The following is a 144,179-nucleotide window of genomic DNA, read 5'->3' on the forward strand; positions in this document are numbered from 1 at the left end:
ACACTTACTATAAAAGTGGATTATGAAATCCAATACAATGTATTGCTTCAAATCAGCATCAACTGTGCCAGGTTCAGTACCGGTTTAAGCTCATTCTATAACCAAAACCTTCACTGTCAACTATATCTCCTTATACAAAATATCATCCATATATTCTCTCCATGCATATTACCTTAATACACAAAATGACCTATAAGATCTCATACATATATATGAGTCTTTTACAATATGCCATGTCAGCTTTACAAAAGATAATTACATTTAAATACAATAAACAAAAGTTTATTCCTTGTCGGTTGGGGTGCCGGTATGCATTGTTGCTGCTACCGGTGAAGTGTCTGCTAGTGTATGTAGATGTCTATGCCAGTGCTGGTAACTGCTGGTGGCTTTACCAGATGAGTGTCAAAAGGTTTCCAGATGGTTGCCATCAATGACAACACCACTACTCTCATAAGAGTGTAGAATGCCAACAACACATGAAAAGGAAGGAACTCTATTTTGCCTGTTATGTTTGTAAATGCTCAGTGATGGAAATTAAGCATTCCAAATCTAGTGACTAGGTTTAGTTTGCATTCATTTTGCATTTTGTGCATTTCGAGTGTTTTTTGCATGATAACAATGATCTCTTTATCTTCTGAATGAGAGTTTGAAGCATCATCATTTCTCAGCTAAGTGGTCTCTTTTTCACCATTTCTCTGATTGAGTACTTGTGTATTGAGATGTTAGCTGCATACATAAGCATCTTATATAGATCCATAAATTTCATTATACACGCTTATTTGCATTCATATTATTGCATAGAAAAATAAAAATTTGCATTACTAGTTACTCATTTTCATCATTTATTTGCATATGAAAACAAACAAAAAACAAACATCCATATTCATCTACATTACATACATCCATACTGAAAACAAATATGCATACATATAGAATAAATCATATAGAAAACATCTCATAATCAATCAACACAAGTACGATGAAATCAAATCAAGATCTTGTATATATCATAATAAATATCTCAGATTACAAATAAGTCTCAGGGTACAAATGATATCGACTGTCATCTACAATCTCCCATCAGAGTAATAATCGTATAGGCAACAAAAAAATGGGGTATATAACAAAATATAAGAGCTATAAAAAATCTAGCTCTCTACCTCTCCTTCATCATCAGGTGGTGGAGGAGGTGGAGCCCGTTGACTAGCATCCTACCTAGGTGCCTGAGATTCCTCAGATCAAGCCATATACCGAGAATATGGGACAACCTGCTACACTACAAGAACTGCTACATTATAAGCTGCGACATAATAAGCTTCTTGGCTCATCTAGTGCAAAACCTCCCACTGAAGAGCGTCTTTCTCTGCCTTGACCTCAGCCAGTTGTCGATCTCCTCCACCCTCTACTGTCCTAGCACCACTAACCCCCACACCAACAACCCCAAGGGATCCGCCGTCTCCTCTCTGCCTTTGTCTCTCCCCAGCTGGTACCCTGCTACTGCTCTCACTAGGATCACCACCTTCCCACCTAGGAGCCTTTGCTCTCCATCCCTATCCCTTTGCCTATACGCATGCCTCTACAGGGGCCTCATCCTCAACCTCCTCTATGAGAGGCACATGCTCAACTGGATCTATAAACCTAGGGAACAGATGTCGTTGGAACCAATCCCTGTATTGGGGCAATACCTCTGCGTCTACAATGTCATCCAGGTAGTCCCACCGAAGTCGCTATAACCCTGCCAGCTCCTGCATGCTCAATGCGTAGGACAACCTAGGAGCCAATTGTCATCTCTCCTTCTCCCCATAACGGGCGTAGGTGGTGAACTCCTGTGAAATTCCCTGAGGCCTGCCATACTACCTCATAACCCGAGATACAACAAATCACTCAATAACTATCACAGATCTGTCGACAAGAGGACGAGTCATGAACATGTCATGCTGCACAACTCTCCAGTCGTCCCACAGCTCAAGACCCTCTATATGGTCTCCATACACCAACGATCAATACTCTATCTTTCCCAGATGGGGCTGAGTAATGTATCCATAATATCTATAAACAATCGACTGGCGTGGATCTCTGGCATCATCCATAATAGGTCGGCAAACTGGGATATGCTCCCAGGTCCATATCTATAAAACCAAGACACCTATTACCATGTTCTTCCTTCCCTGTATACAATCTCATGCATCTCAAGATACATGTGGGCTAATAGACAAGATCCCCATCCTAATCTCTCAGGATGATCCAAAGGTCTCTCCAACATCTTGGCCCAACCACACATAAATCCTTGATGTCCCTTGTCTAGCATGATGAAACATCCAATGTATCCTGCCAATACACATGCCAGCGGAAATTTCTCACTGTACCTGGCCATCATCACATCCCATGTCATGGCCCACTCAAGAATGTCCTCATCATGAAATATACGTCTCAAGGCTAATATACCAGGATGCTAAGCAGAATCGTAATCAACCTTATCCCCAACAAATGGAATCCTCAATATCCTATAAACATCCTCTGGAGTGATGGTCATCTCCCCAACTGGTAGATGAAAGGTGTTATGCTCAGAATGAAATCTCTCAACTAGTGCGGTAAGCATCCCATGATTCACATGGATATTCGACATCTGTAAAAGGTGGATAAACCCGCACAAGTCAATATGTGCTCTATCAACATCGAATAACTCACGAACTAGCCTCATCGTCAGAGGATAGACACACCAAAAAAGGACATGTGGCAATCAAACCTGCAAAGAATCAAACAACAGAGAATCAGAAAGCCATTCAAATTACGCTACACAACAAATTAAACATCACGCAAAATCCAAATACATCAATTGCAAAATCAAATTTTCATGTTTGAACCCTTAAAAATGCTCACTGTTTTCCATATGACATTTCACAGTCTAAGTATAAACTCATATGAGTTAGGAATTCATACATCATGACAAAAGAATCCCATATGACAAAAGAAATACACTTGCACGATAAAATTGTCTATCAAGAAAACACTTGTACGATATGCGGGGAGGTCCCAGACGACAAAACTAATGGCCTAAAACGACAAAACAATACAAGACAGTTTGTCGTACGAGACAAAGTATCGTCTCGCATGACAAAATGACATTGATCGGTTTTTAACACCATGAAAAAGCAAAAAAATTCAACCAAAAATCAAAATTGATGAAATAAAAAGGCAAAAGATTAATCTCTTACCGCTGGCTTATAGTTCCGCGGTCGATTACGATGTCTCTGGTGCTCAAATCGATGCTCCTGGATTGGAATGACCATTTTTCTTCATAGAGGGCTTTTCAAATTTCAAACTTGGAGAGGTTAAAATGAATTGAAAATGACACTTGGACCCCTTATATAGCCAAAAACCTAATTTTTCAACTTGCTCCGATGGAGATGAAAATTGTACCCTTAACTAATTTGCCTGTCCTATTTCCATTTTTGGGATTAAAATTGAAATCCAAGATCATTCTTCTAGTCAATTTTGAACAACTGAGATCACTTAGCGCTTTCATCACATTCTCATTCTTTTCTTCAATTTGCCCTCAATTTCACATCAATCATTGCTAAATCTTCAAATGATTCCTCTGACTCAATGTTTGTTCTCAAGTAATTATCATCGCCAACAATTGCCTAACATCATGTACCCTCGCTTTCTTTCAATTTTGCTCCCGAGGGGGCATACTCATGACCTCATGACCTCACATCTTCAATGTTGAGAAAATTTTCAAATCTTCATCAAAAGTCAAGCAAAAATCTTTTTCAACTACAAAAAATCAAACAAATCCTTATCGCTAAGGGCATCTCAGCTTCATCGCTTCATATCAAGTTGAGATCTCTCGATCATCTAAATCAAGTTAATCGCTAGGAGCATATCAATTTCATTGCTTCAATTCAAGCTGATATTGCCTTCATCTGAATCCGTCTCTTAACGTTAATCAGTTTCATCTCTTTTCATCAAGCTGATTATTCGTTAAAACTCAATCAAAAGTTTAAAGAGTGTCTTTGATCACACGCTCAATCTAAGAAGGTGTTCAGTTTCATTGTATCAAATCAGCTAGACAGTTTATCTTCGCTCATTGTATCTTGATCCATCAAGTTCAAGATTGATTTTATCTTCACTCATTGTGTCTAGTTCAATCAAGTTCTAGATCAGTAAGATCCGCTTCTTGATCAATCAAGTTCAAGTTCGGCATCTTTGCTCTTCATCGGTCCTAGTTTAATCAAGTTCGGGATCGGTATCGCTTTGATCAACTTTGTTCAGTTTCATCGCTTCAAAATAAGCTAAACGCCTCGCTCTCATCTGGTTCATGATCAATCAAGTTTAGAACTAGTATCTCTTAGACATCAACTATTCTTTGAACCAATGTGCTACTCACACATTAATTCAAAGAGGGGCAAACATAATATCCTAAAAATGGTCATCTAAACCATGGGCTCCTAATCTCAACAACATCACCAAGGTCCTAACCAAAGGCAATTAAATCAACTTTGAGAACACAAATAATTAATTCTTCAATCATTAAATATAACATGGCAAGTGAATTATTCTATATTAATTAAATATTTATTTAATTAATTAAATCATTCCAAGAAAATCATTTTGATCAATTATCCTATTTAATTTATTAAATATCCTAGCATATTTAATTAATTAATAAATTTTCCATTTAATCATAAAAAGGAATTAATTTATTACAAAAGAGGAATCAATATGCAAAGCAAGAGTTAAATTGGAAATAAAATAAAACAATTGAATTGAAAGAGAAATCAAACTTGAGATATTAATTCTTCTTCTAAATTGAGAACTTGAAATCAGAAAAGCAATTAAATGAATTATTAATCATTCTCTAAAATTGGAACTCAAAGCTTTTGAGAAAAGAAGTTTAGTTGCATTGAAAAGACTTTTTTCTTGAATAAATCAAAGAAATATGCATGGAATTACCTATTTTTATCTCAAGTGCATGGAATTAATTGAATTTTATCTCCAATGCAAACTTGACCTTATAATCTGAATGCATTTCAATCAAACTATAATTGGAATCTATCTCAAGGTTAACTAAATCTAATTTTTCAATTATTTTAATTATCCTAAATTGTGTTTTTTCTTGAATAATCTCAACCGCTCATTGCTAATTGATCTTGATCGCTAGTCTCTCTTGTGATTCTCTATAAATTTAGCCTTCATCTCTCATTCAAAACACCCTGGAGATTTATTATTATTATAAATTTTTTTCTTTAGTGTCATTGAAGATATTGTGCTTGCTTTTTTGAGATTATTGCATCTTAGTTTAGCTTTTTGCATATTTAGTTCAATTATAATTGCTTGAATTCATATAGCTTACTATTCATCCATCTAGCATAATCTTGCATCCATTTAGCTTAATATCATGCTCATATAGATTAAATTCGTTGTCTTGGTATAGTCTAGTCACTGGTATTGCTTATACAAATCTAAGAGCAAGTCTATACTCACATATTTTAGAAGGCAATTGGTCAATTTGTTATGGTTTTATTATTCATGCTTATATATGTCTAGCCATACATGTAATGACTTAATTGAAGTGTCGTGTCTTATAGCTTGCAGATACTTATTCTACTTTTCACACACACACCCATGTAAATAGCTATCCCCCCCAAAAGAAGAATCCCCCATAAAAGTGTTGGAAATATGAGTTATGTTGTCATTTTTCCAAACTTGGTGGTCCAGATGGAGTCTGGATGGGATATGATCTTGTACTATTGCAGGTTTCTCTGTTAGTGTTGATGTTGAGTTTCTATTGAATTTGTGTTTGTGAAGTAACTTTGGAATGTTATAGTTATGATAAGTTCAATATATAGGAAATGCTACTTAATATCTTAGTGGTATAATGCTTTACATTCCTCTGGATGGTGAATATTATGTTTTATGCTTTTGGATATTTTGTATATACATTATGTGGATGTTACATCATCTAGTTTTTCTGGTTTGTAGATTGTAGAAGTTTGTTGTTGCTATTTTCTAATAGTAAGAGAATATACCAAACTAGTCCAGAAAATGCTTGGTGGCTTCCAAATATGTTGAATATTGTGTTGTAGTTTGGTGGATATATTTATTTGGTTCATGTATTATTTCAATTTAATTCTCTAGTTATGTTTCTTTTCTGCAAGTGAGTCATGTTGGTCCGGGCTTGATATATTCAATTGTGATATGTCTTTCAATGTGCCTGATTCAGTTATCTTGATTGGATCATACTTTTTAGTCTAGATGTGCATTGGAGGTTGAGTTAGAAAATTGTTATGGGTTTCATCATGGTGTGTGGAGATCCACGTTAGGTAATTTGCATTGGAAGATGCTTTGGTTGACTAGTTGGTAAGTTTTATTGCGTATCTACATGTTATGTTTGGTGGCAATTTTGGAGGATGTATTAGCATGTGTGGTTCATTGGATTCAACTTGAAAGTATGTCTTGTGATGGATTTGGGTCCCCTTTATCTTTTGGAGTGGACCGCCTTGGGTATTTTTGATTTGGGTGGCTAATTTTGTGTAATATTGTTTATTTAGATTGTGGCCGACCCTCAAATAGGTTTTTGATGATCTAACTTGTATTTAAGAAGTGTGGATGTATGAGTTGTGAGGGTGGTAGAGTGTGAATTGATGTGATGTGAATGTGAATGATGTGTAAGTATATTTAATATTGCGAGTGTGCGAAAGTCAGTTTGTGAAGATCTTTGAAGGTGATATATTCAGTGTGACAATATTCTAAGATAGTGGTGGATGTTAGATATGTTTGCCATGATATTGGTTGCTTGACACAAAGGTTCAGGGAAAATCTCATATAGTTCTTCTATTCTTTTTGTTGCTAAAAGACAATGGGTCTCTTCGCAACTCTTTGTATCTTGCCCTGAAGCAATGTGCCTCACTTGGGCAAGTCCATGTATCTTTCCCTTAGATAGTGCACCTCAGTCTTGCAAGGCCATCAAGTACATGACCCTCCTTGGTAGCGAGCCTAAAAAATTGTAATCAATTGTAATTATATTATGAGTATGATTCTCACCATATTTTTTCCCCATTGGGTTTTCCATGTAAATATAGTGCTCATGTGTTGATGGTTGATGCTATTTAGTATTGTTGTAGAATGGTTAAGTATTTCTTAATATCTATTAGATTTGTTTTGTAGTATTATAGATTGAATCACCCCACCCTCTTAGTCCTTCCATGAGATCAACAAAGAGGAATAGCCCTTGTAAATAGAGAGAAAAATGTCCCCCTAGAGTAGATAGAGAATGAGGGATTGAGAAGTCCCTCCAAAAGTAGACACTTGTTGCATCCCAAGAAAATCTCTCAAGTGAAAAAATTTTCTTTTGGTGAAGGGTTTGGTGAAGGTGTCTATTAATTTTTTGATGTATAGCAATACTTCAGATCAATGATGCCTCCTTGAATCAACTACTGAATGTAGTGCATATGTATCTCAATATGTTTCATACTTTGGTGATTAATTGGATTTCTTGAGATCTATATAGCACTTAGATTATAAAAAAATGTGTTAGTAGGCTTTCTAAGTAAAATACAAAACTCGGTGAGAATATTTTGAAGCCAAATAGCCTTAGTGTTGGCATTAACTGCCCCTTGATACTCAACCATTGTTGATGAAAGAGCGATTGCAAACTACTTTCTTGACCAACAAACTAGACTGGGATCAAGTGAGAAGAAATACCTTGAAGTAGACTTGCAATCCTAAGAATCACCTACCCAATCTAAATTTGTATATCCCACCACATCAATATACATGCCTATTGGATAGTGTACTCCATAATTGTGAGTACCTTAAATTTAGTGGAGAATCTTCTTAGCTACTTTCCAATGCAACTCATGTGGCTCCTACATGAATCAAGAGACCATGTTGACATCATATGAAATGTTGGGTTTCGCATGAGCTAAGTAGATTAGACTCCTAACAAGCTATCAATATAAAGTGTCATCAACCAAGGGTGAAGAGCACTTAGCCTCAAAATTCACCCTTGACAAAAAATAGAGTTGGGTAAAAGTACAAAATTGTGTCATGTTTTAGGCCAGCTTATCAACACAACTGGATTTAAGTATTTCTAACTAAAAGTTAGTTGCAGTCAAACATAAGGGTTATATAAATTCATTATAGCTAAGTTATATATGATCCACAACTTTTCAAATTCAAAGTGTCTACTAAATCTATATTTTATATCACTTCAGGTCCAATTACGAAAAAAATATTTTGTTTTGAAAAAATTGATGTTTCACCAACTCCTATTCTTATAAATAATATATATATTTTAAATATAAAAATACCCTTTTGTAGATTTATAAGTGAATTTTTAAAAATATATATAGTCCAATATTTTAATTATATTTTATATTTTTATTGAAAGTTGGTCATGAACACAAAAATATAAGGTTGATTATCTTGTCAAGGAAATATACTAAAATCTATTTAAATTTTTTGAAAAAATAATGATGTAGCAGAGAAAAGAATCTATGTCAAGATGATATTTTTTCAAAAAAATAATTAAGACAAAAGATGGTGCCAAATGAAAAAAGTTATATTCTAGTACACACAACTTTTCAAATTTATTTAAATATAGATATTAAAAAATAGTAAAAAATATATCCATGCACTAAAGTTCAAGTTATCAATACATAAAAAAAAATTGAAAAAAAAGAAGATAAAAATTTACTATATAAAGTGTGGGGTATCGTGTAACTTCAATTTCAACATTTTCTTAGTAGCTAACAATGCTTATTGTTGGGAAATAAACAATTTCAATACCAAAGATTGTGAAGATCAATCTATAGCCAATAAATTGATCAAATGATGAGATTCAAGGTTTGGATAGCAGCAATATAAAAATCTGAAACTCATATGCAAATCTGAAAATTAAGTTGCCTTAATTGTGGAAAACCCATGATTAGATCCTTCTTCTTTATCATGCCAAAAATTAGCCTATTAACCATGCCTAATAAACTTAACTTATGTGAACTTATAACAACAATAAATAATGATTAACTTTAACACAGGATAAAAATAATAAGGCATAAATTAGTGGCATAACATCCACACATAACACAAAATTTATGTTGAGAAATCCTTGAAAGAACAAAATCCACCAAGAAGAGAGGACAAGATTCTATTAACAACAATAAAAGTGCTTACAATACAATCAATTCCATTCCCCTCTTTGCCTCCACCATAGTAGCACCTATGTACATGTGAACAACCTCCTTATGTCTCACATCCATCCTCATTCCTGTAGAGAAAACTACATTAAAAAATTCCCCACTTTGTTACACCATACATAATACACCCAAAGGCTGAATTTATAGAATGACAAGAGCTCCAAAACCACCAATAAAGGTTCCTAAATAATAATATTCATTATTCACAACCACAACCCTTGGAATGCCTCCATGAAACATGAAAAAGACATCAATTTAGGTTCTAATACCTTCCCTCCAACATGGACACCTATACTTGTAAGAGAAACATTACATTAAATATAATAAATGTTTGAAAATCAAGAGACACATGTTGCCTCTGATGAATACTAAGAGGGGGGTGAATTAGTATACCAATTAATATTGAACTCAAACACTTAAACAGTCTAGCAGTAAACCGGTATAACAGTTTTACTAACAAACTGATTAAGACAAATGCAAACCAAACAACAAATAAGGCATTCACCCATAGAAGCACAATCACCATAACACAAGAGATTTTGATGTGGAAACCCAAATGGGAAAAAGCACGGTGAGATGAGACTCACAAGTAACTATATGCATAATAGTAACCAGACCGGTTAAGGTCAGACTGGTTAAGGTCATACAATGTTCTTCACCAGAACAGATCCTGTTAGGAATCTCAATCTCTGTTAGAAGATAAGTCCGATTAAAGACTACCTTGTGAGAGGATTTCAGATCCATAGTTGTAACCACCTTGCTAGAGGATTTACGAAGGCTTTGCCAGGCCTACTCGGTTAAGGGTTTTAGACTTGTCGAAGATGTGAGTAATCAACAAGTGAGTGATCTAAATACTAGCACAGTATGCTTGGTTAGATCCTTGATAGCTCATTGTTAATGCATTTCAACATTACTTCAGTCTTCAAAATCTCCACCTCAATGTTTCTTCACACATACCTAAACTTCTTCTGTGATCGCACATACAAAAACCTCATCAACCACCTAAAACCCTAACTTCTAAAACCCTATACATGATGTCCTTATAAAGGAATCTGATTTTATGTCGGTCCAATAGGATTACATTACAAGTTCCTAGGTTCAGTGCACTGGACACATTTGGTAACATGACACAGAACCACCGCCAAAGTGTCAGTGGATGATAACTCGTCACAAAAATAATACTGGTTGGTAACTCATCACAGAGTAATACCGATTCATACATTTACCTATTATTGGTTCACATATTTTACCAATTACCGGTTTGTCAAAATGAAGACTAGGAAAAAATGATAATAGCAGCTTTGTTCCTTCGTATCACTTTGGGATCCTCGAACCACTTGAGTCTTCATACTGCTTGAGATCGGTAAACACTTTCTGCCAAAACATCGATAGTCTAAAGACTATAATGCATAATACCAGTTTGAACAAATACCAGTTGAGCATAACTCATACATACAAAAAGTGATCTCAAAGAAAGTGTGTGTCCATCAATGACAATCACAACATCATCATAAAAAATGCCAACAACCTCTTCCATACTCCCACTTGGAGAATCCCACAAGTTGCTATTTTTTCACTTTCTTAAGTCATTAAATATCATATTGTAGACATACATAAGTGGGTAAAATAATACTAAATATTTGTGTCATAGGATTTAAAAGATAGATGGCACCTTAATCCTAATATTCTCCCACTTGACATAATACATTGTAAATACACCCATGGGAATAAGAAATAAGGGAAAACCATCCCTTATTCATCCATTTATGAAGTACTCACTAGTGAGGAGGGACCTCAAGGAGATCAGTCCAGACCAGTCAACAAGAGTAAACACAACATAAACATACAAATATGATGGAGGCAATGCAGAACATATAGTTTTATTATATGAATTTTGATTACATCTATCCAGTAACAACTGGGTTACAACATACCGACACACATTACTAGTAGAATAGGTCACAACCAGGACCTTGAATTGAAAGATCTATCTTCTAGGAACAATCTATCTATCTAACACTCTGATTGATTCTAATTGGTTCCATTTTAAAACATGATTACAAACATATCGATCCAAAGGATCCAGTCGGTCCAAAAGGGACCAAAACCCAAAGAACAAGACCTAACGTGCAAAATGAACAAGGTCAACCTCTACCAAGAGATTCCTCTAGAAAATCCAAAGGATGAAACATAGAAGGTTGGCCACATGCCAAGGAACATCGAAATCAATGCTCAAGGCTCTGCAAGCTTCAGAATGGGTTCCGGTAGATCACCAGAATAGGTCTCAGGCAACTGGTAACAAAGGAACAACCGGTAGTGATATCTTGTTGAAAAGTGATCCAAATGAGATATGGTCTAAAAGAAAGAAAGATGATCAAGTCTTCAAGTATAATTCAACTCCATAGGATCTGGTGAGCCAACATTGGGACACACAGAAATAAAACTGAAACTGCAAACAAAACAGAAAGGAAAATGTTTTTTGGTTGATGCAAGATTGTTGTGAACCAAGAATGCTCCTACATCAGACATCCAGGGTTAATGAAAAGTGAGCCTCTCACTTTTCTAGGATCATAGGGAAACCAAGGCAATCTACCTCTTCTTGAGAAATCCAAGATGAATCTTCAATTGGTCTACTCTTCCACTTCACAAGATATTCTTTGTACTAATTGTTTTGGGTACTACGCCCAATCCTACTATCCAAAATCTCTTCAATCTGATCCAGTTTCTTTCGGGGCAATTATTTCTCAAGGTCTGCAACACTGTCCTCACTGAATTCTGGTTAGTGGTACTCATGAAGATCTGCAATGTTGAATATAGGTGATATACTTAGATTATTCGGTAGCTCCACTTCATATGCATTTCTAGAACTGAACTTTCTCAAAATCTTACAGGGTCTAGACATTTTCATCTACAAGTTATTATAAGTTCCAACCGAGAATCTCCCTTTTCTCAAATATACCATCACTTCATCACCAACTTCAAATTCCTTATGTCTCCTCTTCTCATCTTCCTTCTCTTTATATTTGTTGTTCATGTCTTTCAAATGCTACTTAACCTGAATATGCAATGCTGCCATGTGATCTGCAAAATCTTCTGCTTCTGAACTCTTCCGGTCTTCACTGCTAATGTCTTTCAATTATGCTATTCCTCTAGGATGCACTCTGGTAACAATCTCAAAAGGTGTTTTTCTGGTACTTCTATTCACTGAATTATTGTAGGAAAACTCTGCTTGTGCAAGGATCAAATCCCAACTTACAGTTTTATTTCCCTCTAAACATCTCAACAAGTTTCCGAATCTTCGGTTAACAACTTTTGTCTATCCATCAGTTTGTGGATGAAAAGTAGAACTGAACTTCAAATATGTCTTCATCTTCTTCCAAAGTGTTCTCCAAAATTAGCCAAAAAACTTAGTGTCTTTGTCTGAAACCATGCTCTTAGGTAATCCATGCATTCTCACCACTTCCTTGAAAAATAGGTCTCCTATATGTAATGCATCTAACATTTCTTACAAGGTATGAAATGAGCCATCTTTGAAAATCTATCCAATACCACAAATATAGAATTATTCCCTCTCGGTGTCTTAGGAAATCCAGGTACAAAATCCATGCTTATATCCTCCCGAGGTCTTATTGGTACTATCAAAGGTTTATACAATCCCACATTCTAACTACTACTTTTTGCAACTTGACGAACTCTACAACTCTGCACATATCTCTTAACATCCTTATGAATCTGGGGCCAAATGTACTGCTCACTCACCAATGCAACTGTTTTGTCTATGAAAAAATATCCAACTAAACCTCTACTATGTTTCTCTTTTATTAGGTTCTCTCTCATGGAACTCTTTGGTATGCACAACTGAACTCCCCTGAATAACATCCCATCCTGAATGAAATAATCCAACCATTCACTCCTATCAACCATAACCGGTTCTCTATATGCTTTCCAAGGTCCTGCAAAATCTGGGTCTTCATCATATAAGGTCTTCAAATCTTCAAAACCTAATACTGTCACTCTCATTTCTGTCAGCAAATTCCTTCTCCTACTCAATGCATCAACAAATTTGTTAGATTTCCCACTTCTATGCTTCAACACAAATGTGTAACTCTGCAAGAATTCTACCCATCTCATATGTCTCTAATTGAACTTACTCTGTTTGTTCAAATACTGCAAAGCTTCATGATCTGTATACAACACAAACTCCTTAGCCAATAAGTGTTGGCATTATACACTTAGATGAGAATAGTTGATGTTGTCATTGATGGCAACCAACTAGTAATATGGTTCATAGGTTACACCAGTAACAAACATCATTTACCGACACCGACAGGCACAACAAAGATTATTCTCACCAGCATCCAATCTACACTGGTAGAAGATGTTATCGGCACTCTGAGCTAACATGGAAATTATATTGTTTTTTATTGTAATTATATTGTATAGCTGACATGATGTATTGTAAATACTCATATATGTATGAGATCTTATAGGTCATTTTGTAAGAAAGTAAGCGAAGTAAGTGAAATGTGTATAGGTAATGAATATAAGCGGTATATGAGAGCGAATATCTGTATATGCATTATGATGTAATTATTTTATGAGCGAATAAGAGCAGAGAAAAGCAAGGTTTATGGAAGAGGTATCTGACAGAGCTTAAACCGACACTGAATCCAACATTGTAGATGCTATTTTGAGTAGTACATTGTCATTAGATTTAATTATCCAATTTTGTAGTCAGCGTGACTCCATTTTTGTGATTGAGTAGTGAGCTCTAGGCTGTTTACCTTCCTGCATGTGTAGGCCCCTATTGTATAAGTAATATTTATTCATATTGGCCAGTGAGTAAATATTGTGGGTCACAAATCCCACCGAGGGTTTTCCCCTACTGGGTTTCCTCACCAAAAATATCTGTGTTATGGTATGCATTGATGGTTATACTGTTATTTCTCTTTATTGCATTATTACTTGTTTATAGGTATATTAATTTGGGTTATAAAGTTGCAAAAAAGTTTAAATATTTTGTTCACCGGTTAGACACTGATTCCCCCCCCCCCCCCCTCCTCTCAGTTTCTTTGGGACTATTCAAGTATCTAACAATTCGTATTAGAGCCTAGTCCTCTATTTGCAGAAGCCTAACTACTTGAGGAAGATTCTGAAACCGGTACCAATGGAAAGTTTGAAACAACAATTGGAAGGAGCTCTTGAAGATTTTGATGTAGAAAAATTAAAAAATATCAAACTGGAAGATGAACTCGGAACTTCTTGGGAATTCATCAAAGAACTTCAAGATAACCTTGGTATAGCAAAGAATAAGAGAAAAGAATTACATGTGCAATTGCAAAATCAAGATGATGAAGAAAAAGAAACTCTTAGAGATATTGTAGACAAATTGAGACAAGAGAACAGTAACATGAAGAATGAGATGCAAGATTCAACCATGAGACTATGCAAGGATATTGAAGATAGAAAGAGGAATGAAGAAGATTTGGCCAAAAGACTTAATGAAAGATCAGATGAATCTCAAAGGCTTAGTTACAAAAATGATATACTTAAAACTGATTTGATTCACATGCAACATGACAAAGAGGAACTTTTGAGACAAGTTAGCACTTTGGAAAGTGAGTTGATCACTGCAAATGAATAGAAAGACAAATTCAAGAAAAGTTTAGATAATCTTGATGATATGCTGAAAAGTCAGAAACCTGATGGAGAAACAATTGGACTTGGATTTGAACATGGAGAAATTTCTGGGACTAGAAACAATCATGATCACAGCAAACTGGTAAGGCAACCTAATGCTTATAAATTTAATGGAAAATGTTTTAATTGCAACAAATGTGGTCATAGAGAAAATTAGTGCAGATTTAGGAATAATCAAAATACAAACTTACCCACTGATTAATGTTCCAAATGCAATAAAAATGGTCATAACTCAGACAATTGCAGAATGAATGTGAAATGCTATGTTTGTGGTAGATTTGGACATTTATCTAATCAATGTAGAACTGAAACCGGTCAAGGTTATGGAAAGGCTATTCAAAGAAACAATGTAACTTGTTATGCATGTAACAAGATTGGGAATATTGCAAAATTTTGTAGAAGCAAGAATGTACAGGCGAAGAATAAAGGATCCAATAACAAAGGCAAAGAAAAGGTAACTGAAATCAACCAAGAATTTTCTAAACAATGGATTAGGAAGAGAGATTAGAGAATTAATGAATCTATCTCTACACCGGCAGAACAGGGTAATTCTGCACTGACAGGAGATTCTTCATCTACCTAAGGAATAATCCTTAGGGGTAAGGCAACAAATTGAAAATTATGCATTTACTCTTGATTGGTGGTAAGAAGTTATATTTCTTCTTTACCGATGGATATGTGGAGTTTTCACTTCACTGAGAAAACATTTATTGCGGTTGTAGGTCAATTTTTGGTTATAAAGGAACTATAACCTCTCATTTCAATTCACCAAGCATCCAAGCATTCAAAGAGAGCGAAATTGAGAAAAGGCATTCTAAAGGCGAAGCAACAAAGGTCTTTTCAGAGCATTCAAGGATTTCTCAGTTAAAAGGTATTTATCTTTCACAATGGCATCTTCATCTTCTATTCCCAAATTCATAGCAGACCCTACCATTGTGGAAAACATAAAATGACCTAGACCCATTTTCAAGATCATTCCTAAGATAGAAAAACTGGATGACTCTATTGGTGCATTTTCTAGAATCCCGAAGGGAGTCACGTTTGATGAATACCCTAGGGCATACATACATTGTTACATAGAAAGTTTAGGGTCTGAAGATTTGATGAACATGTATATGAATGTAATCACTGACAAGAATGGGGTGGTGAAACCAAAACATAAGGTAGTTGAAGATTTAGGTTTCAATGACATCCTCCATATGCTAGAATTCTCAGATGAAGTCATCTGCTATGTCCTTAGCAAGGTTCACGGTGAATTTATATGGTTGGACTCAATATTTAAGGTTACCAAGGAAGCTATTAGAGTTGTTACTAGTTTACCCTCAACCGGTTATAGACCTGACAAGAAGAAGAAAATCCCTAACAAAGAGGTTATGAGCTTAACCGGAGCTACATTTGAAAACTAGTCACTTAGGGTCAATGATATAAAGGATAAAAATGTTAAATTTGCTAGCATGGTCATTGACTATAAAGTTGGTCATACAAACAGGTTGAATTTTGTATCTAGTTCATGCATTCACAGTGCACATTAGATGATATTGAACAATGCAAAGATTGATATTTGTGAATGGTTAAAGGATGAATTGTTAGAGAATTCGCATAAGATGAAAGGTAATAAGAAAGGAACCTTCAAATTTGGAAGTTTGATAGTGTGTTTAACGCTTTAATTTTCAAAAGAGATCCCCGATATAGGTCATAAGGATTTTGCCTACGATATTTATGTTGGGAAATAGATAAAGGATACAATTACCGGTATGGGAGCTAACAGTGATGAGTTGGTGAAAGACTACTTCAAGAATTTCCAAACTAAAATGAAACAAAGGGAAAGGATTCCACAAAGCATCATAGATAAATATGACAAAAAAATATGCTTTGTAGTGAAGAGAGATGAAATCTGGATGGAAGCAGTTAGACCCAGAACTGTCTGGATTACTGAAATGGGACATGAGGTGGACTCTCACATCTTAGACTCATATGCTAAAATAATCCTAGATGCTCCACCAGAACCAACAAAGGAAATCTTTGGTAATGCTGAAACCATTGAAAGTGATGTAGCTATGATGAAGCAGAAGAAGAAAATATAAATTAATGAAAGATGCTTCTAAGATGGTAAAAGGTGTTACAGAAGGATTGACGAATCTTGGCAGTATTGCTACTAATATGACAGAAAGTCAATCAGAGCATAAATCGGTAGCTCACATTTCCCTTGTGGCTACTTCATCTGATTCTGATAGTGACAGGGCAACTAAATTCAAGAGAGTGGATAGGAAGAAAAGAAAACTCTCACCGACACCTACTCCATCTCCCAAGAAGTCAAGGACACAGAGAAAGAAACAACAGGTTATGAGAGAGCCCAGTGGTCTGAAGAAGAAAGTGACTCCAAAGAAGAAACAAGAACCGAAGGCACCAGATACTCTTACACCAGAAGAGTTGATAAATGAAATTACCCAAGAAGGTAACCTTAGTAATGTGAATAAACTTTATCATTCTTTTAAAGATTCATATAAGGATACTATAGAGGAAAGCATTATTATACATCTTGATATCTACAAGAAAGTTCTTATTGAAGTTGTAGATGATCTACCTATGCTTTATACTTGAGATTAGAGGATAAGAGAATGTCAGTAATGGAATTAGATAAGAAATTGAAAGCAGAGGCTCTACTTGCTATGCATCCTGTTAATTCCAAATAGGAAATTGATGACTTAATATCAGAAGAAAATAGAACAATTTTTGTGAGTGGTCACCAACAGGTTAGCCTTATGGTAGGCAGAGTGAAAGAAATAGCAGATGAAATGACAGATAAGTGGGATATATTTTTTGTGGAAAGAGAGAAGAAAGAAGAGAAGGATAGACAGAAAATAGACAAGTCATTTACCAAGGTATATCAGAAAGATAAGGGTAAAGGAAAAATTGGTAGTGTACCTAATATCACGGTCAAGGATAACCTTCCTCCACCGGCATAGGACACCCCACCAATAACTACAGAGGCACCGACACAAACTGATAGTCAACCGGAAGAGAAGGCAGAGGAAATGACATAAGATGACACTAATCCAATGTCTGAAATTCTTTTTACCATGAATGTGGACACACAAGATTTTAACATTGTCATCGATAAGGAAACTGCAGAGGTTAAGTTAGCTGAAGCTACAAATGTTGAGGTTTCTGAGTCACTGGTAAACACTGTCGACTCTCAAAATATTGAGATACCAACTGCAGTTAAGAAAATAGATACTATCCCTAATGCTACTTAGCTTAACATTGAGAAACCGGTAGAAGCACAAGCAGAAGTAGAAGCACAAACTAAAACTGGAAAAGGGACAAGAATAGAGTGTAGCTAACTGATAGTCAGCAAGGCAGAAAGTAAGGATGATGGTAAGGATGAAAACAAAGTTGAAAGATAGAGTGAGCTAAAGGAAGAAACATTGAATAAAGAAAAGGTCAATGATGGAAACAAGATAGCAGAAGTGGTTAAAGAATCAAGAGATGAGAAGAAACCAACTGCAGAACCTCACACTCTGCCTAGCACTTCCACTATGGATTAAAGACCTACTAATGCGACAGATGTAATTTTGGATTCCATAAAGAGGATCATAGATTGCAACGCCTTAGAATTTAAGGCCATTGATGATACTTTACCTATTTTGAAAAGGATTGCACCAGCATGTAAAGTTGATCATATTGATGGATCTTTAGGTAAATTGGACACATTGTCCAAATTCATTGCTTCAAATATTCTAACTATAAATAAAATTAATGAAGAGGCTGTTAAGGAAAGGGTGAATAAGGAGAAAGGTGAATTCTTTGATAAGGCTATTAAGGATTGTACTGAGCATATTGATTCTTGTAGACACCTAAAAATGGTCAACGCTTGCGGAGTCGTATTTTAACATTGGCGCATTGCCTCATTTTAGAGTTTTTGCGTCGCATTAACATTTCTCCTATGTTATGCACTTGGTCTTTATCATTTGTGAGCATCGAGTCTTTCTTCTACATTCTTCATTTGTCTCACTTTCAAATTTGGTCTTGTCGATAACAATCTTTAATCATGATTTTGGTCGATCTTGTCAATCTCTTATCAACTTGTCAATCTCGTCGTTTTACGATCAATTTGTCATCGATCCTTTTCCTCTTCAATCATGTCAATTTGGATCAATTTGTCATTGTTCCTCAGCGCATTTATCAATCAAATCATTTATCAATTCAAAATCATGATCGAATCAACATCAAATCAATTTTATATCAAGACCTAATTGTCATCCTTGTATTTCTAATTTATCTTCTAGGGTTTCATGATTTATTCATTTAACCTTGTTTGTCATTTTCTCTCCATTTTCCCCTCTAGGTTAAATAATTTATTTATTTATCCTAAGTCTTCTTGTCACAATTAAATATTTGTTTAATTGGCTAATTAATTCCTCCTATTTTTGTGAATTAATTAATGAATGAGAAATTATTAATTAATTTACCTAATTTTCATCAATTTCCTAATTTCCAAGTCATTATTTCCAACTTAATTTTCTAATTTCTCCTAAATTCCTAAATGTCTATTTCTATTTCAAATTCTTGTCATAAATCCTTGCATAGCAATTTGTCATAAATTGTCATAAATTGTCATAAGTCCTTGCATAGCAATTTGTCATACACTTGTCATTTTTGCTATTCTTGATTTGAATTTCTATTCGAATCACTTTCATGCTAATCTTGTCTTTTCTCCAATTTATCTATAAATTGGATGAATTTCTTCAACCCTGAGCCCCAAATAATCACTTTGTCGAATCAATCACACTTCGAGTATTCTTGAGCAATCATCTTGTCTACTTGCTTTCATATCATGATCATGCACTAGTAGGTGAGATCCACAAACAAAAGCTATTTGAAGAAGAAAGAAGGACAATGGAGCCACATGAAGGAGATATTCAGATCTGCATTTGGTTTGCTTAGTTTTTAATCTTGAATGTTTTGTTTTCATGTCTTTATTGAGTGTGTTTAGGATTGAGCATTGCATTTGAGCTTTCGTGATTGAGCTAGATTAGTATTTTGATTTGCTTGTGATGATTTCTGATTTCCTATCTACATTAATTGGTGAACCCATCATGAATACTAACCATCTAACCCCTTAACTGTGTTTTTGAGTGCTTTTGAGTTGATTTGCAGGTCAAAAACCCAAGAAACAGGGTAGTGCAGTGTTTTCTGGAAACTTCTGCGCCTGTGTCAAGCATTCTACGCCCGTGTCAGACATTCTGCGCCTGTGTCATGGACATTCTGTGCTTGTGTCAGACATTCTGTGCCTGTGTCAAACATTCTACGCCTGTGTAAAGTCCAGAAACAGAGGTAAAAGACAGTGTTTTTCACTTGCAAGTTGTTTTCTTTTGCATTCTGTTTCTGCTTTTTTGGTTTTGTTGGTACTAATTCTCTGTGCAGATCCTTGGCATACGCATGGTAAAGAAAAAAAATGAAACTACTAACATGTTTTTGTGCAGGTTCGATAGTCAAAGACTAAACATATCAAACTTCTGACTTGGGTTTTGCAGGTTGCCTTGGACTACAACTAAACTTTGTGTTTGCAATTAACGTTTAGGCACCTAGTATGATTTCTAAATAGGATGGAATGAATATATGTTTGCTTTGATTGTTGAGTTTGACATTGGAGTAGGAGAGTATGCTCTCATCCTTCTTAGGGTGATCAGAAATCCAGATCTTCAATACCATGCTCATGTTTTTGATTGTGTGTCACCTTTAGAGGGCCTGCCTTCCCGACCATTTGCTTTTGCAAGCAAGTGATAATCATGAGAAGAGAATGACCCAAAGTGAGTATGGCTAGAATACCTTGGCATTCTAACTCACTATAAAAAAATACCTGATGAGTGAAAGCTTTGAAGGAAGGGTTACGTGGGAATTGCAGTTACTTGGGAAGTGATGACCCTTGAACTCTTTCTCATATCAACATCTAAGTAGGACCTCACGGTCTAAATCATGCTTGCGTGACTACATTTGTTTGGTATCTTTATGGGCTTAATGTCTCAATCACGCTTGCGTGACATCAAGGAGTAACGCTTAACAGAAATCCTTACTAAACACCTTGTATTTAGAGGCCAAAAATCCTTCTAGTTTCTTGAGAAGGACAAGTTCGGATACTTGGAAGAGATACTAAGTTCACCATGGGGAGATTTCCATGGGGACTAATGCTTGGCTGCCCTGAGAAGTGAGTACCATGGAGGGGAGCCCGTGGGGTCAAGCATCTATGTATTCTCCTTGAATCTCATAACGAGTCTACCTCTCAAGTATCTAATGTCCTTTCCTACCATAAGAAATGTGTGAATGAGCATGATTATCTTGAGTCTAAGTTAAAATATCTTGTCTTCTTTGCTTGTCAAAAGTTGAGTTGTGTCTCATTTCAAAAACAAGGCAAATTGATTCAAAACAAGGTTAAACATAAGAACATTTCATTCAACAAAGTTCAAAACATCTTCAAACATGGTTGTCAAACATTTTTCAAAATCTTGTCTCAACATTCATGTCACTTAGATTTAGGTTCATCCTAGGTTGCATTTTGCAAAAAATCATTGTCAAGTACCAAGGTTAGGTTTCACCTAAGTCATACTCTTTTTCATATCAATAAGGGTCATCCATTTGCATGTGTCCTCTTGCATTAGAGTAATACCATTGTCATACATTCATATTTGCATACCCTAGGTCTCTTCATTAAGCTTAGGTCATTATCATATCATATTAGGGTCATTTGCATAGTAATTGTCCCTTAGCATATAGTGTCAAAACTAAGTTTTGTCATACTTGAGTAATCCAAATCTTTGATAAACACTAAGTCATTGTTGAGAAGTCTAGACCTTATCAAACTTTTGTCTTTTGTCATTATTGTCATTTGGTCAAACCTAGCTTAGTATCCAAGCATATAGGGGAGACTTTGTCATTTTGTCCTTTTGTCACTTGGTCCTTTTGTCCTTTGAGGTCTAGACATCATTTCAATTTCCTAAAGGGTCTCTTTCTTAGATTTGCATTCCAAAAAGTTTGTCAAAATCTTGAAAAACAACCAAAAACATAGGTTGCATTCTTGCCATAGATTGCATTCTCATTCATTTAGTTTGCATTTAGTTGCATATCATATATTGTCCTTGAAAATTTTCAAAAATATTGCATTTGCATAAGTGACATGCCTGTTGAAACAAGATCAAAATCTAAAAAGATGGGTGAACCAGCATATCAACCCATTGACAACATATCAAATTCGCAGTTTCAAACTAGTCAAACAGTGCAAATTGAAGGTTTATCAAACACATCATTACCACCATATGGAATGGTTCAACTTGGACCACCTCCATTATATGAACTAGTGTTTGTACCTATGAAACCAAGACATGGGAGTGTTCCACCAACTCCAAGAGGAAGTGCACCTTTCAATTGGAATCAACCAAACCTGCAACATGAAATTCAAACGTTACATGAGGAGCAGACCCTTTCACAAGGATTTGGTTCAGATCAAGGCATTCAACAAGAAATGAATCCAAATGTCCAACTAGATTCTTCATCCGATTCTGATGCTTCTGATGATGTTGATATGTTCCTTAAAGATCCTAAGATGATGAAAAAGATGGATGAATTCTTGAACAAGGTCTTTAAAATGTTCCCACAAAAATATCTTAACATGATGAGTAATGTGACCACCTCAAGTGAGCAAATCAATGTGCAAAAACAACAAAGTGGTGAGCTGTTAAGTTTCTCTCCGCATCCAAATGAAGGAAATATGCAACAAGAAACTCAACCTACCTTGATGAGTAAACGTGCTTCAAAAGCATTGACAGTGACTATTCCTCAAAAGTCACCATTTGAGACAATAAATAATCCATCATTGAACACAACACCTGTGCAACAAGATCAAATGAAGACCACGCAAATATTGACAACTATCCCTCAACAAGAAGTGGTTCCTTACATGCATAAAATTGGATCAACATCTAAGATGCAAGAAAGCTTCACGACTGGAATGCCTGATATCACCAATGTCCAAAACAATTCCACGATGCAACAAAGTTCTTATGTCCCGTTAAGCTCAATATATTTTCCAAACACTATTGCGATAGATCCTTCGATAATGGTGACACAAAGAACTACGGATAGTGATTTGCACCAACAACAATTGTTGCAACAATTGAGTAATACACAAAAGGTACAATCGAATGTGAAAACAAGCAATGTACAACAACAACAATATCGCATTCGACAACAAATTACAGCACCTTCGTCCCCATTACAAGTTAATGCAAACTTGCAACCATCACAATGGATTGGACAAACAACACAACAAGTTAATGCAAGTTCCATACCCCATCTTAAGGAGAAACAACAAAAACCACCTAAACAAAGTTTTTTGCAAATGATGGGATATACATCACGACAACAATTGGCACAAAGTCAACAAATTCTGATTCGTCAGCATCAACAACAACATGTGCCTCAATATGTGCCAAGGCAAACAAGCTATCATACTTCACAACCGCAATTGGTGTCTGTGCAATATCAACAACATACTCAATTGCAATATCAACCTAGGCTACAAGAAGCACAACAACAAGGTCGATATCAAGGCATGGCACAACCACAACAACAAGAGATGTACCAAGAACATTATATGACGGAGACACCAAAAACGGCCATTTCAGAGCATCAACAACCGATCGGAAATACGATGTATCGACAAAGAGTACCCACCGGGATTAATGATGGACCTCCAAAATCTTATACAATTGCGCAACAACTTGAGAAATTGCAACGACAAGTTGACACATTAGAAACTAAAGGAACAGAGAAGTTGTATACAGATCAGGATTTGTGTCCTAATCCATTTGATAAGAGCTTATACATGCCTCCATTCCCTAAACATTTTGAGGCACCTAATTTTGAGAAATATAAAGGGAATGACAATCCAAAAGATCACATTCGAGCATTTTTTGTGGCATGTACTGAAGTGAGTTATGAGGAGACATATTTAATGCGATTATTTGCACGAAGTCTCACGGGACAAGCCATGGATTGGTATTCGCATCTGCCAGGAAATATAAAGACTTGGTTTGAATTGGCTCAAAAGTTTATATCTCACTTTGCATTCAACATCGACAGTGACGTGACCATGTCAGATTTATGCAACACCAAGCAAAAGCAAGGTGAACCATTAGTGACTTTCTTGCAACGATGGCGAAGCTTGTATAGTCGTTCTTCCCTAGATATACCTAAAGAATAACAAGTGAATCTGTTTATCCAAAATTTGGTCCCAGAAATGATGTATGAATTGAAATTGAAAAGTCGCAGTACTATTGAGAAACTCATTAAGAAAGGGATGAACATTGAAACTGCTCTTGTAGCTAAAGGAATCATTAAGCTTAACAAAGACAGTGACAACACGAACAATTCAGGGGATAGAAATAGATTTTGGTATAAGAACAAGAATGTCACTAATGATGGAGTTGTTGATGCAAGAGCGGTGAATACAAATCAACCCCCATTCACGATCAAGAAATCGAGTGTTCCTAATATGTCAACTATGGAACAAAATCGAACACCATCGAGAAATGTTACTCAACAGCTGCAATACCAACAGCATCTTCAACAATATAATCAACAACAAGGCCAGCTCCAAAGCCAGCAGCGCAAACCTTTCCGATCAAGGGATGGGCCTCCTTGACAATTTACACCATTGGGAGAGCCTATTGAGTCGGTAATGAAGCAATTAATACAAGCAAAATTTATTAAGCTACTAGATATCAAGGCAGAACCAGTGGTAAAACCGCATTGGTGGAATGATAATGCATACTGTGAGTATCATCAGTCCAAAGGACATAAAACTGCGTCATGTTTTCAATTGAAACATATGATTCAAGATTTGTTAGAGCAAGGAGTAATTGAGGTAGATCCGCCCCATGCGACCTCTAACACTGATCATACTATTTTCAAAACTCCTTTGCTTGATCATGACAAGGGTAAAGCGTCTTCTTCAAACTCTACCCAAACAACAAATTATGCAAATACTGGTTATAACAATGTCATCAATTGTTTTCACGTGTCAAATGAGTATGTTTCCACCCTAAGAATAAAGGGACAAGATCCTTCTTGCGCAGTTACCACTCGTCGATCTAAAATAGTCCTGAAAGGAGCTCCTGCGGCTCCTTCCAAACCAACTCCTGCAAGTCAGTATAATCTCTTGGATCATCTAGGAAAGACACCTGCAAAAATATCAATCCTTGAGTTGTTGAAAATGTCCCCCATGCATCGTGCAGTCCTAGATAAAGCTTTAATTGAGTCCACTGTCCCGACAAATATTGATGTCGACCAGTTTCAAGCCCAGATTGGACATCTAGTTGTTTCCCAAAATGTCGCATTTTCTGATAATGATATCTCACCTGATAAGCTCCCTCATAATGATCCTTTACACCTTGAGGTCTTTGTCCATAATTGCAAAATCCGACGAGTCTTGATAGATGGCGGAGCGGGTCTTAATATTTGTACCTTGAGAGTGGTCATTGGCCTTGGTTATACAACAAATGACATTGATGCTTCCAAAAGAATAACAATCAAAGCATATGATGATGCTGAGCGCCCATCCAAAGGGATAATTGCATTGCCTATCAGAGTCGGTCTAGTGACAGAAAACACTTTCTTGTAGGTCTTGGACCTTGATCTCCCTTACAATATGATTCTTGGCCGTCCATGGATCCATGCAATGAAAGCAGTTCCATCCACCTATCATCAATGTTTAAAATATCCTTACAATGGAACTGAGATAACAATTCTAGGAGATCCTAATCCATTTCAATTTTGTGCTACTCTAAAGGATACCCCTCAGTAGCAAGTCCCAGTCAATAGAGAGGCCAAATCACATAGTTATGTGGATCCTAATGAATTGTTAGATGCTGTCAAAGGAAAATTGAAGATACAAGACCAAGGATGTGGAGAATATTCAATGGATCAAACATTCCTCATCGGGAATTTACCAATATCTCCAAAATCATATGGCAAATCACATTTATTGCAAAAGGAACTTAAGGTCGTTATTCAATATCAGCCTCCCACTACATTTCCAAGATGGGGTGAACTTGATAAAGAAACTTTAGATGATGATGTCATAGATTGGCTTTACAAAGATCCAACTGAGACCCCACCTGTCAAGTTGCCAATGGAACGGTATGACAAAGGATTCACTATGCTGCAAAAGAAAGGATATGACGGCTGCAGTGGCTTAGGCCTGAACAACAATGGAAGGATAGAACCTGTTATACCCAAGATGCGACCTCCAACTTTAGGGTTAGGTTTTGTACCATTTCTAATTGGATCCTCATCTACAAAAGTGCCCACGTGTAGAAAAGGGTGTGACTCTGATGATGAAATAACACCTGAGGATACCCGACCCGAAACTGATTCCAATGAATGGGAGTGGAGTTCTTTTTCTTCTAGCTCCTATGCCCTTGACAATATTTTCCTTGACCCTGATAATTTGCCTATGGAAGACAAACATGAAATAACTCTTCTTCCTAAAACATGTCCTAATGTTTGGATAGAGTCATTCTGAGATCCAAGCTCTGAATCAGATACAAGTAGTTCAGACAGTGATACCACAGATGTTTACATCTTTACCATATCAGCCCTCTCTCTCCTAAAAACCGATGATGACATGCCCCTTGTCTATCCCTAGCTTATCCAACATGACCAACAAGAACCACTCACATTGGACTATTTTCAAAATGATGAAGCAATTGCAGAATTCCTTGGACTATGGGAAGGCATACCACAAGGTGATCATAAGGCAGGATTTGCTATTGACCTAGATTCCATAGCATATTGTGGGGAGTCAACTCCATCTTCCAGTCATCAAAATGAAAAAAGAAAAGAAATAGTAAAAAATCAAAAGAATAGATCTTTGAGTGAAAACCGTAAGGCACTCTCTGATCATGCAAAAGTAAAAATAAAAGATGTACCTGCGGGTGAAAACCTCTCTGAGGCACCCAAAGGTGGAAGAGTGGACATACCCCTATCAAGTCAGGATAAATCAACATTGCTTGTGGAAATGACCAAAGAAATCAATTTGGGTACACCTGACAACCCTAAGGTCATTCATTTTGTTGCTTCTCTATCACAACAGGAAAAGATAGATTTTGTCAATTTCTTTCTTGAGAAGAAGATCAACTTTGCATGGTCCTATGCAGATATGCCTGGCCTCGATCCAGAATTAGTCCTTCATGATTTGCCATTAAAATCAGATGCCAAGCCTGTCAAACATAAACTTAGAAAGATGCATCCCCAGGTGGCTCTTTTGGTCAAGGTAGAATTGAAAAAATTACTGGATGTGGGCTTTATCAGACCCATCGATTATGCAGATTGGATTTCAAACTTAGTACCAGTTAGCAAGGTAACTGGGGGCATCAGAATCTGTACAGATTTTAGGGATCTCAATAAATCATGCCCTAAAGATGACTTTCCACTACCAAACATAGACATCATAGTGGACATGACTGCTGGATATGAGATGCTTTCATTGATGGATGGTTTCTCTGGCTATAACCAAATTCACATTGCTCCTGAAGATCAACATAAGACAACATTCACCTGTGCTTGGGGTACCTATTGCTGGAATGTGATGCCCTTTGGTCTTAAAAATGTAGGCGCAACATATCAAAGAGCAATGACGACAATTTTCCATGATTTCATGCATACTTTGATGGAGGACTATGTTGATGACTTATTATGCAAATCTGTCACAAGAGATAGTCATCTAGCCATCTTGGGCCCAATCTTTGACCGAATGGAGACATACAAGCTCAGACTCAATCCAAAGAAGTGTGTGTTTGGTGTCACAGCTGGCAAATTACTAGGGTACATTGTTTCTCACAGAGGCATTGAGGTTGACCCTGCCAAGGTTAAAGCAATAATGGATATGCCTCCACCTTCAAATCTCTAGCAATTAAAAAGTCTGCAAGGAAAGCTACAGTCAATCCGCCGCTTCATAGCTCAGTTGGCCGACAAATGTCATCCATTCCAGCATCTATTGCATAAAGGTGTCGCTTTTAAATGGACTGAGCAATGTCAATCAACCTTTCAAGCTCTAAAAGACTATTTGCTGTCGCCGCCTATCCTAATGCCTCCTATAGAAGGAAAGCCATTTTTATTGTATATTTCTGGAATTGAAACAACACTAGGAGTTCTCTTGGCCCAACAAGATGAGAATGGAAAAGAACGGGCTATTTATTATATCAGCCGGACACTAGTAGGCTATGAGTTGAATTATTCAACTATTGAAAGGGCATGCTTAGCAGTGGTATTTGCAACACAAAAGCTTCGACATTATATGTTAAATCACCAAACATTGTTGGTTGCAAAAATTGATCCCCTAAAATACTTGCTTAGCAGAGTAGCTTTGACAGGTCACCTAGAAAAGTGGGTTATGATTCTCAGTGAATTTGACATTGAGTATATGGAGCGAAAGGCGATAAAAGGACAAGTCATCGCAGATCAACTTGCAGAGGCTCCTATTTATGATGATCATCCCATGTTGACAGATTTTCCAGATGAATCAGTCTTTGCTCTTACATCTTTTAATGAATGGAAGTTATACTTTGATGGGTCCCATACCAAGTTCGGGTCTGGAGTAGGCATATTGTTTGTCACCCCTCAAGGTGATGCTATTCCCAAGTCCTACAGAATCACTTTCCATTGTACCAATAACATTGCAGAGTATGAAGCACTGGTCACAGGACTCCGAGTAGCGGTCCACTGGAATATCACACATTTGCAAGTCTATGGAGATTCTCAATTAGTCATCTGATAAGTGAATGATGACTATGAAACAAAAGATGAAAAGCTTATTCCTTATAAGCATATGGTAGACTTCTTCAAAACAAAATTCACGGCTATCCATTTCAATCAAGTTCCAAGAATGCAAAACAAGTCTGCAGATGCGATGGCTATGATTGCTTCCATGTTGAATATGCCCCACAATATGGACAAATGTGAATTTTTAGTTGAACAATTGCTGGTTCCTTCTTTTGACATTCCGATAGCAGATGTGATGTGCGTTCTTGTTGGTCCCAACTCCCCGTGGTACAATGATATATATCAATATTTGAAATCCCAAATCTTACCACCTAACCTTTCCGCTAACCAACACTGAGCCTTCATCTGATAGACGGCCAAATATGTCATCATTGCTGACACCCTTTACCGTCGTTCCTTTGACCATACCCTCCTCAGGTGTTTGGATTCTAACGAAGCACAAACAACTTTACACGAGGTTCACGATGGTATATGTGGGGGCCATTTCAATGGTCTGAGCTTAGCTAAAAAGTTGATTTGTGCTGGGTATTATTGGCCCACTCTGGAAAAAGATGTTCATGATTTTGTTAAGAAGTGCTACAAATGCCAGATTCATGGAAATTACATTCATGCACCAGCCCAAGAGCTTCATTCTGTCATATCTCCATGGCCCTTTTCTCAATGGGGATTGGATCTTATTGGCAAGATTCACCCAACATCTGCAAATGGACACAAGTTTATCATTACAGCCACAGAGTATTTTACAAAATGGATCGAGGCTATCCCCATGACCTATATCACTGGAGTGCAAATTTCAAAATTCCTATTGAATTATATCATATGCCGGTATGGGGTTCCTCTTTCCATAGTCATTGATAATGGTCACCCCTTCAAGAATAAAGATGTCAAGGAACTTTGTGAAAAGTTTCATATCCAACACCGTTTCTCCAGTCCATACTATCCATAGGGGAATGGTAAAGCCGAAGCATCAAATAAAACCATTATCAAGATCTTGAAAAAGGTTGTCAATGACGTTGGTCAAGATTGGCATGTTCAGTTGAATCTAGCACTATGGGCTTATTGTACTTCTATCCTCACACCTACTAGCGCAACACCTTATTCCTTGGTGTATGGTGCGGAAGCCATTTTACCCTTGGAAGTGGAGATTCCTTCCTTGCATGTTTCCTTGCAACATCTGATTGATGATGAGATGCATAGAGTCTCTTGGTTGCATCAGCTTGAGATGTTAGATGAGAAACGTCAGACAACCTTGACACATTTGCAAGCATATCAAAACCGTCTCCGTCGCTCTTATAATAAGAAGGTCAAAGGGTGACACTTCGAAGTGGGAGATCTGGTTTTAAAGGCAAACCCTAAGAATGCATAGTCTACTGACATCATCAAAGGTAAGTTTGAACCTAATTGGGTTGGGCCTTTCATAGTGACTGCAGCCTATGGCTCGGGGGCATATCAGCTTGCCACACCAGAAGGTGAACCTCTGTCTGATCCTGTAAATAGCATGCATCTTCGCAAGTACTGGACATAATTTTCTATCAGCACTTCTTCAAGTATGATCCTGAAATGCAAAAAAAATCAAAAAAATGCAAAAAAAATCAAAAAGCAAAAAATACAAAAAAATTGAAAAAGTGAAAAAGTGAAAAAAAAGAAAAAGGGAAAAAGAGCAAAAAAGTAAAGAAAAATGATTCACCCTCTAGTGAAAACCTGGCAAACAGGCACTTTGGGCAAGTACCATGGTGAAAACCTGGCAAACAGGCGTCATGTGTAACAAGATCATTGCTCTGTCATCTGTCATGACCTCTAGCTATGCTTTCTCTCGGTCGATTTATCATGTCTATCTTTGTCTTGACCCAATGTTCTATTCCAGGCCTGTGATTGGTCAACATCATTGTCTTGCATATTCTGTTTCTTATGCATACATTCCAGTCCGAGCTTCTATATATGTCTTTCCGATGTGTATTGGGTACGCTCCCTTTGTCATGATCAATCACTGGAGCTTCTGAATTGAAAAATTTCTTGAAATAATCCAAAAAAAAAAATTGAAAAATGTCCTGAAATAATCCAAAAAAAATTGAAAAATGTCTTGAAATAATTCAAAAAAAGTTGAAAAATGTCTTGAAATAATCCAAAAAAAATTGAAAAATGTCTTGAAATAATTCAAAAAAATTGAAAAATGTCCTAAAAAAATCTCTAAAAATCAAATAAAAAATTGTCCTGAAAAAAATCCCTAAACATCAAATAAAGTCTTGAAAAAACAAACAAAAAATTGTAAAATATGGAAAAGCAAAAACAAAAATAATAATAAATGATCCCTTTGTGCATAAGACAGATCACTGCGCATCCATCCCACGACAATTAATCAAAAATTGTGCTTTAAATGAAATCACGCTTAAACAGATGACCTTTTTCAATCAAAACCAGACATTCAAACTGATCGCACTTGTCATATCAATCAACCGCAAAAATCATTTGTCCTTGTCTCTACTATCATGGGTCTTATATAGGGTGTGGTATACTCGAAACCAGACTGTGTCCTGTCTTAGACGGGGTACCGCATGTCTTGAAACCAGACAACATGATCGTCTTATCAGCACTTTCAACTTTTGACAATGAAGATCAAGATGTTTGTTTGATTTATTGGAATTTGTGCATCTTATCTTTTTATTGATTTATCTTTGGCTTTGATCATGTTCCTATGTTGCTCAATGATGTCACTGAGTGATTTAGAGTGACTGGGATGGTTCATGGTCCTTCCTTTTTTTGTTGTGATTGTTGTTTGTCTGTGACATGTTTGTCTTTTGCAAAAAGGGTTGCATTTCAGCTCTGGCCTTCAATGCCATGATGCTACGCATCCATTTTGCTACATTAAAATAAGGTTCTCACCTACAAAGTGCATTACTGAAAGCAAGTTCTCTGTCTAACATTTCTTCTATCAGTTTGGATAGTCAATTCAGTCTAGTGCTCCGATCTCCAAAAAAAAACATAAGCTGCATCCTGCATTCATCGGTTAGTACATTTGCATTATATCAAACATCACATCAAGCATTTTATCCATTTCATATTATAAATGCATCAAAAACACATAAAAAATATATCCATACATGTTCCACAATAATACATCAACAATGCATACGTCATCCATACATGGAAAATAAACATCAGTCATAACACATTGCATCCCATCATATCGATGCATATCATATCATATGTCACAATAATATCGGAGTACAAAATTGGACTGTCTGTCCTAAGTATGGCCCGCAGGCTGACTACAAAATGCCAAACTACATAATGTCCACTATCCATCATAAGGAGCATGTGCCTCTATCACTGGGTGCTCCCTCTATTCTCCTCATCCCTACCATGTCTCAAGGATGATGTCCCTCCTATCCCAAGTCCTGCTAATGTATCTCTATCTGTGCTCCTAAGTCTATGTCGTAACATGAAGCAATCAGGTCGGTTCTCCCGCGTGATCAATGGATACTGTCAACTCTCCATCATAATTGGGGCACATTTTGTCAATTTTAGGGTTTGCTCCTACAGGCTGCATTTCCTTGTTTCATGTCCACATCAAGGTGTTTTTACTCTATTTTGACCTATCCTATTCTTATCTCCCTTTCCGGATCATTTGCATGCTGTTTTGACCAAAATTAGGGTTTACACTGCACAATTGCGCCTGTGTGATGAGTCCTGCAGTTGTGTCACATAACCTACACCTGTGTCCCCCTACACAAGCACAAAAGACCCTACACAAGCGCAGGATTCACCCTACACAAGCGCAGGAGTCCCTTTTTGCATCCCCTGTGGGCCCCGCAATGTCCCGCAAGCCAGTCAAATTCATCAAATTGAAAACATGGGTTTTTGAGATACATATCGCTGCTCCCGTGTCATCTGATCATTTGTATGTGCGTACATGTTCTCCGAGGTGATCTGCCCTTGGAATGTTCGCCATCTCTCTGCAAGTGTCCTTTTCTAGAGCAACAAATCCTCCTATTTGGCTAGTGCAAATGAGCAATTTTCACTCTCTTTGTCTCATTTATAGATCTTTGTCAGTGCATAGATGGACATGCACCCTCTCCATCTTATGCTAGTCGCAGTCTTTTGTACCTTCAATTGCTTGTCCTTCATGCATTCGGTCTCCGATTGTCAGTCTGTTTGCGCCTATCGTGTTCTATCATTCTTATCGATCAATTGGCCTCTTTTTTGGACATTTCCGGCCAATTCCTCGAGGGGGCATCCATATGTCATTGTCAATATCTGGGGCATTTTTATTATTGTTATTTGAAACAATGCTTAAAATCGCATTGTCTCAAAGAGGGGCAAAATGTAGACACCTAAAAATGGTCAACGCTTGCGGAGTCGTATTTTAACATTGGTGCATTGCCTCATTTTAGAGTTTTTGCGTCGTATTAACATTTCTCCTATGTTATGCACTTGGTCTTTATCATTTGCAAGCATCGAGTCTTTCTTTTGCATTCTTCATTTGTCTCGCTTTCGAATTTGGTCTTGTCGATAACAATCTTTAATCATGATTTTGGTCGATCTTGTCAATCTCTTATCAACTTGTCAATCTTGTCGTTTTACGATCGATTTGTCATCAATCCTTGTCCTCTTCAATCATGTCAATTTGGATCAATTTGTCATTGTTCCTTGATGCATTTATCAATCAAATCATTTATCAATTCAAAATCATGATCGAATCAACATCAAATCAATTTTATATCAAGACCTAATTGTTGTCCTTGTATTTCTAATTTATCTTCTAGGGTTTCATGATTTATTCATTTAACCTTGTTTGTCATTTTCTCTCCATTTTCCCCTCTAGGTTAAATAATTTATTTATTTATCCTAAGTATTCTTGTCACAATTAAATATTTGTTTAATTGGCTAATTAATTCCTCCTATTTTTGTGAATTAATTAATGAATGAGAAATTATTAATTAATTTACCTAATTTTCATCAATTTCCTAATTTCCAAGTCATTATTTCCAACTTAATTTTCTAATTTCTCCTAAATTCCTAAATGTCTATTTCTATTTCAAATTCTTGTCATAAATCCTTGCATAGCAATTTGTCATAAATTGTCATAAATTGTCATAAGTCCTTGCATAGCAATTTGTCATACACTTGTCATTTTTGCTATTCCTGATTTGAATTTCTATTCGAATCACTTTCATGCTAATCTTGTCTTTTCTCCAATTTATCTATAAATTGGATGAATTTCTTCAACCCTGAGCCCCAAATAATCACTTTGTCGAATCAATCACACTTCAAGTATTCTTGAGCAATCATCTTGTCTACTTGCTTTCATATCATGATCATGCACTAGTAGGTGAGATCCACAAACAAAAGCTATTTGAAGAAGAAAGAAGGACAATGGAGCCACATGAAGGAGACATTCAGATCTGCATTTGGTTTGCTTAGTTTTTAATCTTGAATGTTTTGTTTTCATGTCTTTATTGAGTGTGTTTAGGATTGATCATTGCATTTGAGCTTTTGTGATTGAGCTAGATTAGTATTTTGATTTGCTTGTGATGATTTCCGATTTTCTATCTACAATTCTTTATTACCAACACTTAATTCCACTATTTTGGAATATAAAGAATTGTATAAGGAACCATGCAAGCCTCACCACCTAACAGAGGATATTGATGAGGAGATAAAGAAAACACAAAAGGAGATTGATGATATAGCAGATAACATGATAGGTTCTTTGGAACTTACTTTAGTTTTGGATCAAGAAATGGCAGTTTTTGAAGAAAAGATTGAGAAATTAGAAAAGGAAAAAGCAAGGATAAGAATGAAGGTCTAGGAGCTGAAAAAACAAACTTGGTCCTAGATTGGACAACCTTCTAACATAGCGGATTGAGTTGTCTAAAGCAACAATTCAAGGAGAAAGATAACCAGAGCAACAGATGCATTATCTGACCGGTATGATCCAATAGACTGAAACCATTATTTATGACAACACTAAATTTATGTAGAGTCTTAATCTGATTTTGGCGGATATCTTTTAGATTGTACATAACCAGTTACAAGATTTAAGGTAGAATTTTGAACTTTTTGACTTCTTTTTGACATCCTTTGTAATTGATATCAAAGGGGGAGTAGTAGTGTGGAGAAAAATGTATAGAAGGGATCATTTGCTTAGGGGGAGCACTCTTATTTTTGGACTTCATGTTTTGGATATCAGTTTTTGGATTTTTCTCATGAGTGTTGCCATCAATGCCAAAGGGGGAGATTCTTTAGCATTATACAATTAGATGAGAATAGTTGATGTTGTCATTGATGTCAACCAACTAGTAATATGGTTCATAGGTTACACCACCAACAAACATCATTTACCGACACTGACAGACACAACAAAAATTATTCTCACCGGCATCCAATCTACACCGATAGAAGATCTTACCTGCACTCTGAGACAACATGAAAATTATATTATTTTGTATTGTAATTATATTGTATAGCTGGCATGATGTATTGTAAAGACTCATATATGTATGAGGTCTTATAGGTCATTTTGTAAGAAAGTAAGCGAAGTAAGTGAAATGTGTATAGGTAATGAATATAAGCAGTATATGAGAGTGAATATCTGTATATGCATTATGATGTAATTATTTTATGAGTGAATAAGAGCAAAGAAGAGAAAAGCAAGTTTTATGGCAGAGGTATTTGACAAAGCTTAAACCAGTACTGAATCCAGCATTGCAGATGCTATTTTGAGTAGTACATTGTCATTGGATTTAATCATCCAATTTTGTAGTCAGTGTGACTCCATTTTTGTGATTGACCAGTGAGCTCTAGGCTGTCGGCCTTCCTGCATGTGCAGGCCCATATTATATAGGTAATATTTATTCATATTGGCCAGTGAGTAAATATTGTGGGTCACAAATCCCACCGAGGTTTTTCCCCTATCGGGTTTCCTCGCCAAAAATATATGTGTTATGGTATGCATTGATGGTTATACTGTTATTTCTCTTTATTGCATTATTACTTGTTTATCGGTATATTGATTTGGGTTATAAAGTTGGAAACAATTTTAAATCTTTTGTTCACTGGTTAGACACTGATCCCCCCCCCTCTCAGTGTCTTTGGGACTGTTCAAGTATCTAACAACAAGTAGTGTTTCCATTTCTTCAAGGCTTGAACTATGGCATAAAATTCCTGATCATACACTGGATATCTCTTCCGAGCATCATTCAATTTCTCACTTAAATATGCTACTGCTCTCCCTTCTTGACTCAAAACTGCTTCTATTGTTGTTCCACTTGCATCACAATCCACTTGAAATACCTTATTAAAATATGATAAAGCTAACACAAGTTGCTCAGTCACTTTCTGCTTTAACAATTCAAAACTTTTGTTTGCTCCAGTGGTCCACTTGAATTCCTTCTGATCTCCTCTCATGGTCTCAGTCATAGGGTTACAAACTGAACTAAAATTAATGATAAACTTTTGGTAAAAACTAGCCAATCCATGAAATGGTCTTACCTCTCCATTTCTTTTTGGTGTAGGCCACTGAACAATGGATTTCACTTTCTCAAGGTCCATCTTCAAACCATCCTCAGATATCACATATTCCAAATAGACTAGCTCATCCTTCATGAAAATACACTTCTTGATATTGATCAGAAATTTTCTTCTCTCAACCTCTGTAAAACTTGTCTTAACTGCAACAAATGCTCCTCTTTTGTTCTACTAAAAATTATAATGTCATCCAAATACACAATAACAAACTTACCCAATAATTTCTTCAATACCTCATTCATCAGCCTCATGAAAGTGCTCGGTGCATTAGTCAATCAAAAAGGCATCACCAACCATTCATATAGTCCTTCATTTGTCTTAAAAATTGTCTTCCACTCATCACCTTCTCTGATCCTAATATGATGATATCCACTTTTCAAATCTATCTTTGTAAAGTATTTTTCTCAACTCAAACAGTCCATTATGTCATCTATCCTAGGCAAAGGAAACCGATATTTCACCATGATCTTGTTTATTGCTCTTAAATCAATACACATCCTCCATTCTCCATTCTTCTTAGGTGCTAATACTGCTAGTACTGCACAAGGGTCTAGACTCTCCCTGATCAAACACTTCTTCAACATCTCCTGCACTTGTCTATTCAATTCTTCATTCTCTATCGGTGTCAACTGGTGTGCAACTTTTTTAGGCAAACTAGCTTCGAGAACCAAGTCCATGCAATGACTAATAGTTCTAACAGGTGGAAATCCATCAGGTACATTATCTAAAATGATGTCCTCATATTCTATCATCAAATCTCTTATCTCTTTTGGGTGTTCTCCTTCCAGTTTTGGTCTCTCAGTCTTCTTAGGAATTAAGGCAAAACACACATTCTCATGTCTCAGTCCATCCATGAATTTCCTTCCATCTACTAAATAGATTCTCGTATTTGTATAGACTTCACCCTTCAAAGGTTCCTCCAAAGGTAACAAGGTTTGCTTCATCCCATTGGGCATAATAGTGTATGTATTCTTCCTCCCATCACGTATTTCCTGTCTATCAAACTGCCAAGGTCTTCCCAATAAAAGATGACAAATATCCATAGGCATAATATCACATAAAACTTCATCATGATAATTCCCAATTTTCAATTTTACCAAACATTGTTCACTTACTAACAATTTATGTTCATCTTGAATCCATTCTATCTAATAAGGCTTAGGGTGTTTCAACCTCTCCAATTTCAACTTATTCACCATCTCTTCTAAAACAAGATTATCTGAACTACCACTATCAATAACAACTTTACAAAACTTACCGGATACCTTAAATTTGGTCTTGAACAGATTCTTCCTCTGCAAGGGTTCTTAATCTCCTCTTGTATGACACAAATCTCTCCTCATCATCAAGAGTTCTCCACCTTCTAGTTTATTGTTAGATCTAGTGGGGTTTTCTTCCACCACTAATGCTCTTCTAGTAGCCCTCATCTTCTTACATTCAAATGCATGGTGTCCTTCTCCTCCACACTTAAAACAAGTTCCTCTAAATGTCCTCTTGTCTTGTCTTCCAAAGTTCTCATTCTAGTAACCATCTGGTTCTCTCCTCCGGTTGAAATTTCTATCATCCTTCCGGTATGAATTACCTTCTTTTCTCACTTCCTTGTCCTTGTTCTGATCTATACTAATTTCTCTTCCTTCGGTATATCCTCTTCCTCCTTGAAATCTTCCCCGGTAAACCTTCCACCTCTACCTCGCTGCCTCTTCTCATGTCTTTTGTTCAGTTTCTCTTCAGTCTTTAGTGCGTACTGGTAAGCCTCTTCAACACTCTCCAATTTGATCATATCGAGTTCATCTTGTATAGACATCTACAATCCATTCAAATATCTTGTAATTTGTTCAACTTCATCATCAACATGTCTAGATCTGATGTTCAATTTGTAAAATGCTTTGGTGTACTCCTTCACACTAGTTTCCTTCTGTCTCAGGTTCTACAATTTCTGAAACAAATCCACTTGATAATTCACTGGGACAAACTTTGATTTCAACTTAGCAATCATCTGATCCCATGTCTTAATCTTTTCTTTACCTCTTCTTTATCTATTGACTTGCAAATGCTCCCACCAAAGATATGCATGACCTTTCAATTGGGTACAAGCATATTTCACCTTCCTCTCTTTTGTAGTGTTTTCAAAATCAAAATACTTCTCCATCTCTGAGATCCAATCCATAAATTCATCTGAATCTAACTTCCCATCATATTCCGGTGGGGTAAAATGAGGTTTAGTGTTCACCCTACTTAAAACCCTTAAAAACCTTTCTTCATCTAGATCAACTGTCTATAGGTTTACTTGTTCTGCTGGGGCTTCTTCTCCTTCATCTTTGCTCACATATTCAATATGTCGGCCTCTTCTTTGGGCTGTCTCCATGACTTCTAACCAAGTTGCAATTCCTTGCAACATCTCCATCATAGCAGGGTCTACATTTCCACATGCTCCACCATTCCTAGTTCCTCTTCACGCCATTGATTCACACTAGTCCTCTACAATTGCAGGTTGGATCTGTAATCCGCCACCCTAGAAATTTTTTTTAGGACATGCAAACTTCGGATTGAAACTTCACTTTGATACCACTTGAAGCAGTCACCCATGAGGAGGGACCTCAAGGAGATTAGTCCAGACCAGTAAGCAAGAGTAAACACAACAAAAAAACACAAATATGATGGAGGCAATGCAGAACAGATAGTTTTATTGCATGAACTTTGATTACATCTAACCGGTAAGAACCAGGTTACAACATACCAACACACAGGCCTGGTAGAATAGGCCACAATCAGGACCTTGAATCAAAAGATCTATCTTCTATGAATAGTCTATCTATCTGATACTCTGATGGATTCTAATTGATTCCATTCGAAAGCATGACTACAAATATATATCGATCCAAAGGATCTAGTCAGCCCAAAAGGGACCAAAACCCGAAGAACAAGACCTAACATGTAAAATGAACAAGATCGGCCTCCGCTAAGAGATTCCTCTGAAAAATACAAAGGATGAAATGTAGAAGGTCGACCAGACACCAAGGAACATCGAAATCAATGCTCAAGACTCCGTAAGCTTTAGAATGGGTTCTGGTAGATCACTAGAATAGGTCTTGTTGGGACCTATAAATTTTGATGATTTGAGAGGCCCATTTCAAACAAGACATCTACATTCTCCTTGCCCGTGGTATGGCATGGCTATTAAAACCTTCAGGCAAATTCATTTGGTAAGTGTATCACCAAATCCTCTGCATGGCAGATGGAAAGTAAAAGAAACTTCAAAACAAATGCAATCGGCCTGTGTAAGGCAATTCTACTTGGGTGCCAAATTGGGTTTACAAAAGAAATAAGGTCACCAGGCATGAACATTTATCCCACATTGGTTGTGCGAAGGGAGTATTTTGTATTTAAATACAAAGCCGCACATTTCTTAAGTGTCAAAGCTTAAGGGATTTTGGCAAGAGGTGGCTCATGGCCCAGTGGACCCCCTGCGTGCGCACATCTCAAGTTGTCCAAATTTTGGGACATGTTGGCGAGAAGGGCTAAGGGCCGCACAAATCAAGAGATCCAACGATGGATTCGAGAAAGATCAATGGTGGAGTACAATTCTGGGACTATCAACGACTATCGCTGTATCGCAACATAAAGTGCCCGAAATGTTATTCCATCACGACTTGGTGACCAAGGCAGGTCCAAGTGGCAAGACAGGTGGATTTGCAAGCAGGCTGGAGGAGACGCGTGGAACAGATGGACAAAGAGGTAAAGGCTGAGCAAGTTGAGTAGATCTAATGACTGAGCGAAGAGATCTAACGGTGGTCACTACACCGCGATGGGAAATTGCTCGCTAGTTATCCACCATGACATAGTGACCAAAAGGTGGGTTTGGCCTAGGGTGACGTGGTGGTTAAGGTGGGGCCCAGTTGGATCCAAAGGTGAACCAGGATGACTAAGTGAAGCCAAAGCCCAAGGTGAGGTGGCGGACAAGTGGTGCCCAAGTGAGAATTTCAGGACTATCAATGACTGTCACTGTACCATGGTTGTGAGTGCTTGGAAGAATATTCCTCGCAACCCAACGACAAAGAGGAGCTTCATTCCGACGATGAGTCCAGGCCATGCTAAGGTGGCAGGATAGGGACCTCAGAGCCAATCCAGAGGTGACATGTGGTAGAGTGCAAAAAGAGGTTGCAGAGGCAAAAGTCAAAGTTAAATATATAGTTTTAGACTATAGTATAGAAGTGCCAAGATTTAAATGACTATTGTGCCTGATTGATCTATAAGAGAAATTAATGACTGACTTGTAGAGAGATTGATGGTTGAGGGGTTATTTTTTGCCCAAATATACAAGTGTTATATATCATTGGAAAGCTCTCGATCCTAGGAGTTTGTTTCTGAAGTTAGTTGTGGCACATGTCAAGTATCTCAAGAGTAGTTTCCTTGGGATTTCAGAGGGATTTGTCAGTTTGTTAGAGAAGATGTTTTGCAGGCCAAGTGTGTGAGCAATTGATTGCAGAAGGAGTAGGACTTGTAATTAATGGAATCTGAATTTTCCTCTCTTCCTTCTTATTCTGAGGTCCTCTCATTTTGTAGGGGTTCCAGATTTTTGTGAGCAAGGCTCCTTAATCTTGGTTTCCAATTCTGAGTTTTTCCAAGTTTGTAATATAATGTCTTTTTTCAAGTAATGGAGTATATCTTGTTGCTGTAGGTGTTTTTGTTGCAAGTTATTATGTATGTAAGTCATGCATTAATTCACACAGAATTGTCTCTAGATATATATTTCTTTGTTACAAATTAAATCCTCAAGGAGGTTGGAATTTTTCATCTCAAGGAGATTGTTGTGATTGTTTGTGGGTATTCTTCAAAGAAGAATTTAAATTCTGCAATCAATCATAAATAATGGAATATATTTTGAAGATCTTATGATTTTGTGAATGAGCTGAGTAATGCATTTATGTAGGAATATTTAATGATGAAGATGGATTTGTAGTAGACGTTTTTCGTTTGCAGTTTGATGTATGACTCGATGCCCTTGGATAAGGCACTGTTCTTGCAGATTCTGGGGATTCTCAGAGATTTTTAAAATTAAATATCCATTTACTTTTATGTTTGTAGTTTTAGTTTGTTCCACCTATCTCATGCTTCAACTTAGTTGAGATGTCAATGTAGATCTATCCCATCTGCAATAACCTCCTAGTTGTTTAAGCCTTATGAGATCTATCTGCTTTTATTGATGCTATCATATGTGTGTAATGGGTCTGAGTCAATGCATCAAAGGTACACCCACCTAGGTTTTGCAGATCTTGAAGAGTAGAAGGATTGAAATCCTTGTTATGTTGTCCAAGTCCTGAAGTTCTTCATTGTATGAAGTTGGCTATTTCATAGATAGATTGCAGGTGAACTTGGTTTGCTCATTTTTGAGAACAACAAAAATAATGACTCTGTTGGGGACTGAATGAACTGTTAAGAATCTCTAGTTAATAAAAAATTATTTAATATATAGTTGAGATTATCCCATCCGAGTCACCAAAAAAAATGGTGACTCTACTAGGGAACCCATGAGTCTAGCCAAAATTCATTTTGGGAAGAGTCTTAGAAGTTTACAAATCTGAAAGTTATTTTCAGATTTGAAAGTGTATACCCTGGAAGGTTTTGTTGTTGAGAAATTTAAAAAAAATATATATTATGTGACTCTTCTTGTGAGACCCATAAATCTGAAAGTGTTTCAGAGTGAAGATCAGTGGTTAAATTTTATTCCTCTTCAGGGAGGTGGCAACTCTGTAAGAACGAACCTGAGATTTGGAGGAGTTCTTCAAATTTTTAGTTAGAAGTGAAGTGAACAACAACAACAATTTTACTACAGGTATTCCTCAAAGTATTCATGAAATAATAATTTATTCCTTATAAGGTGAAACAATCACCATAGAAAGGAAAAGAAATATGCACTTCACATACTTCCTATTTTGAAAAGTTTCAGCAGAAATATTGTGAGAAGTATGTCAGGTTTTGAAGTTAATGACTGTATGTGTTTTGCAAAGTGTTTGTAAAATAGTAAGATGCATTGTCCAAGTAATGGTTCAGTAGATTTGTCAAATTTGATGGATCTAGATGTGGTTCCTAGATCTGAAAACACTTTGTCAAATCTGAAAGAAATTGATAGGGAGATTGAAATATATCTTCAATGAATCCAAGATAAGTTCATCTTGTTTTTAAGAAGGAAAGTAGGGAAGAGAAAGGAAGAATCATCATATGTTTTTTATGAAAGATTTATTGCTGCATTAAATGAGCTCCCAGTTGATGTTAGACCCCATGAGTCTATTTGGATTCAATTATTTTTAGAGCTTGACGAGCCTGACTCAGTAAATTGGTCTTCAACCTTGAGGGAAGAAAGTATTGCACACATTAAAGAGTGCATAGATGAGATTGAAATGAATAAATCTGAAAATACACATACAGTGATGGAGATGAATCCATGAGTGGAGATGTCTCATATGATGCTGAAGATGACTCTTGTTCTCAGCATGACAGTGCAGATGTGTATTCAGAGAAAGAAGAAAATTGTGAGAACATAAGTTATTGTTCAAATAATCATGAGCCTGCTGAGGTTTCAGATTTGAATAATGTAGATCATTTTGTTGTTAAGTTCAATCCACAAAGTGTTTGCAACCAGGGTTACGAAACCATGTTGCAACATATAGCAACACTTTATGATCAACATGATAAAGGTAATGATGCAGATGCAAGTTGTTGTAATGACAAAATAAATGTGCACAAAGACATGAGCACAAAAGATTTAATTCCTGCATCAAATTGGGACAATGTTTACAACATAGAGGGTAAATCCAAGGAAAATGAAAATGAAGGAGAAGGTTCACTAAGTAGTGAAAAAATCTCAGAACTTTTAGCTTTTGATCTTAAGAGGTATGCATCCATAAGTGTCCCCAATCTCTCATACCCAACCAGTATATGTTTTGATACTGATGATATTTTTGAGGGTGTGAGGTATGATACATATGATATTGATTCTTTCCCTACAGTTGACTTGAATAGTAGACAAGGTGAAAATGCATATAAGATTGATAGATGTAATGATGTGGATTCATATGCTGATATGAATTCAGAATTTAAATCTATGCTGATCTTGGTGTTAAAGAGAAAGACAAATCTGAAGTTATTTTCCTAGATTTGCAAGTGGTTAATGAACCATTACTTGATGATGTATTTCCATGTGTGTAAAGTGCTAATATAAATTGTGATCAACAAGATCAAATGCAGTCATTTTATGAGGAAATATTCCTCTCTAGTTTGCAAGACAATATTAAGGATGAGTTTTTTTCTTTTGTGCAAACTAGTGGTCAGCATGTGCCTGATGTTCCCAACTTTTAGAGTAAGTTGGATTACTTTTCTTTTCAGATAGGAAATAATTGTAAGCAATATGAAAGTTATGTGTCATTTGATGATCAACATTTAGAGGCGGGTTTTGTTTTTCAAAGATTGAATGATTACCAGTATGCTGACTATCTTTTATGTGATGAGCTGATGAGAAGTTGTAGCGTCTGTGATCAGGCAAATGTAAATGAAACTTCCATCTTACCCTTGTGATGCAGAGGGTCAGGGGTTTTAGGTGACTTCAAGAAAATATGTTTTCAAGTGCTTCACACTCCTTGCATTTGCCTAGTGTTTCCAAGGCACTTTAAGGCTTCAAAGGGGCAAATCAATACCCAACTCTCCACTATGACTCCTAGTGTCTTCAACCACGTATTCCAACCCAATTAAACAAGTTTCAATTAGTTTTAAGGTTTCAAGACTTCTCCATACTCTTAAACCCCACTATGCCTGCTACTAGCCCTAGAGCCCCAATTAGCCCACTTGAGGCTGAATTAATTCAGTTTCTCTAATTTTTCTTAAATAACTTCCAAAAAAAAATAGCTTTTTGGATACCCTTTTCAGCTTAATACAAAATATATCAAAATTAGGTATGGTTGTTTTGGACCATGCCTTTGCTGTCCTAAGAGTGAGACTATTTTTGATGCAAAAACCCACACTTTTACAAAGCAAGTATATAAAATACTTATCCCCTAACCTTTAAACTCTCAAAAGTAGTTTTTTATGACTCCAAACCAAGGAAAATCTAATTGTTTAGGTTCTATGATCTTGTTTAATGTGTAGACCCCAAAGCCCTCACCAATAGGCTCCCAAAACCAAGGGTTTCTTGATTAATCACTCTCCCAGCACTGATGCAACTTAATCAAGGTTCATACACCTTCTCCTAGACCATATTAGACATATCAAATCATTAAACTACCCCTTTTTTAAGGTAGATCTTCTACTGCTATAGGCTTGCTATGCTTCCTACTCACTTCTCCTTTATCCAACTCATGGTGATCACCTGTCAAACCACACTTCCTGCAAGTTATTTGGTTAGGATCATATTATACATGTTATATAGAGCCTCCTCTATGAGAAACAGGACCTTACATCCATAGAAGGGCTCCAAATTGCATTTTGGGCCTTCAATGCCAATGATACAACTCAGAAAATTTTAGGACAGTCAGCACAAATGACAAAATTTGAGAAAAACCTGCTACAAAATCATTCCAAATCACTTATTACAATGTTTAATGACTGCCCAAGGCTTATACCATGAAATATCAATCACTTTCAAGCAAAAAAACACAAGAAATTGCAAGAAAATGAAGGTTTTATTCACTTTTTCTGTTAAATCCGTACAACATCTGTACTGTAGCATCCAACCCCACCAAAATGGAGTTCCAAGGTTTTATAAGACCTTCCCCCAACTTCCCAAACCCAAATCAATCAGTTATTTGTCATTATAGACTTGTTTAGACTCTAAAATCCATTTTCCCACCTAAAAACAACTAACTGTTAGAATTCAAAAATTTGAATTTCTAACTTACAATTTATTGAATAATTTAAAGCCTAACCTATCAAACTTAATGTTTTATTACTCCTAGGATCCAAACAAACTTATCTAACCATCCAAATCCTATTTAGGCACTATTGGCCTCCCTTACATAATTTTGGTCCTAAAGCCCTTATTAAGACCTTCAAGACATTTAACTTTAAAATCATATTGATCATTACAAATTTCCATTATTGGCTTCAAAACACTCCAATTCACTTGTTTTGATTCATAACTCTTCATGGTCTTGATAGCTTGCTTGGGTGCACCTGCACCACCTTGATTCATGGAAATGAGAATTATGTGTTTGACAAAGGTAAGCATTGATTCCATTTTTGATGGCCCGGGGCCATATGTAAATAAAATTGTATCTTTGTATAGTTGCTTTGCTTCAGTTGTGTGGTTTTCAATAAAGTACCTTGCTGTTTGGGTAGAATAACGAACCCCTATTTTTGAGAAGAGGAGAAATGATTTGTTTTTGGGTGGTTTTCTCTACCAAAGATTTTGAATTCTTGTGTTGATCTTGCAATCAACCATCCCCAGTTAGAGCCACTACTGGGACCTATAAAATTTTGATGATTTGAGAGGCCCATTTCAAACAAGACATCTGCATTCTCCTTGTCTATGGTATGGAATGACTATTAAAACCTTTAGGCAAATTCATTTGGCAAGTGTATCACCAAATCCCCTGCGTGACAGATGGAAGGTAAAAGAAACTTAAAAAAAAATGGAATCGGCCTGTGTAAGGCATTTCTACTTGGGCACCAAATTGGGTTTACAAAAGAAACAAGGTCGCCAGACATGAACATTTATCCCACATTGGTTATGCGAAGGGAGTATTTTGTATTTAAATACAAAGCCATACACTTCTTAAGTGTCAAAGCATAAGGGCTTTTGGCAAGAGGTGGCTCATGGCCCAATAGACCCTGCGTGCGCGCATCTCAAAGTGTCCAAATTTTAGGACAGGCTGGCGAGAAGGGCTAAGGGTTGTGCAAATCAAGAGATCCAATGACAGATCTGAGAAAGATCAATGGTGGAGTACAATTCTAGGACTATTAGCGGTTGTCACTGTACTGCGACATAAAGTGCTTGAAATCTTATTCCATCGTGACTTGGCGACCAAGGCAGGTCCACGTGGAAGGTCTAGGTGGCATGTCCAGGTGGCAGGTCCAAGTGGCAAGATAGGTGGATCCGCAAGTGGGCCAGAGGAGACACATGGCACAAATGGATGAAGAGGTAAAGACCGAGCAAGTTGAGTAGATTTGATGACCGGGTGAAGAGATCTAATGGTGGTTGCTACACCACGATGGGAAATTGCTTGCCAGTTATCTACTGCGACATGGCGACCAAAAGGTGGGTCCGCCCTAGGGTGATGTGGCGGTTAAGGTGGGGCCCAGTTGGATCTAAAGGTGAACCAGGGCAACTAAGTGAAGCCAAAGCCCAAGGCGAGGTGGTGGTCAAGTGGCACCCAAGTGAGAATTATAGGACTATCAACGGCTATCACTGTACCATAGTTCTGAGTGCTCGAAAGAATATTCATCGTGATCCAGTGACAAAGAGGAGCTTCATTCCGATGGTGAGTCTAGGCCATGCTAAGGTGGTAGGATAGGGATCTCGAAGTCAATCCAGAGGTGACACATGGTAGAGTGCAGAAAGAGGCTGCAGAGGCAAAAGTCAAAGTTAAATATAAAGTTTCAGACTTTAGTACAAAAGTGCCAAGATTTAAATGACTGTTGTGCCTAACTGATCTGCAAGAGAAATTAATGACTAACCTTCAAAGAGATTGATGGTTGAGGGGTTATTTTTTGCCCAAATATACAAGTCTTATATATCGTTGGAAATCTCTTGATCCGATGAGTTTATTTCTACAGTCAATTGTGGCACACATCAAGTATCTCAAGAGTAGTTTCCTCAGGATTTCAGAGGGATTTCTCAGTTTGTCAGAGAAGATTTTCTGCAGTCCAAGGGTGTGAGCAGCCGATGGCAAAGGGAGTAGGACTTGTCATTAATTAAATTTGAATTCTCCTCTCTTCCTTCTTATTCTAAGGTCTTCTCATTTTGTAGGGGTTCCAGATTTTTGTGAGCAAGGCTCCTTAATATTGGTTTCCAATTCTGAGTTTTTCCAAGTTTGTAATATAATGTCTTTTTTCAAGTAATGGAGTATATCTTCTTGCTGTAGGTGTTTTTATTGTAGGTTCTTATGTATGTAAGGCATGCATAAATTCACACAAAATTGTCTCTAGATATATATTTCTTTGTTACAAATTAAATCCTCAACGAGGCTGGAATTTGTCATCTCAAGGAGATTGTTGTGATTGTTTGTGGGTATTCTTCAAGGAAGAATTTAAATTCTTTAATCAATCATAAATAATGGATAATATTTTCAAGATTTGATGATTTTGTGAATGAGTTGAGTAATGCATTTATGCAAGGAATTAATGCAGGAATATTTAATGATGAAGATAGATTTGCGGTAGAGGGTTTTCGTTTGCAGTTTGATGTATGACTCTATGCCCTTGGATAAGGCACTGTTCTTGCAGATTCTGGGGATTCTCAGAGATTTTTAAAATCAAATATCCATTTACTTTCATGTTTGTAGTTTTAGTTTGTTCCACCTATCTCATGCTTCAACTTAGTTGAGATGTCAATGTAGATCTAGCCCATCTGCGGTAACCTCCTAGTTGTTTAAGCCTTATGAGATCTATCTACTTTTATTGATGCTATCATATGTGTGTAATGGGCCTGAGTCAATGCATCAAAGGTACACCCACCTAGGTTTTGCAGAGACTGAAAAGTAGAAGGATTCAAATCCTTGTTATGTTGTCCAAGTCCCGAAGTTTTTCATTTTATGAAGTTGGCTATTTCATAGATAGATTGCAGGTGAACTTGGTTTGCTCATTTTTTAGAACAACAGGTCTTAGGCAACCAATAACAAAGGAACAACCGGTAATAATAAACTATCATGGAAACCGATAGCAATACCTTGTTGTAAAGTGATCCAAATTAGATGCGGTCTAAAAGAAAGAAAGATGATGAAGTCTTCAAGTAGAATCCAACTCCACATGATCTAGTGAGCCAAAAATGGGACACACAAAAAGAAAACTGAAACTACAAACAAAATAGAAAGGAAAATGTTTTTTGGTTGATGCAAGATTGTTGTGAGCCAAGGATGCTCCTGCATCAATATACCATCTAAATCTTCACCATGTTCTCATGCTCTGACAAGACACCTGCAAAAGCAACCATGGCAACCACCATCAAGCAACAAACTCCTCACATTCTCCAATATTCTACATATGGAATAAAAAATTAACATGCCAAGGTGAACTATGCCAACTATCACTGAAACTTGCATGAATATCCACATGATCATAAGAATTAGATTCAAATGATAACAAAGGCTCTGAGTAACTTTCTTACTCATAACATATAGAATAGCAATTGTAACAAATTGCAATTCATCTAAGTTAGTCATACCTTAAACCAAGGTAAAGCAACATAGATTGAACTTTATATTGTCAACATATCAACTCTAAACCTACAATCAAGTCTCTATATATCGAACTTCCTATAGATCAAAGAAACATACCAATGCATAGATGAACATAGACAAGACAAACTAAAAAATAATGTATCACCACTAAAATAATCTCATGGATATAGAGAGTCCACATTCAAGTCATCCCATTATAATCAATAGGTTGTACACACCTACAAATTGCATAACCCATAGATCCAAATCCAATGAAACATGCAAACTCATTATCACATCAGTAATCAACAAACCAAGATATCATAGAGGATAAAAAACACATATATCCAAAAACTCCTACTACATGAGTAATGTCAAATCTGAAAAAAGATAAAAGCATATGAAGTCTATCTATAGTAATTCACATAGAACGTGTGACTAGCTCCTCTATAATATAGTGTCAAGGATAAATACATGATTTGCAAATCCTACAACCAAAAAAAAGGGAAATAACTCTCCCACCATTAGTCTCCATAGCTCTCCCAAGTTCTTCAAACTCAACCATGTGTATACAAACATTTGGAAAGAAAAACTTGACCAAAGAGAGAACCTACAAAGAAAACAATATCCTTGTTCCACACTAACATGTACCAAGCTGTGTAATGTATGATCTCCTTCATCATTCCCATACTGAAAGGATATTGACATCTAACATTCAATCAAATTAAACATGCTAGTTAATGTATGTAAACCTCTCATACCAAAGGTAGATCAAACAATCCATCCATTCCCACCACAAAGGGAATTATGCCAAAATTTACAAACCATTTCTTATACCTCTCCAAAGAAGTCCTCAAAACTATTACCATAGCTTAAGACCAACAATAAGGATAACAAAAAAAATCCATACAACCATGCATCTTCTTCTTCAACAAGTCATCAGAACTTCTATATTCAAGAATTATTCACATGAGAAAATATGATGCAAAATAAAGAATGCATCTGATAACTAGGTCGGCAACATCTCTTAGATCATTCACCTGTTGAGTAGACCAATGATGGGAAACAATATTTCCATGTGCTCACAACACCAAGCAATAAAGATTATAATAAATGAAAATATTCTCTTCAGGTCTATAATGGATTCAGATCCATAAGTAGGTCTAGGTTCCTTGATATTTTTTGCTAAAATATTCATCAAAGAGTCACCATTTCAACACACAATCCAAAAAACATAAAATATCATAGCCTCACCCAAGTCTCTCTAGTCTCCATGAGAATAAACTAATCAATCCATGCTAATTTCAAAACTTGCAATCTCCTGCAAAATCATGAAGCTCCAAGAAAATGATTAACACTCAAAACCAAAGAGAAATAAAAACAACTCACCTAAGACTCAAGAGTCCTCCATGGCATCAAGATGTCATCATAACCATCCATCATCAAATGATGAATTTACATCACCATCAAATCTCCCACTGAACCATGTAACCAAGCTCTTTGGGCATAATGACAATCATATCTTAACTAATGATCCTCCATGTCCCCAACACAATCAAAGAAATAAACCAAGATCTTCTAAAAGGAAGAGTCAAACAATGATCTGCTAACCAAGAAGATACAACTACACATCCTTTGTCAATAGAACCAAATATGAAAAAATCTCACTGCAATCTAATGGTAGAATCCAGGAGCTCCACATGACACCAACACCCATTGCAAAAGATCATCCATCTTTTAATCAAAGATGGCCCATGGATAAAAAAACCAAAATATTGAAACAAAGAAGATAGAACACATTGTGTGACAGCATAAAGCTCACACTAAAAGTGATACCAAGTAATACATGATGAACAAAATCATTACCAAAACTCCATTGAAACTGAACAGAGTTTCTCATGCACCATAATCTACTACTAAGATTCAAATGATCGACTATATCAGGTACTCCAAATAATCATTTTATCACTACAATCAAAATACCAATGTAATAATAGTGACCAACAACAAGGGTCTACTAAACTTAATCCTCATTAGATGATCTACAAGATCAACACATATGAAACATATCAAAGAAGAAATACATAATCAGTGCTCCAATATCAAATAACTAAAAGATTCACCTCACATTAGTATCATGTATAACATAGATAATTGGGCATAATATGTAGATTTGCAAGAATCAAACACCAAAATCAATTTGCTAGACCTGATTTGCCAAACAAACCCACATAAGATCAATAACCATAGATCAATAAGAACCTTCCAAGAAATCATGCAAACCTATAACTGTCTCCATCCAAAATAACCTAAATCTAGTCATATCACAAATCTACATACCATATATTTTACTTAACATATAAAACCTACAAAACCATCTCTATAAATTTGAAATCCATTTAGACATCCAAACATTCACATTATACATGTCATCTAAACAGTGGAAAAACCACAAATCTACAAAACCCAATAGCTAAAAATAAGAGATCACTGCAACCCCATAAAGGAAAGGAAAGTTATCCAGGAGCTTAAACCATATGAAAGATATTAGCTCCACAACTCTCAAATTGGTTAGTGGAAATTAAGCATATGAGTAAATAAAAATTTATTCCAACACCCCATTTAGTGCAACTTAGGAATAAGATTATTATTCACTATGAGAAAGATGCAAGAAGGGTTCCAGCTAAAAAACCATTTTAGGTACCCATGTGCAATGCAAATGCAATGCAATGAATTCTCTCACAAATAGAGAAAAGGAGAAACCACATTAGAGAAACCTCCTCTCCAAAAGAGAGAAAATAAATAAGATGCATGGATGGATGGATGGAGGACTCAATCACAACCCCCAAGGACTACATACTGTAGACACCTAAAGTTAATTAAATTAATAATTAATTAATTTAACCTTTTTCATAATTAATTATGGTTTTTTTTAATCGATTATATTTAATTATATTAATATAAATTAAAGTAGTACATTTTCAAAAAGAAGCATCTCAGGGAAGAAAAACACCCAACAAACTTCCCACCAAACCACTACCCAAAAAATAGACTTGAAGATGTTGATATGTTGGCATAACTGATGGAGATGATGGTGTACCAACAAAGGGTTGTTGGTGATGATATATTGATGGACTGTTGGTGATGATATAATTATGATATGATGCTTGATGATCAGTTATTTGTGTTGTCATTGATGTCAACCATAATTGTTCATGTTTGTTTATGCTTGGTTTTCCATCTAAGTTTATTGGTTAAGTCTAACCGGTAATGGATTGAATTCAATTAAGTTGGAAAGAAAAACTACCTAGTGAAAGTGAACTGATAAGCATGAATAGTGAAGGAGATGGTTGCAGTAGAGATCTGTGTTGAGTCAGGTGTTTCGGTTTGGAATATGTGCTTATGACATAATAAGGAGTCTATGACTTGAACCACATCATGTTTGGAGAACTGGAAGTCATGTTTGTTATTGATTGTTGTATAATCAGCTAGGGTTTGAGAACCGGTATCAAGATATTTTGACCAGTGATTTTTTATGGTTTGGCAGTGATTATTTTCATGTTCATAAGTTGATGATGACGTGTTTGAATCTGTGTGAAGATATAATATTCTATTTTGGCACATACAAGGATTGAATTTGTTGGGAAGAAATGAAGTGCTTAGCAAAATGTGATAAGGGTTTGATAGCTTATCAGATCAATGTGCGGTGATGAGTTATGATCATTCAACGACTATAGTTGTCTTGTAATTTATTGTAATGATTTGATATGATCTATGATGTAGATTCATTGTAGGTTAGGGTTTTGCAACTGACCTAATTGTAAAGTCTATTTAGGTCAAGTTTTAGAAGGTTAAGTGTGTCGGTGATCAGAGAAGTGTGTGTGTGTGTGTGCCGAACTAGATTGAGATGTATGCATGAGAGAAGAAAATTGGAGTTGACAAGGATTTGTAATAGCAAGCTATGAAGTGTTGAGTCCAAACCATTTATCCATTGTTTCCTAATAGTTGCAGCAACATTAAAATCCCTTAACCGGGAAGGTCCTAACAAGCCTGATCTTGTAAATACCTTCACTAGGTGGCTCATTAATTTGGGTTTAAATCCTCCAGCGAGGTTACTCCTACTAGGGTAAAGCTCCTAAGAGAGCTCAGTTGTAAAATACCTTGACCGGGTGACTCCTAATAGGGTTTTCTCTTAACCAGGAATTGTTGTAAAGCTCCTGACCGGGCTAGGCTCCTAACAGGGCGCATTCTGAAAGAGTGCATATTTTGTGGGTACCAATTCCCACTGTGGTTTTTCCCATTTGGGTTTCCACGTGAAAAATCCTTGTGTTCAAGTTGTGGATGGATTATTAAGTTGTTCATTTGATGTCTTTACTATATTTTCTTAATGATGAACACTTAAGTTGCTACCAGTAATGTTTTGATAAATCTGTATTAAGTAATTCTTTGATCAGCTACCGGTACTGGTTATGAACTATTTTGTGAAGTATTATGCAGATTGGTGAAAAGTTTCAGTTTATCCTTATTACTGATTCACCCCCCCCCCTCTTAGTTTTAACCAAATCCTCACATTAACAATTGGCATCAGAGCATTAGGTCCTATTTGTGCAGAAGCTTAACTGCTTGAGGAAAAGATCCTAGAAAGATGATGAAGAAGGAGGGTCCCAAATTCACTTAAGGACAACTATCGGATATGGAGTGATAGAATGAAGATATATATCAGAGGTATGGGTGCTCAGTTTTGGAAGCATGTTATTGCTTAGTATGTACCTCCCACCGGTCCTCTGACTGTAGATCGATTGAAGGAGCAACAAGAAAACATTCAAGCACTAGAAGCCATAGTAAGTACACTGGCTAATACTAAATTATTGGCATTTGCATGAAGATTACATTAATGATATGTTATGTTGTCATTGATGTCAATTGAACCGGTAATGGTATTTATGATATTGCTGATATTGTTGTTGTTATTGATATTGGCTTGTAACCAGTATGAAGAGCTTTGTGGAAGATGTTGTAAATCGGTATGTTAAGTTTGTGAGTTGAACCAGTAAATTGGTGTATAAGGTTAAACCCTTTTCTATAGAATGTAACTAGTAAACCCTACCAGTTGTTTTCTGTTAAACCCTAACTGATCAAGTTTGTTGGTTTAAGATCTAATGATGAGCACTAATGATGGAGACACTTGTGATCATTGAATGAGGATTAGTGCAGATTGATTTGGTGCATTTGTTTGTTGTATAGAAAATGATCAAAGTGGATTGCATCTAACACATAGCATGTGATGAGTTACAAAGTCCGATGAAGTGATGATCATGGAGTGGTTGAAATTTTCTTGAAGAATATGAAGATATTGTTATGATTTCTAATGGTCAAGATTGAGATGACTTGTTTGTAATCTCTATGAGAGAATTAGGTTTTTGTTGTGTTACCGACCTAATTGATTTGTATTTAAGGTCGATGAAGTTGTTTGTAAGAATGTTGGCAAAGTGTTGGCTGAAAACCAGTTGAGTGTGTGGTTGCCTAACCAGAGAATGGATCTGTAGTTTGAGTGAAAGCAGATTGAAGCTTAAAAGGATCTGATCAAGCAAATGTACTGGTATTCAGAGAGATCAAGAAAACCTGTTATTTTATAACAATTACAATATAATTGAAGTCTCCTAACTGGGTAAGCTCTACTAAGCTTGGTTAATTCTTAAATCCTCTAACAAGGTGGTCCATTAGCTTGGATTCTCAAACCCTCTATCGAGGTTACTCCTAACAGGGTATTTTTCTTTTGCATCAAGGCATTTTGTAAATCCCTTAACCGGGTGATTCCTAACAGAATCAGTTCTTAACATGACTTATTGTAAAAGATTTAACAAGCTTGGCGCTAACAGGGCAAACTTCAGAAGGGTTGAGATAGCTATCCTTGTGAGTCTTATCTCATTGTGGTTTTTACCTATTTGGGTTTTCCACGTATAAACATTTGTGTCAAGTGGTAAATGTTTTTGTGGTTATGATCTTATTTGTTGATTTGATTGACTACTTAACTATTCTGATAAGGCATGATAACTGGAAGCATTGAGAGATTGAATATGTTGAGATATAATTAAGCATTTTGATGTTTACAAGATTGAAGTTGTTTATTGTTAAGTTGTTATAACAGTTAATAGGTTGATGTTGAGTATTCATCTTGATAAGTGAAAGTTTACTTTGTGAGTTTGATTTTGAGATTGGGAAGTTTGTATTAGTTTTTCAATATACTGATTCACCCCCCACCCTCTTAGTATTCTACCAGATACTTATTATTTCATCATACCATAAATTGGCATTAGAGCGTCTCAAGTTCTCTTTAACCCTAAAGCCTAACAGCTTGAGGAAAAGATCTTGTAGATCATGATGAAGAAAGAAGGTCTGAAGCTCAACAAAGATAACTATAGGATATGGAGTGACAAAATGAAGATTTACATTAAGAGTCTGGGAAGTCAGTATTGGGATCATGTAGAAGCTAAGTATACTGCACCTACTAGAACTTTGACTGATGATCAGAAGAAAGAACAACAAGAAAATCATCAAGCATTGAAGGCTATTATCAGTTCCCTGTCTAATGCTGAATATGTAGATGTTCATGGTCTTGAAAATACATACGAAGTATGGAAAAAAAATGAAGAGATTTATAGCATTGATGAACATGTTAAGATTGCTAAAGAGGAGAGCCTAAGAGGAAAGTTTGATGACATGAAAATGTCTGAAGGTGAGAATATCCAATAGTATGGTCAAAGGATAAAAGAGATCGTAGGTGAAATAAAGAGTGCAGGAGGGAAATTGGAAGATGCCACAGTGACCAGTAAGGTACTGAGAACCCTTCTATTGGTCTATGCTATCAGAGTTGCAGCTATTCAGGAGCTGAAATCCATTGACAAAACAAAGGTAACTCTTGACTCTATCATTGACAAACTTACTACTTTTGAATTAAATGGCTATGATGGTAGTGTACAAAAATCAGAATCTGCATTCAAAGCTTCTATCTCTAACCCATATGTGAGAAGAAGTAGAGATACTGACCATAGTTATGAATCTAGATCCAACTGAGATGGTGATGATGAAGAAAACTTAGTAGAACTTGAAGTATTTTTGGCAAAATGACTACCAAGAGGCACTGGGAAATATAGAGGTAAAATACCTTTAAAATGTTTTGCATGCAACAAGATTAGTCATATAGTAGCTAACTATCCTAATGGTGAAAATGAATACAAGAGAGACAAATTCAAGAAGTATAAGGGAAAAGGCAAGAGAGATTATCGTATTGCTATTGATTGTGGTATTACTGATGAATAATATGATGATGATGTTAGTGAAGATATTGTATTTGTAGCTATTAAGGAAGAGATATCAGATCAGAAGGCACTAGTGTCTAGGATGGATAACTCTGATGATTGGATCATTGATAGTGGTTGTTCACATCACATGACTGGTGATTGGAGAAAATTTCTTTCCTTGAAGGATTTTGATGGTGGTGTTGTCAGATTTGGCAATGACTCACCCTGTATGGTTAAAGGTAAGGGAGTTATTTCTCTTAATGGGAAGAGCAGTGCTGACGATGTCTATTGGGTTGAAGGCCTAAAGCATAATCTTCTGAGTGTGGCACAACTTAATGATAGAGGATACCCACTGGAGTTTAGAAATGGTATGTGCAAAATCTTTGACAACAAAGGTGAATTGATTGCAACCGGGAAATAGACCAAAGGTAATCTATTTCATCTTAATCCTAAAGTTAGCAACTATTTGATTGCAAAGATAGATGATAGATAGCTTTGGCATAGGAGATTTTGTCATATAAACTTTGAAAACATTGTTAAAGTAAGCAAGTCTAAGATAGTAAGAGGTCTACCTCAGCTAGACAAACCGATTAATGCTCTTTGCAAAGAATGTCAGTTAGGAAAGATGACTTCTTCAACTTTCAAGAGAAAGTCCTTCGTAGCAAAGCACTTGTTAGATTTGGTTCATACAGATCTATGTGGACCAATAAGAACAAGAAGCATTCAAGGTGATAGATATTTCATGATCTTCACTGATGATTGTTCAAGGATGATGTGGGTCACATTCTTGAAGTATAAGAATGAAGCTTTTGGTAAATTCAAGGCATTCAGGGCCTTAGCTAAGAAAGAGAGTGGCAAAAAGATAAAATGTTTGAGAAAAGATCAAGGTAGTAAATTTACTTCTGAGGAATTCACTAGGTATTGTGATGAACATGGTATCAAGCGGCAACTTTCTACACCAAGGACACCACAACATAATGGTATAGCAGAGAGGAACACTTGGTCAGTGGTTGAAGCTGCTAGGACAATGTTGATACAAGGAAATGTAGCAAAAATATTTTGGAAATAAGCTATAAGTACAACTGTCTACACAATGAACCGAGTTTTGATGAAAACAGATAAGGACAAGACCCCTTATGAATATTGGTATGGGAGATCACTTGATGTTAGTTATTTTAAAATATTTGGTAGCAAATGTTTTATTAAAAGAGGTGATTACATTAGCAAGTTTGAAGCTAAGAGTGATGAAGGCATATTTCTTGGCTATTCCACCAAGAGTAAGGCCTATAAATGCTTCAACAACCAGACACAAAGAATTGTTGAGAGTGCTGATGTTCATGTAGATGAATGTCTTGAAGTCTCAGAAGGAACCAACTCAGAGAAAAAGGATGAAGATCCTTGCATTTTGCTTTTGGAACCTAAAACTGTTAAATCAGAAACCAGTAAAGCAAATCCTGATGTACTTGTTCAACTGAAACAAATAAATCTAGAAGAAGATGATAATGAAGAAGATGAACCTGAAGAGAATGATCATGTTATTCCCAGGTATGTGAGACTGAACCAAAGTCCTGAGTAGATTATTGGGGATAAGGATGCTGGAGTACTAACTAGAAGGAAAATAAGAGATAACCCTTGTATGATCTCCACCATTGAACCTAGAAGTGCTAAGGAGGCATTTGGTGATGATCATTGGGTGAAAGCTATGGAGGAGGAATTGGGTCAAATTGAGAAGAACAACACTTGGACCCTAGTACCCCGACCAGTAAACAAGAATGTTATAGGTAGTAAATGGGTGTTTAGAAAAAGTTAAATGAAGATGGTGTTGTAGTTCGCAACAAGGCAAGATTAGTTTGCAAGGGTTATGATCAAGAAAATGGAGAAGATTATGGAGAAACTTTTGCACCAGTAGCAAGACTGGAAGGAGTAAGAACTTTACTTGCATTTGCATCCAATAAGAAGTTCAAGGTATACCAAATAGATGTTAAGTCTGCATTTTTGAATGGGATATTGGAAGAAGAGGTATACATAGAGTAGCTTGATGGCTATGCATTGAGAGATGAGAAAGACATGGTATGTAGACTAAATAAAGCTCTGTATAGATTGAATCAGGCACCCTGAGCATGGTATGAATGACTTCATACACATCTGATGAAGATAAGCTTTGCAAGAACCCGTGATGATAGTAATAGTTATCTCAAGTCTGAAGGAGATGAAATACTGGTCAGTGAAGTATTTGTTGATGATATTATTTTTGGAGGTAACGATGTCATGAGCAACAACTTTACAGATGAAATGAAGAATGAGTTTGCGATGTCTTTGTTGGGTGAATATTTTGTCACCAGCATACTAAGGACAAAATATATAATTCACACAATGCTATGCTGAGAAATTAATCTCTCCTCTCATCAATGGGAGGTTCCCTATGAAATTTCTCCTCTAATTAATAGGAAATTAAATTTTTGGGTTGGTGTTGGGCATATAAATCTTTTTTTAGAGTTTATGTATTCTCCCTTCACCTAGTTACAATTTCTCTACCTCTTTAGATACTTAAAGAAAAGAACTATTAATCTAACAAACTACATCAAGAGTTACTATTAAGAAGCAAAAAGTCTTCTTTAAGGTAACGCTAATTCACACTGATTGTTACAAATTAAAAAATTAGAAACTTAGCTTAAAGCTAAAAGTCTTCAAGTATAGATTTCTAATCGATTAAATTACAAATAACTACAGCAATACAAAGCTTACCACAAGTTACTCAATTTATCAACAGATTTCTCAAGTATGCTAAGAGCACAAAGTCTACTTGCAAGATTTGAGAGCTCTCTAACCAATTAGCAATATCTTAAAGATCAAGGAAGTAAAGATAATATATATTCAATGGACATAGGAACATTACATTATATAAATGATTTTCTTGATACAACACAAAGTTTGTGATCAATAAAATGGTTTTCTTTATTTGTTTGATTGAATTTTCACCACAAAAGCCTGAAGTCTTAATTGGGATAAAAATTCAACAGAGTTTTGCCAAGAATGAAAAAGATAAAATATTTACAAAAAAGGTCCTCCTTATATAGGAAAAGAAGTTGAGAAAAAGGTGGGCACAGTTGACTTATTAAACTACATAGTCCCATTTTACTACAACTACTACATAAAGAAAACGTGCAGCTGCACAAAAATTGACAGTATTTATGGGTGCAACCGCATGAAGAAAGGGTGCCAAAAGTGGGAACTTCATTCTTGATTCTCTTCTTCATTGGATTTCTAGAAATCTTTGAATTTAGCAAGGATGGCTTTCATCTCTTCTTCGTTCGGCATCAAGGTAGAATTTGTGATGATTTGGACGTAGGACATTGCATCTTGAATCTTCACCTATTTCTTTTTAACATCCTTTAGCATGGATGCGAGGACTTCAAAGCTGGCCTGAATTTCTAACAGTTTATCAAATGTATCAAGAGAGAAATCTTGTCCTGTGCACTGATCCATCAAAGAAAGGAATTCATGCGTGACAACTTTAGTAGTGATGAGATTTTGATCACCATCATATAAATAGCAAGTGAGATCACCAACTTTGGCAAAAATAAGATCAACCTCGTCATCACCTTCTTTCTTCTCCCGATCCAGCTCTACAATCATTAACTTCATCTTCTCTTGCTTATGAGATAATAAAGACAAGATCTGGATGTACTTCTCCCATGTGGGAATTACCTTATTCTCAACCAGGACATCTATCCTGAAGTCCTCCATTTTGCTCCACAAGGTAGTACTTTTCACAATTTCCTCAATCTCCTGTGATAAAGAGGTTTTGAGTCCTTGCATCTGACTCTGGATTACTTCATAATCAGACAATAGTTCTACTGTTGAGCTCAGAAGATGAGAGCCTTCTGACCTTAGCCATGAAATCCACTTATCCATCACTCAACCTTTAGCTCCCACCTATTCAATCTTCTTGAGAGATTCAGTATCTATTGAGGATCCTATTGGCTCAATCTCTTGAGAAGATTGTGTTACCTTTAGAATAACGTTGGTTAGTTGTTCACACTTCTGCTTCAAGATATTTTTCTCATCCCTCTCCTGATCCAATCTTCTCAACAAAGAATTAAGGGCTTCCTGAGAATCTAATTTCACACTCTCATGTGTTTCTACCCTAAGCTCTACAACCTGCATGGTATAATCTTCAGATCGTATGTTGCCTTTGTCCTTGTCTGGCGATTGCACCATAACTTCAACATATTTTCTCTTGGAAGCTAGGTCTACTACCACTCGAGATACCGCCTTTGGCTTTTTCATTCCCTTAGGCTTTCGAGGAACTAATAGTTCAAAGTCAAACTCATCTGGAGATATCACCTATTTTTTTCCTCTTAGGGGCCACTACTTCCATCCAAGGGGGTAGTTCTAGATTGGATGATGGAGTAGTAGCTCCTTGCTGATTTTGAGCTGAATCTTTGGGAGCAGGTTGAATTGAGCTTGGAGCAGTTGTGAGTGTTACTAATGGTGCTGATATTGAGGTATCTAGTGGAACATTTGATGCTACTACCTCTTTAGTTACCGATGGGAGAGTTGAGGGTGTCGTGAATGTAACTTCAACACTTACCAATGGAGGAATTGCTATGGTGGTGGTGGTAGTGATGGGCAAATCTATTGAAACCTATTCTGCAAGTGCATCTTCCAAGATTTCATTAAAATCCATCATTGTGGATTCAAAAGTAGATGAAGGGATATCATCTAAATTAGAGAAGTTGGTTATTTTGAAAAACTGACCAACGGTCTCTGATTGTGTCATGCCCATACTCAGATCTCCATCTTCTCAAAAATCCTCATCCTTTTGGTCAGAGTTAGAGTCAGATTCAATAGAGTGGACGATTACTTGTGAGGTAATCGGGGCATCAACTTCAGCTGGGTGTGATACTTCTTTTGCCTGTATTTCCTCTTGTTGAGGAATTTCACCTTCTTCAATCTCTTTTCCTTTTACAACTTCACTAGTAGGCGGTTGTTCTGGATCTTTCGCTACTGGTTCCTATGATGCAGATGATGATTAACCCTTCTTCAACCCTTTAACTGTAAATTTGATTTTGGGTCCTTTACCCTTTGATTGTACCAAAGGAGCTGAGGATAGTGCTTGTGAGTTTTCCCAGCTCTTTGTTCTTGTTTCAGCTGTAGCTGTCTTGCCCAATGGGCCATCACTGTTGTCGTCATCTCCTAAACTAGTGGGAATCTATTTCATCCTAAGATTATTTTTTAGTAACCAAACATTGGTGTTTGCTAAGATAGGAGAGATCCTCTGTGTAATAGATTTTCTTTCTTTCTTCGACTATTGCACAAGTGGAAGTGGGGAGTCAACAATCTTCTTCTCATAATAAATAGGGTCCACTATGTCATCTGTGTCTTCCATGGTCATTGGGATCTTAGCTAGATCAAAAATTTCAATTTGTTCCAGAGTAAGGTGGCTGAAATCCATCCTTCTTATATCCTCCTCCTTCTGACAATCTGCCCAAACATCCTCAAACCAATAAACATGAGTATAAGTCCTTTTGAGTTTGTTCTTTATACCACAAAAGTCAAAATTGGTTTGGGCCTAGAATCTTTTCATGGTATTCCACTACATTTCTTCCTCCATATTTTTGGCCTTGGGATTGATTAGCATTGAGTACGTGCCAATCGATTTTGGGAATTTTAGCCTAGTCTTATGTGCTTGTGATTGTTTCTCATGCACACTAATCAATTGTCTGCACAACTCCATAAGGATGATTTTGTCTGAAGGGAACCTTGTAAGAATGAAGGGTTCACCTAAGAAATATCCAGTTCGGATATAGGTGAATGTGGGAAACTGCAGAAATACACACCCAAAATGAGATACCCTACTATAAGCGGCCTCTGATATTCTCCCCTTCTGCAGGCCTTTGTCAAAAATGCACTTCCATATAGCGAAGAAGGCGTCATTGACTCTTCTAAAATGGTTACATTGATTCTTGATAGTAAGCTAATCATAATACTCCCAGATGGGCACCAATCTTCTGTCACCCTTCGTAGACAAGCCTAGATATTGCCTCATTGAAGCAGCTGCATAAACCAGGTATGAGGTCATGTAAAACTTCAGTGTCACCTTAACATCCTTCAATTGAGCACAAAGCACATCACTGATTTGCTCTCCCCAATCAATTCTTGTGGCTCCCTTTCTGATTATATTTATGTAATACGACATCCAGTTTTGAAAATAATGAGAGTCTTTTAACCCTCTCACTCTGGATAACATGGTGACCATGTCATTATATTCCTCATTAAAATCACTCCTGTGGAAGGACTTAGGCCATCATGAGGTGAGGGAACTTCTTGCAGTAGAGAGATAAACAATATTGATCACCTTTTTGCATTTATCCTCATGTTTCTCATAGTACTCTTGAGCACTCTCTTGAGAAATATCAACTACTTCTTCAATTGATCAACCTTTGAAGACATTATTGAAGAATACACTATCTAGGGTCATGATGACATTCTGATCTTCATCTTTTAATTGCCTTGTGCTTGGATCAAAATGATTAGCTACTACCAGTAAAAATTTAGGATCATGAGCTGCAACTAGGAAAGATGCATACTTATGCAGCTTAGATTTGATTAAGCTAGTTAGACAACCAGGAGCCTTTTGAACCCGGTCAACAAATTCTTGCATATCAACATGCCCAATTTTGGTGTCTCTGATCTCCTTAATATTTGAGTCTACTAAACTCTCTGGGTACAGATTCAAGTACCTGTCGTACTTGTATTTCATCTTTCTTGATGATGCTTTACTCGGAGAAGATTCCAACTGACCTAAGGAAGACTTAGGATTGTTGTGAGGGAGTTTTGACATTCATGATGACTACATTCAACATTGATGATTAGCCATTCATCATTATCAAAATCATTTTTTCTCAAACGGATAGAAAAACGAGACTCAAAACAGGCTTAGGAGTAAAACTGCCAAAAATAGCAGGTCGGGGAAAAAAGTCCGACCTGCTCTTTTGAAAACAAAAATCGCACATCAGACTTTAAAGTTTGAAATGCAATTAAAATAACTTGATCAGCACATCGGACTTTAAAGTCTGATGTGTGATTGTGAAATGGGCTATTAACACATCGGACTTTAAAGTCCGATGTGTCAATCTGGGGAAAAATAGTAACACATCGGACTTTAAAGTCCGATGTGTAAGGGAGAAAACTTAAAACAAGCACATCAGATTTTAAAGTCCAATGTGCAATCTAGGATAGATTAAAGGCACATCAGACTTTAAAGTCTGATGTGCTTACAAAGGGAAAAACACTTGGCTGACATGTCGGGTTTAAAAACTTGACATGTCAACCTATCCTTCTCTGCATATCGGATTTTAAAGTCCGATATACAAAGGTTAAGCTCCCACATATCAGACTTTAAAATCCGATATGCAGAGATTCTTTTCTTCAGCTGCACACCAGATTTTAAAGTCTGATATGTGGCTGGAATAGGGGGACTTCAGAGGAAAATGAAGGAAGGAGCAATCGGATTTTAAAATCTGAATGCTCTTCCGGCACACAAAGAAAAAACCAAAAGAAAATAAGACAAGATGAACCAAAAAACTAAAAAGCAAACAAAAACCCGAAAAGAAAACAAAGAACAAACCCTACCTCTTCCACAACAAATGATGTTGAAAAATCCGACAAGGAGAGATCTAATCCGAGTCGAGGTGAGAAAAATCCGAGTCACGGTGAGGAAAATGAAGGAGGGCGCGCGCAGGACAAACCAAAATGAAGACTAAAAACACGAAAATTAACTTAAAAAACATTTAAACAAACCCTAATTTATCAATTAATGTGGCATTAAATACAATTCACAGTTGCATTTCGGACTTTAAAGTCCGACATGCAGGCTAGGAACACTTGCATGTCGGACTTTAATGTCCGACATGCAACTTATGAACAAACCACCTATAGTTTGGACTTTAAAATCCGAACTGCAGGTAGGAAAACCTACAAATACACATTGGACTTTAAAGTTCGATGTGTATAAAGCAAAAAGAACCCTACAGTTCGGACTTTAAAGTGCGAGCTGTAGGTAAAACTACAAACTTAAAGGAACTAGGAAAACAATAAAAACAGAAAACAAGGAACAAAACGAACTAACCGACCAAGTTGATTAAGCTCTCTCGGAGACCATAAGGTATGATATGGACCAATTTCATAGGGTTGCCTCATGATTTTGGCCATGCTGAAATTAAGGACAATAGTCTTTAGTAGGGGAAATAATTTTTTTTATAGGCTTGCAGATACAACAAATGAAGAATGGTATTTTCGTTACTCAATCTAAGTATGTGAAATAGGTTTTGAAAACTTTTGGCATGAGTGACTGTAAACCAGTTGGAACACCAATGGTTACATGTTATAAGTTGTCCAAGGAGGATGCATCTAAGTTTATTGATGAAAAGGAATATAATTCAATGATTGGAAAATTACACTATGTTGTTCACAATATCGGATATTGCCCAGACGGTTGGTATAGTTGCAAGATTTCAGAAGAATCCAAAGGAAGCACACTTGATTGCAACCAAGAGAAATTTTAGATATCTGAAAGGTACAATTGACTATGGATTATGGTATCCATATGGAGGAAACTTTTATTTGAATTCATACACTAATGTTGATTGGGCAGGAAATATTGATGACCAAAAAAGTACTACCGGTGGAGCATTCTTTCTAGGAGGAAGGCTAGTTTCATGGAGTAGTAAGAAGCAGAGTTATAGTTCACAATCTACTACTGAAGCTGAGTATGTTGCAACTTACTTTACTTGCACACAAGCTATTTGGATGAGGCACATTTTGGAAGGTTTTAAGATGAAGATCTCAAAACCTATCAAGATTTTATGTGATAATACAAGTGCCATTAATATTTCTAAGAATCATGTTTTGTACGCTCACACCAAACACATTGAATTGAAGTATCACTTCTTGAGGGAAAAAGTTCAAAGTAAAGATGTTATCTTAGAGAATTTTTCTAACCATGAGAAACTTACAAATATCTTTACCAAACCTCTGCCTAAGACCAATTTTGAGTATCTTAGAAGTTAGTTGGGGGTTGTCACTCTTCATGAAGTTAGTTGATCATGATGCTAATTGCATTAGTCCTTGAATTACTTGTAGAATTTTACCTAGATTGATGAAGAAGTGGATGTATTCCATAGGGGGAGAAACAAGTTGCAGTATGTTGTTGATGCACAGTGAAAATTTGACATTACATGTTTTACTTTCAAATTGGCATTGATGTCAAAGGGGGAGAAGAATTATGTGATTGAGGAGAAGAATTATGTGACTGGCAAAGGGAAACTAGTGACAGGCCGATGAAAGACAGAGCATGGTGAATACTTGGTATTGTAAACTAGGATTCCTATTCACCAATCACAACAACAATCAAAGGTATTGATATTTGTATTTCCATCAATGCGAAAGGGGGAGATTGTTGGTATTTGCATGAAGATTGCATTAATGATATGTTATGTTGTCATTGATGTCAATTGAACTAGTAATGGTATTTATCATATTTATGATATTGTTGTTGTTATTGATATTGGCTTGTAACCAGTATGAAGAGCTTTGTGGAAGATGTTGTAAACCGGTATGTTAAGTTTGTGAGTTGAACCAGTAAACCGATGTATAAGGTTAAACCCTTTTCTATGCAATGTAACTGGTAAACCCTATTAGTTGTTTTCTATTAAACCCTAACCAATCAAGTTTGTTGGTTTAAGATCTAATGATGAGTGGTAATGATGGATACACGTGTGATCATTGAATGAGGATTAGTTCAAATTGATTAGGTACGTTTGTTTGTTGTCTGGGGAATGAGAAAAGTGGATTGCATCTAATGCATAGCGTGTTATGAGTTACAAAGTTTGATGAAGCGGTGATCATGGAGTGGTTGGAATTTTCTTGAAGAATGTGAAGAGATTGTTATGATTTCTAATGGTCAAGATTGAGCCAACTTATTTGTAATCTCTATGAAAGAATTAGGTTTTTGTTGTGTTACTCACCTAATTGATTTGTTTATAATGTCGATGAAGTTGTTTGTAAGAATGTTGGAAAAGTGTTGGATAAAAACTAGTTAAGTGTGTGGTTACCTAACCAAAGAATGGATCTGTAGTTTGAGTGAAAGCAGATTGAAGCTTAAAAGGATCTGATCAAGCAAATGTAGTACTATTCAGATAGATCAAGAAAACTTGTTGTTTTCTAACAATTACAACAAAAGTGAAATCCCCTAACTGGGTAAGCTCTAACAAGCTTGGTTACTTCTTAAATCCTTTAACAAGGTGGTCCATTAGCTTGGATTCTCAAACCCTCTATCGAGGTTACTCCTAACAGGGTATTTTTCTTTTTCATCAAGGCATTTTGTAAATCCCTTAACCAGGTGATTCCTAAGAGAATCAATTCTTAAAAAAGACTTATTGTAAAATCTTTAACATGCTTGGCTCCTAATAGAGAGAACTTCAGAAGAGTTCAGATAGCTACCCTTGTGAGTCTCATCTCACCATGGTTTTTACCTATTTGGGTTTTCCACGTATAAATATTTATGTCAAGTTGTGAATGTTTTTGTGGTTATGATCTTATTTTTTGATTTGATTGACTACTTAACTATTCTGATAAGGCATGATAACTGGAAGCATTGAGAGATTGAATATGTTGAGATATGATTAAGAATTTTGATGTTTACAAGGTTGAAGTTATTTACTATTAAGTTGTTATAATAGTTAACCGGTTGATATTAAGTATTGATCTTGATAAGTGAAAGTTTACTTTGTGAGTTTGATTTTGAGATTGGGAAGTTTGTATTAGTTTTTCAGTATACTGATTCACCCCCCCCCCCCCCCCTCTTAGTATTCTACCAAATACTTATTCTTTCATCATACCATCATAAATATATTGATGTCCATGGTTTATAGACTTCTTTTAAAGTTTGGGAGAAGTTAGAATTAATCTATGGTGGTGATAAGAATGTTCAAAAGGCTAAATATGAGAGTCTTAGAGGAAAGTTTGATGATATGAGAATGATGGAAGGTGAAAATATTACTTAGTATGGACAGAGGATTAAAGAGGTTGTCAGTGGAATCAAAAGTGTTGGTGGTACTATAGAAGAAGACACTGTTGTGAGTAAGATGCTTAGAACTCTATTGCATGCCTATGCCATCAGAGTGTCTACTATTAAAGAGTTGAGGTCAGTTACTAAGGAAAAGGTTACTATTGATTTTTTGATTGGTAAGCTCATTGCTTTTGAGTTAAATAGTTTTGATAATAGTGTACCTTAGACAAAGTCTTCTTTTAAAACATCTGTATCTAGTGTACCAGTGAGAAAAGGAAAAGATGTTTGTCAAAGTCATGAATGCAAGTCAAGTCATCTTGGCGGTAGTAAAGCTGATGTGGATGATGAAGGTAATTTGATATAATTTGAAGCTCTATTGGCTAAAAGAATTCCTAGAGGCACTGGTAAGTATAAAGGTAAGTCGCCTCTCAAATGTTCCTCTTGTAACAAGATAGGACATATTGCTACACACCGTCCTAATAATGATCAAAAGGAAAAGTTTAGAAAATACAAGGGAAAATTGCAGTTGATGAAGGTGCCATTGATGAGGAATCTGAGGATGAAGACAATGAGGAGATTGTTTTTGTTGTTGTTAAGGAAGATCTATCTGATAAGAAGGATTTAGTATCTCGCATTGACAACAGTGATGAATGGATTATTGATAGTGGTTGCTCACACCACATGACCAGTGATAAGAACAAGTTTATTTCTCTTAAAGAATTTGATGGCAGTGTAGTAAGATTTGGAAATAACTCACCTTGTATGGTTAAAGGTAAAGGTTCTATCTCTTTGAATTGTACAAGTAATTTTGATGATGTATTTTGGGTTGAAGGCTTAAAATATAACTTGTTGAGTGTTGGTCAGTTGAATGAAAAAGGTTATCATCTTGAGTTTAAGAGTGGAGTTTGCAAGATCTTAGGATGAAAAGGAGATCTGATTGCTACTGGTAAGAAAACTGAAGGTAACTTATTCCACTTGAATGCTAATGTGAACAATTGTTTGGTTTCTAAGGTTGAAGATAGTTGGTTATGACATAGAAGGTTTTGTCATGTGAACTTTGATAATGTGGTTAAGGTCATCAAATGTAGTATGGTGAGAGGTATGCCACAACTTGTTGAACTAGATAATGTGCTGTGTAAAGAATGTGAGTTGGGTAAGATGACTAAATCTTCTTTTAAGAGAAAATATTTTTCTTTTGAGCATATTCTAGATTTGGTGCACACTGACTTATGTGGTCCTATGAGGACTAGAAGTTTTTATGTTGACAAGTATTTTATGATATTTACAGATGATTTTTCTAGAATGATGTGGGTTACTTTTTTGAAGGAAAAGTCAGAAGCTTTTAGCAAGTTCAAGAAATTCAAGGCCTTAGTAAAAAAGGAAACCGGTAAGAATCTTAAGTGCCTAAGATCTGACCAGGGTGGAGAGTTTACATCAGGTGAGTTTGTGAGATATTGTGATGAAAATGGAATAAAGAGGCAGTTATTTGCTCCAAGGACACCACAACAAATTAGAATTGCAGAAGGAGAAACTGGACCATTGTTGAAGCAACAAGGACTATGCTGATACAAGGAGATGTACCTAAAATGTTTTGGAGAGAAGCAGTGAGTACTTCTGTTTACATATTGAACCAAGTACTGGTAAAAAAAGGTAATGACAAGAGACCCTATGAGTTATGGTATGGTATAACTCCTAGTTTTAGTTATTTCAAAAATTTTGGCAGTCGATGTTTTTATAAAAAGAGATGATTATACTGATAAATTTGATGCTAGGAGTGATGAAGGAACATTTCTTGGCTACTCCACTAAGAGAAAAGCTATCAACTGTTACAACAAAAGGAAAAAGAAGATTGTGGAGAGTGTGAATGTAAAAGTTGACGAGTATCCTAATGAAACTGATGATACCAACAAATTTGATCGAGCAAATGATGAACAAAAACTTGTGTTTATTGAACCAGAAGTGGAGAAAGATGTTGAGTAGAACAGTGTAGATGAAGATGCTCAACCGATAGATGAAGAAGATGAAGAACAAGAAGAGGTTATTGCACTGGAATAGGTAATACCTAGGTATGTAAGGTTAAATCATTCTGAAGACCAGATCATAGGTGACAAGAATGCTGGAGTGTAGACTAGAAGAAAAACTAGAGAAAGCTCTTGTTTGATTTCCACAGTTGAACCAAAGACAGTTAGAGAAGATCTTAAGGATGATGACTAGTTAAATGCAATGAATGAAGAACTTGATTAGATTGAGAAAAACAACACTTGATCACTTGTTCCTAGACCTGATGATAAAAATGTGATTGGTACAAAGTGGGTATTTAGAAACAAGCTGAACGAAAATGGAGTTGTTAGAAACAAGGCAAGACTAGTATGCACAAGAAGAAGGTGAAGATTATGGAGAGACATTTGCACTGGTTGCTAGGCTTGAAGGAGTTAGAATGCTACTTGCATTTGCAACATTTAAAGGCTTTAAAGTCTATCAAATGGATGTAAAGTCAACATTTCTAAATGGTATTATTCAAGAAGAGGTGTATATTGAACAATTAGATGGGTTTGCATTGTCAAAAGATAAGTATATGGTATGCAAACTACATAAGGCATTATATGGATTGAAGCAAGAACCAAGGGCATGGTTTGAAAGACTTCATACACATCTGATAAAGATAGGATTTTAGAGAACCAACAAAGAAAATAATATTTATTTGAATATTGAAGGAGACAAGATGTTGATTGCAGAAGTATTTGTTGATGACATTATAATTGGTAGAAATGATGATATGTGTATGACTTTTGCAGATGAGATGAAGAAATAATTTGAGATATCTCTAATAGGTGAGATTAAATTTTTCATTGGATTGCAGGTCCAATAGGTGAAAGGTGGTATTTTTATCTATTAGTCCAAGTATGTGAAGGAAGTGTTAAAGACCTTTGGAATGAAAGACTGGCTAGTTGGAACACCTATGGCTACCAGTTGCAGATTGTGAAAAGAGGATGATTCACCCTCTATGGATGAGAAGGAATACAGGTCCATGATTGGGAAATTGCATTATGTTGTTCATAGTAGACCGGATATTGCCTATGCAGTTGGTTTAGTAGCAAGATTTCAGAAGAGCCCTAAGGAGACACATATGACATCGGTGAAGAGGTTATTCAGATATCTTAGAGGGAGAATTGATTATGGATTATGGTATCCATACAGAGGTAGTTTTTCTTTGTAGGTATTCACTGATGCTGATTGGGCAGGGAATGTAGATGACCAGAAGAGAACAACCTATGGTACATTCTTTCTAGGTGGTAGACTGGTGGCTTGGATCAGTAAGAAACAAACTTGTATATCTCAGTCTACAGCTGAAGTAGAATATGTGGCTACATCCATGAATTGTACACAAGCTATATGGATGAGATATGCCTTGGAAGGTTTCAAGCAAGATATGGCAGAACCAATGATTATACATTATGATAACACTAGTGCTATAAACATATCCAGGAACTCGATACTGCATGCAAGGACTAAACATATTGAATTGAAGTATCACTTTATGAGAGAAAGAGTATAGGAAAAGAAAGTGATATTGGAGCATGTGTCAAGTAAAGAGTAGTTGGTAGATATATTCACTGAGCCATTGCCTAAGGCTACCTTTGAATATATCATAGGTATGTTAGGGGTTATACCCCTACCCAAGGTCAAATAAGAATATGTGGAAGCATCAATCTAATGGACTCATTGAATATATTTCACTGTGGATTGATTCGAAGTGGGCTACTCCTCAGAGGGAGAAACTAAGATGTGACATACAAAGATGATGGAAATGTAGTGGCAAAATTGAAGACAAAAGATGCCTTTGCACCTTTGGAATTGCTATCAAAGGGGGAGAAGAAATGTAACAGTCATGTGGAGAAAATATATGATAGGAGAAGAAGAGGAAAGAAGAAGAACTGATGACCAAACAGTGGTACATCAGATATAACACATTTCATGATGAGATTTTAGGTTGCAGTTTTTGGTGTTGCCATCTGTAGACACCCAAAATTGTCCAGTCTAATTAAATAATTATCTAAGCTTAATTCTTATATTAATTAAATAAATATTTATTTATTTAATTAATTCATTTATCCTCTTCTAGCCTTATTTCTCATTTAAATAAATACATTTATTTATTTAAATTATCCTTTTCCTAAATTAAATAAATATCTTATTTATTTAATTGATCCCACTTCTTCTATTAATTAAATAAATCTTTATTTATTTAATTAATTCATTAACCTTTTCTACCCATGACACATGTCATTCATCTCTTAATTCATACACTACCTACCCCTTTCATTATTTTATTATTTCTTTTACCTACCCTCTAATCATAGCCGACCTCCTTTTACACCTCTCAATCTTATCCCTCCATTTCATATAGTGTCTTCTATATAAGGAGATGCTTCCCTCATTATCAAACCCTAATCATCTTTTATGCACTTGACTACATTACGATCCTACTTGCAACCACATTATGTTCTTTGTTGAGCTCTTGTGCACATAAAATCTGAGAGCAAATATATCAAGCAAGATCAATGGAGATAGGAAGAATGGAGATCAAAACCCTATTGGACATGTGATGGTATAATCTTTGTGATTTCATTTGATTTGCATTGTCTTAGGTAATCTTCATATGCTATGGTGGATCTTTGTTGTTGTTAGGCTAGAGTTTTTGTGGTTGAATTCATTTAGCCTTTCAATGTTATTATTATTGTTGTATCCATTTTCACCATATACATTTTGGCACGCCCGATGGGACTCTTGTCCCTTTTGTATTTAACATCCTTGTTGCAGATTTTGTGTTTTGAAGTTGCAGATCTGACATTTTTGGTAGCATTTTGATATTTTCGCGTCTGTGCACTTTCGGATCGCGTTTCTGATTTTCTGGCGCATCTGTGACATTTGGAATCATGTCTGTGTTATTAGCAGTATTTTATTTTGCAGGTTCCGAAAAAGCACGTTTGTGTTATTGAGTCGCGTCTGAGGTGTTTTTAGCCGCGTCTGTGCACAGGAGTCGCATCTGCGTTTTTTAGTCGCGTCTGTGTCTCACAGAACCATGTCTGTGTCACTAAGTCGCGTCTGTGTCACTAAGTCGCGTCTGTGTTGAGGGTAATCGCGTTTGTGTTCACCAGTTTCAAATTTTGGGTTTATTGATTCAGTTTTGGATTTTGCATTTAGGGTTTTAGATCTAGTTTATTTTGAGCTAACATTTTTAGATCTAGCTAACGAGATTGGTGCAGCTTGTCTTGGAAGCAAAATCGTTTGGTTGAAGGCCCCTATTTTCACAAAGTCTTTTGGGTTTAAAATTTACCTAACTTGTGTGCTTGCAGGAAGGGGTGATTATTCCAAACAATCCAAACTACTAACAACTCTTTGTTGCAGGTCCTTGGCAAGGGTTTTTGATTTTTATTGTGTGCCTTGTTTTCATAGACTAGCAAACACTTCTGTAGCATAGAAGATTAGGAATCATCACAAGATAGGTAAATCAAATCAAAACATGATAACATAATCAAAAGAATACTCAATGCAAATGAACCTAATTCCAAAGCACATTCAATAGAGGTATGGAAACAAAGCATTCAAAAGTAAAATTATGCAAACCATATGCTTCTTCCATGCGGCTCCATTGTTGTTCTTTCCTCTTCAATAGTTTTGTGGATCTCACCTACAAGTGCTCACACAATTTGAAAGCAAAAAGGCTCAAGAGTACTAGAAACGAAGGTTCGGTAAAAATTCGAGATTCATGAAGGAATTGATTGAAGAAAACATCCAATTTATAGAGAAATTGGATAAATGAGCAAATTAGTATGAAAGAGATTTGAATAGAAATTCAAATCAATAATAGCATATCTATGACAAATTGCTATGCAAAGAGGCTTATGACAGATTTTATGACAAATTGCTATGACATTTTATGACAAATTCTATGACACATTTCTATGTCAAGAATTTTATGACAATTTTGGACAAATTCTATGACACATTTCTATGTCAAGACAAAACTCTATGACAAATTGCTATGTCAAGAGTATGACGCATGAAGCACACAAATAGGGAGAACTAGAGACAAGATAATTAGGTGGAATTTGAATTAGAAAATTAGAAAATAGGTGGAATTTAGGAATTAATGAAAATAGGAAATTAGAAATTAGTGAATTAATCAATAATTTTTCATTTATTAATTAATTCACTCACAAAGAGGAATAATTAGCCAATTAAATGAATATTTAATTGTAATGAGAAAACTTAGGATAAATAAACAATTTATTAATCCTAAAGGAAGAAATGACACACACAAGGTTAAATGATTAAATCACGAAACCCTAGAAGATGAATTAGGTCTTGAAAGATAATTGACTCGATTCGATTTGATTTTGGATTGATAAATGACCAATGCGACAAAATGATTTGATTGAGAAATGCGCCAATTGACGAGGAACAATGACAAATTGATCCAAATTGACATAATTGAGATAGACAATGATCGATATCAAAATGATCGATAGCGAAATGATCGCAAAATGACAAGATTGATAATGACCACGATCAATGACAAATTGATCGCAAGATGACAAGATCGAACATGACAACGATCGATGACAAATCGATCGTAAAATGACAAGATTGAAGGATTGATGATAAATCGACAAGATTGAAAAGAGGACAAAACCCTAATTAAGATTGACGATGTCCAAAATGATAAGATTGATGATAAAATTGATAAGATTGCTAGGAGGACAAAACCCTAATTAGGATTGACGATGTCCAAAATGATGACAAATGAATACGCACATTGATGCGACAGAGTAAAATCGATCAGAATCATGACTAGATAATGTTATCGACAAGACCAAATTCGAGGACGAGATGATTGAAGAATATAGAAGAATGACTCGATGTTCGCAAATGATAAAGACCAAGTGCGTGACATAGGAGAAATGTTAATGCAACGCAAAAACCTAAAATGAGGCAATGCGCAAATGTTAAAGTATGACCTTGCAAGCGTTGACCATTTTTGGGTGTCTACAACTTCAATTGGTGCACTAAAATTGAATCATTGTCTTTTGTGTTTTGAGCAATAGGCTCTTTTTGTTTAATCTTTAGAGGGCCTATCTTCCCGTGTGGTCATTAGGACTACTAGTGAGAAGAGAACAACCCAAGTGGTAGCGAGGAAAACCCACCTCTTCTGAACCACTATAAACAACTATATTCATGGTGAAAACTTTGGATAACATGTGCTGATTAGTTCATACCGACACTATGTCTCCCCATAAACCCGTTTGATCAAATTTATTTGATCAGTTGTAGGGTGTAACCCCTACCGGCTAGGAGCCTTCTGTATTTATAGAGCTGAAAGTGCCGCATGTATGGCCACATGAGCAGATGCCCTTACTAGCACCTTTTTGTTTTAGAAGCCCAAATCCTTCTAGTTGTTGGGGCAGGAGGTCGGACCTTTGGTAGCGGCCCACACACATACGGTTCTTAGTAGAGATACAAAGTTCACCACGGGGAGTTTTCATGGGGACTGATGCTTGGCTGACCTGAGAAGTGAGTGTTGAGGGTGGAGCCAGTGAGGTCAAGCATCTAAGTATCCGCTCTGAATAGCATAGCCTCGGGGGTAAAACCCCATGTGGGATCAACAACTATTGTCTTGGCCAGCCATAAGAATTGTGCTTGACTTATTTTAAACATTCAAAACATTCAAGACCAAACAACAAAACATTGTGTCTTTTGTGTCTTCAAGTGTATGCAAAACATTTTTTTTTTTTTACATCAAACAACACACTTTTCTTGGAGTCATTTTGAGTCTAGACACTTGCAAACATTGGGTCTTCATCAACACTGTGTCCTCTTGTCACATAAAATAGTCAAACAGTCAGATTTGGTCACAACAAAACAACTTCACAGATTGGAAAAAATTGCACAAATTTTGCAGAAACGCATCTGTGTCGACATAATAGCGTCTGTGTTGTATAACCGCATCTGTGAAGGATAGAAATGCATCTGTGTTCCCAGAATCAACATTACACTTTGCAAAAATCTCAGAGATGCGTCTGTTTTGAATAGAGCCACGTTTGTGTCGGGAAACCGCATCTGTGAAGTATATAGGCGCGTTTGTGTTCAAAATTGAAAAACTGTTATAGTCCAGCAAACAAACACAGTTAGTTTTAGAATTCTTGAGCTTCCTAGGTCATTTCTCTAGGGTTTCATTTAGCATTCAACCTATCTTTGGGTCTCACATAGTCCATCATTGCTTTACACCTTACATTACATTCACAATTGTCTAAACTTGAGTCAAAAGGTCACTTGCTTGTCCTCATCATACTTTGTCAACATACTACATACAACAACACTTTGCTAAGTGGCCCCTCATCAAGGTTTCTTACCTTTGGGTCTCATTTGGTCTTACTTAGAGTCAAGGTCAACTTACCTCATCAAGAGAAACTATCCTCTCTTTGGAAGTCACACCTACTCTACTACATACATACTTAGTCTTACACTTTGGACATTGCAAGTACACCTCAGATTCATTTACATTTCATCCAACCCTTGGTCTTCCATACTTTTTCCATTTTCATCTAGTCTCACACATCTTGGTCAATACCTAGTTCATGGTTGAAACTCGTTCCCAAAAATCTAGGAGAGAAACTAAAGAGGCTCAAGAGTCCACAAACATGAGTTCTTATGAGTATGACAATGATATCTTTTTCAATTCTGATCATACTACATTACCTGACATGGATGCCTATAGAAACATTCCAAATGTTGAGAACATGGACACTACAAACAACAATGATACACACAATGATGATATGGACAACTTTTCAGTACATTCAGCAGATGTGGAAGAATCCATTATGGATCCCCATTTCAATCGATTGGTTGAGGAAATAATGAGGAGGGATAGATAATACTTCTTACAAATGATGGCACAAAGTGGCGGCAAGATACCTCATGATTTTGACATGTCTCAAATAATGGAAAATCAACCTTTGCAACAAACTCACTCCAACATGGATCAAAGGAGACCTAATAGTGGAGGCAATAGAGGACCACATATGGTGCCTGAATCACCATCATCTTTGTTTCAAAAACCAGAGGTCCCACATACACATGGTTAAGTATATGATACTCACCTTCACAGACCATTATGGAAGTCTTATGCAGACAGATATGGCGTTCCTCAACATGAATCTATACCAAGTGGTCCATATACGCAACATCACTATAGACCTCCTCCATATGAACATGTGTATGATCAATATCATCCATATATGCAACATGCTCCTCCTCCAATTGGTGTCTCAAGCATGGGGTATGGTCCAAGAAGTTGATCTCCACCTAAGAGAAATTTGGAGCAACAAATCAAGGACTTACAGAAGAAAATGGAGGACATAAATACACCAAAGCCAACATACACAATGAGAGACATATGTCCCTATCCATTTGACAAAAGCATTCCAATGCCTCCTTTTCCTACACACTTTGTGACACCTAAATTTGATAAGTATAGAGGCAAAGGGGATCCTAAGGCACACATAAGACAGTTTTTCATAGCCTACATTGAGGTAGCAGCAGAAGAGAAATATTTGATGAGATTATTCCCACAAAGCCTAGGTGATCAAGCTATGGAATGGTTCTCCCAACTTCCACCTGGAATTAAGTCATGGGGTGACTTAGCAGAGGCATTTATTCAACATTTCTTCTACAACATAGAGACAGACATATCAGTCACTACTTTGTGCAACACCAAGCAAAAAGAGGGAGAGTCTTTTGCATCATTTTTACAAAGATGGAGAAATCTAGCCAGCAGATGCTCTTGTGAAATTCCACAAAAACAAATGGTAGAAATGTTCACACAAAATGTTAACAAAGACATTGGCTATGATCTAAGGAAAGCTTGTTTGTCCACCTTCAAGGACGTCATTGAAAAAGGCTTAGCGATAGAGAGGTCCTAATTGAACAAGGAGTCATTAAGATATTCAAGGAAAACAAAGATGACTTTAAGGGAAAAGACAAACTGAGATTTTGGAACAAAAACAAGAACATAGTCAATGATGGTGTTGTTGATGCCAACACAGTGCGACCCAAATTCATCTTTTCGGGATCAAGTTCTGCAAGCAATCAAGTGAATACCCAAACAACTTCCAGATCACGAAGGAAGTACACCCCATTGGGAGAACCACTTGAGTCAGTCTTCAAGAAGCTAGTGGCAAACAAGGTAATCACAGTTCCAGATTTTCCTCCATATGAACCAAAGGTTAAACCAAATTGGTGGAATGATAATGAGTATTGTGAATTTCATAAGAGCAAGGGTCATAAGATAGGAAATTGTCATCGAATGAAGAACATCATACAAGTTCTCATTGATAGGGGTGACATTGAAATTGAAGTGTTATCACTGATTAAAAATGGGCTTTTCTTTTCCCATGATTGGATATGGTTTGTTGATTTTTTGAATAGGATGCAGTTTCAAATGCTTTAGCTTTGTTTTAGACCTTAAGGGTTTAAGGGTTTTTGATTTTAGATCCTCTTGTGTTTGTCTTAAACCCTCTGGTTTCTAATCTTTCATTGCTCTATTCACTTAAGTAATGGGTCATGGGGTCATAGGAAGTGTCCCCCCTTGTTGTTTGCCTAGGCGGTTATCTTAATTAATCGAAAAATTTATGCATTATATGTTTTTCTCCTAAAGTTGTCGGGCCCAGTAACTAGTGCGCATCTCATGGATGGATCTACGGCTTTTGCTATTTCGCTAGGTGAAGTTGTGCATAGTTTAAAACCAGGGAAGTTGTGAAAATGACATGGCATGCCACATAGACGGTCCAGCTGGTTGTTGATAGCGAGTAAAATGGTGGCACGCGACACAAGTCACAACAGTCAGCGGGTCAGGATTAAAGGCTAAAAGGCGGGCCCTAGAGGTGAGTCAGGTCACAGTTAGGAGATGACCTGGTGGGTATAGTTGTCAATAACTTATTGGAGCCCTGTGGTTTTCTTTCGATGTATAAAAAAGTGACAAGTCAGCTTTGAAGGTGACTGGGCACCGGGTGTTCGCAGTGAGTCAGCGGGCCCCAGAGGTGAGTCAGGTTGCAGTTAGGAGATGACCTGGTAGGTACAGCTATCAATAACTTACTGGAGCCTCATGGTTTTCTCTCGGCAAATGAAAAAGTGACAAGTCAGCTCCGAAGGTGACTGGACGCTAGGTGTTCGCAGTGAGTCAGTGGGCCCACCCCTCCCGAAAACCTTTTCAGATGATTAAAAACTGATCAACTTAAGAGATGATCCGACGGCCCGTGTTATTTCACAAGGGTAAGATGCTCGTTCTTTATACCCCACGGAATAGCGAGAGTGAATGAGAGCCATCCACATGTCCGATGACACGTGGTCTAAAAAGAAAGTTGTGGGCCCACCAAGGTGGAACCGATGGTATAAAAGAAAGACATGCGGCCAATATCAAGTGGAATGCGAAGGAAAATTTCAAGGCCAATTGTTGGGCGCCATGTGGTATCATGTAGCCAATAGAAAAGCAGGACCTAGTGTAGAGCCAAAGTTGTTAGTTAATCTAACGCTCGATCAAGTTTCTTTTGATCGGACGGTCGGCGATATTTCGCAGGATCAAGCTGCCCGATAGTTATGCTTCACGAGGTTGCGAAAGAGCAAAATGAAACACTTGCAGGAACGTTGAGACCCGTTGGAGCGAAAAATACGAATTCTCTTATGAATTCAATTTTGAAGGGATGGCCAAAGCATGCAGAATCAATGTTGTAGTTAAGACCCTGAGTACAATATTTGATTTCCTATCAACCGGGTGAAGATATCTTTTAAAGAATTTTGCAGAAGAGCAGATGCAGAGTTATTTCCTTCAGGTATAGAGCAAGTCGGTTCAGTCGCAGAGCAAATTCCTTCAAGCAAAGAACAGGTTCTCTCATATTCTTGTGTAGTGTTTTAGATAAGATAATTGATTCGTCATAGAATTGTTTAAGAGTGGTATTCATTTCTTACGTTTTCAAAATGGCTCCTAAAAGAGAATTTTTTGGCAAAGTTAACTATTCAAAAAGGAGTGTCTGTGATGATTTTTTAGAACAGTTGACGTTGTCAACTAATCAGGCATTAAAGGCAAAAGAATTAGTGCCCAAGGCTCCTCGTTTAAAGATAGGAGAAGGACTATATGACAAGGGTAATTGGTTGAGAGACCCACAGGTTGGATTGTCTGGGTTGGGGTTGTTTAAAGTTGGATTCGGAATGAGAAATTATCCTGCCCCACAAAACAGTATCTGGGAATTAGATGTCAGGAAATTAGTAGTCCCAGGGGTATTTATGGACACAGATTTGCTGACCCAATTGCACTCAACTATGATCCAGTCATAAGAAGCATTCGAGATGTAAATGGGAAAACCCTTGTTGAGATTAATGTTGAAGAGTTCAAGACAGCTTTTGGGCTTAATGAGTTCACCAACTTTCTAGAACCTATAAATTTCACATCATTAGCCCAAATTTACGGTGCATAGAGGAGTCATCTCAGGAATGGGCCTCTCAAGGAGTTTTTTGTGAAAATAGGAGGGTTAACAGTTGTTGGACCCAACACACAAGAGCCCTTTTCATTAAGTATGTTCACCCTGAGGGCCAAAGGAATGTATTGGGCACTTTGCCAAGTTTTGGGAGAAGATGCTGAAGCAAATATGCCGAATCATTACTTGTTAATGATTGCTCAGATTTTGAATCCTTCTCTTGCAATTACATTTGATTATGCCTCTTTTATTGTTGATGCTATCCATGGAGGGTTAATAGGAATCAAGAATGGAAAGGTGGATAGGCCTTTCGGACGGTACTCGCTCCTGATGCATCTTTTTCTCTTCAAAGGTGGTGATTACTTTGCCACTGGACTAGACCTTGTTAAGGAGAAAGAAGGAGAAAAAATGCTGGTACAATTATGGAGTACTGTGTTGTCATGGGATAGAGAGGATGCCAGTTTTTTTAAGTTTGATAAATATTTTGCATCCAAGATAAGGACTCTCCTCTGCTCTGAGAACCCAAGAATCCCCAAAGTTCTTCTAGAATTCATAAGACCAAAAGAATTCGTAGAGAACATAAAAATTGTTCATAACTGGGGTGACATTTACTTGTATCCAGTCTCCACAGTTTTCAGAGTGTTTGGTTTTAGAGGCACCCCATTTTTGCTACCTTGCCAGGTCCCTCTCAAAGTGGGAATTGCAGAGATCCTTAGACAAATTGGTGGCCTGCAAGAGGTAGAGTTAACAGGTAGGGGTAAAGGGACTATTTTCCTTGCAGCTACCATAGCTCACCAATTTGTAATAACAAAAGGAGGCTGGAATTGCTTTGAGGATTTCCTCAAGCCTTATCATTTGTCCACTGCAGTATCCAAGTGTGCTGATCCGGAAGACTTCTTCAACGGTATGTTTGGAAAGAAGGTAGCATGCAGAGGTAGGCCTCATCAATTCCAGTTTCTTGAAGACCTCATCAGAAATGAGTTTGATCTAGATGAGTAGGAGCTGAGGAAAGAGGAGTGGGTGGCTTATAAGAAAGCCTTGGATTTTGTGCATCAGTTTGATGCCAGCTATGACCCATTGTCTAGCTTTTTCCCACTGGAGGAGAAAATAAAGTTTTTGATTGTTTGCTTTGAAGATGTGATGTAGACACTGAAGGAGAAGAGGGAAGTTGTAATCAAGAGCAACCCTGAGAAGGCAAGAATGATCTTAAGTAGGTCAGCTTCTAGCAAAGAAATCCCTCCTGGTGATTATACACTGCATAAGAAATCCAGTTATAGTGTGCTGATGCCTACAACAGGGGAGCTCTCTACCTCCAAAGGAAAGAGGAAGATACAAGATGTCATTGACATCCAAGAAAGCCCAAAGAAACAAAGGGTGGGGAAAGAAGTACAATCAGATACACCTTTGTATTCCCCATCCCAATCCCCTATCCATATAGGAAATGAGCAAGAAGCAGCTGAGGAACTCCTACAGTTAGGTAGTCCAAGGGAAATTGCCTACACTTATGATGAAGTGGAGGAAGGAATGCCAGAAGAATCCATTGCTACTGAAATGGATATCACTACTACTGAACTCAAAGGCCAGGAGTGGGATCCTGAGATAAAGTAGACAAGTAGTGCCTTTTTAGCTGATAACAATTTTGTCACATTAGAAGCATTTATGCAGTTTATATGGAAACAACACATAGATAAATATAATGCTAGATGTGAAAAGAGAAAAGCTGAGCAGCCCAATAAAGATCCAGCCCTGGTGGAAGAGGAAATAAAACAAGAGATGATGGAAGAATTCAAAACCATCACCCCTGAGCAGGGAAGAGATATGGTAGCATAAGCTAGAGTGCTTATCTTACTCGAATGGGATATAGAAGACGCCCTGGTACTAGATGCAGTGAGAAAAGAGACTAAACCCATGGAGGGGATTACTTTCAATAAGGACAATGCTGCACTTGTCATGTGGTCTCTCAAGAGAAATGAGAGTAAGAAAAGCAAAGACACCCTAGGGTCAAGTTACCTTGGTGGAATGATGGTGAAGAGAGTACAGAGTACAGGGGTAGTGGAGGCTGCTAGCACTGTGTTAGAGACTGCAAAATTTAGTGTTGTAGTAGAAGAGAAGGAAGCCAAAGAGAAAGAGGCCCTCCAAGTTAAGTTGGAAACAGTTTTGAAGGCCTATAACAATGCCAATGAGGAGGCAAGAGGTAAAGATAGCATCATTGCCAAGCTGCAGAGCCAGTTGACTGGACAATACCATCAAGGTGAGTCTTCAAAACTGATGATCTCCTCTTCTCCTACAAGACCTCCACCTACTAGCCCTATCATTGAGTTTTCACCATCTCCAGCACCCTCCAGCTCTCAAATGATTGAAATCACTCCCCAAGAATTAGAAAACTTGAAACAGGCTCAGACCTTATATAAAAAGAAGTATGAGGAGAGAGTAAGAGCTACAATTTCCAGTTTTGCAGATACAATAAATGCCTCATTGCTCTACAACAATTTAGGTAAAATTATGGATATATGGAATGAGCTTAGGAGAGACAAGGCCATTTTGACACCTATTTTTGACAAATGGAGGCCTAGGGAGCAAGATTTAGAGTTTATGTGTGTATCCTGTGATGAAGCAAGGGCCAATCCCATCATCAAATCCACTTCTGATGTCGCTAAAGTCTTAGTACAATTAGCAGCAGAAGTGGATAATGTTGATAGGAAGGTAAATTTGTGCAAAAAGGAGTACACTGATCAAGTTTTTGAGTTGCTTCCAGGAGTTTTTGCTAGCCCGGATCAATTAAAGGACAAACAAATGTGGCTTAAGGAGATAGAAGCTAAATTGTCAGCGAGAGTTAAAGGAATTATTGATCTAGATGATGCTTCTTTTTTCATTTTGACAATACAAGAGATAGAGAAAATTAAGTCACATTATGGTTTTCTTAATTCAGAAGTCAACAAAATGAGAAATTCTTGGAAAAGGTTGACTAAAACTAAAGATAAAGTGATTAATTTCTCATGGCCGATAGAAGAGGTGTATGGTGAGTGGAAAAATAAATATGCCACCCATGATCCGGAACAGTTGGAGAGCACCCCTGAAAAGGTAGAAGAGGTTGCAACTGATCAGCTTGTTGAAGAAACTACAGAGGCTGAAAAGAGCTTGTAACTGTTTTTGTGAAAAGCTTGTAACCTCTTTATTTTGAGAGAAATGATTGTAACAAACTCTCCTCAAGAAGTCTGAAGCTTTGTGCATCCATGTTGTTATAAATGGATACCAGGACTAGAGGAAGAGGGATCGCAAAAGAATTGTAAGAAAATGCTGCAAAAATTTATCTGAGCTTTTCCAAGTCTAATGGAGAATATTCAAAAACTTCTTGTAATATTTCTTGAAACTTAATATCAATATATAGACCATCATTTTTGAGTGAAGCTTTGTGTTGTCTTCAAGTGTGTTTACAATTTATTTACTATTTTCATTCTAAATAATCTAGGGTTGTTCTGTTTGAATGGAATTGCAAAGCAATTTTAGTAGAAGTGTTCGTTAGCTTTTCTCTTTAGGAGGGAAATTAAAGATGTGGGGATCACTCATACTAGTAAACTCTTTGGAAGAGACTTTGAATTTTGATGATCATAGCTTAGTTTGGAATTCTTGAATTCTTGTAGGTGTCAGGCATATACAAGGATTAATAGAAACCAAGCCAACGGGAAGCATAAAGATGTTTTGTTTGAGGAGTCTTATTTGAGTTTAGATGACTCTGTGACCTTGGATAAGGCACTGGTATTAATTGAAGTTGTTTATTGCATGTTTTGTTGATCAAAATGCTGAATTTAATTATAATTTCCATTCTTTGTTTTCAGTTGATTTCAAGGTGAATAGATCCACTGGTTTTCTGGACTGGTTTGCTGTGGGTTTATATTTGAAAGTGTGAATTCAATTCACAAAGGTATACCCACCTGGGCTTTGAGTAAGTCCGAAGTGTAGGAGGTTCAATCAAACCTTGTCATATGTTGTCTTGAGAATTTCCTTATCTTTAATGTCTCTTCTGCACTGAGTTCAACCATATTATTCTAAGGATGTTAAAGGGAATCAGATTTTGAAGACAACAAAAGTGGTGACTCTGCTGAGGAGAATTACAATAAAGATATAAAAATAGATGTGTGTTGAGGCTTGTAAAGAAAATTGTTGTGTGTTTGTGGATAAGACTGCTTGTTTTCATTATTCCCATAGTTTTGTGGGTGGCAACTCTGTTACTTTTGAACCAGTCCTTGTGAGATTCAAATTTTTCTAAAAGGAAGGCAAGCGAGATGCAAGGAACAAAAAACACAAGATCATTCATGAAGAAACATCCTCATGAAACTTTGCAAGAAGGTTTGCCAGAACAGTCACGGAGAGGCCAGAAGAGATCCATGTTGCATGAGCCATCAAATGCTGCTTGGGTGCAGAAAAACAATAATACTGGTAAGATGCCTGATCGACCTATTTATGCAATTTCTAATTCATCTTCCAGAGATTCAGAGCATGATATCTTAGGTTTCCATTCAGGATTGTTTGGAAATATTGATGATGCACCTATTTTAAATCAAGATCTATCTCATGTTAGTGTTTCTACAAAAGATAGAACCAGTTCAAATGCAATTAGGCACTCCGTTCCTAGGACAATTGATGGGAACATTAGTCTGATTGACATAGATCAAGTTAATGCATCAGACTCTGAAGAAAACTTCCCCGATGAGGATAAAGTGTCTCAAGAGATTGAAGATTTAAATAGAAGAGTCCATCATTTAATCTCCCTAAGGGACCAAAAGGAGGAAAATAAGGAGAAGGAAGTTAAAGACAAACTAATGGAAAGAGATAGGCTTCTTAGATAGATAGCTGATCTTGAAGTACTTGCTAAAGTGAAAGAAAAAAGTGATGAGGAAGGCCCTGTGATTAGAGAAATTTTAATCCCCAAAACTAAACAAGCTTGTAAGTCAGTAGCCCAGCCAACTAGGGAAGTATTTAATGACTCCCAGTTTCCTAAAGCCAATCTAGATAAAGGAAAACAGAAATGGGTAGATGATGGAATAGAATCTAAAATTGCAGAAGAGATCTCTCATAGGATTCTAGCACATGAGAGAGAGATGGAAAGGATGAGGAAGGAAAAGGAGGATCTCCAAATGGAACTGGAAAAGGCTGAGTTAGAAGCAGCAAATCAGGAAGGAAAAAGAAAGATTAATTACTTAAAGGCTCCCCCTATTACATTCCCATCAGAAGATCTTAGCAAGCCTAATCCCCAACATATTTCCTTTCCTCAGGTTAATACTCAACCTGCAGTACAAGCTAATATTGCCTCAGTAAGCCAAATACCTGTGAATAAATAGTACAGCCAAGCACCTCAATCTCCAATCCCAAAAGCTAAAATGACTATGGGAAATAATAGTGCTATTACACCTTTTCAAAGAAGACCAATCAATCTAGAACAATATAGACAATTGTTCTTTGATAGGATCCTGGGATATCCAAATCATGTTCCCACTGAGTTAAGAGACAGACTCCATAAATTTGCTGGGAACAATGCAATTAGTGCTGAGGAACATCTAAAATCTTTTGGTGATCTAATAAATGATTATGAGATAGTAGATGAAGATGTGGTTTGTCAAGTCTTGGATCTAGATCTCACTTATAACATGTTGCTAGGATGCCCTTGGATTCATGAAATGAGAGCAGTCCCATCCACATATCACCAATGCATTAAGTTTCCTCATAATGGAGTGGAAGTAACAGTTAACGACGATCCTAATCCATTCATATACTGCAATAACCTGAGATCAAAGACTGAGACCATCATTCCCAGTAATCATGGAGCTATTCCTTCCTTGGCATACATTGATCCTGAGTCATTAAAACCTTCGACATCAAAACAAGGTGAGCTTAAAGGCAAGTTTCAAGACAAGGGCATGGGGGAATACACTTTAAATCAGACCATGTACTTACGACAAGTCATGAGTTCTCCAAAAGAATATGGAAGACCACATCCTAACAAGCAAGTATCCATCATGATACTCAAATGGGACCCTACTACCTTTCAAAGATGGGGTGAACTGGAAGAGGAAGATCTATACAAAATGCTTTACAAAGACATTGAAGATGACACACAAGATCACATTAGTCTACCATGTGAGAAATATGGCAAAGGCTTCAAAATTCTACAAAAATTCGGGTATGATGGAAAAAGCCCTCTTGGGTTACGAAAGGAAGGCATCATTGAACCTTTACAACCTAAATTGACTTTCAAAAAGGAATGCTCAAAAGGACTTGGTTTCTTAACTTCCAAGGTCCACACTCAAAGGACAGAAGAAGCCTTACAAATCAAAGCTGCCAAAATTCAACAAGAGGATCGCTATTCCACAAATTCCAACGAATGGGAATGGGGTTCAGATAAGTCCTCCAGTGACTATGAGCTCACCGAGATATTCAGAGAGCCAGATGAACCAATAGAAGAAGAAGAATTTTATAATAAGTTCAGAGTTGGTCAAGAAACAACCCATGAGGATTCCACACAGTCCTTGTCTCAAGGTTCTAGGTTGAAATCCTATAGGATGAGAACACCTGTCCTAGAATGCGCTACTAGGGATGATAATTTGAATTTGTTCGCGATCGAGACTGATGAGGAGAGTGCCATTGATGACCTTGATAATTACCTTGACATACCCTAATATAACTGCATCTTTACTCTTAGCCCCACTAACTTCGAAGATGTTGAAGGCCTTCCCCTTGTTCACCACCAACTCATTGACTGGGATCATGAAGGACCTGCACATTTTGACACATTCCAAAATGATGAAGCTTTTATTGACTATCTTGGCATACGAGATGATCTTCCTCCTAGGGACCATAAAGCGGGATACACTATAGAACTCAATAGCGTGGCATATTTTGGTGAGGGTGTCGGACCTTCCAGTCGCAAAAATGTGAAAATAAGAACAAATCAAGGGTCTTATGGCAAAAACCACACTGTGGCACTGTCTGACCCCAAAAAAGTAAAAAGAAAGGACGTATCTAAGGGCAAAAACCTCTCTGAGGCACCCGAAGATAGAAGGCTCGACATTCTCCCAGCATCATATGAGGAAAAGTCATCCATGTTGGTAGAGGAGACTATCAAAACAAACATTGGTACAGAAGAGGTTGCACACAACATATTCTTGGCTCAATCGTTGACAGAGTCAGAAAGGTCAAAATTCATAAGTTTCTTCAAAGAATGACAAATCAACTTTGCTTGGTCATACGCTGATATGCCTGGATTAGATCTGGATTTGGTAATGCATCATTTGATAGTCAAACCGGGGGCAAAACCAGTGAAACAAAAATTAAGAAAAATGCATCCACAAGTGGCATTATTGGTCAAAGCAGAACTTGAGAAATTATTGGATGTCGGATTCATACGCCCAATTGATTATCCTGAATGGATCTGTAACTTGGTGCCTATTAGTAAACCAGATCGCAGCATTAGAATATGTACAAATTTTAGAGACATCAACAAAGCTTGTCCAAAGGATGACTTCCCATTACCAAATATTGACTTGATTGTTGATCTCACAGCAGGTCATGAAATGTTATCCTTAATGGATGGATTCTCTGGTTATAATCAAATAAGGATCGCGCCTGAGGATCAACACAAAACATCATTCACTTTCTCTTGGAGAACTTTCTACTGGAATGTCATGCCCTTCGGGCTAAAGAATGCAGGTGCTACATATCAAAGAGCCATGACTACTATCTTTCATGATCTCATGCACATAACCGTGGAAGATTATGTCAATGACCTCTTGGGCAAATCAATTGATAGAAATACACATTTGGACATACTTTCAGTCATCTTTGATCGGTTGGAAAAATACAAAGTAAGATTAAACCCCAAAAAATGTGTCTTTGGGGTAACCTCCGGGAAGCTCCTAGGATTCATTGTATCCAAAAGAGGAATTGAAGCTGATCCAGCAAAAGTCAAGGCCATCTTAGAGATGCAACCACCAAGAAATATCAGTCAACTTTGATCCTTACAAGGTAGACTCCAGTCCATCCGAAGATTCATAGCACAACTTGCAGATAAGTGTAATCCTTTTTAGCACCTGCTACATAAAAACATCAAATTCAAATGGGATGATAACTGTCAACAGGCTTTCTAGACGCTCAAAGATTATCTTCTAAATCTGCCAGTTCTGATGCCACCGGTTCTAGATCAACCTCTGTTACTATACATCTCAGCTACTTCAACAGCACTAGGGGCACTCTTAGCACAACAAATTGCTGAGGGCAAAGAAAAAGCAGTATACTATATCAGTCGCACATTGGTAGGATATGAGCTAAACTACACACCAATTGAGCGTGCATGTCTCGCTGTGGTCTTTGCTTCGCAGAAATTATGACATTACATGCTCACTCATAAGACTAAGTTAGTTGCAAGAATCGATCCATTAAAATACCTTCTCAATAAAGCAACACTTACTTGGTGACTGGCCAAATGGGTAATGATCCTGAGTGAATTCAACATCGAGTATATGGACAGAAAAGAAATAAAAGGACAAGCCATCATAGATCAATTAGCAGATGCTCCCATGATAGATGATGTTCCTCTAAGTTCAGAATTTCCAGATGAATCTATTTTGACAATGTCACATGCAAAGCCATGGCAACTGTACTTTGACGGCTCATACACATAGCATGGGGCAGGAGCTAGCATCCTCTTTATAACTCCTCAAGGGGATTCTATACCAAAATCATACCGCTTATCATTTCCTTGCACTAACAATATAGTGGAATATGAGGCATTAACAACAGGATTACAAATTGCAGTTCAATGGAAGATCCAGGAACTTCATGTTTTTTGGGACTCTCAACTTGTCATCTGTCAAGCAACTGATGATTACCAAAAAAAAGATGAAAAATTAATGCCTTATAAACAAATGGTGGATGACCTGAAACAATACTTCACAAAGATAGACTTTGAGCAGATACCAAGAGAGCAGAATCGCGCCGCAGATGCCATGGCTACAATTGCTTCACTGATTGATCTACCTCCAAACGAGACCCGCTATGAGTTCTTGGTGGATAACCTTTTGGTTCCTTCATATGAGATCATGCCTACTGAGATGATATGTGTTGTCGGTCCCAAGTCCCAGTTATATGGTTCCATTTTCACATACCTTCGTGACAATACTCTACCTCCTAATCTATAAAATAACCAACGTTGCACTTTCATTCGCCAATCCTCTTGATATGTCATTTTAGTTGATATCCTATACCGGCGAGGTCTAGATGGCACTCTTATTAGATGTTTAGAAAGCGATGAAGCTCAGATTGTGTTACGTGAAGTGCATGAAGGGATATGTGGTCCTACCTTGGCCAAGAAACTCATCAGGACTGGATATTACTAGCCCAATATGGAAAAAGACTCATATTAGTTTGTCAAGAAATGTAAGCAGTGTCAAATTCATGGAGACCTCATACATGCGCCAGCACACGAACTTCAACCAATTGCATCTCCTTGGCCCTTTTGTCAGTGGGGACTCGATCTCATAGGCAAGATTCACCCTCCTTCTTCCAATGGTCATAAATTCATTATCACTGCCATAGAGTATTTCACAAAATGGATTGAAGCCATGCCTCTCACACAAGTCACAGGAAAACAGATTGCTACATTCATCCTCAACTATATCATTTGCCGATATGGTATTCCTGTTTCCATTATCACTGATAATGGGCGTCCCTTCAAAAATCAGGATGTTCGTGAACTTTGTGACCGCTTCCATATTTCCCATCGTTTCTCCACACCATATTACCCCCAAGGTAATGTTCAAGCTGAGGCATCTAATAAAACAATCCTTAAAATCCTAAAGAAGATAGTCGATGATGTTGGCCGCAATTGGCATATCCAACTTAATCTTGCACTTTGGGCCTACCACACACCTACAGGAGCTACACCCTATTCACTTGTCTACGGCGCTGAAGCCATCTTGCCTATTGAGGTTGAACTACCCTCTTTACGGGTCTCTTTGCAAAACATCATCAGTGATGAAGACTATAGGGTTTCTCGCTTACAAGAACTGGAACTACTGGATGAACGAAGACAAACTACTTTTAATCATCTCAAGGCTTACCAACAACGAATGAGTCGTAGCTACAATCACAAAGTCAAGCCTCGCACATTTGAGGTAGGTGATTTGGTTCTCAGAGAAAACCCCAAAAATCAGCAAGACAGAGAGAAGAAGGGCAAGTTTGAACCAAATTGGCTTGGTCCTTACATCATTATAGCAGCATATGGATCTAGTGCATATCAGCTCTCAACTACAAAAGGTGAACCTTTGGAGGATCCTATCAACAACATGCACCTTCACAGGTTTTACACATAGCTCTTCAGAGTATCCTAATTCAAAAAATACAAAAAAATTCAAAAATTTCTTAAAAAAAAAAAAAATTCAAAAATTTCAAAAATACAAAAAAAATCATAAAAATAAAAAATCGTTACTTGGTGAAAATCTGGCAAACAGGTGCCTTGTGACACAAAAAAAATAAAAAAATAGAAAAAAGTAAAGAGAAATAATTTCGTCCAATGGTGAAAACCACTTCAGTGGTGCCTTGGGCAAGTACCATGGTGAAAACTGGGTTACCAGCGCCATGCGTAGAGACATTACTCCTCCCTCCTTCAGGATTCACTTTCATCCTTTCACTTTGCACACACTCACAACCTATTCGTTCATAATAAACTTACCCATTCCATCATGGCTTGTTATTGATCTACCTAAGATTGGTTAGCCATTCATAATAAACCTCCCTTTTCACTCCCTTTCCATCCATACTAAATCAGATCCTATCTGTGGCTAAGGAAAATCCTACGTCTAGTGATGGGTGTAGAACTGAGAACATCACATGTTTCGAGGAGTACAATTTCTTATAGCTTCCTTCAGTCTGCCCGCGCACAATCCGCAATAAAGCAACATTTGCATCACCAGATCAGCAATAAAGTTTCGTCTTCTCCGCAATAAAGTATCAGTTTCATAGATTCAGTCAGTTTCAGATGAGACATAGCAGCAACAATGGGCTTCAATAAAATCAAATCTATCGACAGACTCATACAACATTATGGTTCAGTGCTATCTATCCTTTATGTGAAAGTAAACATTGTGACCACAATCAAATAAGACTTATACAAGTGACAAGAGACACTAAATTTGAGGACTACAGTGGATGTTGGTGTCGAGTCTTGGTTTTCTTTTGATTTTATCTTTTGGTGACATGTCTTTTAGCTTTTCTAGGATGTCTCTGACTAGAGATTCTATCTCCAAGATGTCTTTGACTAGAAAGGCGAGGATGGGGTATCATCACCTATTTGTATTTGTTGTCTGTGGATTGTCTCTTAGTAATGCTATGACTTGTCCAAGGATATGAGGACACTGTGAGTCTAGTATGAACTGGGGCATTCCTTGTTTGTGACTATCTTATCTCCATGCAAAAAGGTACAATGACTTTCTGGGTCAAACATATGCCTCAATTGTCATAACCTACTTGCCATAATAAAGCTCAATGATGATAAAGCACAAGAAGCTCTTTCACTTTCATATCTTCTATCTTTCATCCCCCTTTCTTGATTGACTTCCATCATCCTTCTCGAGTCCGTGTAGCCTGCTATCACATGACTGAGTATAATGACACACCAAAAACATTTGCATTTCATGTAGTTTCACCTACATTATCACATGTTAGTATTTCATACATACATATTGATATCACAACTGCATCACATCCTGCACACAACACCTATGATTTCGTTTGATTTGCATTGTCTTAGGTAATCTTCATATGTTATGGTGGATCTTTGTTGTTGTTAGGCTAGGGTTTTTGTGGTTGAATTCATTTAGCCTTTCAATGTTATTATTATTGTTGTATCCATTTTCACCATATACACCATCAATGCCAAAGAGGGAGATTGTTGGTATGTTGGCATAACTGATGGAGATGGCGTACTGGTAAAGGATTGTTGTGATGATATATTGATGGACTATTGGTGATGATATAATTATGATATGATGCTTGATGATCAGCTATTTGTGTTGTCATTGATGTCAGCCATAATTGTCCATGTTTGTTTATGCTTGGTATATCATTTAAGTCTACTGGTTAAGTCTAATCGGTAATGGATTGAATTGAATTAAGTTGGAAAGCAAAACTGCCTAGTGACAGTGAACTAGTAAGCAGGAATTGTGAAGGAGTTGGTTGCAGTAAAGATCCATGTTGAGTCAGGTGTTGCAGTTTGGAATGTGTTCTTATGACATCATAAGGAGTCTATGAATTGAACTGCATCATGTTTGGAGAACCGAAAGTCATGTTTGTTATTGACTGTTGTATAGTTAGCTAGGGTTTGAGAATCGATATCAAGATCTTTTGACCGGTGATGTTTTATGGTTTGGCGATGATTCTTTTCATGTTCATAAGTTGATGATGATGTGTCAGAATCTGTGTGAAGAGATAAGATGCTATTTTGGCAGGTACAAGGATCAAATTTCTTGGGAAGCAATGAAGTGCTTAGCAAAATGTGATAAGGGTTTGATAGCTTATTAGATCGATGTGCGGTAATGAGTTATGATGATTCAATGACTGTAATTTTCTTGTAATTTGTTGTAATGATCTGATATGATCTATGATGTAGATTAATTTTAGGTTAGGGTTTTGTAACCACCTAATTGTAAAGTCTATTTAGGTCAAGTTTTAGAAGGTTACGTGTGTCGGTGATCAGAGAAGTGTGTGTGTGTACCGAACCAGATAAGAGAAGCAGATTGGAGCTGACAAGGATTTGTAATAGCAAGATATGAAGTGTTGAGTCCAGATCATTTATCTGTTGTTTCCTAACAGTTGCAGGAACACTAAAATCCCTTAACTAGGTAGGTCCTAACATGCCTGATCTTGTAAATGCCTTCACTAGGTGGCTCATTAATTTGGGTTTAAATTCTCCAGCGAGGTTACTCTTAACATGGTAAAGCTCCTAATAGAGCTCAGTTGTAAAATCCCTTGACCGAGTAACTCCTAACAGGGTATTCTCTTAACCGAGAATTATTGTAAATCTCCTAGCTGGGCTAGGCTCCTAACAGGGTGCATTCTGAAAGAGTGCATATTTTGTGGGTACCAATTCCCACTGTGGTTTTTCCCATTTGGGTTTCTGCATGAAAAATCCTTGTTTTCATGTTGTGGATGGATTGTTAAGTTGTTCATTTGATGTCTTTACTATATTTTCTTAATGATGAACACTTAAGTTGCTATCGGTAATGTTTTGATAAATCTACATTAAGTGATTGTTTGATCAGCTACCGATAGTGGTTATGAACTATTTTGTGAAGTATTGTGCATATTGGTGAAAAGTTTTAGTTTATCCTTATCACTTATTCACCTCCCCTCACAGTCTTAACCGGATCCTCACATTAACAATAGACCCACCCAAAATTCCAACTGTATCAACTGCTAATCATATAACCGATACATATACGGGATCAAAATCAATAGTTTAAGTCCAATGAGAAAAAAAATAAAAGCCTCAATTAAATAGAGGCAAGCAACTATAAACATTTTAACCAACACTACCCAAAAGAATTGCCTAAGGCACATTCACCTTCACCATCTTCGTAGTTAAGTGTCTGGTCCTCAGGTGTAGCCTTCTACCACTCGCTTCCACCAACCCTACTTCCTCACAAGCCTGCCTTATGATATCTTCCAGTTCCATTATCTGTGCATACATTTTCAGTTTCTCCCACCCTCTACTTGTTGTCTCTCTAAACTTGGCATTCATGGATTCCCGCCATCTGAGGAAAGGAATATGTTTGCCCCTTAGGTCTTGGTGGTGCTCTAGAATATCATCAGGGACATCAAATCCCTGACCCGAAACTGCCCACTCTAGAAATGACTCCAAATTATTCAAAAATTCAGGAGGCACAATTGCTTGCATTACCCTGCGAACTTCTGCACACGAAGAGTCTAATTCAAGCCCCCATGCCATAACAAGGGAACCAATATGTATGGCCAATTACCTCCATATCTTCCCCTAAAATCAACTGCACACTCTTTAGAGACAATGGCTCCTTCGAGTGGAACATTCTTTTTAATCATCTCTCCAAAATCGACCCCCAGAATGTCGTTAACAATTTGGTGGTTTTCAAGGTAAAGTTGGCCTCCATTGCACTTTCCAAACATGAAAAAAACCTTACTCTATCAGTAAACCACTTTCGTAGAACACAAAAAAATCCTACCAGATGCATTGAATAAACACATATTCCTATTACTTCTATTAATGGGTTCATCCCAGCCTCCACTGTCACTACAGAGAAATTTGACATTAATTGCCAAAATCAATCGAGCCAGCCTAATGTCTTAGGAAAAGAAGTAGACATCTTTCTCACACACTTCATCCTTGCTTATAAGTATGTGTTGATACATATCATTTAAGGCTGCCATTATATTATGGCATCATATTTTCCCCACCACCTCATCACACACTTGTCCAAAGCACATGCCACATTAGATATCATATCCACTATTGCATTTCCACCCCTTCTAATATGAGATATGCAAAAATCTTGGAAGTTATTTAATTTATAACAAATCAGTGCTATGAATTTATTTAAATTCCAATTTGGGGATACACCTTTCATAATTGCATCCACCACTACCTTGGAATCACCTTCCAAATGCACCTCCAGGACATTCATGATAGCAGCCAATTCGACTGCTAGTAAGGTGACCTGCACCTATGCTTCATTATTAGTCTTGTCATGTAGCCTCCACACTCCCTTGAAAATAATTGTCCCTTCCTCATCACGAACAACACATCCTGCCCTTGAGATGCTCGGATTACCTTTAGATGCCCCATAAAAATTTATTTTGATCCACCCCTGCTCTGGATTAGACCACACTTCCTCCTTTTGCCTATGCACCCCACATGAAGGATGAACCCTTGAGAACCCATGAACGGGTCTCATAATTAGTTATGTTAGTCCGCCATCTCAAAATTAATTAAATTATATTTAATTAATTTTTTCACCTTAACCTTATAATTAATTTATAAAAATTAAGTATATCCTATTCTTCTAAAAATTATTTCAATTCCCAACCATAGCAATATTTCCTCTAAGTCTTAATTAGCTAGTTAATTCCAATTAATTAACTGGTTAATTCCAATTAATTAATTGATTCCCTGATTCCTACAAATCACCCTCTTAATCCCCAATTAATCCTAACCGAATCATGATCAATATTTTATTCAATTTTCTATTCCTCCACTCATTCTCTCTCCTCATGTCCCATCCTCCTAACTTACCCACTTGCACTCTAATACCTCATTAACCCACCTAATCATCCCTTAATCATTTGCACATTACTAATCACCATGATTAGGGATGGATCAACACTTTTACACAAATGGCTTTCCCTTCTCATCCTCCAACCTTAAATGACACCCACTTTTGTCTATCCAAGGAATGTCAAATCCCTTGCATCTCCCCATGCCCTCTCTTCCCAAGGAATTTTTAATTCCTTTATCCTTTATTCTTCCCATTGTCCTCCTTTCTTAAGAATTTTTAATTCCTTTATCCTTTATCCTTTATTCTCCCCATTGTCCTCCTTTCTTAAGAATTTTTAACTTCTCTTGTCTTCTCCCAAGGAATTTTATATTCCTTTCCTCTCTTCCCAAGGTACTTAGAGAACTCTTCCCCATGTACTTGAGAAGTGTGGAGACAAGAAATGCCTTTATGGAGAATCTCTTGGGTCTCCCATTTGTCCTCTCAAATACTGTCCCACTCACTTTCAATCCTAGCTCTTCATCTCCTTTCAATCCCGACCGTGTATTTTGGGCCCCTCCAATCTATAAATTGGAGTCTCCTCCCTTCACAAATCATCCACTTCCATTTCATTCTTATTCTACCCTTTTGATTCTCATATCCACCATTTGAGTTTTCTTATGCTATCCATTTGAGTTCAAAATCTGTCCATCATACCATTTTAATGCCAAAATATTGTTCCAATCCAATCCCATCATCCAAAATCACTCTTGTTGTGTACTGGAGAGCAATTGACCTTTCCCCTAGTTTGTCCCCTCTTCATTTTGGCAAGCCCATTGGGATTGACGTCATTGAAATTTAACAAAAAATTAGTTTGTTGTGAGTTAACACACACAAGTTAGCAGAATGATGTCTATGACTGTGAAACAACATCTCCACCTCTAAAATGACATCTCTGACTGTAGAACGATGTCTTTGATGTAGCTATTTTACTATGTTTCCAGAATTTTTAGTTGACTAATTTTTTTGTAGGGCCCTAAAATGACATCTCCAACTGCAAAACAATGGCTCAGCCTCTTAATGGATGTCTCTCCATGAGATTTAGTGTCTCCACCTAAGATTTGACACCTTTGCCTAATGTTTCTTGATTTTTTTATGAAAAATTGTGAATCAACATCTCTGCCTCAAAATCAATGTCTGCATTTTGGCATTTGCACCTGTGAATTGTTGTCTGTGCTTGGTAAAAAATAGTTTTGGTATAATGGGCATAACGTTTCGCTCAGGTATCAAACTTTTAAAATTCAAAATTCATTGGAAAGAGGACTCAGAGCTCTAAAATAGGTCATCAGTAGATTCTCCATATATTTCTTCAAAAATTATGTGCATACATTTACAGTCAACTCTTTTTTTTGAACTTCAAATACACATAACTTGGTCATATGAAATCATTTTTCAATGAAGTTTATTTTGAAATTTATTAGAAAATCATAAGAAATCTATTTTTGTAGTTTGTTTTTTGCTTTATAGAGTTTGTTTGGTGTGTTTTCTTCATATTTATAAATTTTGGTTTAAAATTAACTCTCACATTTGGATTTGGCTCTAAAAATGAATAAGTGTCTTTTAATTCAAAACCCTTTACATATTCTCTCCTCTTGCATCCTAGTGGCGAACTTGAGTGGACCAAAAATAAGTGGTCTTGTTTTTTATTTTCTAGGGGGCCTTCTTGGGGATTTCATCACACCAAGGGACGACCTCAACTCTTGTGTTTTGATGAAGTATAAATAGCGAGGGGTGAATCTAAAGACACCCCTCGCTATTTATACTTGTCAAACTTGCCTAAGCCCCATAGAAATTTATACCTTTGGGAAGTGAAGGTGGAGATTGGGTTATCGTCTCCTCCTAGTTGTTTGGCATTGTTCTCTTTTATCTACTGATTTGGGCCTCATGTACCTTGCGTATATAGAGGACACCCTTTAGTTGAACTTGTGAAGCCTAGATAAAACTTTTTGGGCATCTTTTCTTTTGGTGCCTTATGCATACAAGGATTGATAATACCCCTTGAGTAGGCATGTTGGTGTGTCTTATGTCTTTGCATGTTTATATTACTTTCCCCACTTGAAACCAAAAGGGAACACATCATCCAATTTAAGCCATAAGATTTTGGATTTTGCATCATTTCATTGTGTGTTTTTCATATAATGAAAAATTCAAAAAAATCATAAAACTCAAAAGTCCAAAAAAAAAAAAAATTCAAAAAACTCTTAAAAATCAAAACATTTCAAAAGCCAAAAAAAATCTTGGTTGAAGTCTAGGTGCCCTTCAAATAAAGCTTTCCACATCATCTCTAAGTCAAATCTTTCATCTATCATACCTCTTATCATTATCACCCATCTTAATTCTCTCATGTCATAATCATCTTCCTCCTATCATAATCATCCCTAATCCATCTATAATCCATCTATTAAAAACCTAATCCTCATCAATTTTCTTAATCCAATCAAGTTCCTAATTCTTATCCTAATCATCGTCTTTTCATTATCACCCTTAATCCTAATCCTTAATTGTCATCACAATCTTAATCCAATCCCCTTGTCAACCTAATACCATTCTAACCAAATACTAATTCAATCCATCTACCCATTCATCCAAAATAAATCACCCATTAGCCATCTACATATCTCAATCAAGTTTCCAATCCCCATCCTCAATTTACCCTAATTTCAGCAATTCAATTGACAAAAGACATTGAATCATCAAAATCCCAATCCATTTAGAATTCTTAGTCCTAATGCTTGCTAGTTGATGACTATATCTATTGAATCAGAACTCTCTTTTGAATGTAATGATCCCCAAGTCATAAAATTAGTGGTTTTCATACATCTAATGGTGGAAACCCTAATTTTTCACCATTACATTTTGGTGAACTTGACTCCTTACACCTTTAATTATGATTTATGTTCTCAAGTCTGTGTGTTTATGCAATTTCATAAATTCAAATTTACATTTGCAAATTTAATTTCTAGTTGAACTTAAAAAATTTAGAGGTTAAATTCATAAAAAACCGCAATTTTTAATTCTAAAATTGAACTTGTGGATTGTTTAAATTAGATTAATTGCTTCAGATATGATTTAGAAACATTTTAAAATCCAAATTCAGGTTCATAGATCTCATCTTAATCAAGTTACATAAATTTAGAGGTTTAATTCATAAAAACCATAATTTATTTTGGTTAATTTGATTTGTGGGTTGCTTCATTTTCTTCACATCAATTTTCAGATCTGATTTTAAAACATTCATAATGGAATATAATAGATCTTATTTATTTGCCATTTTACATATCATTATCTTTCTTTTCACTTATATTTATCAAAATCATGTGCTGGATAATGACTTCTTTCATTTCACATTGCTTCTTTTCATCCATAGCACTTTGGGATATCATGTTTTTAGAGTTTCAAAATTCCTTCCTTTAAATCAATTTGATCTCAAAGATTTTTCATTTATAGGGCATGTTTTTTTATGATCATGTTTTAGGGAAAATGCATTTCATATGTAGATCACCTCAAAGCTTTTGTAGATCCTAATTCTAGAGATGCTAATGGAAAACATAATACTTGTACCTCTCCTAGGGTATCTAACATGAATGAATAAAGAGCTAATACTCCTATAATGATCTCTCTAGTGGAGAGAAAGTATTGAAGAGAAACATGGTACCATCTTCTTCTCATACACATATCCTATCTCAAGGGGGGAAAGATCAAAATATTGGTGTTTCTATCTCTCTAGATCTGCCTTATTCTCCTAGAGCCTATCTTAGTCATCAAAATATTTGTAGAGAAGATGATGTTATGCATTTTATTCATGATCTATCTCCTAACATAAAATTAAGAAAATATGAGGCCTTAAATGATAAGGATCTTCCTTCTCAATCTACCAAAGAGGATACACATGATGAAAGAAAAAAAATACTCCTCCACAAGATATTCCTTCTTCATCTACTAATACCTTTGTTTTGTCTAAACACACTTACACTAAATTTTTTAAGGAAATATATTATAATGATCCTCGTCCTTTTCAATTAAAATATTCTTATAGGGGTGGCTTTAACATAATACCAAAACAAGGTTTTAAAGGATGAGGACTTGGAAAATTTGAACAAGGAATTAGAGTCCCTATAAACCCTCCTACACAAACTAGCACAAATTTCCTAGGAGATGGTCACATCTCCTATGGATGACCTCCTTATGGTTCAAGACTTCAAAGATCATCTTGCAAGACAAAAATACATTCATTTAGCTAAAAGTGTTGCTTCTTCAAAACCTCCTTTTTGTTCATATCACAAAACTAATGATCACACTACCAATGATTGTCCTAATTTTTAGAATGGAGTGAAAGTACTTATTGATAGAGGCATAGTTAAAATTATAGATGAAAATCATTCTTCTTCTAGAAACCCTTGTCCTAAATTAGAAGAGACAAGGTCTAATTCTATTGATGATCATGAAAGGCTAGCAACTAGAATCTTTTGGAAACTAAAATATGATAAGAATGTTGTTTTTCCTTTTGTAAAATTTATCAAAAAGCATAAAGAAGGTGATGAGTATTAACTTTTTGATCGTATATATTGTCATTCTTTTGGAAAATATAAATAATTTAAGGAATTGTTTCAAGAACAATTCAATAAGGCTCAAGTAAATCTTTCTACTGATATTCTCTATTTCTTGGTGAGAAAGTAGTTCCTTAGCACTCTTCTCACCCTCCATGTTTCTCCTCACCCTATGACACAATTAGTTAACTTAAATTGGGGGCTCTTTTTCATAAGAGGAGATTCTTTTTCAGTTTCAAACATCTTGGGGCAGCAACATGGTCCATTCTTGCTTCTATACTACTTGGGGGAAAAGAACATTTTCCTTCTCTCTCTATCTAAAGTATCACTATTTCCTTTAGGGGTTTAATTTCGCACACTTTGATATCATTTCTTTCATGAAATGGTATGTCTCTTATGAATAATCCCTCCTTAGGGGAATCTATAATCTTTCCTTCTTTTTCTCTCTCTCTCCCTTTGAATAATACATCTTCTTTAGAGTTTCATTTTACATATATTAATATCTTTTATTGCATTGGATATTTATTCATGTGAGTACTGTGCATTTTCTTATGTTTAATATCTCCTTATAGGTTGTGTAATTATTCTCATTCTCCATACACCTGGAAGGAAATGATATCTTCCTTCTTCCTTCTAAGGATCTCCACCTTCCTTTGTTGGGTGGTGCTTGTTTATGATTTGATGCCATTCCTTGTGTGAAGTTATTATTTTATCAAGGATTCTCTCTTATGCAAGAGGTGTATGTCTTTGGCTACAACCTCTTCTTCACTTAGAAATTTATATCCTATTTTAAACTTACCCCTTCACATTAGCTCAAAAGTGTGTCATCCTTCATCAAGAGTCTCTTTCACCTAGCAATAGGGGGAAGGTATGCATTCTTGTTCTCCTTTTCTTATTTTGGTATAAGATGCTATGTTTGTTCAAGAAACTCCTCTTGGAGGTAGATGTCTTTTGAGAAAATATCTCTCCTCCTCCGAGGACCTCCTTTACACTTGTTGCAAGATATCTCTTATTCAACTATCTTATCCTTGCTTGAAGAGTTTTCTCTCTTTAGCTTGGATTTATGACATTGTTGCCTAAAGGATATCTCTTTGGTGTCAAAGGTAGACATCCTTGTTCTTAGCTTCCTCAAGACATCAACATAGGGCTATGTTGACATCTTAAGGGTGGGCCACCCATATTTCACTCTTTGTACTATATTGTACCATATTTTTTCTTGTCTTAAACGGGGTGTTCATTCTTGAAACTAGAGAAAACAAACTCTTAAACACGATGCTTCACACCCGAAACCAGACACAACATTTGATGTGTGTCTTAGAAGGGGGTATACATTCCCAAAACCATATAAAACAAACTCTTAAATGAGATGTCCTCAAAACTAGGCATGCATTTGTCTTAAACGGGGCTACACATTCTCGAAGCTAGAGAAAAAAAACTCTTAAATGAGATATTCCCAAAACTAAACGTTTTCCCCTTGGCATTTTCATTTTCATTATATGTCTTAAAAAGGTTGAAGCATGCTTGAAACAAAAGGAAAAAAACTCTTATATGGGGTACTATACACTTGAAACCAGACATCACTTGCACACACACTTGAGGATGAGTGGAATTAGCAAAACATGGATAGAATATTCCTACTCTCCTCCCTAATGTGGATCACCTAGAAAAACACATCTAGTGTGTATCTGTGCTCTCTCTTTCCTTCTTCTCATGAACTCATAGCTTTTCTATTGATGGTTCATGGATGACATTCATTATTTTCTCTCTTATGTGATCACTTGTGTTCTTGAGATGACATTTTTCAAAAATATTATTAGTGGTTGAGACATTTTGATATTGAGGTCTCTTCGACTAGTTGACTTGGGGTCTTGTTTTTGGTTTTTAGATTTTGTGTTTTGTTTCTTTTTCCTTTGTTTGTCTTTTTGTTGTTGTCTTGTTTTATGTGCTCTTGCATATGTTTAAGTGAGTTAAGATCCTAAGATTGAGGGCTTGGTCCCTTGAAATTAATGATGTCTTATACTCCTTGTGATTATGCTCCTCATTTCTCCTCTTATTTATATCTCTTTTGTCTACTTTATTGTGAGTATTTGCATAGGCTTATACTCCCGCTAAAGTGGGGGCTAAATGTAGCATCCTAAATTGTACTCTCTTACAATTTGGTACACATTTTAGCTCTCATCTTAGTGTTCATGTCCCTAAGCTGGACTCAAATCTAATTCTGCTCATACCATTCAAATCTAGCCTCATTTTCTCTTTGCACATCACATGGCCTCTTGGTTATAGCCCTTAAATGGGGTAGGACCAAGGCATGAAACCCTAGTCCTCAATGGGACTAGGGCATGGTGCTTTGGTCCTCTCAATTGGGACCTTAATTTAGCCCCCTTTAATGGTCACAATAAGCTAGCGGGAATGTGATCTCCATGTCATCTTATGTCAAAAAATTAAGATGTTTTTCAATGGGCAAGTATAAAATGAGGTCCATCCCTCTCATTTGATCATCTCAAGAGAATCATAAGGTGTCTAATCAATCTGTATTCAAGCATTGAGGCATTCATCATCAAGCATTTCTAGAGATCTTCAAGGCTGCATATTCTTCATTTATCCATTGTGGAGAAACAATATGTCATTCATATACAAGCATGTGTGTGTAATTGGGGTTTTTTCATGTTCATGCCATTTCATACAACATATGTGGCTATGTTCAAGAAGCAAAGCATCATTATTAGTCATTGTAGATTTGAGGTATATATTTCCATTATTTATTTTAGTATTTACAATATTTCATTCAAGGTTTATTCCTAGATCGGGGTTTGACTTAGGCAAGGCCCTATTCCCAAACTATTTCCCCTTTTGTCTATATGTAGGAAACAAGTACAAAGATACGATCTTGAAAATAAGAATTATTTATAGTGACAAATCAATCTCCCATTAGAGTGTGAAAATTTCAAAGGACCAGGGTGACTGATACCACAATCCTAACATTTTAGGAGCTCTTTTAGAGAGCAGGTTTGAATCTACTTACATTACTCAAATCTAGGTTTGTGGCTCAATCCCGCATCTATAGCTTACTGTTTTTTCATTTTCACCTCCATTTCAGCACATTTACACTAATTTCAACAATTCAATTTACAAAAAAGGTTGAATCATCAAAATCCCAATCCAATCAAAATTCTTAGTTGTAATCCTTGTTGGTTCGTGACTAGATCTATTGGATTGGAACCCTCTTTTGAATGTAATGGTCCCCAAGTCATAAACCAAGTCATAAAATTAGTGGTTTTCATATATCTAATGGTGGAAACCCTAATTTTTCACCATTACAAGTTTGAAAAAATTATTATGGAGGTTCAAGGATCTATGTCAAATACCATTCCTCAAACCATGCCTCCAACCCAACCAGCCTATCAATCATGCCCATGTAACTCTTGCATGCCTCAAAGATACCTAACTTCTATGTATTCATGTCTTCCACCCCAACCCACTTACCAAGTAAATCCCATAACCTCACATCCATCTACCATATCCCCATCCATGTCTTCATTCTAGCATGCCCGATGGGAAATCCCATAACCTCAACTCAACACATTATATCCAATCCCAATCCATATTCCATTCCTTATCCTTCCTCTACCTTTAAAAAGGGAAACCCATATTATTCCTCATCCATATTTCCCTCTTATTTTTCACCCACATGTTCATCCCTCTAACATGTATACCCGAATATTCTCCCCCATCCACATCCCAATCCCCCTCTTTTAACAATACCTCCATCACCTCCACTCACCATCCAAATCCCTTACACCATATTTCTCCAAGCATTAATCCTAATCCCCCACAACATAATCTAAATCTTCCATCTAATCCTAAACCTTCACATAATCCTATTCCTCTAGCATCCACATCATCCCCATGATCTAAGTCCTTTCTTCATAATTTTATCCAAGCAATCATATTAAAGGAGACTAAATCCCCACCTTCAAAAAAAGTTACCCAATCTCCCCAAGTAATATGTCAATCTTCATCTAGTCCCCATCAAGACACACCTCAATCCCCTACGTTTCATGATAAAACCATCCCTCCATCTATCTAAGTTAAAGATTCCATATCTTCCTCCATCACACCATTCCAACAACCCAAAAACATGTCAAGATATTTTTATAGAGCATGCCATCTTAGATTCCTTTCCACCTCAAGATCAAATCATATCTCCTTCTAATGATTCCACCCCATCTCAAAATCCAAGTCTACCCTCCACTCCATCCTATTATCCCAATCCTTCCCATGATCCCCTTACCCATCCTCATTCCCCTCATAATCCCATTCCATCTAAAATCCAAGTATCCCCTCCACCTCATTGCATGATCCCCTTCTGTCTCAAGATCCAATCATACCTTCCACTTCAAGACATGTTTCCATCCCAATTCAAGATCAAAGTGTCTTCTCATCTCCATGTCATGATCCCAATCCATCTCACGATTCTAACATTCCTCCTAATCCCACACATAATCCTAATCCTTCACATGATCCTAGTCCTCCACAAGATCCCATCACCCCTATGTAAGCTATCCATAAACCCCACACCTATCAACTTGGCTCTTCCACTTTCATCCACTCCGATTTCCTCCAAGAGCTTACAATCCCTTCCACATCCCATCACCCTAAAAATGGACTTGCATCTTGTTTCCAATATAATAAGTATCCTATTGGAAAAAGAATTTGTTAAAAAATGAATTACCAAGGAAAAGGGTTAAGCCTCCATGAGAGAGGCATATGGGAACCCGTTCAAGTCAAAGAAAATGAAAGTTCATATGGCCTTGGCTACAAAGCTCATGCTCAAGATGTTGGTATATCTTCTATTCCTCCTAAATACAAAATACCTTTGTTAAATCAAAATAAAACCATCCCCCATCTTCCCCATCCATTTTGGGCCCTTACATCCATAAGTCTATTCCTTCCTCGTCCACATCAATTTTTGATCTGTATGTTCCAAATCCAAGCTCTTCATCCTGTTGGTTCCCAAATCAATAGATTCCAAGTCCTAGAGGAAAAGCCACTAACTTGTCAATAGACTCAGAATAGGGTTTGTCCAATGAATGAGACTCATTCACAAGACTGAGATCTCCTGCACTTTTGGCTCTCTGAGACCAAGGCAGGTGAACCTATGTAATGTCTAAACAACTTTTAAGCTTCAAATACTCATGACATTACAAAATATAGTAGATCATCCCAATGTAAAGATACTAAGGAAGATGGATAAACTCCTAGTTTTGGCTATAACCTTAGTCTATAAGCATCTAAGTACTCATTGACGTTGGGTTTCTACACTACTCCTACTCCGAATGCATAAAATAAAAGAGATTTTCAGATAAAACTGATTCTGAAAACTGAAAAACAATAACCATGATCGGTGCTTTATTAGGGCAACTGAGTCAACTTTCAACAAAAAGACATCACAAACTAATAGTAACATATAACTTGTCATAACTAAGCACTAATGCATTACATTAACACCACCTATTGTAACTTTATTGCAGACATACTTGAAGATCCTTTATACACATATTATTTATCATCTTATCAAAGCATTTTAATCTCTTCCTTGAAGAGAAGAAGAAAATAGATGAACACCAAGCTTGTTGGGACAAAATAAAATGATCCTTGATCATATTTCATGAAATATTGTTGTTAAATGCTAGAGAAAACCACAAAAGGTATCCTTATACATTGCTTGCATCTAGTTACATACTATATAAGCATAAAACATCTATAAGCTGAAAGTAAATATCTGAGTGGCATTAAAACTTCTACACTATACATGGAAGCCTTGCTTCCAAAATGTTCAAAAACTACATTCAGAATACCATACTAATGAGAAGAAGAGAAAACTAAATACATTTAAGAAGAAAACCTAAAAGAAACCCTAAAAGAATATCCAAAGGATGACACATCTTATTCATTGATCTTTGAAACTTTAAAAATATGCTCTCTCTTTTCAAAATTTGCCTAAAACTGCACTTACTACTCCCTGCTGGAGACTTGTTGAAAATCTGAAAAATTGCCTTCTTAGGAACTTGTTAACTTACTTCTTTCCCATTGTCAAAAAATTTATATTTTCAACTCACTGTCGATTTTGTGCCAGGAACCCACACTTTCCCTCAGTCCCCAAAACTGAAAAAATACCACTTTGGATTGAAAAATAACTCACTTTTCCCATGTATCCTCTCATTGCTCAAAAATAGCAAAATCTCCTCTTGATGGAAAACATGCATTGTTTCTTTCATTTTCTGCATATTTTCCACCTTGATTGAAAATAGAAAAGTCCCCTCCTTGGTTGGAAAATACCATGACACATCACTTTATACACATTTTCCATTTCTTAAAAAATGTGAAAGAAATTTCTTTATTGATGCACTAACCCCCTTTTCATATATAAAATGTTAGATTTAATGAAACACCCCTATGTGCAAAGATTTAAAATCTATGTGAAAAATAATCACCTCCAGGTAAAAAGTCATCCCCCATTTGCTAATAATTTCCATGCATGCTGAAAATGCACATTTGGGTGAAAAACAACTTCCGCCTTACACATTGCTCTACCTCCCTTTACCATGTTGGTATTTTGGTATGGTTTTGTCATTGATGTCAACACCTACTAACACTTATCAACTCTGGCACTTTGAAGAATCAACAATGTTCACCGGCAAGCAAGTGACTTATGCACAGTCACCGGTATCTGGTACACTAGCAGGCTATAATGCTCACCAACACTTGGAATGATATGGAAAACACCTGGTTATGTCGAAGACATCATTTGGACACTTTTTCTTGGAGATTTGTTCATTGGCATATTCGTATTTGCATTTTTGTTGTTACCGGCAAATACATCCAGGTTATGCACCGACAGGCTTATCTACTCTAGATCAGCATGACATGCTTTGGAAATAATTTTGTTGTTATTGTAAATGCATTAAGTCGACATTTTGAATTGGATATTGCATCGACTATTGATTTACTTGTATTTGTTTTATTGAGCTGACCTACTAAGATTGGTCTTAGGTTATGGTATATATGTAAGATCGATATGCTATATGGATAAGGAATTGTTAGAAGGTATATGCGAGAATAAGAAGAGCTATACATGCAAACATCATTTGAAGGTGAAGCAAGGTATTTGTAAAGACAATAAGAACTACACTGGTATTGAATCCAACATAGAAAGATGTTATTTTGAGCAGTACATTCTTATTGGATTTAACCATCCAATTGTAGTTAGTGTGACTCCTATTTGTGTTTGAGCAATGAGCTCTAGGCACTTGGCCTTTCTGCATGTGCAGACCCCATTTGTATACACATACTATCTGCAGTAGTATCATCTGATTATGGGTAAGGTTTCCCACCGTGTTTTTCCCCCTTACAGGGTTCCCAAGTACAAATATTGGTGTTATGTGTTGTGGATGTTATTATCTTTCTGTTTCATGCATTAATCTTTACCGGTACTGTAATTAACTGATAAACTGTCTACTGACATAAAGTTTTGTTTACCGGTATTAAGCATTATGGTTGAATAAGTTGTTTTTGGTTTGAATTTATTTGACATCTGATTCACCCCCCCCTCTTAGTTGTCTCTGGGACCTAACAATTGGTATCGAAGCTGAGTCCTCTTTTTGCAGAAGTTTAACAGCTTGAGGAGATCCAATGTCTACTAACTATTTCAGGAAGGACAATCCTAAACTTGATGGAACCAACTATGGAATATGGAAGATCAGAATGGAGACACATCTAAATTACATTGGAAAGGACATCTGGGATGTTACAAAGAATGACTATACAACTCCTACAACTAGTCAGCCTAATCCACCAAACTTGGCTAAAGATGAGGAAAATGATTGGAAAGTAAGAGAAGCACTTTTGAGCGCATTAATAGATCAGAAAATCATGGGATTATCAGATAGTTCTACTGCTAAAGCTATTTGGGATCATTTAGAAACATTGAATGAAGGATATTCCACAATCACAATTGCAAAACTTGAAAGCTTCTGGGTCAGGTATGAAAATTTAAAAATGGAAGAAGATGAAAGGATTTCTGCTTTTATGGAAAGAGTAAACAAAATTGTTTTGGGTATTAAATATTGTGGAGGAACCTTAAGTGAAGATGAAATTGTTTCAAAAGTTTTAAGAGGATTGCCACCGACATATAAAATGAAAGTTACTGCTATAAATGAGTTGAGAACAATGCCTAATACATAAGTAACTAGGGATACATTGATTGGAAAACTTTCAGCTTTTGAAATTGAGGAATTTGGTCCTATTGCTACTATAAAGACAGATTTAGCTTTTAAGGCATCAACATCATCTGCACCATCATTTGACAAGTCTGATTGGAAAGCCTTTTATGCAAGAGAACTTGAGGAAAGCAGGAGAGAAAATGAAGAACTTGAAGAACTTGAAGCACTCTTTGCAAGGAAAATGCCTAAAGGTCCAGTTGGAAGTAAGTATGAAGGTAAAGCACCCTTTAAATGTTTTAACTATAATAAGATTAGTCATATGGCTTCTAGATGCCCTGATAGACATGCTAGACTAAGAGAAGAAGCTAGAATAACATACAAGCCTAACCCTGAATAGCAGAGATACAGATTTGAGAAGAATAAAGATAAATCTTGTTATCTTGTTGATGAAGGAGTCATTGATGATTCTGATGAAGATCCGACAGACAATGGATGGGTTTGTTGGCAATATTACAAGGACATTGAGCAAGTTGTTGATGATTATGGACATAATTGGTTAAAGATGTTTTACTATCTTGATATTATTATTTTGTCATTGATGTCAAGAAATTGATTTTCTAATTTATTATGATGTTGCCATATCTTAAGAAATATGATATGAAGATTATAAAGAAGTCGGTAAAGACACAGGAAAGAATATGATGAATAAGGGGATAAGTTATTCAATGGGCAACTCTACCGAGTCAGTCAATGATGACATCTTGATGTTTTAGATTGTTTTAACATCATACATATGTTGTAAAATGTAAAGGTTAATACTATACTATGTTATCATGTAAAGAACCTAGTCGGTAAACCCTAAGGTTATCGCAGTCGGTTAATGAAGACAGAATGTCTACCGAGTGAATTTTAGTATTCACCGAGTTGTAACTGAGCTATAACAGAATGCATTAAATGTTTACATGTGATATTTAATGAAAGATGCTGATGAGCTAGAGCAGATCAATGATTGGCAAGCCGTAAAAGAAGTTTGTTAACAAATCTAAGGCAATGGAAAGTCGGCAAGAAGATCTACAGCTCAGATTGAACTGCATTATCCTAACACAAGTTCCAAGGTGAATGTGCAAGTTCCAAGGTAGGGTAAAACATTTTCAGATCGAAAGATACAATGAACCTGGACAAGATTGAAGATCTGATGGCTATGATTGATCATGGTGTAGCGTCCTAAAATTGCGACACTTGCAATTTCAATTGCATTTGGGTCTTCACGATGGTGGCGCAACATTGAACCTGAATGGAGACCCCGAAACTTGCTTATGACACCAAAAACTGCATTTTTCAGCACCCTGGCCTGATCCTCCTTGCACCCTGCTATCCCGGGAGGTGGGACCATGGCGCCCAGCACCCTGGTCCTTCAGGACTAGGGCGCCCAGTGCCCTGGTCCCCCAGGACCATGGCGCCCAGCGCCTTGATCCCTGGCCCTATTTTGGGCCCGGTCTCTTGTGGGCATCGGGTCTTTAAGTTTGCAAATTGGAAAATAATGTTTCCTGGTCAGCCTAAGGTCGGGAAAATCAGTCTATCAACCCTAATTGACAAGTATATAAACTACTTTTCCTCTCCTAGAGAGGGAGGTAAGAGAAAGAAAATAAGCAAGAGCAAGATGCGGAAGCGATATTCAAGCATTCAAGTATTCAAACATTCAAGCATTCCTTCAAGCAATTGAGCATTCTAAGTCTCCATTCAAGGCTAGGTGTTGCATTCAAGACAAGGATTCAACCATTGAAGAGGAGATCACATACAACATACAACATACTACATACATTACACCTTCACATGTAAGAATACAAACATTCTTACAACAAGGTATCAGTACTTGTTTACATTACAAACATTTACATTTACAACATTCTCATTTCTTGGTTAATTCCAAAACCGGGGTTTGACCTAAAGGAAAACCCCTCATCCCTAACCCCCCAATCATCATCTCTTTTCTGTGTGTAGGTTACAGGTACATGGCTGTAATTGAAGATCTGGAATCCTTGTGCAGAGACGAACAGATCCCCCTTCGTTTCGCGGATTTCTCGGAGGACCGTGTGCACGCCGGGCGCCATCGTCCTGTCAACTTTCGCTCAAATTTGCAGAATATCACCGTCTCGACATTTTACTGCTAATTCCAGGTCCGCAGCTTCATCCCATATCCCTATCTTTGTTTATAAGTGAATCTTTCTTGCTTCTACATGCATTCCTAGTTCAATCAATCTTTCTACATTCTTTACAAAAGAGGGTATCCTTGATGTCTTAACCCTTGAAACTCATATAGAATCCAATCTTGCATTGCGTGGGATTGGATCTTGTGGGTTTCAACCCCTCTTTTGAATGTAAAGTCTCCCCTAAGTGAAAACCATCAACCCTAGTGACTCTCCCTTCTCTCTCCTTGGAGTTGGGGAGGGGAGAACAACTAGGGTTTGATTTTTCCGCTTTACATTTTGGTGAACCCGACGTGAACATCCTCATTCTGATTATTCATGGTTAGATCTGAAAATTTTTCTTTCCTAATTATATTTCCATGTTTGATCTTTTGCAAATTTTAGAGGCTAATTGCATAAAAACCCTAAAATTTTCTTTTTAGTAATTAAACTTGTGAAATGTTTAATTGTTAATGCTTGTTTCAGATCTACCCTTCTATTGCAAATTGTCAATTCATATTTGTGCTTTAATTCTGAAAATTAAGTGGTTAAATGTCAAAACCCTAATTTTTAAAACCTTCTTGATTCAACCTTTGACTGATAAATTCACTAATTAAAACACCTCCAAATCGGCTGTAACTTTGGATTCCGCAATAAAATCACAATATCTTTCATCCCTGAAAATTTGGAAAAAAGTTGCGAGGACCGTGTGCACCCCGAGCACCATTGTCCCCGACATTTTTTCCAAAATTTCAGGAGCTAGATCTTACTGTATTTTTTTGCTAAAATCCACAATTTTGGCTGATTTTATCAATTTTAACACCTTCAAAATTAAAGTCAAAGTTGGTCTAGCGATTGCTTGGATTGAGGCTTCTAATCATTCAAAAATTGTTGAAATTGAAATTCATATCAAAATTGTGTTTCTTACAGTCCTAAATCTGAAAAGTGTGTTAGCATTCATTCGAAATTTCAGTATTTTATTCAAATCTTTACAATTTGTGACTTTTGAAATTAAGTGTTTAATTGCAACAACCTTGATTTCCACTTTCAAATTCGAATTTTGCATGAAATCGAGTCAACTTTTAAATTTCAAAACTTGCATTGCTTTCAACATTCCCTCTAAAATCATAAAATTCAAATTTCCAGTTTCCCTCTCTTTTTCAAAAATTCAAGTTTTACATTTTTCAACAATATTGGTAGGGTTCAATTTTGAGATTACAACTTTAATTTGGCCTATCTACAGATCGTAAAATCACTCAATTTTTTCAGATTAGCTTTAAAATCATCATAACTTTTGAAAAAAGTTGCGAGGACCGTGTGCACTCCGTTCGCCATGGTCCCGGACATTTTTTCTGAAATTTCGGGAGATTGTCCTGATTGCATTTAACAACTTAAATCTAGGAGATTGGCTAGTTTTATTGAAATTTGCTGCCTCTAAAATTCAAAATCTTCTCTCTTTCTTTAGTGCATGAGTTTTACAACAATAAGTCCTACTTACACTATTCCTGTTAGACGAAGCCTTAGAATTAAGTCTTTCCAAGGTGTAATTACTGAGGAGATGGAACCTAATTTGAATGGCCTTTTTAACGAGGACATGGGTAATTCCTCTAATCCTCTTAATGATGAAGAAGCTCTCCATGAGGTTTCTGTAGAACAACTTTCAAAATTGGATAACCAATTTGATGATTTTCGACAATGGATGTCTCAAGAATACCTTGATAGTCAAGCTCTTCCTTTAATTGAGGGTCTAAAATGTATGGTTCAAAGTGATAAGAATGGAATTGATATTTTGCGTGGTATTGCACACATTTTGGATTTGAATGTGATGCCTATGAAGAGTTGTGCCAAAACTTTGGGTTATACACAACCTCCTACTCAAGTTAATCATTCTATTCCTTTGACAACTCCTATTGCTAGTATACCTACTTTTACATCAAACATAATGACTACTTCAATACAAGACATTCCTCCTATGATCACCAGTCATGGGGGCAATCCCTCTTCTTCAATCAACCCTCTTCCTTCATTCATTCCTTCAATGAGTGTTCCTCTTATATCTCCACAAATGAACATGACGCAAGGGGGCAATTCATTTAATCATTCCATTCCTCCTTGTAGTGTTCCTCCTTTCCAATCATCTCCTATGACTAACTATCATAGTGTCCCACCACCTTACTCTCTACCTTCTTTCAATAACATAACACCTCCATCACAATCTAACACATCTAATATGAACTCTTCGACTGAAGCGACCATTAACAATCTTGCACAAACTGTCTCTTCTTTGCAGCAACAAATTGCCTCTATGAATCAATCTAAGTTTAGTGTGCCCACATTTGATGTTGCGAGCCCACTTTCTCTTGACATTGTTCGAGCTATTCCCCCTAAACATGTTGAAATTCTGCATTTGGAGCTTTATAATGGTAAGGGTGATCCTCTAACACATGTTAAGACCTTTCAAACAATATGTACTAATTTTGCTTATGACCAAAGGTTGCTTGCAAAACTGTTTACTAGAACATTAAGAGATAAAGCCCTACAATGGTATTGCTCGTTGCCTTCTTATTCTATTACTTCTTTTGAACAACTTGCAAATGCTTTCATTCAACAATTTCAAAACAATATAAGTCCTAAAGTTACTTTGATTGATTTAATGCATTGTAAACAAGGTGTTAAAGAAAAAGTGACTGATTTCATTGGTAGATATAAGCATTTGTATGCTCAAATTTCTTTTCCAGTGCCTGACAATGATATTCAAAGAATCTTTATTTCTAATTTACAAAAAGATATTAGAGAAAAACTTCTGTTTTCTGAGTTTACTTCTTTCCAACAGTTGTGCGCAACTCTTCACAATTATCAACTGACTATGAGTCAAATGGAACAAGCAAATCCTATGGCTCCGAGTGATAAGGGTGATAGTAGTCAACAACCATTTGGGAAGTTTAAACCAAATAGAGAGTCCATTAAATTCAATGAAAACATCATCAACAACAATGTGAATGCAGCATCAGGTGTGCCTCCTATTTCTCAGTTTTTCAAGAAAGAAAGAAAGTTTACTCCTTTGAATGAATCATTGCATAGTATTATGAATAAGTTATTGGAACAAAATGTGATTACTCTTCCTCCTATAAGGAAAATAGATCCTGTAAAGATTAATTCCCCTACTTTGATAACAAATCTTTTTGTCAATTTCATCGTCAACCTAGGCATGATACTGAAAAATGTTTTGCTTTAAAGGGTAAAATTCAAGATTTGATTGATAATAATACTATTTCTATTTCTAGCGTGAATGATAAAGGCAACACATCTGTAGCTCCTCCTAACCAAAATCTTAATATTTTTACTGATCCATTGCCTTCTCATACCTCTAATGCAATTGATACTAATGATTCCTCTGTCTCACCTGATGATTTTGTGTCTATGACTCCGAATGTGATTAACTTTGTAGAGCAACAGAAAATCCCTAAAGAACCTTCCATCACCTTTGATTCTAGTGAAACTATCAGGGCACCTGATGGTCCTTTATATATAGTTACAAAAGTCAAGAATACACCTTGCCGTGGAGTGCTTATTGATCCTTCTTGTATGGTTAATATCATTACTGAAGAATTTCTTTTTACTTTGCAATTGAATCAAGTGATCTATGACGAAACAAATGTGGTTGTGAAATTATTGGATGCATTTTCTGCTCCTACAATTGGCTCTATTACATTACCTATTGAGGTCCATAACAAATCCCTTGATGTGGACTTTGCTATTATTCCATCATCCGAACAATTTCATGTGAAGCTAGGCTATCCTTGGCTATCTTCCATGAAAGCTATTGCTTCTCCTATTCATAAGTGTTTGAAATTTCCCCATAATGGTGAAGTTGTTACTGTCAATCATAGTCTCTTTAAACCAACTGAAAGAACTTCTAGCGTTCCTATTGATTACTTTTGGCCTAAACAATTCCAATCTTTTCCTCCGCGAAGTGATCATCTTTTCAAATCTTATCAAAAGTGGAAGAAAGATATGATCCTATCTCTAAGTGAACCTAGAACACCCAAACTTGACATTCCTATCGTTCTTGAGAAGGAAGTTCTTCCTTTGAAAGATAAAACTAATGTCTTTCCTCAAGAAGATTCCCAACCCATTCCTATGAATGTGACTATGCCTATATCTAATAAACTTCCTAGAAGTAGACCTATCCCTCCTCGTCATGATGGACTTGGTCTCCTTCCTAAACCAAATATTCCTCCCTTATATGGAGCAGTTCCTCCTCCTTCCTCTTATGGAGAGAAGAGAGCTTCCTCTTCTCCTATTGTTCAACCTAAGAGACCACAACCTAAACACCCAAGTGATAAGGATGAGAACATTCCTCCTCCTCAATCTTCGCAACTTCCTACTAAGACTAGACGAAATCATTCTACACGTGAATGCTGACGAAAGCGTCATCTTAGAGCTCAGGCAGTTGCTTCTCAAACTTTGCAATCCCCAAAAACACCTTCAGCCAGTATTATTCCATTTTCTCCTTAGCCGACAATTGAGCCGAAATCTCCTAAACATAAGATGCATGATGGTCTTGATCCTGTGCGAGTTAAAGATCCTATTTTTATAAAGCTTGATGATGACATAGATGAAAATGTTATTCATGATGAAAATGTTACTCCTGTTCATTTTGATAGTGAATATGAATATGTTGATGTTGATAACCATCTATCTAACGAATTTTCTAAAACACTTATCCTAGCTTCTAGACAAGAACACCGTGGCTTGGGATATGAACATAGCCCTTGTTTGGATCTTGTGATAGCTCCATCTGCTGTGTTGGATGTTCCTCCTCTAGCGTGTTTCCTACCTTCCCGAAATATTGATCAGCAAGATCGGGGGGTAGATGACATGCTAGACTAGTTCATTAGCATAGCAAACTCTCTCCTCCTCTCTTTTGTTTCTTCTTCTATGTGTTACTCTCATTCTTCTATTTGTTGTCCTTGGTGTTGTCTACTTGAGGACGATGCAAAACATTGAGATCTCTTTTGGTCTCTCTCATGTTGACTCAAAAGACACATGTGTTCCCTTCTTCTAGGTGACCTTCCTTGATTGGGGAATGAAGAACAATTATGCATACATACATATGATATACATGAATTATCATACAGCATACTGACCCCGAGGAAAGTGAAGTCACCTTGTGCTTTGTGTTTTGTGTCTATTATCCTTGGGCTTATCTCACACTTGGGGGCTAAATCCTTGCGATAATGTGCTCCTTTCTCATTTCTTATATGTATCACTACCTTAGAGCAATCACCCCTGGTGAGGTGTGTGCGATTGCTTTAACGTAGGGGGGCATACATCCCGTTCATATCTTTTCAAGATACTTGAAAATTTCTTGACAAATTTAGCTTTGCCTTGAAAATTTTTGATATCTTTCTTGCATGACTCATAGTGAGGGAACCTTACTACTGACAGTCATGGTTCTCCCTCATGATCTTCCCTTTTACTTTGTCAATCGAAGTCGTAAGATCCTTAGTCCACTGGGGGCTTGGTGTATCTTGCCTCCTTGACATGGTGAAAGTCTCTCAATGTTGTTTCCTTGTACTTTACCAGAAGTATGAGCGTACGCTTATACTCCTGCTAAAGTGGGGGCTAAATGTAGTGTCCTAAAATTGCGACACTTGCAATTTTGACTGCATTTGGGTCTTCACGATGGCGGCGCAACGTTGAACCTGAATGGAGACCCCGAAACTTGCTTATGACACCAAAAACTGCATTTTTCAGCACCCTGGCCTGATCCTCCTTGCACCCTGCTGTCCCGGGAGGTGGGACCATGGCGCCCAGTGCCCTGGTCCTTTAGGACTAGGGCACCCAGTGCCCTGGTCCCCCAGGACCATGGCACCCAGCACCCTGGTCCCTGGCCCTATTTTGGGTCCGGTCTCTTGTGGGCATCGGGTCTTTAAGTTTGCAAATTGGAAAATAATGTTTCCTGGTCGGCCTAAGGTCGGGAAAATCAGTCTATCAACCCTAATTGACAAGTATATAAACTACTTTTCCTCTCCTAGAGAGGGAGGTAAGAGAAAGAAAATAAGCAAGAGCAAGACGCGGAAGCGATATTCAAGCATTCAAGTATTCAAACATTCAAGCATTCCTTCAAGCAATTGAGCATTCTAAGTCTCCATTCAAGGCTAGGTGTTGCATTCAAGACAAGGATTCAACCATTGAAGAGGAGATCACATACAACATACAACATACTACATACATTACACCTTCACATGTAAGAATACAAACATTCTTACAACAAGGTATCAGTACTTGTTTACATTACAAACATTTACATTTACAGCATTCTCATTTCTTGGTTAATTCCAAAACTGGGGTTTGACCTAAAGGAAAACCCCTCATCCCTAACCCCCCAATCATCATTTCTTTTCTGTGTGTAGGTTGCAGGTACATGGCTGTAATTGAAGATCTAGAATCCTTGTGCAGAGACGAACAGATCCCCCTTCGTTTCGCGGATTTCTCAGAGGACCGTGTGCACGCCGGGCGCCATCGTCCTGTCAACTTTCGCTCAAATTTGCAGAATATCACCGTCTTGACATTTTACTACTAATTCCAGGTCCGCAGCTTCATCCCATATCCCTTTCTTTGTTTATAAGTGAATCTTTCTTGCTTCTACATGCATTCCTAGTTCAATCAATCTTTCTACATTCTTTACAAAAGAGGGTATCCTTGATGTCTTAACCCTTGAAACTCATATAGAATCCAATCTTGCATTGCATGGGATTGGATCTTGTGGGTTTCAACCCCTCTTTTGAATGTAAAGTCTCCCCTAAGTGAAAACCATCAACCCTAGTGACTCTCCCTTCTCTCTCCTTGGAGTTGGGGAGGGGAGAACAACTAGGGTTCGATTTTTCTGCTTTACACATGGGATATGTGATCAAGGAGATTAAGCGGTTAGAAGATTGTTTATAAACAAGAACTGTTGATAAACAATGTATGTGGGCAAGTGTAAGCACAGGGATGCTACATAGTGATTACCGAGCACAGAAGCTTGAAGACCTGTTAGAATAACAGAGTATTGATGCCCAACAGATAGACAAGATTAGTTCTATGTCTAGATTGTATTGAACAAATAAGAATCTGCTTTAGCATTTTAGATGTGAAGTTGCAGATAGATTGTATTACTGTTATTTTGTGAAAGTGATAGGAAATCTCTTAACTGAGTGGACTTAACAGTCTTATATGTAAATCCTCTAGCAAGGTCACATTCTGATTGAGTGTTTGAAATCCTTTGACAAGGTCACTTCTAACAAAGTGAAGATCCTAACAGATCTGAGGGAAATCCCTTAACTGGGTCACATCTAGCAATGTGTTTGTAATCTTTAACAAGATTTGCTTCTAACTGAGCATACTCTAGAAGAGTGTTGGTTAACGGATTGGATTTCTCAAAATTTACAAATAAATACTCCTTTTGCCCAAATAGAAAACCAATGATAACCAGTAGTTGGGTAAATAATTATTGTTTTTACTCCCTGCATTAAGGTACAACTCCCTATATGATATTCAACTAATTTTGAATAATTTTTTTCTTTATGTGATTCACTTTTAACCAGAAAGTAAACAAAAGGATTCAACATCCACTAGTCAACACAATATGAATGCTTAATGATGGATAATGAAATTCATAATAAGACTTTGATCTCAAATGGAAATTAACTCTCAGGATGATAAAAGAATGTTTGAACTCTGATTGACACTCACTCATGTCTCACACGACAAGGGGAATCAGAAAATTCAAAAGCTTACAGCTAGTTTCATTTACCAAATTGATTCACAAACTTCAAATGAAAAAGCAGAGAAAAGAAACTGATACACGGACACATAATCATTTCAACAAAAATTTTATGCATTCAAAACACACAGGTTTTTCAAGTTGTATCATATATTTCATTCCACTCAAAGATGGATATTCCACCGAAATTACAAGTGAGATTAGTCTGGTCCTCCAAATTTTACACCCAAAAATTCTATATCGCACAAACACATCCTTACAAATATATATAGCTGCCAGGCTTAATTGTCTTTTTTAAACAAAATGCAAATATGAAATTCAAGAGACAACTGTCTATAACTAAAATTAACTAAATGGCTACAAGTCGTAAATAGAGCCATAACTAAAAGAACAGAAAACGGCCTAAATTGTCTCTGAAGTGTGCATGGTGCCACATATATTTCGCCACTCCATATGAGCCATGGAGAAGTTATGAACTACTTGGTAATGTGGGAGACCAATGTGTAGGATGTGTTGCTTCCAAACTTCTTTATCTATACCTACTTGCGTGACTTTAGTTTTATGCACTTCTAAGTGATCTGAACAGACAACCAACATGGATTCAATGCGAGCTACTCTAGTGAAGTCATCTCAAGTGAAAGATTTTGATTCTTTAACATAATTTATTTTCCCTTTGAAATTCTGCACCATATCTACTACCTGTTCAATGGTTTGTTCATCTTCCTTCAGAAGTTGTACATCGATGCACTTCAAGTCTTTCTCCATCACGGCAATGAGTTCTTTCAACTCTTTTAGCAACTTAATGGACTCTTCATGACCTTGTTTTATGATTGAATTTCTCCATTCAATGTTTTCCTTGGCCACATGCAGTACCTTGTCATCCAAATCATTTACTACCTTTTCTGTAAGGAAGTTCATGACACCATACTTCTGTACATCTCTCATTTGAACCAGTACTGCAGCCCATTTTTTCCTTTCCTTTTCTCACGCCGACACTTCTGTTTCTAGCTCTTGAGTTACAGTCATAGCATCCTCATACACCTTTACCAAATTAGCAATATACTTTGTTTCTTGCTGAATTATGAACTCAAGCCACTCTTCAAAGGTTTCTGCCAACACATGATTTCTCTGAACCTTATCCAACAAATTCTGCTTCATGGGAGATCTATGATCAAAATTCTGAGGAACTTGTGATAGGGGCTGTGGGCTGGGATGATGAATGGCTTTAATATACTCCGCTATCTGCTTCACGGTCTGTTTCAACTCCCATTTGTCTTTCTCATCCACGGTCTGGATAACATTCTCTTAGCAAAGGACTCTAGGTGTTTTGCATCAGCAGCCCTTGAAGTAGTTCCTAAATCAATCTTTTCAACAACAAAATCCTGCTCTGTTGCATTTTCTAGATCTTTGTCTTAAATAGGCCTAGCCACTTCAGCTACCCAGTGCCCTGTATTCTCATCCACCTCCAGCATAGCTTCTACTTTTAGCTTTTTAGACTTAAGTGTTTTTCCGAGGCATTTGCTCACCATATCTTCCATGGGTACACTGATAGGGACTACGTTGTGTTTCTTACTTATGGATGCTCCCAACCACCTTGAAACATTTGAGGATATCTTAGCTAGTGGCGTTTGACATTCGGATGAATCCATGGTCACCAAAGTAGTCACTTGATCTGGGCCTTCCCCAGACTGCTCCTTTTCTTTACCTGCATCTTGAGCTACAGAAATGTTTGTTTCTGGTTCACCCATAATCACTTGCGCCTCCTCAGTATCAAGAACTATAATGGTTTCTTTTCTTGTGATGTCTGCACCTTTCCTTTTACTTCTAGAATGGGTGAATCAAACCGTTGAGGTGCCAAACAATGGTTCTTTAAGTCTTTTGGTTTGAACCTTTTCACTTTGAGTACCAGTGACACTTGGAATATCAACAACAATGTTGGAAGAAGAAATTGGTACAGCAACATGAGATTGCTCAACTGATTTCTCGACTGAGCCGGCAGTAAATTTTATTCCAGGCCTATGATCTCTTAACCATTTCTCTGTTCTCCTTATTACATTAAAGGTTCTTGACTGAATATTTTCTTCTTCTTTCCTATCCCAATCAATTTCAGGAATAGGTTAAACATGAACTCTTTTATTGAACTCCGTGTCCAATAAATCTTCATCTTCCGCTTCTTGTATTCCTACAATGTTCATTAGCAATTTCAAAGTAATGATTTTCTGTAAAGTGAACCTCGACCATAATCTTCTCCGAACTTCAAATTCATCATAGAAATCCTCCCAATAGTCTTCTAATTGGGGTATATGTGAAAAGTTCACATCAACATTCAGGTGCTTCACTGCATATTCTTTGCTGTCGAACCCCTACCGAGCAACATATGGTGGTAAATTCATCTTCTTGAGTTCCAATTCTAAGTTCAATGCATCAGAAATAGTTTGTCAACTATAATGTCCGAGTTCAACTGGGAAAATTGCTTCAGATTCACTTTTCATCCCAAATCTCTTATCCACCATAGCTAGCTATCTGCTAATTTCTAAAAGTACATAACTGTCAAGAGCATATCTGGGTAATCTAAAAGGTTCATCTTCAAAGCCTCCAATTCTGATATAAGTAAATCTAGGAAATTGAATAAAACAACTCCCATATGTGGTGACCAACTTTAATGCCTCAGGTGACATCCTATTATTCAAATTTCCTTGTAGTTCAAAAGTTAATCTTCCCGCAAAGACATCATTCCATCTCAAGAATTTTTTTGTGTATCTCTGTATTTGCAAATGTGGATAGCACTCGTAGACTTTCATTCCTTTAACCCAAGGTTCCTGATGTAATCCTGACCATTCTCTGATACAGGCTAAAATATAGAACAAGTATGAAGTCATGTGAAAATTAGCTGTTCCAACAAAATTACTCAACCCTTCATGCAATCTCTTAGCAATTACTTGCGTCTAGTCCAGGTATTTTTCACCAGCTAATAATACCTGAATGTAAAAATACATCCAGTCCTCCCAATAGAAGGCATGTGAATTCCCCTTAAGCCTATTCAAAAGGATCACAATATCCCTAACTTCTGTGATGAAATGCTCTCTTGTTAAGGGTTTGGGCAACCTAGAACCTCCCTTTTGTATTTTAAGGAGCCAGTTCCTAGCTATGATGCTTCGATAAACACTTCTCTTCTCAGAGAAAAATGCGTATGAGGTTCCTATGGACCAATCTTCATACGGCTCTTTGTGAGGAATTCCAATTGCAGCCATTACAGTTTCTCTGTCAATCCGCACTAGCATGTCTCCATTATTGGCTCTAATACACCTATTACTAGCATCATATCAGTTCATGCATGCATATACTAATTCTGGGCAAGGAGCAGCAATTGGAAATGCAGCCGCCTCAACAAGACCACTGTGAACTATCTTTTCCATCATGGAATTAACTGTCGAGTTCTTGGCCCTCTCTAGAAAGTTATCTAACTCATCCTGAATGAAGGTTGTATCATCTAGCTTTGGAAGGGTACTAACCAAGCATGATGTTCGACCCAATTTGGGCAGAGTCGGTCTCATTTTTGCTTTAAATTGCATCAATGAAATAGCATTCAACTCCGAAGCAAAGAATTACACTTTCCAATTTTCAGAACTAAAATAGAGTAGGGGAAAATAAGCAATTGAACTCACCTGTCTTCAACATCAAACTGTGAAACCCTCGGAAGAACTGAGCTAAATTACCTTCTGCATCTCCACTCTTTGCCAACGGCAACAATAATTACCTTACCTGAGATGCCCCATATTTAAAGATGGAAAAGACTGAAATGAACCAACACATGCTTCGGCCCAACTTATTCATCCGTGTAAAACCACTTGTGATTTGATATAATTATGACATGCTTATTAATTAGAGATCAACTCCACATAGTTGACATGCCTTCTCATGATTGTTTCCATAATTACAATTTGAAAACACAAAAGCCAAGGAAAAATTCTATTTTGATTGTGCCGCCTTTTCTTCCAAGACACCATCGGGCTGAGTTGAAAACACTGCTTTGAACCTTGAACTTATTTTAAAAGAAGTTCATTGATTCAAAGTTCAATGACAACAAGTCACATTTGCAAACAAGTAGAAAGAGACAAAAGGAATGTTTAATAACACGAGAATGAACCATGAACCTTGAACCATTTCAAAACAAAAGTTCAATGGTTCAAGTTCAAAGCGACCACAAGACTAGTACCAAAGAGACAACCACAAAACACAAGACAAAAGACCGATTGAACCTTGAACCTTGAACCGAAAAGGTTCAAAGTTCAAGTTCAATGACTATGCTAATGACAACTTAGAACTTTATGGAACGCATTTCTCTTGAACTTGAATTGTGAACTTTATAAAAGGTTTGACACATGAGTACGAAACTCGTTTAATGAAGACTTAAGTCCTAGAAAAATAATTACCCTTTTTTTTGATAGGCTATAAATGAAAAATAAAAAGGGGGAAACAATTGGCTCTGACTAGGGAACAAGACTGTGAAGGACTAGGAAGGAACTTAGGATCTCTGGTTTCGCACTAAAACAAGGACGAGGATACAAAATAGGAACGGCTTGATACAACAAAACCGACACAACAAAACTGACACAACAAAACTGAGCTATGTACAGAAAATGCGAGGAACATTCGCTTACAATTTGTAGAGCTTAAGATCCTGTCCATAGTAAGATAGGGGAAGAACAGTACCATCCATATACGCAAGCTTGAAAGAATTTGATCCCTTCACCTCATGAATTAGAAATGGACCTTTCCATAAGGATTCAAATTTTCCATGTGCTCCTCTTGTCTCCCTTCTTTTGTCCGAGAGTAGAACTTGATCTCCCTGCATAAATTTCCTCGGCCTGGCTTTATGGTCAAAAATCTGTTTAACCCGCTGCTGATGTTCCGTAATGTGGTCAACCAAATTTTCCCTTTCCTCTTCTATTCTAGCCAGATACATAATCCTTCTTTCTAGTGCATTTTGAAAATGTGAATCTTCAATAATTGTCTGTAACTTGGAAGCTGCCAATTCAAGAGGAAGTGAGAGCTGAGCCCCAACACCATACACTAGTTCAAAAGGTGACATACCAATTGCTCATTTTGGTGATGTCCTATCTGCCTACAGGGCCTCATATAACCTTTTATGCCAATCCTTAGCATTTTTGCTGACCAATTTCTTCATGATGTTTATCAGATTTTTGTTACTGGATTCTGCCTGACCATTACCTTATGGATAATAGTCAGAGGAATGCACCAAGGAAATACCATGATCATAACAAAACATGAATATTTCTATAGAAGAAAAACTTGCAACATTGTCGGTCACTATCTTTAATGGTACCCCAAAACAAACCAGAATATTTTCCTTTAAGAACTCACATATTACTTCTGAGTTTGTTCTCCTAACAGGCACTGCTTCTACCCACTTAGTAAAGTAATCTGTAGCCATGAGAATATGTGTATGCCCAACACTAGAAGAAGGTGTCAGCGGACCAATGAAATCTAGTCCCCATTGCTTAAAAGGTTCTTCCACAACTACTAGCTTGAGAGGTAAAGCAGCTAGTTGTGGTTTCCCTGTAAAGAATTTACATTTATCACACTTTGCAACCCAAAAATAAGCATCTTTAAACATATCGGGCCAATAATAGCAATTTCTTAATATTTTGTATGTGGTGACTATAGAGGAGAAATGACCTCCACAAGCATCATCATGAAATGACCTCAGCAAGGACTCACGTTGTGCTTTATCCACACACCTCAGGAAGGTTCCATCCAGACCTTTCTTATATAATATGTCACCAAAAATAACATATTTAGCTACTTTTAATTTCAGGTTTCTCTTTTCTCTAGGGGACAAATGTGTAGGACATTCTCCATATGTCAGGAAAAAGGCTACATCAGTGAGCCACTCATCCTGCAGGCTAACAAAAAGAGCTAAAGGCAAACTTTCTTCTTCTTCTTTATTTTCTACCATTAAATGACATAATCCCTATCCATGAACTAATTTCACTGGCTTGATGTCCAAGTCAAACTCTTGAACCTTTGAAACCCAAGTTGCTCTATTATTCATTCCCACCTCTTGCTGAGTCAATATACTTTTAACAGTGGAATTTGGCACAAAAACAACTTAATGAGAATGTAATATGTAATACCTGAAATGTTTAACAACTTTTACAACTATGAAAGCCTTCTTCTCATTCAATGAATAGTTTAATTCATGCTTTTTAAGTGGAATGCTCATAAATGCAATAGGAGACTCTTCACCAAGTTCATTCTTCTATAGGAGAATACCGGACATTGTGTGTTCTGAAGCATTATAGTAAATGATAAAACTTTTCTTGAAGTCAGGATTAATTAATGTTGGAGCATGAGCGATGGCCTTTTTAACTTCCTCAAAAGCTTTCCTTGCATCCTCTTTCCATTTAAAGATCTATTTCTCACTCATCATTCCTACAATATGCTTAGTGATTTCACCGAAATTTGGCACAAATCTCCTGAGAAAACTCACTTGACCAAAGAATGATTTGACACCACTCCTATCTGACAACAAACTTAACTGTTGAATAGCTTTAACATGATCTGGAAAAATCTTGATACCATCTTGTGAAACTATATGTCCTAAAAGCTTTCCTTCAGTAACACAAAAAACTGATTTCTTTGGGTTAAGGGAAATACCATGATCTCGACACCTTTGCAACATAGTTTCTAAATCCTTGAAATGATCTTCCCTTTTCTTGGAGAAAACTGTCAAATCATCTAGATACACTACAATAATTTTACAAATCAGATGACCAAAAGAAAGGTTCATTGCCCTTTGGAAAGTAGCTCCAGCGTTTATTAGACCGAAAGACATGCGGTTATAGGCAAAAGTTCCCCATGGTGTTGTAAAGGCGGTTTTGTGTTGATCTTCTTTTGCCACACTTACCTGATTATAACCAGAGAAACCGTCAAGCATAGACATCATTTTAGACCCGGTGACAGTTTGGAGAATGTGATCCATTGCAGGTAAAGGATAATTATCTTTTAAGCTAGCCTGATTCAGGTTACAGAAATCAACACAAATTCTTATCTCTCCATTTTTCTTACGAACTGGAACAATGTTAGCCACCCATGTTGAATGATGAATTGGATAGATTATCCTTGCCTGAAGCATTTTATCTATTTCTCTGAAAATTGCATCTGCAACTTTTGGGTTATAATTCCTTAATTTCTGCCTGAAAGGAGTCGCTTCTAGTTTTAGGGGAATATGATGCTGAAATTGATCATCTCTTAAATCTTTTAAATCTTCATAGGACTAGGGAAAAACATCAAGAAACTTTCTCAATAGTTCGATGTACAAATGCCTTTCTTTTGGAGTGCAACATTTACCCAAATTAACCATTTTTGGATTCTTTTCCTCACCAATATTAATCTTCTCATATTCACCTGATGTATAAGCATCGTGGGAATCATTTCTTCTTACAGACTTGTCATTGCGGTCAAACAGGCTCTCTAAAGTCACCAATCCTTTTGGAATTCAATTTCCCTTAAGCTGAACTACTCCCTCTCTGAAGCTTCCCTTCTCGTCTGGACAAAATTCATTACATTGGTTTTCTGAACCTTCAAAATAAGAAGAAGCAAACATAGCAGCATTTTGTAAGAACTTATCAATATGCTTATCATCTTCAAACACTTGGTAGAAATATGAGTTATCAGGGACGTTTGGGCGATAAACTACTTCAATTCTATAAACATCTGTACCAAAATCTAGATGTGGAAGTAGTAATGATGCCAATACCGCTAGGGAATCTGTGCAAGAATTTTGACTTCTGGGAATAGCTTCTATTGAAAATGCATAAAAATACTCAATTTCATCCCAAATTCTATTTTTATAATGCTTGAGCCTCTCATTTTTCATAGAATAACAATTGCGTACCTGATTAACAATCAATTCTGCATCACCTTTAGCACACAATAGTTTAATCCCTTTCTTCTTGGCTTGCTCAATTCTTAGCAACAATGCCTCATATTCTATGGTATTATTTGTATTTTCAAACTCCAACTTAAATGAAAAAGGAAAATTCTCACCCTGTGGAGAAATAAGTACCACTCTAGTGCCGAATCTAGCAGATGCACAACTCCCATCAAATTCCATTATCCACAACCCTGCAGTGTGATCATCTACATCCTCTGACATATTTTTAGTGTCATCGGAGAAGAGCAAATAGTTACCAAATTCACATTCCTAATACAATATTTGTGATTTTGGATCCTCTAAAGGAAACACTATAAATTTGGATTTTGGTTCTGGTATGAGAGTGATCTTCTGTCTTCCTATAGGGATCGTTTCCTTAGACCAATCCATTTTAATCTCTCCACCGAAGTCTTTACAAAAAGTTCTACTCAACAACATTCCGTAACTTGCTGGAATATCAACAACCAATATTGTGAGCTTTACTCTTTTATTGGGATGAACTGCTAAAGCTACCTAAGCGTCTTTGATCTGACCAAGTAAAGGAATTTGTTTAGAATCCACTGAGAAGCATTTGCCAAAGGTTTTAGTAAGTGTGAGATCTAAGGCTTTGGCCACTGTGGAAGGCATTATATTATCGGAAGCTCCCAAATCAATAATACAGTTATTAAGTTTATAACCATTGATAAATAGGGAGACATAGAAAGGCTCAGGTTTCTGATCAAGCACATGTGATGGTCCTACAGATTCATTAACTGGCTCTTTTGATGTAAAAGCATTGGCTTGTTCTATTAACTGGGCTTCAGTATTGAATGGTAAAGACTAAAAGTTTGACAATACATCCGAGGGCTGCAACTGAAAATTTTCCCTCCGCACATACTTAATCAACTTTTCCAGCTCTTTGGGATTTAACCTGAGGTATTCAGCATGAGAGATTTGAATTTTTGACATTTTACAAAACTCAACAATATCAAAAGGGATATCAGACTCAGGTCGCTTCAATATTTGAACTTCTTGAACCTTTGAACTTACTTCTAAATTTCAATTCATAGGTTCCTTACCCTTAGTTGAATTTTTATAGGATGATGGAGTGCTTGTATTTTTAAATTGATGTTGGTTTCTAGTGAAAATGGCACAAGAGGGATCTTCAAGGGTTACCAATATATCTCCTCCTCTATCTATTTCAGATTCATATTCAAGGAAGTGTATTCCAGAGTCGCCAGGTTGTCCATGAATTTCCTCTATCGAGCCGGGTTCATTTAGAACTTCTCTTGTGCTAAGCATCTGTGCATGTCTCACCATTTCTGGACAAGAGTTACCATCGTGGTCATCTGTTAAATGAAAGACACACATATTTCTCCTGGGAGGGGGTGCTTCAATGGCTAGTCTTTGCTGAGTTGGGGGCAATTGTAAAGCTTTATTTCCTGTTCCGGTAGGCTAATTATTAGACCATCTTGGAATGTCTTGATAAGGTTGAGGATATGATGTGTTAGCCTTGGGGAGCTATCTCTTGAGGGTGATCACATCATTAACCAACCTTTGGATTATGAGATCAGAGGGAGTTGTGGAAGTTGATGGCTGTGAGTTAGCAGCTTGAACTTCTCTTCTCAATTTGCCTACATTGATCAAATCATCTTCTAATTCTACTGCAGTAGTTTTGGCAGTGGCTAAGTCCTGGACCCTTTGTCTATGAATAAAGAAACTTATCTCTACAGGTATTGCATTAATGAAGAAACATTTCAAATTGTCATCAGAAGGTCTCTGATTAACTGGAATCTTATGAACAATCTTGTCAAATCTTGCCACAAAGTCTCTCATGGATTCGGGTATTTCCTTTTTTAGTTGAGCTAATTGGGCTAAAAGAGAATGGTCATCTTCCACCACTTTAAACCTATCCTCACTCTAGTTTTCAAATCCTTCCAGTTTGTTATTACACCATTCGGAAAATGGTAAAACCAGTCGGCTGCTACTCCAGTCAATGTCTGAATAAACAACCTTATTGCTACATCTTCATGCTGAACAACAACACGCCACATGCAACATTAAAAGCATTAAAATGCTCTTCAACTGTAAATTTTCCATCACCATTAAACTTAGTTAAATGTTCTCTAGAACCTTTAGGTAAGGGGTTCAAATTTGCTCCAAGGGCAAGTGGTCCTACTGCTGCACCCTAGGGATTATTTGCAGCCATAGGAAGGATAATATTTAGAGGGGTGGGATTAATCATAGTGGGAAAGACAACACCATGTAAGGTCAAGGAGTGACAAATAGAAGATTGGGAGGGACCAGAAGGAGATCTTGGGGGCCTACTTCTTTCCCTTCTTTGAGGTGTAAAGGAAGGGAAGGAATTTAGGTTTTGCAATTCTTCAAAAGTTGAATCAACTAATCCTTCTCGCCTTTGGGATCTAGTATATCTTCTGGTCTCCAGTGTGCTCACACCCTATAGTCTTTAGAATAAACTATGAACCAATTCAAAGTAACTTATGGCTATAAAACTAATCTTATTATTCGACTCCCCAGCAGAGTTGCCAAAAATCTGTTGGTTAACGGATTGGATTTCTCAAAATTTACAAATAAATACTCCTGTTGCCCAAATAGAAAACCAATGATAACCAACAGTTGCATAAATAATTATTGTTTTTACCCTCTACATTAAGGTACATCTCCCTATATGATATTCAATGAATTTTGAATAATTTTTTTCTTTATGTGATTCACTTTTAACCAGAAAGTAAACAAAAGGCTTCAACATCCACTAGTCAATACAATATGAATGCTTAATGATGGATAATGAAATTCATAATAAGACTTTGATCTCAAATGGAAATTAACTCTCAAGATGATAAAAGAATGTTTGAACTCTAATTGACACTCACTCATGTCTCACAGGATAAGGGGAATCAAAAAATTCAAAAGCTTACAACTAGTTTCATTTACCAAATTGATTTGCAGACTTCAAATGAAAAATCAGAGAAAAGAAACTGATACACGAACACATAATCATTCCAACAAAAATTTTACGCATTCAAAACACACAGGTTTTTCAAGTTGTATCATATATTTCATTCCACTCAAAGATGGATATTCCACTGAAATTACAAGTGAGATTAGTCTGGTCCTCCAAATTTTACACCCAAAAATTCTATATCGCGCAAAAACATCCTTACAAATATATATAGCTGCCAGGCTTAATTGTCTTTTTTAAACAAAATGCAAATATGAAATTCAAGGGACAACCGTCTATAACTAAAATTAACTAAACAACTACAAGCCGTAAATAGAGCCATAACTAAAAGAACAAAAAATGGCCTAAATTGTCTTTGAAGTGTGCGAGGTGCCACGTATATTTCGCCACTCCATATGAGCCGTGGAGAAGTTATGAACTACTTGGTAATGTGGGAGACCAATGTGCAGGATGCATTGCTTCCAAACTTCTTTATCCATACCTGCTTGCGTGACTTTAGTTTTATGCACTTTTAAGTGATCCGAACAGACAACCAACATGGATTCAATGCGAGCTACTCTGGTGAAGTCATCTCGGGTGAAAGATTTTGATTCTTTAACAGAATTTATTTTTCCCTTTGAAATTCTTCACCATATCTACTACCTACTCAATGGTCTATCCGTCTTCCTTTAGAAGTTGTACATCGATGCACTTCAAGTCTTTCTGCATCACGACAATGAGTTCTTTCAACTCTTTTAGCAACTTAATGGACTCTTCATGACCTTGTTTTATGATTGAATTTCTCCATTCAATGTTTTCCTTGGCCACATGTAGTACCTTGTCATCCAAATCATTTACTACCTTTTCTATAAGGAAGTTCATGACACCATACTTCTGTATATCTCTCATTTTAACCAGTACTGCAGCCCATTTTTTCCTTTCCTTTTCCCACGTCGACACTTTTGTTTCCAGCTCTTGAGTTATAGTCATAGCATCCTCGTACACCTTTACCAGATTAGCAATATACTCTATTCCATGCTGAATTATGAACTCAAGCCACTCTTCAAAGGTTTCTGCCAGCACATGATTTCTCTGAACCTTATCCAACAAATTCTGGTTCATGGGAGATCTAGGATCAAAATTCTAAGGAACCTGTGACAAGGGTTGTGGGCTGGGATGATGAATGACATTAATATGCTCCACCATCTTCTTCATAGTCTATTTCAACTCCTGTTTGTCTTTCTCATCCTTCCATGTTCTGGATAACATTCGCTTAGCAGAGGACTCTAGGTGTTTTGCATCAGTAGCCCTTGAAGCAGTTCCTAAATCAGGCTTTTCAACAACAAAATCCTGCTCTGTTGCATTTTCTGGATCTTTGTCTGAAATAGGCCTAGCCACTTCAGCTACCCAGTGCCCTATATTATCATCCACCTCCAGCATAGCTTCTTCTTTTAGCTTTTTAGACTTAGGTATTTTTCTGAGGCATTTGCTCACCATATCTTCCATGGGTACACTAATAGGGACTACGTTGCATTTCTTACTTATGGATGCTCCCAACCACCTTGAAACATTTGAGGATATCTTAGCTAGCGGTGTTTGACATTCAGATGAATCCATGGTCACCAAAGTAGTCACTTGATCGGGGCCTTACACAAACTGCTCCTTTTCTTTACCTGCATCTTGAGCTGCAGGAATGTCTATTTTTGGTTCACCCATAATCACTGGCGTCTCCTCAGTATCAAGAACTATAATGGTTTCTTTTCCTATGATGTTTGCACCTTTCCTTTTACTTCTAGAATAGGTGACTCAAACTGTTGAGGGGCCAAACAGTGGTTCTTTAAGTCTTCTGGTTTGAACCTTTTCACTTTGAGTACCAGTGACACCTGCAATATCAACAACAATGCTAGAAGAAGAAATTGGTACAGCAGCATGAGATTGCTCAACTGATTTCTTGACTGAGCCAGCAGTAAATTTTATTCCAGGCCTACGATCTCTTAACCAATTCTCCGTTCTCCTTATTACATTAAAGGTTCTTGACTGAATATTTTCTTCTTCTTTCCTATCCCAATCAATTTCAGGAATAGGTTGCACATGAACTCTTTTATTGAACTCCAGGTCCAATAAATCTTCATCTTCCGCTTCTTGTATTCCTACAATGTTCATTAGCAATTTCAAAGTAATGATTTTCTGTAAAGTGAACCTCGACCATAATCTTCTCCGAACTTCAAATTCATCATAGAAATCCTCCCAATAGTCTTCTAATTGGGGTATATGTGAAAAGTTCACATCAACATTCAGGTGCTTCACTGCATATTCTTTGCTGTCGAACCCCTACCGAGCAACATATGGTGGTAAATTCATCTTCTTGAGTTCCAATTCTAAGTTCAATGCATTAGAAATAGTTTGTCAACTATAATGTCCGAGTTCAACTGGGAAAATTGCTTCAGATTCACTTTTCATCCCAAATCTCTTATCCACCATAGCTAGCTATCTGCTAACTTCTAAAAGTACATAACTGTCAAGAGCATATCTGGGTAATCTAAAAGGTTCATCTTCAAAGCCTCCAATTCTGATATAAGTAAATCTAGGAAATTGAATAAAACAACTCCCATATGTGGTGACCAACTTTAATGCCTCAGGTGACATCCTATTATTCAAATTTCCTTGTAGTTCAAAAGTTAATCTTCCCGCAAAGACATCATTCCATCTCAAGAATTTTTTTGTGTATCTCTGTATTTGCAAATGTGGATAGCACTCGTAGACTTTCATTCCTTTAACCCAAGGTTCCTGATGTAATCCCAACCATTCTCTGATACAGGCTAAAATATATAACAAGTATGAAGTCATGTGAAAATTGGCTATTCCAACAAAATTACTCAACCCTTCATGCAATCTCTCAGCAATTACTTGCGTCCAGTCCAGGTATTTTTCCCCAGCTAATAATACCTGAATGTAAAAATACATCCAGTCCTCCCAATAGAAGGCATGTGAATTCCCCTTAAGCCTGTTCAAAAGGATCACAATATCCCTAACTTCTGTGATGAAATACTCTCTTGTTAAGGGTTTGGGCAACCTAGAACCTCTCTTTTGTATTTTAAGGAGCCAGTTCCTAGCTATGACGCTCCAGTAAACACTTCTCTTCTTAGAGAAAAATGTGTATGAGGTTCCTATGGACCAATCTTCATACGGCTCTTTGTGAGGAATTCCAATTGTAGCCATTATAGTTTCTCTGTCAATCCGCACTAGCATGTCTCCAATATTGGCTCTAATACACCTATTACCAGCATCATATCGGTTCATGCATGCATATACTAATTCTAGGCAAGGAGCAGCAATTGAGAATGCAGTAGCCTCAACAAAACCACTTTGAACTATCTTTTCCATCATGGAATTAGCTGTCGGGTTCTTGGCCCTCTCTAGAAAGTTATCTAACTCAACTTGAATGAAGGTTGTATCATCTAGCTCTAGAAGGTTACTAACCAAGCATGATGTTTGACCCAATTTGGGCAGAGTCGGTCTCATTTTTTCTTTAAATTGCGTCAATCAGACAACATTCAACTCTGAAGCAAAGAATTACACTTTCCAATTTTCAGAACTAAAACAGAGCAGGGGAAAATAAGCAATTGAACTCACCTGCCTTCAACATCAAACTGTGAAACCCTCGGAAGAACTGAGCTAAATTACCTTCTGCGTCTCCACTCTTCACCAATGGCAACAATAATTACCTTACTTGAGACGCCCCATATTTAAAGACGAAAAAGACTGAAAGGATCCAACACATGCTTCGGCCCAGCTTATTCATCCGTGTGAAACCACTTGTGATTTGATATAATTCTGACATGCTTATTAGTTAGAGATCAACTCCACACAGTCGACATGCCTTCTCATGATTGTTTCCATAATTACAATTTGAAAACATGAAGACCAATGAAAAATTCTATTTTGATTGCGCCGCCTTTTCTTCCAAGACACCATCGGGCTGAGTTGAAAACACTGCTTTGAACCTTGAACTCATTTTAAAAGAAGTTCATTGGTTCAAAGTTCAATGACAACAAGTCACATTTGCGAACAAGTAGAAAGAGACAAAAGGAACATTTAATAACACGAGAATGAACCATGAACCTTGAACCATTTCAAAACAAAAGTTCAATGGTTCAAGTTCAAAGCGACCACAAGACTAGTACCAAAGAGACAGCCACAAAACACAAGACAAAAGACCGATTGAACCTTGAACCTTGAACCGAAAAGGTTCAAAGTTCAAGTTCAATGACTATGCTAATGACAACTTAGAACTTTATTGAACGCATTTCTCTTGAACTCAAATTGTGAACTTTATAAAAGGTTTGACACATGAGTGCGAAACTCGTTTAATGAAGACTTAAGTCCTAGGAAAATAATTACCCTTTTTTTTTGATAAGCTATAAACAAAATATAAAAGGGGGCAACAAAGAGTATATTTCTTAGTGGGTTTGAAATCCCATAGTGGTTTTTCCCTGTTTGGGTTTCCACGTTAAATCTGGTGTTATGAGGTTTATATTGTTGATATGCTTTTGAGTTTGCATGTTTGACAATTTCTGGTTATATGACTGATATATGTTACTGAGGTTGAATTTGATGTTTTTATGGATGATTAAGTTTGTATGATTCACCCCCCCCTCTCATCTTGTTGGCTATTGGATCTATACTTATATTAAGTATCAGAACTATCAATTGGTATTGGAGCCTTGGACTCCGAAAGGAAAGTTTAAAGGCACTTGAGTTAAAGATCCAAAGATGTATAAGAGGGATGCACCTAAGCTGAATAAGTCAAGTTTCTCAACATGGCAGAAAAGGATGAAGCTAAATCTATCAGGAGTTGGAGAATATGCTATATTCTATCTGGAGAATGATTTTGTTGCACCAAGCACCTATCCATTGACTATGGAAGAGATAAAGGCGAAGCAAGAACATATTCAAGCAATGATTGAAATAACATCTGCATTGACCGATTTTGAGTTTAATGATCTAGAAGGCTGCAATGATGCGAAAGCAATGTGGACTAAGCTCATATCTGTATATGGAGGAGATGAACATGTTCAAAGAGAAAAAGTTGATAGTCTAAGAGGACAACTTGAATCTATGACGATGAATGAAGGTGAGAACATAACCCAGTACAGTACAAGACTAAAGGAGATTGTAAATCAAATTAAAGGAGCAGGAGGAACTATTGAAGAAAAGGATGTGACAAGTAAGTTGTTAAGAACCCTTTTACCTGCCTATGCAATTCGAGTCTTTGCAATCAATGAATTGAGGTTTGTACCTAATATGCCAGTTTCCTTGGATGCTACTATTGGTAAGCTACATGCATTTGAGTTAAGTAATTTTGATAACAGTGGGTCATTAGTAAATAAAGTTGAATCTACATTTAGTTCTTTTCATCTGAATGAATCTAATGATTACAATGAAAGAAAGTATAAGTACTCTAAAGGAGATCATAGTGGAGCAAGTGAAAGATTTCGGAAGAACATGGAGGAGGTACACAAACTGTATGAAGAAATTAGAAAGCAAGAAGAGTTTGAAGCACTATTGGCCAAAAGGTTACCGAGAGGTAAAGGTAAGTATAAAGGAAAACTACCTTTGAAATGTTTCAATTGTGATAAGATTGGACATATGGCTTCTAATTGTCCTGACAAAGATTTCACTAAAAAAGAGAGATTACTGAGATGACAAACAGAAAGATAATAATTACAGAGGACACCGAGACTTTAGAAAAAAGAGATAGAAAGACATGCTTAATTGCTGATGAGGAATCTGAAGATGATAAATCAGATGAGATTGAAATAGAGGAAGTTGTTTATGTGGCTATCAAGGATGGATCAGATGAAGAAAGGTATGAAGAAAAAGCCCTAATATCTCACATAAACACTAATGATTCTTGGATTATAGATAGTGGATGCTCACATCATATGACAAGAGATAAAAACAAGTTTGTTATGTTAGAAGATTATGATGGAGGCTATGTTAGATTTGGTAATGATGCACCATGTTCGGTAAGAGGTAAAGGATCCATAACACTTCTTGATAAAACAAGATGAAATGATGTTTATTGGGTTGAAGGTTTGAAATATAATTTGTTGAGTGTAGCACATCTAAACAACACAGGTTACCGAATAGAATTTCAGAAAGGAATTGTCAAAGTTCATGACAAGAATGGAATGTTAGCTGCTACTGGGACACAAACAAAAGGTAATACATTTCACCTTGACTCTACTCACAATAAGTGTTTGCATGCAAAGATCGATAATTCCTGGTTATGGCATAAAAGGTTTTGTCATGTTAATTTTGATAATCTGATCAAGATAAGTAAGAAACACAGAGTAAGAGGACTACCGAGTCTTGAAAAACTTGAGAATGCTATGTGCCGAAGATGCCAGATGGGTAAGATGAAAAGATCCAGCTTTACAAGTAAGTCCTACACTTATAAGGGAATTTTAGATCTTGTGCACACTGTTCTTTGTGGTCCTATGAAAGCTCAAAGTTATTATGGTGATAAGTATTTTATATTATTTGTGGATGACTATTCAAGGATGATGTCAGTAATGTTTTTAAAAGAAAAATCAGAAGCTTTTCAAATGTTTAAGTGGTACAAGGCTGGAGTTGAAAATGAAACAGGAAGACAACTTAAATGTCTTAGATCAGATAGAGGAGGAGAGTTCACATCTAATGAGTTCAACCTATTTTGTAATGACCATGGTATTAAAAGACAAGTCTCTGCACCGAGAACTCCACAGCAGAATGGAATAGTTGAAAGAAGAAATAGATCTATTGTGGATTATGCTAGAACACTGATGATTGAGAAGAAGGTTCCACAAACATTTTGGAGAGAAGCAATAAGCACAATTGTTTACACCTTGAACCGAGTTCAATTGAAGAAAGGTACTTTGAAGACACCTTATGAAATCTGGTATGGCAAGAAACCTAATGTAAGTTACTTTAAGATCTTTGGAAGTAAATGCTATGTTCATAAAGATGATAGAAATGGCAAGTTTGATTATAAAAGTGAAGAAGGAACATTTCTAGGATATTGTTCTAGAAGCAAAGCATTTAAATGTCTGATCAAATCATCTAACAAAATAGTAGAAAGTGCAAATGTGAAAATTGATGAATTTGCAGAAAGAATTGATGAAGGGAATTCCAAAGAACCGGAAGACTATGATGAATTTGTCTATGTGCTACCGAGAAGTCCTACCGAGATAACTGTTGAAGAAAATGAAGAAAATATCCAGTTACCGAGTGATGAAGAAGATCATACAGAGCCTACCGAGCCTATATTAGCCAAGTATGTTAGAAGACACCATGCACCAAGTCAGATTATAGGAGATAAGGATGATCCAGTGATGACAAGAAACAAACTGAGACAGAACACATGTTTGATATCTGAAGTTGAATCGATAATAGTGAAAGAGGCGTTTAACAGTGAAGATTGGATAAATGCTATGACTGAAGAGATTGATCAAATCAAGAAGAATGATACATGAACACTGGTCCCAAGACCAAAGGACAAAAATGTAATTGGCACAAAGCGGATCTTCAGAAACAAGCTAAATGAGAAAGGTGAGGTCATTCGGAACAAAGCAAGATTGGTTTGCAAAGGTTATGCCCAAGAAGAAGGAATTGATTATGGTGAGACTTTTGCACCTGTTGCTAGACTTGAAGGAGTTAGAACATTGTTGGCATATGCTACTTTCAAAAACTTCAAGGTATATCAAATGGATGTCAAATCTGCATTTCTGAATGGAATATTAGAAGAAGAAGTTTTCATTGAACAACCTGAAGGATTTGTTGATGTCAATAATAAAGATCAGGTATGTAAATTGAACAAAGCTTTATATGGTCTGAAACAAGCACCTAGAGCATGGTATGAAAGATTGCACTCTTATTTGATTAAGATTGGTTTTATAAGGACAAGTGAGAACAACAACATGTACATGAAGAATGATGAAAATGGAATACTAATCTCAGCCATATTTGTTGATGATATTATATTTTGTGGAAATGACTCTTTATGCAAGAACTTTGGAAATGAAATGAGCAAAGAATTTGAGATGTCATTAATCGGTGAGATAAAGTATTTTATAGGCTTATAGATACTGCAAATGAAAAATGAGATTTTCATTACTCAATCCAAATACATAAAGGAAATCTTGAAGAAATTTGGAATGGAGGATTCAAAGCCAGTAAGTACTCCCATGACTACCAACTGTAAACTATCAAAGAATGATGAATCTGCATCTGTTGATGAGACACTCTACCAATCCATGATTGGAAAACTACAATATGTTGTTCACAGCAGGCCAGATATAGCACATGCAGTAGGTATTGTTGCAAGATTCTCTACAAATCCTAAGGAAATACACATGACAGTAATCAAAAGAATATTCAGATACTTGAAAGGCACTGAAGATTATGGCTTAGTATATCAGAAAGGAAATGATTTTGATCTAAAAGTTTATACTGATGCTGATTAGGTAGGCAACATTGATGACAGAAAAAGCACAAGTGGAGGAGCTTTCTTCTTAGGAGAAAGACTAGTGAGTTGGCTTAGCAAGAAACAAAGATGTGTTTCTTAGTCAACAGCCGAAGCTGAATATGTTGCAGCAGCACTGAATTGTACCAACATTGCATGGATCAAACAATTGTTGGAAGGTATAAATGAGAAAGTTACCGAGCTAGTAACTATATTCTGTGACAATACTAGTGCCATTAATATTTCAAAGAACCCTGTTATGCACTCTAAGACAAAGCACATATCTATCAAATATCATTATCTTAGAGAAGAAGCTCAAGAGAAGAAAGTGGTGTTGGAATATGTTAACACAAAGGAGCAAATAGTTGATATCTTCACCAAGCCACTACCAAAGGACACTTTTGAATATCTCAAAAGTAAGTTAGGGGTCCTACCCCTATCTTTTACTCACTGACTGAGTTCGGTGAAAGCATCACTTTGATGACTCTATTGAATATCTTTTGGGGAGATGATGCTGGAGTGATACACTTTAGAATGTTTTTCTGAAAGTGTACTGGAAATATTACTAGAATAATATAGAAAATGATACAGGGAACAAGAATTGTAAACAAATGCTCTAACTGAGACTCAGTTGATACACAACAGCAGGAAATAACTTCTTACAGAAACAAATTATGTTTTAGTTCTATTCTTTTTGGCATTGTTGTCAAAGGGGGAGAAGACCAAGAAGGAGAAGACCTACCCAGGGGGAGAAGACCAAGAAGGAGAACATCTACCAAAAAGGGGAAAAGACCTAAGAAGACTGAGAGAAGACTACAGATTGAATTAAAGACTGAAAACAAAAGTGAAGTCTGATGTATGGGGGAGAGCATTTCAGCATTTCAGAATCACAGCAATTTGATTTTTTTTTTAAGGTCAAATCAATTGGTTTTGCCATCAATGCCAAAGGGGGAGATTGTTGGCAATATTACAAGGATATTGAGAAGGTTGTTGATGGTTATGGACATAACTGGTTAAAGATGTTTTACTATCTTGATATTATTATTTTGTCATTGATGTCAGGAAATTGATTTTCTAATTCAGTATGATGTTGCCATATCTTAAGAAATATGATATGAAGATTATAAAGAAGTCAGTAAAGACTCAGGAAATAATATGATGAATAAGGGGATAAGTTATTTAATGGGCAACTCTACCGAGTCAGACAATGATGAGATCTTGATGTTTTAGATTGTTTTAACATCATACATATGTTGTAACATGTAAAGGTTAATACTATACTATGTTATCAAGCAAAGAACCTAGTCGATAAACCCTAAGGTTATCGCAGTCGGTTAATGAAGACAGAATGTCTACTGAGTGAAGTTTAGTATTCACCGAGTTGTAACTGAGCTATAACAGAATGAATTAAATGTTTACATGTGATATTTAATGAAAGATGCTGATGAGCTGGAGTGGATCAATGATTGGCAAGCCGTAAAAGAAGTTTGTTAACAAATCTAAGGCAATGGAAAGTCAGCAAGAAGATCTACAACTCAGATTGAACTGAATTACCCTAACACAAGTTCCAAGGTGAATGTGAAAGTTCCAAGGTGGGGTAAAATGTTTTCAGATTGAAAGATACAATGAACCTGGACAAGATTGAAGATCTAATGGCTATGATTGATCATGGGATATGTGATCAAGGAGATTAAGCGGTTAGAAGATTGTTTATAAACAAGAACTATTGATAAACAATGTATGCAGGCAAGTGTAAGCACAGGGATGCTACATAGTGATTACCGAGCACAGAAGCTTGAAGACCTGTTAGAATAATAGAGTATTGATACCCAGCAGATAGACAAGATTAGTTCTATGTCTAGATTGTATTGAACAAATAAGAATCTGCTTTAGCATTTTAGATGTGAAGTTGCAGATAGATTGTATTACTGTTATTTTGTGAAAGTGATAGGAAATCTCTTAACCGAGTGGACTTAATAGTCTTATATGTAAATCCTCTAGCAAGGTGACATTCTGATTGAGTGTTTGAAATCCTTTGACAAGGTCACTTCTAACAAAGTGAAGATCCTAACAGATCTGAGGGAAATCCCTTAACCGGGTCACATCTAGCAATGTGTTTGTAATCTTTAATAGGATTTGCTTTTAACCGAGCATACTCTAGAAGAGTATATTTCTTAGTGGTTCCAAAATCCCACAGTGTTTTTTCCCTATTTGGGTTTCCATGTTAAATCTGGTGTTATGAGGTTTATATTGTTCATATGCTTTTGAGTTTGCATGGTTGACAGTTTTTGGTTATATGACTGATATATGTTACCGAGGTTGAATCTGATGTTTTTATGGATGATTAAGTTTGTATGATTCACCCCCCCCTCTCATCTTGTTGGCTATTGGATCTGTACTTCTATTAAGTATCAGAATTATCAGGGTTTTTGTTGCTATAACAAAAGATCTACCGGTACCTACTGTTCACCCAGTAGAGCAGGCCTTGCCAGCTAAAATTGAAGTTAAGGAAGAATGGATCATTGATTCAGGATGTTCACATCACATGACTGGTGATAAAGGTAAATTCTTGAACTTTTAGGAATATAATGGAGGTCTGGTAAGATTTGGAGATGACAAAGCTTGTTTAATCAAAGGAAAAGGTACAATATCTCTTGATGGAAAGCATAATACTAACAATGTTTACTATGTATAAGGTTTGAAGCATAATCTTTTGAGTGTTGGTCAATTAGTTGAAAAAGGATTTCAGTTACAATTCAAGAATGGTAAATGCAAAATTATGAACAGAACTGGTTTGGAAATTGCAACTGGTAATCAAACTAGAGGTAACATCTTTCATTTGAATAAGAGTGAAAAGACATGCTTGATTGCACATATTGATGAAAGTTGGCTATGGCATAAGAGACTTTGTCATGTAAATTTTGATTGCATGGTAAAAATCAGTACTACTAAGGCAATTAGAGATTTACCTAAGATTGCCAAACCTCACAATCCCGTATGTAAGGAATGTCAATTTGGAAAAAAAGTTAGAGCATCTTTTAAAAGTATTCCAAAAAAATCAAATAATGCTCTTGACTTAATTCATACTGATTTATGCGATCTAGCTAGAACTAAAAGCTTACAAGGTGATATATATTTCATGCTAATCATTGATGATTATTCTAGAATGTGTTGGGTTACTTTTCTCAGAGAAAAACCAGAAGCACTTGGAAAGTTCAAACTATTCAAAGTAATGGTAGAAAATGAAACCGGTAAGAAAATCAAATGTCTGAGATCAGATCAAGGAGGAGAATTTACATCTAAGGAATTTAATGCATTCTATGAAGTGAATGGAATCAGAAGACAATTATCAGCACCCTTGACACCACAGCAGAATCGAGTTGTAGAAAGGAAAAACAAAAGTATCTTGGATGCAACTAGAAGTATGTTATCTAAAGCAAATCTACCACATGTATATTGGAGAGAGGCAGTAAGCACAACGGTCTACACATTCAACAAAGTTCACATCAAAGGAGAAACCGGTAAGACCCCTCATGAACTATGGTTTGGTATTACTCCTACTCTTAAATATTTCAAAATATTTGGAAGTAAATGCTATATTAGAAGAGATGAGTATATTGCCAAATTTGATCCTAGAAGTGATGAAAGAATATTTCTTGGTTATTCATCTAAGAGCAAGGCCTATAGATGTTTTAACAAGAGATTGCAAAAAATTGTTGAGAGTACAAATGTGAAGTTTGATGAACAATTTAGAGGAACTTCAAGGTATATAGACTCTGAACCGATAATAGAGATACTGATAAATGAACCTACAATGAATCCACTAGTACAGAATGAAGATCCATTTACACCAGTATCATCTAAAAATTTCACTATAACTGAGCAACAACAACAAACAAAGACACCCCAGTATGTAAGACTGAATCACTCTGAAAATCAGATAATTGGGAACAAGTATCAAGGAGTTATGACAAGAGAAAGATTGGCAAATGAAGAGGTATGCCTTATTTCTCAAATTGAACCATCATCAATTAATGAGGCATGTGAAGATAAACATTGGATTAAAGCTATGGAAGGGGAACTAGAACAAATTGAGAAAAATAACACATGGACATTAGTTCTCCAACCTAAAGACAAAAATGTGATTGGAACAAAATGGGTATTCAGAAATAAACTTAACGAAGATGGTAAGGTAATCAGAAATAAAGCAAGACTAGTGTGTAAGGGATATTCTCAGAAAGAAGGAATTGATTATAATGAAACCTTTGCACTGGTAGCTACAATTGAGGCAGTCAGATTATTCTTGGCTTTTGCACCACACAAGAACTACAAAGTATATCAAATGGATATTAAATGTGCTTTTTGAATGGAGATCTTGAAGAAGAAGTTTACATTGAGCAACCTGATGGATTTTGTTTGACAGATAATAAAGATATGGTTTGCAGGTTAAGAAAAGCTTTGTAAGGGTTGAAGCAAGCTCCAAGAGCTTGGTATGCTAGATTGGATAAGTATCTTTTGAAGATTGGATTTTCCAAAGGTAATGCTGACAACAACTTATACTACAAAGTGACTAATGATGACATCTTGGTTATAGAAGTTTTTGTTGATGATATAATCTTTGGAGGAGAAGATGGATTATGTAAAGACTTTTTTATTGAAATGCAACAAGAATTTGAAATGTCTATGATTGGAGAGATAAAATTCTTTTTAGGATTGCAGATTTCATAGACTGATAAAGGTATATTCTTGAGTCAATCCAAATACTTGAAAGAGTTACTAAAGAAATTTGGGATTGAGAACTCTAAACCGGTAAGCATGGCTATGACTACAAATGACAAATTATCACTAAGGGATGAATCTACACCTGTTAATCCGACTAGGTACAAATCTATGATAGAAGGCCTACTGTATTTGAAACAAACATGACCTGATATTATAAATGTAGTAAAAAGGATATTCTGGTACTTACAAGGTACTACAAATCTTGTCTTATGGTATCCTAGAGATGAAAAATTTGAATTATGTGCATACACAAATGCAAATTGGGCAGGAGATGTGGATGATAGAAAAAAGCACCATCGGCGGAGCATTTTTCTTGGAAGCAGATTAATTTCTTGGTTGAGTAAGAAACAAAGTTGCACATCTTTATCAACAGTAGAATCAAAATATTTTGCAATAGCAACTAACTGTACACAGGTATTGTGGCTTAAGAAAATGTTGAAGGACATAAAGGTAAAATGCAAGGAACCTATAACTATCTATTGTGATAACATTGCAACAATTGATATATCCAAGAATCTGATATTACATTCTAAAACCAAACATGTTTCTATGAAATTGAATATTCTAAAAGAGAATGTTGAAGTAAAAGAAGTAAAACTGGTTTATGTGAATACTAAAGAGCAAATTGCAAATATTTTCACTAAACCTCTGCCTAAGGAGACCTTTGAATATCTCAGGGACCAGCTTGGGGTTGATTACTCAATGATGAAAAGTGAGTACCAAACTAGTACTGAGAGGTGGGGGGTGAATCAGTACAGGCACAAGCAAAAATTTCTCTTGAACCGGTTTGATTGTAGACTGTAAACTACTAGGAATCCCTAACACCGGTCCAAACCAGACGACTACTGGTTAAACATAGTGCAACTGTGAAAGACATGAACCGGTCAATCTTCTTAGCTTTCCACACAACCTACTCCCTCATTTCCACTTTGTCCTTATGCATAAATAGATAATCTATCATCAGAAATATAATAACTTGATAGATTAACATGATTCACCACTTGATAGAAAACAACAAAGCATCACATGAAAAAGACATCACATATGACACACATATTTTTCACGTGGAAACCCAACTGGGAAAAACCATGGTGGGGATGAATACCCACAAGCTGATTTGAACTCTTTTGAAGTCCGCTCTGTTAGAAGCCTAGTTCGGTTAACGACTATTACAATAGGTTCTGTTAGGAACTGATCCTGTTAGGGATCACTCGGTTAAGGGATGGCTAGAATACCCAGTTAAGGGTTAAAACCTGTTAGAGATTACCTTGTTAGAGGATATTATGAACTCAATGGCTTTGAATCACCCTGTTAAAGGAATTACAACAAGCTGGTTAAAGCTACCCAATTAAGGGATTTTCCAACTGTTGAAGTAGTTAAAGGTCAACAGGTATTACAATGATCTGGTAATAGCACTCAATGCCAATGCAGATCTGCTTTAGTTCCTTCCTTCTACACACACATTATGTAGGTATCAATCCTCTTATCTAGTCTAGCAAGAATCACGTATCTTTGCACTTAGATACACACACAACATTTGCCAACAACCTCAACATGAAACATAACATTGACCTTATAGAACACAGATAGGTTGACAGCATAAACCCTAAACCCTAAACACTTAGGTTAAGCAATTGATCAGTTCAATCCTGACCATTAAGCACTTTGCCTTTGAATACAACGGTCTTGAACAGATCTCAAGACATTCTCCATCATTCGTTCTTCACCACTTCATGGAGGCGATAACCCATCACGCGTTCTCCACTGTTTGCAAAGACTTCACACATTCCCTCGGTAGATAGGATCAATCTCCTTCATGCAAGATCCTTCACGTGCATGAGACTGACGTGGCAACATGATCTGGTCTCCATTACAATGCTAACTCATCACACAATGTCATCGGGCTTGGAATACTTCAACTAGAAACACTAAAGCTAAGACTACCAACTAGTAGTCCTACCACATTCCATGTACCGGTTCTCGTTCTGACATACCAATTCACAACATCATACCGGTTCACTTGGACAAGCATATCACTTCACTTATTGCAAATATACTGGTTTACACCACCATACCGGTTCTTTTTGCCAGTTGCTTAACTTCAATATACTGGTTCACTTCTCAGCATATTGACATCAATGACAACATACAATATCATCATGTCATGATACTCTGGCACATATGCCAACAATCTCCCCCTTTGGCATTGATGGCAATATACAAAGATATCACTTAGCATCACATCTTCTCCCTATTGCTACCAATATCTTCCCCACTTCACATCTTCTACCCCTTTGACAACAATGCCAAAGTGGAGGCACAAGCTTCCCTGTTCCACTATGTTGCTCCCCCTGATGAGTAGCATCCTTCAACACATCAATCCTGAAAAAGAT

This window comes from Cryptomeria japonica, chromosome 10, assembly GCF_030272615.1.
Source record: "Cryptomeria japonica chromosome 10, Sugi_1.0, whole genome shotgun sequence".
NCBI classification, from domain to species: domain Eukaryota; kingdom Viridiplantae; phylum Streptophyta; class Pinopsida; order Cupressales; family Cupressaceae; genus Cryptomeria; species Cryptomeria japonica.